Here is a 144179-nt window from a genome sequence, read left to right on the forward strand (position 1 = left end):
ATCAACTATTTTGTATTAATCTGTGTGTGCAACTTTCAAAATTTGCCCTCTATGGTTAGCCTAAATTTCATATTAAATGAAGATTCTTAATGTGATTATTTTGTTATTCTATTGGTTGTGTTCATTTTTGCTAGAAGCCTTTTCATTTTTCTTCAAAGAAATTCAAGTAAAAAATGATATTGTGACATTTGGCAAAGGCAACATGGTGTCATGTAGAGGTGTTATATGGATAATAGTGTTTGAATCTTCTCCACTTAATTTTTTCATTAAAAGTTATACTTGTATGCTTTTTATGTGTTTTGTAAATTTAATAGCCTCCATTCTAGTTTTTTTCTTTTTATTTTTATTTTTTGATTTATAATTAGTTGCATCCATAATCATAATGTAATACCAACTAAATGTAAATTACTTGAATAAATTTTAGTTATAAACTAATTAAAGATTCACTAATTTTCTATTTTTTTTAAATGATACATGTTCAAATATAAATAATAATAATTATATTCAATTCTTTATTTAAATATTTTTATATGAGTTTGTACACTTAGCTAAAATTTCGTAATTTTCCATAAAAAATATTTGTGTCTCTTTTTGAGGGACTCTAGCTTGCTCTTATTACATTTGAAGCAATAATACCTTAACGTAATATGAGATGGCTTAGCAATCTCTAGAGGTGAATGACATCGAATATATTTTAGAGAAAAACCATGGTAGAGGTTGCATCAAAAGTATGTACAAAAGACAAATAGAATCTATAGGAATCACCATTTATATGAATGTGCCCAAGAGGTTTGATTGAAATTAGAGAAATTGTTGAAGCAAACCTTATGACATGAGTTCCATGGCATCATGTAATTTTCATGCAGAGATCATCTGAGAATTAATAGGTTGGTGAGAAGTTATTTTACAGTTGAAGGACACATGGAGGCTATTAGAAAATATGATCATCCCAAGATTCCTAAACCCAAAGAGGAGGCATGGAACCTTGCCAATTAGTTGGTCCTTGTTGACTTCAGAAAATGGACAAAGTATAGAGTCAACACTTACAAGGATTTTGATTCAATAAAATGATTTATATCATCTTTTGTACTATATAGTTATATTAGCAAGAAAGGAAAAAATAAATTTGGTAAAAAATAGTATACATATGTGATGATTTGGTTCCTCATACAACAAGTGAGAAACAGCATAAAAATGTGGAGGATTAAGAATCAAGTCAGACTTCATAATAACAATTATATTAGAGACAACTTGTAATGAGATAAGGTGCAAGTTCTATTGTTATACAGAGTACAAAAATTGAACAAGTTGCTGAAATTATGCTCTCATAACTCTTGTGAGCCCAAATTCACTCAGAGGAAATAAAGAAACAAAGCATTTGAAATACACAGAATGCCTCACCACTCTCCAAATGCATTCAAGATGTATAATTTTAGATATGTGAGGGAATGCAAGGAAAAGAATAGTCCACATGAAAGCATATGTTTTTTGGGATAGGAATGAAGAAGAGAATCCACAAATGAGCTTCAAAGGTGGCCAACTCGTATCTTACATGGTCAGAATTCAAAGGTGAAAGAAAATTCTAGAATCACTCATGGAGCTACTCAAGATGTAGCTACAAAAGTAAACAAAGGTGCCTTGCTATTGAAACAACATACAAAAGTTATTTGGATTGAGGGATGTCACTACAAGAACTAGATTATCTATTATGCTGGTTGATTTCTGTCAAACATCAGAGTTGTTACCATGATTAGAATGGAAGTTGTAAGTCTTTAAGTTTGAGAAGTATTTATACAAAAGACTAAAAAAAAGTGTTTGACAAAATTACAAGAGTGGAGATACTACACATGATACAAGTTGAGTTCAAGTGAAGTCTCCACAGGTCTAAAATTTTCAGATTGTTCACGCTTGCAAGTACTTTTGATTGGGTTATTGAGCTAGACAATGCCACCTTTCAAAAGATCAATGATTGAGGGGTACTGTAAGTGGAATGTTGTCAAGGCATTTTTGTAGGTGATGGTAGCATCAATGAGTACAAGGAAAAAGTTGAGACAAGAAGGATCTTCCAGTGAGAGGGAGTAGACTACAATTTGATTTTATGCATATGATGAGAGTCTTTTGAAACAAGGTGACACATTCTACAAATCGTAGAAATACTAAGTGTTACTTCAAACAAGGAGTACTTAGATCACTTGGACAAAGAGATTTCTAGGAATGCATTCGGACCATAATTGGTAAACAATATTTTTTTCTCATTTGAACTATCTTTGGAGGGGAGACATTAGAGAAGAGACACCAACAAGGATGTGCAGGGATATTCTTCTACAAAAATGAGATTGGTACATTAGGCATGCTACCAAATATTATGTAGGACTTAATCTTATGATAGTAGCTACAAAGAAGTTTTGATATAGAATTATTTAGTCATTAGATGATAATGCTAGATAAAGTGAGGCTCTTGAAGTGAATATCTTTGATGATTGAGATTATGAGTATCTTTCTATATGAAGAGGGAGCCTAATATTTCATTATCTAGGCAACCTTGAACAAAGAGGTCCAAAAGTTAATACACATACTTAGGAGAACCACTTTATATTAATATCTGTAATATGAAAAATATGGATAAATAGGGTTTAGAATAATGCATATGAAAGAGACTATAAACCCATATTTTACAATACATATAGATTCTTATGATATGGAAAATAAATCTAGATGACTAATATTGAAATGAAGAAATAAAAGGTACTTACCTCCAAAAAAGAATCAACTGAAAACCCTGTCAAACACTCTCATAAACTATTGATTTTTGAGATCCTAAACAAAAATTTTAATATATAAAAAAATCATCAATATTTTTATTTTCTAAGGTTAGGTTGACCTTGAACCAGATAGCGAGGCACAATATTACCCTAGGGCACAATTGTGCCCCATAAAGTTGACCTTGACCTGTACTACTCTGACAAAATTTTTGTTTGTGGATCTCTCAAGTTCGATGAAAAGGGTATCCAAATCTACACTAATATTCATTGTTCCACACCTATACCTACAAGAAAAATGGTTTTTTGTTTGGATGGGGGGTTTTCTATGGTCAAACCCCAATTTGGAATCAACCTTGAAATGTAATTGAAATTGCAATATGAATAAACAAAGTAAATGGAACTATCCACCTTGCTTATATTGAAATCCTTGTGGAGGATTCAAATCCTTGAAGCCACAAGTATGGATGCTCCAAATGAATGTAGAATAGGATGTAGGATGTCTCAAATCAATTGTCTTAGATCTTAAACACTGATCTTGAATGGATCTTGAATTAGGAGGAGGCTTGAATATTGGAAATGGATGAATCTTCGACAAGAGGCCTCCATAGAGCTTGATTCCTTCAATGGCTACTAATGGATCTTCTTGATGAATTGAATGTTTGAACTCTTGAAGGCTTGAATACTTGAATGCTTGCTTGTACTTAAGAGTTCAATCATGAAAGTGGATGCTTGATAATGAGTCATGAGATAATGGATAATAGATAATAGATGGATCAAATGAGAGAGGAAGGCTTCCTTATATAGAGATCTAGGGCACAAACTCCTAGAGGGGCTGACATATGAGAAATAAATTCCCAATAGGCCCTTACCCCTAGAAATGGACCTAGCTTAAATGCTATTTATTAGTTTTCCATTTCAGAGACCAAAACAACTGACCCAAAAGTGGGAAAATAATTTTTTTTAAACCTTATGTTTAAAAATCATGAAACCTTGGAATTTGGACCTTGGGTCAGGGTCAAGGTTGACCTTGACGTAAAAGGTTGACCTTGACCTGGAGGTCAAAAATCTCAGGATCTCAATCCAAAATGCTATAAAAATACAGAAAGAAAGTGGAAGAGGTGGTATAATTAGGGGAAAAAGCCAGATCTAAGTCGAGGACCCATTCAAGATGCTTGACATTACCTCAAACCACTTACTTGGAGGGCTAAATGTTCTTAACATGGAATTTCTTCCATTTTAAGATGATACATAGAGGCCCCACTTTAGTAATAGTATGGACTTGATGTAAACTATTGGTAAAGGAGATCATAATGAAAAAGATAATCTTATTAAAATCAAAGGGACAAAGAGATCCTCAAGCCCACAAGGACTCAAGTCTTTGTCAACTCCAAGATCACAAAAAGAGAGACATCTCTAGAAAAAAGAGAGAAGAGGCAAAGAGGAGTAGCTAGCTTGGCTAGTAAGATGTGTATATCTCACTATGAAGCACAAAATGAATAGGATGACCCACCAAGAAAGAACTTGATAGTCACCCCATAAAGTTGTGTGCCTTCTGGCAGCTTTGTGCATGTATGTAGTGTGTCTTCTGACAACTTTTATAAAGTACCCATGGATCCATATTCTCATATCACCATAGAATACATTTGTAAAATGTGTATCTCTTCAGGATTTAGCAAGTTTGAAATTGGAAATGTGCATCTCTTCATGATTTAGCAACTTATGTGCATTACCTTCCGAGATTTAACATGTTGCAAAACAAAATGTTAGGACAAAAATGGATAATGTAGAACAAGGGAGGACATATATATACCCCACTCCTTACAATGGAAAAAATACATATTACTTTGACATGTTAAGGAAAGAAAAGAACAATGATAAAGCCTTCTTCAACATTAAGACAATATCCATAGACAACACCCAATCCAAGCCAAGAAGGTCACAACTCATTCATTTGAAGTAAAAACGCATGTTATTTATTTTATTATATTTCACTTTTATTAGATTTCATTCACCTCATATTATTGATTTTATTATATTTCACTTTTATTAGATTTCACTCGCCTATCAATTATTGATTTTATTAGATTTCACTGGCCTGTCAATTATTGGTTTTGCTCTTTTTACATTGAAAAAATGAAAATTAGATTTCACATATTGTAAATAGTCTTTTTACTTGCTTTTTATGTTGTGATTTTTTTTAGTAATATATTATCAATTTAATAAAAATAACATAAATGTGGTCAAATTTTACAATTCATATTAACATCATTCATTTATTTTTGGATTTCAATCTCTATTTTTTTTAGCATTAATATTTTCAATTATTATCTTTGATTTACAATCAAAATATTTAGTGTATACAAATATATAATAGAAAATTACAAGATTTTATTTTTGTGTATTTTTATCGAGCAAAAATGTCTACAAATAATACAAAATTTTCAATTTTTAAACATCTGATAAAAATGCCGAAACCTTCTATCAGCCAACACAAGCAACATGTTAAAAACCCTAAATCTCCTCAGAAAACAAAAGCAATTAACCCTAAAGTCTTGAACCCTAAACGTAGGATGATTGTAGACCATTTCAACTAGGGTGTTGATCATAGAGAAGGATCTCCCCTCATTGCTAGAAAGCACCTAATAATTGCCAATAGCTTTGAAATCCTCTCTAGCAACATCGATTCTAAGCAATAGGTCAAATCCTTTGATGACATTGTTGAAGCCCATGAAATTAGAAGAAGGGTACTTATCTCTGCAAAAAATTGTGAAGGAAACCTTGGGGATTTAGAAAATGGATGGAAAGTCATGCAAAGGAACAAAAAGAAAGTGAATCAAGCATAAAACTATTTGTCGCCCCTGAGGAACCAGGGAAGATAAATAATTCCTAGCATAGTGCTAGGAAATGTAGTCCAATTGGAAGATGAGATAAATCAAAAAGTACATAAGGGGAGAGAGATTGAGTCCTGGTCGATTCCACCTCCACTCAAGATCCTAGCCACTAATAGAACGATGCTAGGGCCTCAACAACATAAGCCAGTGAATGAGAAACCCACAAATTTGTTTGCAGAATTCCAAAGAGTCTATGTTCCATCGCATAAAAGATGTAAGGAACTATTTGACTCCAAACCTGTAGAAGTAACAAAGCCCAAAGCTAACAATTTCTCTGACATAGTGATAATAAGTGACAAGTTCATAGAGGAAAGATGGAAAGAATGCAAAGAATGAGGAATATATGTTTTCTAGAATGGCCTTAGTAGGCAAAGACCAAAACTTTAAAGCAATATTAAGAAATATTGCCAAGAACAGGTAAGTATCTGCTCTTTTGCAAAAAATTCTCCATTCATACTCTGTAAATCTAAACACTCTAGAAATTTATTAGTAAAAACCACTAACTTCTATTTTAAAGGTTTCTTAGTTAGTTTTTTAGTGTGGAAACCTAATTGGTCAGAAGAAAAAATGAACAAAACTTCGTATTGGTTAGAAAGTAAAAACTTTCCTCCTGAGATTAAACATCTCAAAACCCTAAGTAAAATAAGAAATTCCTTAGGTAAGCTAATAGGAATCGAATTTTATTATTATAAGGAAAGCAATATAAAATTCTTCGTTGAAGTTGGTTCAAAACCTAAAGAATCCATATTCAAGAAATTAATCACCAACATATCTATTTACACTTTAGAACTTTTTGTATATGAGGGAGAAAGCTCTAGTATCATAGTGCTTAGCTTAGAAATCAGCTACATTAGTGAAGAAAAAGGAGCAAAACTAGATGTTACAACAACTTGGGATATGTATACACAGAGAATAGAGGATTTAATAGAAGAAAATACTTTGGATCAACAAGGGAAAACTTAGGAAGGGAAAGTTTTGGAAAACTTCAAAACAAATGAGGAATCAGATCAAGCCAAAAACTTTGAGAAAAGCCTGATCAAACTCTCAACTCTTAAAAAGTGTAAAGAATGTAGACTTAACATTGAAGAAATGGAGGTTAATAAGAAAAAGTTGAGCTATCTAAATCATGAAATCACACTCCTATAGAGCAATATAGAAGATCTGCTTGTCATATCAGAACAAATGCATATGGGACACTCTACCAATGTCGAGGGAGAACATGCAATAGAAGTCTTTGAGGGTAGAGGAAAAGGTGAGGAGAAGAAGGACCTGACAAATAAACTCAGAGATGATCAACCATAAGTAGAAAGACATACTGAAAGTTTGGAAGGTTCAAAAACTCCAAATTTGATAGAAAATAATCAATTGGTAACATTACTAGTGAAAAAATCTTAGCAATGGAATAGTATCACAATTTGTAAGAAGACCAAAAAGAAGAGCTACAAATTTTGGTAGACAGCTACAAATGGAACATATATTTTTGCTATAGATCGAACAGAGAATAGCATGGCAAAAAATGAGGAAAACTCATAAACTAGTATGCTCCCTAGAATTTGAAACAATCTTAAAGGCTATAGAACATTCAAGCAGAGAAGCACACAATGTAAGCAAGGGATTTAAATCAAGCATGCAAAACTAGGAAGATTTTGGTATCATAGAAGAGAACAAAATAAGAAGTCTAGAAGAAAGAGAAAAATTAGAGAAAGATGAATAGGATGCAGAAACATAGGATGAAGATACCATAAACAACCTCATCAATGAACTTGTGAATCATGAAGTAGAAGGAAACGAGGAAAATAACATGTAGATCAATTCAAAACTTCTTGAAATCTCAATGAATCTAGAACACATCAAATCTCCTAAATGTGGTAAGAAAAAGGTTAAAAGAGGAAGGAAATCCATTAAGGAAAAGCAGGAAGTTGCTAGTCAAGCCAAAGAGAAAAAGAAAATTAATGATATTTTACACTCAGGGAAGGGGAATATCCTTCCCAAACCACAATGATGATCACTACATCGAATGTTAGAGGACTAAATGCCTCTAGCAAAAAATGCCTATTAAAACAAAATTTAATAGCATTTGAATTAGAAATCATTCTAATTCAGGAAACCAAATCAGATTTAGAAGAAAGTAATAAGTTGGGACTAAAGTTAAGAAAGTGGAAAACAAAATGTAAAGAATCTACTAGAGCCTCCGGTGGATTAGGGATGATTTGGAACCCACAAAAAGTGGACCTAAGAATAATAAATAAAAATTCTAATTGGGTAAGGTGTAGAGTTACAAGTCTAAAAAATCATTTAGAGTTCATACTTATTAACATATATGGCCCACACCAACTATGGAAAAATTTACAGTCTAGAAAGAAATCAGTTCCTTTATTAACAATTACCAAGAGAAGACAATTTTCATAGGAGGTGATTTTAAAGCTATTATGTCAAGAGAAGAAAAATATGGGGGTATACAAACGATCTCACAGGTCACAAAAGAATTTAAAAATTGGGTAGAGAACAATATGCTTATAGATATCTTGACAAAAATGGAATATATACTTGGAACAACAAAAGGAAAGATTTCAACTATATTACAGAAAGACTGGATATATTCCTATTCAAAGGAGATCTAAGCAATATCGACATGGATATTATGGTAGAGATTCTCCCAATATTAGGTTTGGATCACTTTCCTATAACACTTAACATCTTAGAACCTAATAAACCAATCAGAAACTCCTTTAAATGCAAAAAATGTGGTTTTTAGATATAACATTTATGGAAAACATTAAAAAATGGTGGAACAAAGAACAGTTCCAAGGTTCAAAAATGTTTCATTTTGTCACAAAAATGAAAATACTTAGAAGGAAAATTATATATTGGAATAAAATATAGTTTAATAACATTTTAAAACTAAAACTTGAAATAGAAGAAGAACAAAAAAATCTTAACAGAAAAATAATTTAAAAAGGTATGGATAATGATAAATATATGAAAGAAAAAGAGCTGATGACTAAACATGAGGATATACTAGCTAAAGAGGAAGTATTTTGGAGACAAAAATCATGAGAAAAATGGCTAGAAGAAGGTGACAGAAACACCCAATACTTCCATAACAACTCAAATCATAATAGAAACCTCGAGAATATAACACACATCAAAAGCAAAGAAGGTAATACAAAATCTAACCCTACTAAGATATTAGAAGAATTAGTTAATTACTTTAACAATTTCCCTAACAACTATGAATCATGGACCTAGTTGTTTCCTTTAACAAGGATTCCTTTAACACATAATGGACCTAGTTGTTTGTGATGGCACAAATAAAAATGTAAACCATTTTTGAGCTAACTTATGGATAGATCTCAAAGCTTTGAAGATAAGATTGAATCTATTTGGATTCTCTATGTGATCAACATGCAACCAATCAGAAAAATAGAAGGAATTGAGCGGGAAAATGAATGAATCTTAGTTGTAGATTCATACCTAACCCTAACCCACCAAAGTCTTTTTAAAGGAAGATGAAACCCCATAATTTAGAGTGAATGTGTATGCAAGGAAATGATGTGAGCAAAGATTTAAAGAAGAAAAAAGGGGTAAATTTAGTAGTAAATGTTCAAGGTGACTTAGAAGTGTGAAAGAATTGTAGAATTAGTTTGCAAAATAGAGGAGAAAGCTATACAACATTGTTATAATAGATCAAGAGGATTAGGATGAATAGAATTGTGATCTAAAATCAGCAAGTAAAAAGTTGTAAGTTTATCAGATCAAACATTCTACTATTACTTTCTAACAACTGTATTAGCAGGGTGAAATCCTTTGAACTAAGGTTGAATATTTAACAGTCATTGTAAAATCCTTTAATAGGGTGACATTCCAAGTGAGTTTTCTAAAGTCCTTTAGCCAGGAACACTTTTAATAGGGTGTTAAAATCCTTTAACAACATAGGATCTAACAATCCTTTGTAAGCTTTTGATAGGGCAGGCTTTTCACAGGGAAAATCATGAAAATGGTCAAACTATGTAACCTTAACAGGTGAACTTTATTACTACAATAGTAAAGAATTGTGGGTGTCATCCCCACCCCATTTTTACCTTCTCATTGAATGGTTTCTAGGTAATCATATCGGGTGTCAAGTGTTTATGTGGATGCATTTACTTTACGTGTTATTTCAATATGTTAATGCATGCATTGTTTTTAAGTTAAAAGTTTTATTGGTTAAAGACTAGTTACTTATGATTCACCACCCCTCTCAGAAGTATATATATTTCCCATTTGTATTTCCAACACTAGGAATGCTAGGGACATATGTTGTGATGATATGGGTCCAAGAGGGTCATAGGATACCTTCGACCCATATGATCAATTATAATTGAATAGAAAGAAATATGGATTGAGTGAAATAGAGTGAAATATGATATAAGAGAGGGAATATGGGACCTATCCTTAACCCAAATTCTCAAAGGGAAAGATCTAAATAGATTGATCACAAAGAAGTGATCAATGCACCAATGAATCAAACAATGGAGAATATGAAGAAAGGAAGAAATCTTATAATCTACTATAGAAAGAAGGTATTTGAAATCTTAAATGAATAGAATGCAAATACTAACCTCAAAGTAGGGAAAATCTAGAAAAAACTGATTTTTGATGTCAATGCATAGTTTTAGGAGATTCTACAACCTACTTTGGACTGGAAATGTCGAGATAGAGAAAACCCAAAAAACTTTTATCTTTTTGAGGGTAGATCAACCTTGACCCAGATAGCAGGGCACAATCTTACCTCGAGGCACAATGTTACCCCAAAAATTCAACCTTGACCTACATTTCTCTGACGAAAATTATGTTCGTAGATCTCAGAAGTTCACCAAAAAGGATATCCAAATCTGAACTTCTATTCGCTATCATGTACTTGTACCTACAAGAAAAATGACTTTTTGTTTGGATGGGGGGTTTGTCATGGTCAAACCTCAATTTGGAGTCAACCTTGAAATGTAATTAAAATTGCAATATGTATAAACAAAGTAAATAGAACTATTCACCTTACTTATATTGAAATCCTTGCGGAGTATTTGAATCCTTGAATCCACAAGTATGGATGCTCCAAATGAATGTAGGATGTCTCAAATCAATGGCATTAGATCTTCAACACTGATCTTGAATGGATATTAGCATATGAAGAAGCTTGAATGCATATGGATAAAAAAATCTTCAACAAGAGGGCTCCATAGAGATTAAATCCTTCAATGGCTAACAATGGATCTCCTTGATGAATTGCATGCTTGAATGCTTGATAATGGATCATCTGATATAATGTCTTATTAGGTGTTTTTTGTGATATCCTTCTTCTTATTATTATTAGAGAAATTGAAAGGAGGAGGCTTCCTTATATTGTGATCTAGGGCACAAACTTTTAGAGAGGCTAAAATTGAAGAATTAAATCATAATTAACCTTAACCCCTAGAAACAGACCTAGATTAAATAATATTTAAGATTTTACCATTCCAAAACCCAAAAAAGCTGACCTGAAAGTGAGAATATGAAACTTTTTGAAGCTTGATATCTAGAAACCTCTAGAACTTAAATTTTGGACCTGGAGTCAGGGTCAAGGTTGACAGTGACCCTTTATGTCATCATTGACCTAGAAAGTCAAAGTCTTTAGAACTTCTTAGATAAAGTTGTCAGAAAGAAGCTAGAGAGAGAGAGAGAGAGAGAGAGAGAGAGAGAGAGAGAGAGAGAGAGAGAGAGAGAGAGAGAAGTAGAACTAGGGGGAAATAGCTAGATCCATGCAAAGACCTAATCAAGGTGCTTGACATGATCCTAGATTACTTACTTAGAGGGATAAACACTCTTAACAAGGAAGTGCTTCCATTTTAAGATGATACAATAATATATCCTTAGGGGTCTTAGGACCCCTAAGGACACATCTTGTGATGAAATAGGTTGAATGGAGTCATAGGTTAGCCTACCTTTGACCCATACGATCAATTAACTCTAGGGATATATCATGATGAAATGGGTCGAAGTGGGTCATAGGTTAGCCTACAACCTCATTCAACCCATACAATCGATTACCATATGTTTGTAGGGGTCCTAGGACCTCTAGGGACACATGTCATCTAGGACCCCTAGGGAAAAATATCATGATGAAATGGGTCGAAGGGGGTCATATGCTAAGCTACGACCCCCTTTGACCCATATGATCAATTACAATATGTCCTAGCATGATGAAATTGGTCAAAGGGGGTCGTAGATTAGCCTATGACCCCCTTCAACCAATAGGATCAATTATGGTATGTCCCTAGGTGTCCTAGGACCCTACAGACACATTTCATGGTGAAATGGTTTAAAAGGGGTCGTAGGTTAGCCTATAACCCCATTTTACTGATATGATTGATTACAACCCTATTCGACTAATACAATTTATTAAAATATGTCCCTAGGGGTCCTAGGACCCCTAGGGACACACATAATGATGAAATGGGTTGAAGGGGCTCGTAGGTTAGCCTACCACCCCATTCAACACATACAATTGATTACGATATGTCCATAGGGGTCCTAGGACCCCTAGGGACACATGTCATGATGAAATGGGTTGAAGGGGTTGTAGGTTAGCCTACAACCTCATTCAACCCATACAATCAATTATGAGATTTCCCTAGGCATCCTATGACCCCCAGCAACACATGTCTCAATAAAATAGGTCAAATTTGGTCGTAGTTTAGCCTACGACCCCATTCGGTCTATGCAATCAATTATGATATGTCCCTAGGGGTCCTATGACCCCCATGGGCACATGTCATGATGAAATAGGTTGAAGGGGGCATAGGTTAGCCTACGACCCCATTTGACCCATACAATTGATTACGATATGTCCTTAGGGGTCCTAGGACCCCTAGGAACACACATTATGATAAAATGGGTTGAAGGGGGTCATAGGTTAGCCTCTTATCCCTTTTGACCCATAAAATCAATTAGAAAATATCCTTGGGGGTCCTAGGACCCCAGGGACGCATGTTGTGATGAAATGGGTCAAAGGGGGTCATAGGTTAGCCTACAACCACCTTCAACCCATACAATCAATTACGATATGTCCCTAGGGGTTGTAGGATCTCAAAGGACATGTCATGATGAAATTGGTCAAAGGGAGTCGTAGGTTAACCTATGACCCCCTTCAACCCATACAATCAATTAAAATATGTCCCTAGGGGTCTTATGGCCCCTAGGGACACATGTCATTATGAAATAGGTTGAAGTTGGTTGTAGGTTAGCCTATGACCCCCTTTGACCCATATAATCAATTACGATATGTCTATGGGGGTCCTAGGACCCCTAGGGACACATGTCATGATGAAATGGGTGAAAGGGGCTCATAGGTTAGCCTACAACCCCCCTCAACCCATAAAATCAATTATGATATGTACCTAGGGGTCCTAGGACCCCCAGGAACACATGTCAGGATGAAATTGGTTGAAGGGGGTCGTAAGTCAGCCTACAACCCCCTTCAACCCATACAATCAATAATTATGTAATTAAAATTAATACTTATATATATACAATATATAATTATAATAAATGCATTTATAGTATATGTAATTATAATATGCATATATGTGTGTGTGTGTGTGTATTTGTATATATGTATATATACATATATACAAATATATGAATTAATAAATACTAATCTAAATGATATAACTATCATATTATATAATATATACATAATAATATATTATAAATGCATATAATAATATATAATATATAAAAAGTAAGTTATATATATTTATATAATTTTTCTCACGTGATTTTGCTCCAAATATAATAATATAGAATAAGTAAATTCTATATGCATCAATAATTGTCCCCACTTGATTTCCCTCCAAATTTTAAGCGTGGATTTTGGGTACCCAATATCATATCGGATACTTGAAATGGGATCAGTACTAAAATTATTGTACTAGAAGACTTTTACCAAAATGTTCTTTGTCACTACAAACCTAACAATCACACTTTCTATTTTATTTTTTCACGGGGTTTGACGGTATTTTCGTAGAGAAAACTTTTTTTGGGGCTCATTGTTTGAAAAGGTGGTTACAAAATTTGATAAGGTGTCCAATATTGTTGTCTAAATGGGGAGCAATAGTCATCAAAAGGCTAAATTCAAAAGCAAGGTATCGAATGAGGACATTTCAACATATAGGGAAAGAGATAGGGTAAATCACCTAAGGAAGAGACAAGGTATGTTAAATGTCAATCAAGTTACCGATGTATTGATCAAAGTGAAATTATAGAGTCAAAAAATAAATATGTTCAGTTGGAGAATGAAAATTTAACAATTGATAATGACAATGTCAAGATTGAAATTTTGGAGAATGAAAATTTACCAATTATAATATGAATGCCATGATTGACCATGTCAAAAATGAAAATGCACAAGATCTTTATATATCTCCTAATTATAACTAAATTGAAGGTCCTAGAATAGAAAAATGGTTCATTGCAATTGATGAAATGATTAGTAGTAATTTGGAAGGGAAAAAATCGCAAAGAACCATTTAGTTATGGGCTTTGAGATGATATAAGATGTTTTTCAGCAACAAGACAGTGGTGGAGCAATGTCAACTTTTTATGCACTTATTAAAGATGCAAAAGATGAGATCTATGCTTTTCAAATTGAAGATTTGTGTTAATAAGAAAATGGAAAGAAATGTCATTATTGTGAATAATCTTTTCAATTCTCTCAAGAGCATTGGAAAAAATAGTAGGGAGAAGGATAAGAGAGTTTCTCGAATGGTTATTAAAACTTCTTCGGTAAGTCATCATTTGAGAAAGGGTAGATATATGAGACAAAATTGTATTAACTTGAACCTATATCATACTTCTTTGAGAAGAGCACTTGCTAGATGAGAGAAAATTGATGATCCTTTTCAAAATGATACATGGGCTTTTGGTGGGAGACTTCCACCTTTTGATAAGAAGCTAACCAATGATTTGAAGCAAGAAATTACATAGTTTTGGCACTCTAGCTCAAGAGTCTCACCAAACGTTAAAGACATGTTGATGTTGAGAATTGGTGCTAGAGACTGCATGCCACATCCTAAACATTATTTGGAGGTAAGTCAAACTATGTTGTTCAAACAATTTAGAGAGATTCATCCAAGATTACATGTATCACAAAGGGCTTTTGAATTATTGAAGTCATTTTATTGTGTGCCACTTAAGATTTGAAATACATGTTGCAAATGTCATGTGGAGTTTTCTATGCACTATGAACTATAATGCTCCATCTATTATACTTTGCATAGTAATGAGATGTTAGAGAATTATGATGCTAGTGAGCTTCCAAAATCATCATCAAAATTATGAAATGGTGAAATACATGTTGAAGAGTGGAGGTGCTTAGGCTCTAAATGTGAATTAGTTGCAAAAGAAATCAGTGTGGCTAATTTTATTTCATATTTCAAGACAAATATTTTTTACAAGTATACAAGGTATAGTTATAGGTCTTGGTGGTTGGATCAGCAATTTAGAATGTGTAAGGAGACTTTTCCCATTAACACTACTATATTAATTGTTGACTTTGTAAATGAGCAATGTTAGTATGCTAATAGAAACCAAGTTTAAATAAAGCTTCTACAAACTAAACAAAATTCATAAACTTCAAGATAGACTAAGATGAGCTCTCAATTGAGAATATGAGCCATTAATGGACTCTCTCAATGAGAAGCTCTCTTGTTGAGTGGCTTTGTCTAAATAGATAGGATGTATGCTCAAACTTATGCTTCAAAAAGGGCTTCAAATGGAGTTGGAATTTGGGTGTGAGTGTATGGTTTTGATGTAAAATGGCTTCTTAAAATGGCATTATGACTTTACTTCATAGATTGTGTTATTTTGCAAAGGGGAAGGATCCAATTTATAGGCAAGAGGCTTGAGGGATTGAGGGCTAAGATGCAAAGATGGGAAAAAGCTCATGGAGGGCTCAGATTGCATGAGAGGAGAGCACATAGATTGTGCTTCCTTACAACCAATCAAGGAGTGACACATGTCACAGGGTGAGAGGATGGAGGAAAGGGGAAGGATGAGTCAACAAAGGAGGCTCAAGGGATAAAATCTTCATAAAGACCCTCATAATGGCTTGTAAGAGCAATAAAAGTGCTTGGAAGAGTCATTTATGGCCTAGTGGGCTTCATAAAGTTTTATGGTTGGGATATTTTGAAAGAGATGAGAGGAATTTCGACTTGGGCTTGATTAGGAAGGTTTTAAGCTTGCTTAGGATTGTGCAAATGATTAGAGGATGGATTAGGATGGTTTAGGATTAGCTTAGGGATAGGCAAGTGGATGGCATTTAATGAGGGTGGGTGAAGGAGGAGATATTTGTTAACTTTGGCTTGGGTTAGTAAGTCTTAACCCATTTTTAGGGAATGTGACAAGGTTAGGAGGGGATTAGGATTAGGTTTAAAGACATCTTCTAAAAGAGTCTAGATTTTGGATGAGCATAAATACTTTCTAGAATAGTCTAGAACTTCCTAGGCTGAGGATGAAGACTTTCTAGAAGAGTCTAGAACTTCTTAGCATGAGGATAAATTAGATTTTTAGAAAATAAATAAAGTTTTATTTATTTCAAAGGTTTGGGTTGAGGAGATATTTATTAAAACTTTTTTTAATAAAGATGAGGATTAATATTTAATCTTAATTAAATATTTTGAGTTGGGATTAGGGGTAGGAAATGATGGGATTAGCCTTTAATCAAAATTAAAGAAGGATTAGAAGATTTTGCAAGAGGTTAGTGGTCTTAAGGAAATTGGCCAAGTTTTGGGCAAAAAATAAATTTTTTACTTATTTTGGGTTTTTTGGTCAATTTATTAATTAAATAATTAATAAATAAGGAAATAATGTTTAAATAAGATTTAAACATTTTTGGGAGGGATTCCTTAATTAAATATTTTTAATTAAGATAAAGGGATTTAATGGCATAAAAATAAATAAATTAATTAATTAATAAATGATGATGTCATCAGGAATTTTTCAAAAAATAAAAATACTTTATTTTCTAAAAGTTTTTAGGTGTCTACAGACTTTGCATAGAACTACACATTGCAGCCCCAAAATGAAACACAATCTTAGTATTACAACTCCATTCATATTGCTATTTTTGTCCTCATAACATATAGAAATGCCCCTAATAGTGTAGAAGATAATTAGAAGATTATTAAAGAGTGCCATTTTTACATTAGTGATGATAGATCTCACTCTCATGAATTTGTGCAATATTATTTCAAGAATTATTTTGATTTCTTACAGGAGCATGGCATTGCTATGGATAGACATATCATTTGTTTAGATAATTGCACAGGTCAATTCAAGAACGCTCGCATATTTTATTGGTTGTATAGGATGCATGTAGAGAGGGGGGTGACTCATATTTGATGTTGTTTTTTAGTCTAACCATGGGAAAGGGGAACATGATGGAGTAGGGGCATTCATGAAGAGAGCTCTAGTTAATGAGAAATTGAATATTTTAGGAGAAGAGCTTCTTGGTGCTCGTAGCATTGTCGATTGGTGTATTTCGACATTATCAAAGAGTGGACTCTTGATTCAGCAGTACATAGGTTCTTTTGGTTGGTTGAGGAGGGGTCCATAGGTGATATATTAGATCATGCTACTATTATAGATTCATCAAAATTTCATTCATTTTGAAGCTCTGATTCTAGTAGATGGACCATTTGGACATGATGGTTAGCTTTCTTTTGTCCTAGTTTTTTTTAATTTGATTGGAATCACTATGAGTCACGTGAGTGGGTGGACACATGGGCTCCACATTGTCTTACTCCATTTTCTATGATACCATTTATCATCAATGATGACATGAAAATTTCAATTGAACATAACCATCTATGGATCGTCTTCAGTTAGGACATGTCTTTGCATTAGTTGCACCATAGGGGAATGATGAGAAATTAGATTATTGGTTAGCACATTATGTAAGAGATTAAAAAAATCTTGCATAATTAATTATAAATGATGATAGATTCACATATCCTATTAGTTCATTTGTTGTTGTTGGAACATGGTTGTGAACATAATGCTTAGAAGGAATGGAATTCCCACATTTGAAGACTATCAGAAGCACAAAACAATTCTCATATATTCACATCTTATTATAGCAACAAATGTGAAGTTGTTTAAGCATCAAGGAAGAACAAAAGTAAATGAACTTTTTACTATTATTAATGTTGATCATGAAGCCCTATTGGATACCCTAAAGCAGAGAGAGGACCCTAAAGGAACACTTGGGTAGGTTTATTTACTTCTTATGTTCTTTTGTTCATAATGATTTGGTGAACCTATGATTACCTTGTTTAAATTCAATTAACTGATTATTATGTAGTCATAATACTGATATTTTTATGATATTGGAATGTAGGTACATCATGAAGAGTAGTCGCGCATGAAGATAACAACCAAATAAGGAGTGGAATGAAGAAAAATATATTCTATTTTTTATACTATGATTTTTTACACTATGATTTTTGGTAGTTGTGCATTGATATAATAATGATGAAACACTTGAGATATTGCAAATATAAACTTTTTGATTTAATGTAAGCAACAAGGATGTTTTTTCTTAATGTAATTAATGTGGAGGGAGCTAAAAAATGATGTTTTTACTTAATACTAACACAAAACTTGCACTATGCCTGATGCCAAAAACTTGAGGGAGCTAAAAAAAATTCTACTTGATACTAACCCTAGTGATACCCTTTTTCCAACCACAAAGAGCCTACAATGTTCATGGCCACCCTATACCAAAGAGTCTCTAAGATGCTCTGTGTGAGTTTGGAGATTGATCTTCTGAGGGTCATAACTTAGAGCTTCAGAGGGTTATCAATGAAACATTGAATGCTACAAGATGATGATGTCAAGTTCTAAAATAACCTCTCTCATTTAGGAGAGATCACATTCCATTTGGATTTGGCCCAGCGATCTTGTTCGATGCCAAAACTTGCAGTGTGCCTCAGTTCATTAGTGCATCACTACGTAACTTTCAACTTGCTAATTGTGGCATCGAATCATCAATGTCATCATCTATGAATGGGTAGTTGAACCCTAATGACACCCTTGTTCTAACCATGGAGAGCCTACAACATTTGTGGCCACCCCATACCGAAGAGTCTCTAAGATGCTCTAAGTGTGTTTGGAGATCAATCTTCTGAGGGTTATAACTGAAAGATCATGAGGAATATTGGTGAAATGTCAAATGCTACAAGATGGTGATGCTAAGGTCTATAATAACCTCTCTCATTTTGAAGAGATCACGTTTCATTTAGATTTTGCACAATGATCTTTCCCGATGCCAAAACTTGTAGTGTACCTCAATTCATTGGGCATCACTATGTAACTTTGAAACCATTGATTGTGGTATCAAATTGTCAGTTCCATTGGCTTTGGATGAGTGAGCAAGCCCTAGTGACACCCTTGTTCTAACCGTAGAGAGCTTACAACATTCACGACCACCCCATATCAAAGAGTCTCTAAGATGCTCTAAGTGTGTTTGGAAATCAATATTTTGGGGGTCATAACATGGAGCTCATGAGGTCTATCATTGAAATGTTGAATACTAAAGTATGGTGATGTCAAGATCTAATTCAACCTCTCTCATTTTGGAGAGATCACATTCTATTTTGATTTGGCATAGCAATCTCAACTGATGCCAAAAATTGTAGTGTGCCTTAGTTCATTGGTGCATCACTGCATAACTTTCAAACCACTAATCATGGCATTGAATCATTAATACCATTAGCTTTGAATGGGAGGTTTAATCATAGTGACACCTTTGTTCTAACCATAGAGATCCTACAACATCTATGTCCACCCCATATCGAAGAGTCTCTAAGATGCTCTAAGGTGCATTTGAAAATCGATATTCTTAGGGTCATAACTTGAAGCTCGTGAGGGCTATCAATAAAATATTAAATGATATAAGACAATGATGTTGATTTCTACAATAACCTATCTCATTTCAAAGAGATCATGTTCTATTTAATTTTGCACAACAATCTTGCCCGATGCCAAAACTTGCAGTGTGCCTCAGTACATTGGTGCATTACTACATAACTTTGAAGCTATTGGTTGTGGCATCAAATCATCAATACCATTAGCTCTTGATGGGTAGGTTAACCCTAGTGATACCCTTTTTCCAACCATGGAGATCCTACAACGTTCATGGTCATCCCATACTAAAGAGTATCTAAGATGCTCTAAGTGCTTTTGGAGATTGATCTTTCGAGGGTTGTAACTTAGAGCTTGTGAGCGCTATCAGTGAAACATTGAATACTATAGGATAGTGATGTCATGGTCTACAATAACCTCTTTGATTTTGAACAAACCACATTCTATTTGGATTTGGCACAGTGAACTCACCCAATGCTAAAACTTATAGTGTGCCTTAGTTCATTAGTGCAGCATTGCATAAATTTGAAACTATTGATCATTGTATTGAATCATCAATATCATTAGCTCTAGATGGGTAGGTGAACCCTAGTGACACCCTTTTTCTAACCATTGAGAGCCTACAACATTTGCGACCACCCCATACTGAAGAGTCTCTAAGATGCTCTAAGTGTGATTGGATATTGATCTTTTGAGGGTCATAACTTAGAGCTCGTAATGGTTATCAATGAACCATCAAATGATAAAGGATGATGATGTTAAGTTCTAAAATAAACTCTCTCATTTTGAAGAGATCACATTCCATTTGGATTTGGCACAACGATCTTGCTTGATTCCAAAAATTACAATGTGCCTCGATTCATTGGTGCATCACTGGGTAACTTTCAAACCACTAATCATGGAATTAAATCATCAATGCCATTAGCTTTAGATGGGAAATTTATCCCTAGTGACACCCTCGTTCCAACTATAGAGTCCAAAACATTCGTTGCCACCCCATACTAAAGAGTCTCTAAGATGCTCTAAGTGTGCTTGTAGATCGATCTTACAAGGGTCGTAACTCAGAGCCCGTGAGGGATATTTGTGAAATGTCAAATTCTATAGGATGGTTATGTTGAGGTCTAAGATAATCTCTCTCATTTTGGAGATATCACATTCCATTTGGATTTGGCATAGTGATCTTGCCTGATGCCAAAACTTGTAGTGTGTCAGTTCATTGGTGCATCAATGTGTAACTTTCAAACCCCTAATCATGGTATTGAATCGTGAGCACCATTAGCTCTGGATGGGTGGTTGAACCCTATTGACATCCTTTTTCTAACCACAAAGATCCTACAACATTCATGGCCGCCCCATACCGAAGGCTTTATGATGCTCTAAGTGTATTTGGAGATCGATCTTCCAAGGGTTGTAACTCGAAGCTCATGAGGGATATTAGTAAAATGTCAAATTCTATGTTCATTGGTGCATCATTGCGTAACTTTTAAACCGCTAATCATGGCATCAAATCATCAGCACTATTAGCTCTAGATGGGTGGGTGAACCATAGTGACACCTTTGTTCCAACCACAAAGAGCCCACAACATTTGCGGTCACCCTATACCAAAGAGTTTCTAAGATGCTCTAAGTGTGTTTGGAGATTGATCTTCTGAGGGTCATAACTCAAATGTTGTGAGGGATATCAGTAAAATGTCAAAATCTATAGGATGGTGATGTTGAGGTCTACAATAACTTCTCTCATTTTGGAGAGATCACAGTCTATTTGGAATTGGCACAGTGATCTTGCTTGATGCCGAAACTTGCATTGTACGTCACTTCATTGGTGTGCTTGTTGAGCTATTGTTTTACACGATGCTAAATGGCAGGAATTCTTGCAAACTCCTCTCTTTACAAGCTGATTTTGTGAATCAACTCCAAGTTTTGGGTGATCTTGCGAGCTACTAGAATCTACTCAGTTGAAGATAAATGTGAATATTTATGAGGAGGCCTTTGCTGGTTAGTTTTGATTTTAGATAGAATGAAGAATCTGCACGTTGTTTCAAAAATAACACTAAAAAAGAACTATGTTTTTGTATTTTTATGTTTTTTTATGAATGCAATTTAATAGTGTAGCTAATATGAAATCCTATTCTAACAATGGAGTTAATAAAGAAAATAACAAGAACTTTAAAGAAAATAACATGAAATTCAAAGCAAATAATGTGAAATTGAAATCCTAACAAACATAAGCTATAGAAAACAACACACCTGCAAGTTAAGCTTTCAAAGAAATCAGTAGGTAACCAATTAAAGTAGATGCTATGCTTCCTCAATTCCACTGATGCAATCTTCAGTGAGAAACTTAGTAATCATATGATATTTCACTCTTCATAATATTGCAACGCCATGAAAAGTGCACTCATGCGAGATAGAGAGTTATGCAAGCACAATTTGATGATTTCTTCTCAAGCTAGATACGTCAGCCAAATTTGTCAAACTGTAGCAAACACCAAAACTAAAAGATCGCACAACCAAAAATAAAGTAATAAACCTTTGGCTCAATCACAATTCCATGAACAAAATTCACAAAAATATGACACATTCAGGCAAGAATTACTACACTCCAAATGCAAACACCAAAAACATAATTTAATTGCAAAATAATGGCGGCCCTCACTACATATTACAATGGGGTATTTATAAGAAATCATCTCCTCAATTTGTGTTGAGAGTGAGAGATATCATCATGCAATAAAATGCTTTTCATAAACAAAATAAACTAATAATATACAAACTATAATCTAATTGGTGCAAATTAAGACTTCATCCATATTTTAATTCATTAATTGGATGCATGAGCCTTTACATGTCATAAACAAAGAATTTATGAGAGAAAAAGAATAAGAAATCCTTCAATCAAAGTAGAATTTTCTAGAAGTGTCAAAAATAGAAGCTAATCCTTTAGTGGGCATCTGTCGGAGTTAAACTACTGTCAGAATGCATTTTCGATGCATGGAAAGCTCTATTTTTAGAATTAGTAGTTAATTGTTGGTGCACCTCTAGAAAAAATGCACCTATGGACTTGCACACCTCTTCAAAAACTTATGGAACACTTATGAAAATGCAGATCTGTGCACCTGCACACCTCGATAGCTCAAATCACCAAAAAATTAAAAGTTCTCAATTTTGAAAATAGTTTTTGGGTTGTGCTCAAATGGGGTTTTAGATCACTTTTTGTGTACATACTTTGCCTCATTTTGATGATTTATACCTTCTTTATAGCTGATCACTTTCATAAACTTAAACTCCTGCTTCTTCAATCTAAAATTCCAAGCCATCTACATTGAATCTTGTCATTAATAGCTACATAATATGAGGAACCTATTCCACCTCATATGTCCAACCTCTACATCTTTGATCTTTGTCTTCTCTCCAACTACCTAATCCTTCCTAGTCAGAGACGAAATCATCCAAATTGATCAAATGTTTGAAACTTTTCCATATTTTTTCACAAGTTTTTCTAGGTCCTCTCAACTGGCTTTTTTGGAGGTCTTCTACTCAAAATTTCAAGTTGAAACTTTCATCAGTCCCTAAAACTGGGTAGCCAAAGGCTCACTATTTTAGGGAGTAAAATTATATTTTTAGTTCTTCTTTCCAACGATGTAAACGGTTTTGAATTCTAAGCTCTAGGTCAAAAGTTATGACCACAAAAATTTAAGGATATCTTTCATCTCTGAAAGACAAATTTTGGCACACCTACACACCTCAGAGGTGCACTAGGTGTGGAGGATACATGGACATGCATGTACAGTGTAGCTTGGTAGCATGCGTGTGGTGAATTTTAGTAGGTCATACACGATGAAGTGAGCCATGGTATGGCATGCGCTGCTCGTGAGGAGTGGCACAGCAAGTTTTGGAGATGTGCACACAGAGGGTATGGTGGCACGTGCAATAGTGTAGATGTGTGGCACATGGCATGGGGCATTTTTTGCAGGGTGCACACATGGGTGAACGAGAGGTGTGCGCAAAGGACGATGCATGCACGGCAACAGGGTGCATGTAGGAGCAAGCACGCAATGTTGCGCACATGTAGAGTGAGTTTTGCGTGGCACATGTAGCACAGCGAGATGTGCACATGAGATGGACATGCAAGGCACATAGTGGAGTAGTAGAGTGCAACACAGAGTGGACAGGCATGTAGCACGAGGCGCGAAGATTTTTTTGACTTTTCAATTTTTTTCAATTTTTTTCAATTTTTTTTAATTTTTACTTTTCGATTCTTTATCTTTTCCTAGACCCCGATTGTGAGTCCGAGAATCTGAAAAAGAGAGCAGGGGGTCCCCATTCCTAGTTGAAATGGGGCATGCATGCATTGTGAAACCACAACAATGCTCATTGCCTTACATTCAAACCATTGATCATGGCATTGAATCATCCATGATGTTAGCTCTAAATGGCCAGATGACCCTATAGACACCCCTATTTTAACCACAGAGCCCCTATAATGTTTTCAACCACTACATACTAAAGCATCTTGTAAGACCAAAGATGAGCTCCTACGACCTTATTGGCCATTGATTTGGCTAATTGTAGACATCTTGAGGGACTACAAACATCATTTCAAATTAAACATATATGATATAGTTTTAAATTAAACATTATTTTGAAATTTGATAATAAAGGTTGATAAAATGTTCTTCACAAATTAGTACATTTGAATCAAATATAATAAACATGATCAAAATGAATGATATTCCATAAACATGAACAATACACATCATCCACAATAAATTGAACAAGACTGTAATAAATTAAAATATATATCCTTGTGCACATAAATGACAAAAATATATATCAAATACATGTATCCATAGACAAATTATGCAAATATTTATCAGAGTTCATGTATCCATAGACAAATTACACAAATATATATATATCAAAATGCATAGATCCATATACAAAATGTGGATGATCATGCCATCAAAATGTGTATAATATCAAAGTTTCTATATACAATGTTGCATATGCCATCTCAAAATGTCTCATGGTGCATCCTATGACAACTAAAATATCCCATGTCATTGGTGGATCATCAAAATACAACATCTTCACTAAACTAAGTGGATCAGATGCCTCCTACATAAATAGAAAAGTAAAACCCAAAGTAGTTTACTGAATTTATATGATTCTATGTATCTAAAATTGAATTAATCAAATGCATAATGATAGTTTTTTAATGAATATTTGTATTTTTAAACTTTCATCATAAATACCTTTCTCATCAACTTCTTGTGTCGGTCAGGAGTCCTCTCATATGTCCTTGCCAATGCTCAAACCTCATTGATTATGACATGTATGTGTTCAAGTATGGTTGCCATATGGATCTACAACTTAAACTATAACATTATAATTGATAACATACAAAATTTATAACATATAACCAAGAATTCAAACTAAAACTTACCTCTATCAACTCCTTCTCTGGATATAATGGTTGCATGAGAAAAGATACAAAACTCTAATGTCCAGTCTTGTTCACTAGGTGTTTCCTATAAGATACAAAAGCCTAGTTGTTAATATTATGAAAATCATTTTTGAATTTTTTTATGAAAATAAGGAAAATAACAAATAAATGATAGCTATACATATGATGGGGTTATAACTATGAATGGAAAATATTAGAGGGTATGCTATATTGAATCAGCCTAGACTCATCACCAATAGCCACACCCTGTACAATAAAGAATGTAATTAGATTTTATTAGCACAAAAATTTTACAAGAATGCATCAACATTTAATCACTTTAAAAGTACCTAATTACCTTTCCCTTGTCAATGGGTTGTGGCTCACCCCCCGCACTCTGTCCCTTACTGGCAAGTGATACCTTCAAGAGAAAAGAAAGATTAGAAACTAAATATATTCCAATATCAAATAGAAAACAAATGAGAACACAACATAATTTACCTTAGATGTCTCAAGGCCAAATAAAATAGCCAAGAGCATAACATCATCAACCTATCTAATCTCTTGCTCACTCATCAACTAAACATGAATGAAGATCACATACATGTATAAGTCGGTATGGATTAAAATCATTCTATTATAAAGAATAAAATTAAATCAAATATGTCATAACAAATAAATGTATACACATTCCAACATAGAAGGATCGCATGGCTCTACATGCCCCTCCTCTCTCACATCAGGGTGTGTAGTCTTTGTAGGAGCATATGTTGTACCATCCTCAAATAGAAACTAATACTCAAAATGATCACCAATGGGACCCAGACAAATATTCTTGCATGTTATGCAAGTATGGGTCACACAAACATGTGATGATCTCACTAATAATGAACTCATGTTAGCATCATCAACACAAGAAGGCAACAATGACCTAGTTTGGGATATCAATAGGCTACTCAATCTATGGATGGCTCTAATAGTCTAAGAGCTAGCCTCTACAATAATATCAGAATGTTGCACTAGAGGAGGGGGCGAGACATCAGTAAGGGGGATAAAAGTTTTAGCTTTCTTTCACTAGGAAAAGGGTCTATCTTGAGGATTTCCTCCTCCTCCTACACCCATGTTGGGCCTCATGCTCCACTAGTTCACCTTGAGGCCCAATACAAATTCAGCATACAGTTTTCTAATGAAATAGAATGGGATCTCTAAATTGTTGTGTGGAGGTTTATCAAAAACCATCCACCAATGATCCCAAAAGTTCATACGCATTCCCTCATTTGTGCTCCATTTAATTGATGATTTGAACTTTTTGTGTTCTACTTTTTGACCAATTTTTGGGTTCACAAAAAGGTTAACTATATCATCTTTACTTATGTTTAGGGCTACAACCTCATCATAGTACAACCCATCATCAAACATGGCATGCATTCATTCACACCAGTGAAGAGCAACATTTCTTCATTGATAAGTGTCTCAATATTATCCACTATGGTGTTTAACATTGATAACATAGGAGACAATGCAGGTATTGTTATATGTGGCTTGAAAACCCCTCAGTTCAAGAAGATTTTCTTGTATCAAATCTTCAATTATATGAGGGTTTTTAGGGGGTAGTGGATCATTTTATGGAGGATTTTGAGGGGGTACTGGATCATTTGGTGAAGGGTTTTGAGGAACTCTATTTCGTGGCTCAGTATTATCAATCATTTTGGGTTAGCCATGCCTATTAAATTGCAAAGAATCCAAAAATTACTATTTTTATTAATGGTTTTTAATTAAAATAAACAATTCTATGATTTCTATTAAAATACCTATTTTCAAATAAAATTCAATGAAAACAATCAAATAAACAAAAAATATATAACTTACTTGAGGTTTCCTAAAACATATACCCAAGTTGTAATCATATACCCAAATTGGGGGCAAGCAAACACCAAAACCAAAGAAGAAATTACGAAAAACAAGTACTCAGGTTTTTTGGTTTAAATTTGTGGTCATAAGTATTGGGTATTCAATATAGGACCAAGTCCAATATAATATCAAATACCCAAAAAGAGCTGGTATCACCTTTTTGCTTTGGTATCAAGATGGGTGGAAAAATGTCAGAGCAGATTTTGAAACGCTTTTAGACATGTTAAAACTCCATTTTTTTTACATCGCCACTTTTTGGCACACCATGATCTTGCATATACCCTGGACCACTAATGAACTATGAATTAGTGAATTTTTTGTGTATGTGAGGATGTGTATACATGTGTATGTTTCACACTCCCATTCAAATTAAACAAAAACTTGGTGGTTTTAAATGTCTATCGGCGTCTTATCATGATGTCTATTATTTTAGAATTTCATACCTCGTGACTTGTATAGAGGATGAATATGCATTTTGGTTATTCCATGTGACATCTTATTGTTGAGCTATCATTTTGCATGATGCTTAATGATAGGAATCCTTTCAAACTCTTCATTTGAAAAGCTAATCTGGGATCAACTCCAAGGTTTTGAGCAATCTTGCAACCTACTGGAATCCACTTAGTAGAAGATAAATGTGACTATTCATGAGGAGGTCTTTGCTAGTTTGACAAATTTTGGATAAGATGTTGAATCTACTTGCTATCTCAAAAGGGAAACCATACAAAAATAAATATATTTTTCTATTTATAATGAATGCAATGTTAACTATGCAACTATATGAATTCCTAAATTAACCAAGTGTTTGTAAAAGAAAATAACGAAGATAGGGTAATAAGAAGTTTAAGAAAATGACTTGAAAAATAAATCCCTAATAGAAATAAGCCATAGAAACAACACATCTATGAGTTAAGCCTTTGAAAGGATTGGTAGGTAACCAATAAAAATAGGAGCAGCACTTCCTTAATTCCTCTGATGCAATCATTGATGGGAATTTAGTAACTGTAAGATGTTTCACTTCTCATCAAATTGCAAGGCCATGGAAAGTGTGCTCATGTGAGACAAAAAGCTATGTAGCAACAATAGGTGATTTCTTCTCCAACTAAGTACATCAGGGGAATTTGTAAACATGGGGCAAACACCAAAATTAAAAGATCACTCAATCAAAATAACACAACAAAACCATTGGTTCCATTACACTCCATAAACATACGTTCACAAAATATAACAAACTCTGGCAAGACTAACTACACTCAGAATGAGAGTACCAATAGCATATATTATTGCATATCAAAATAATGGCTTGGAATACATATTCAATTCCTCAATTTAGAGGCAATCATCTCTGCAATTTGTGCTGAGAGTGAGAGATTCCTTTATGAAAATATATACTTAAAACTAATAAAACAAATCTAAATATACAAACTAACTCCCTAAGAGGAGCTAAGTAGGACTTCACCCTTGTTTGTACCAATTAATGGGTGCATGAGCCTTTACATGTCTTAAAACAAAGAAATCATGAGAAAATAAGAAGGAAGCCATGAGATGATGTAGGAGTCTTTGGAAATGCCAAAAATAGAAGCTCAACCTTCTCTAGATGTTTGTAGGAGTTGAACTACCATCAAAATGTGTTTCCAGTGCATGGAAAGCTCTAAATTTGGAACTAGTAGTTAACTATTAGTGCACCTCTAACTTCTTCAAAAAAAATTTGGCACACCTTTGGAGAAGCACACCTTTGGAGAGGCACACATTGTGCACCTTAGTGATAGGGCTAAAAAAATCAAAATTTTCCCAAGTGTTAAAACTGAAATTCTAGCTTGTTCCCCTTTATACCAAAGCTATGTTTGGATGTTTGCAATTTAATTTCTCTATTTTCTCCATCACTTGGGTTGCATCCATAAAATCCAAAGCACTATACTTATCCTTCACTATCTGTCAGTAATTGCCCACTTCTATGTGAGTCTCTTCAAAATCTTCTAGTTTTACATCTAATTCCAACAATGCCTCCTCCATCTTAAATGCTTAATATCTTCATCAGTCAAAGCTTCATCATAGATCTTTTGAAACTATTTGATGACTATTTTCAGCGATAGGATTTTATCCCTTGACTCATCTTTAAAAATGTCAAGGCACACACACTAATACATTTGGCATCGATTTGCAATGGCTATGTGTCGCAATTATGATAGCAATGTGTCGCCACTGCGATAGTAATAGACGTCATTGTTTTTTAGTCACAAATTACGACATCTATCCTATGTCATCACAATTATGACTCCTATCTATTGCTATGCAATCACCTTATTGTGACATCAACCCTATCGCAATGCTTATGTTGGACGTTGCAATCACGATGTCTGCCACAAGCATGGCGACGGGGTCACTATGGCAATGACGCCGACTGTCATCACCATGCTTGTTGCAGATGTCGCAATTGCGATGTCCACCACAAGCATTGTGATGGGGTTGATATGGAAGTGACGCCAACTGTAGTCACCATGCTTGTTGCAGACGTCACAATTGCAACATCTACCACAAGCATTACGATAGGCTCACTATGGCAACAACACCAATTGCCATTACCATTCTTGTTGAGGATGTCACAATTGCGACATTTGCCACAAGCATTGCGATAGGGTCACTGTGGTGGTGACACCAACCGCCGTCGCCATGCTTGTTCAAGACATCGCAATTGCGATGTCCACCACAAGCATTGCGATGGGGTCACTGTGGCGGTGACACCAACTGTCGCCTCCACCACAGCAACCCCATTGCAATGCCAGTTCATCGTGAAAACTAGGTACAGAGCCTAATGTTTCAAATGATGATTTTAACTACTCAACTACTCAAAGTTTTAAAATCAATAGGAAGGGAACAAGGTCTCGAATATTATTTATTAGTTTTCTATCACTCTTGCACATTTGAGATTTTGACAAAGTTTAATTTCTATTCAATACATAAGCTATGCTGCTATTATATCGAGGCAACATCCTTTATTTAATGTTCCACCTCTAACAATGAGTTTAAAGGAAATATCCATTATTACCTTCATTAATAACCACTCGGATTACATGTAGCTAAATGAAAAATACTGAAAGTCAAACTTGGAACAGTTAGCTGAACAAATTGACCCAACAAAACTCCATGCAATATGTAACCTGTGGACCACATTTTGTTGTTTGCTAGTTCTGCATTCAGCCTGCTACTTTAGCCACAAACATATTTGCAAGTTTGACAGGTAGAAATATATCTCCATTTCTCACATTTATTTGATGAATTTCGAAAGTATAAGGAAATATTGGCTGTAGGGATCTAACGCTGAATCATTGAAAAAGTTTGAAGTAATGCATCTTTTCATGATATTTTGACTTCATTATCAACTTTCTGCAGTTTTTCCATGTTTTCTATTTTCATTATCCAACATACAACCAAAGTCTACTTTTTTGTCAATTTTTCCTCTAGATCCAACTACACTGAAGCGCTTGAGATGAATTGCAAGAACATGTGGTACTTTATCAATTTTGAGTTGTTTTAGAGCCTTCACTTTTACTTTGCATCGTTCACATAGATATCTTTTCACACCCCCATCTAACTACTCCATTGCCATGTAATGGGATAATGCTTTCAACAAGAAATCTGCTTGAATGATCTCTAGGTTCAAATCTAAGAAAGGATCAAATTTATTTGAGCAATAAGAACATTATGTGCAATTCACCTACAAGCCAGATTGAAGCAATTGTTAATGAATAAAATACTTTTCTAAGACTATAACCTAGAGTTCCCAGCATATAAATAATTTTGAAAGGTTTAAGTGACTCAAAAAATCCCATTTATGAAATGAACAGTAAATCTTGGAGGTGTCTATAAGCCCCTCTCTATTACCTAGCTAATATTAAAAAAGATGATGTTTAGATATGAATAACTTCTTTTGATATCTTCTTACATTGACTCATCCTTGTTAACAAAGTATGGAAAATTTTGAAAATATAAACAACTAAAAATCACAACCTAACTTATGAGTTGGCCACCAAATATTTTATGTACTAGACTCTTCTCATAAGCAACAGGTGATTCAATTAAACAATATAGATAAATATACTCATACTAGTGAAAGATAAAAGCTAGACAGCAACAGAATAAAGTACGCTATGTAACACAACTATTAAAAGTATTACATATGGAATTCTCGCTAAGAATATTAATAAATAAATGTGAAAAAGCCATAGGAGGTAGTGCAACTTCAATTGTAAACCACATAATCTAGATTGTCAAATAGGCCTGCATGTGACATCTAGTATAACAATGTATACATTGAGAAGAATAAAGCATTGCTCACCATACAAGGTTGAACTCTTTATGAAGAAAAATATTTTAAAAATGAATTATATTATGTACTGAATGATCAGTCAAGATTCTATGAACAAAGAGGCATCTTAAAAAACCATGAGAAAAGTAAATAAATAGCTGCAAATGCAAAAAAACAAAGAGCATGTACAAAAATAACTCAAGAGGAAAAAAAGATAACAAGACACTACAACAAAATACAATCTTAACTACAAAGACCATAGCCATTCCATTTGCACACATTGACACGGTGTAGCAAACATGTAATTAGAATGCAGTTACTTGGTTTTAAAATGAAAAAATTTTGGCATAACCTCTGGGAACTAATAAAATTATATAATAGATAAAAAAAATATGTAGAATCCTTTGGGGAGAGCTAGGAGATCTAGTTGCTGATGGTTTGGGATGAAGATCTGAGGTTTTGAAGACAAGGAATCCTTTGTTGAGGCCTTGGAGCTGAATTATCCTTCTTGAGTGTTCCAAAGTGGTGATTCCAAGTCGGATAGATCTTGGATTGAAGGTGGTTTCTGAGGTTGTTGTATGAAGAAGAATTGATAGCAGGTATGGTGGTCATCATGGTTGAGGATACAAAGCACAATCATGGGTACCAAATGTTCAAGACACAATGTAGATGTAAAGGGAAAATTTGTAAGGTTATTGTTTCAAGTGGTTCATTTACAAATCTTTGTTTCATTTGAGATGGTTAACAAATTGAATCTACCAAGAATAGCACATGTTAGGCCTTACAAAGCACAAGGATTGGATGTTGGATGTTGTGTTGATGTGAAGGAGCAAGCTTATGTTCCCTTCACCATTGGATCGTATAATGATGTTGTACTATGTGACATTGTACCTTTGAGTTGTTGTCATATAATTTTAGGAAGGGCTTGGCAGGTTGAGAAGAGATCCCTACATGATGGTAGAAAGAACACCTACACTTTCACAAATAATGGAGAGAAGATGGTATTAACGCCATTGGAGGAGCACAAAACAACTTGGAAGGTGTCAACGAGCATTGGCATCTTTGAGAGGGAAGGTTCCTAAGAAAAGAGGAACATAGTGAAGCAATGGAAGATGTTTTGATCAAGAAGGATGATGCTCTGAAGAAAATAGCTAATGAGAATGAGGTTGAGGAAAAGAACCTAGAAAAGGATGATATGAAGACAAGTTGTCCATTTGGAGGACAAATAACAAATGAGCAGCAGTCAAGTGTTGAAGAGCAAGGAGAACCTAACACCAAAAAGGTTCAAAAGGTTGTAGCAGAGGTAAAGAGAAATGATGCTGATGAAGATAGAAAAAGATCAAGTCTTGAAGGGCTTGAGGGAAAGGAGATGATTGGAACAAAGATGAAAAGTAAAAATGCTGATGCAAATAGAAAATAAACAAGGCTTGGAGAAACAAATATGATATTGATTGGTTCTATATGGTGTCCATTGAAAGTTGGACAAAGAAAATTCACAAAGACAATGATGACTGAATTGGATAGAACAGCCACCAACTAGGAGTTGGTATACCAAGGAAAATGTCAAGGGTGTGAAGAGATGTTGCAGACAACAGTAGAGGTCTCAAGGTGCAAAGAGACTAAGGATGAGAAGACAATGGAGATGAAGATCCAAGGGAAGGCTAAACAAGGTGATTATATTCCAAGCATGGAGAAGTATGAAAATATGAGTTATTTTTGGTTTGTTATTCTAATTTTTTTGCAAGCATATGAGAATATGATGGAGATTCCTAGTGTGTGGAAGATAGCAATAATTGGTAAGAGTTATGTTCTAGAAGGAGCTTGTTATTGCTTCTTGTTTCTACCTATTGCTAGTATCTTATTGAGCTTCACTTTGTTTCGAGAATAGTTTAATATTCTCTACTAAATAGGGCCAACCACGTGAAGGTGGAAGCTCATTTGGCCCCACCCCCCTCCCCCTAAAATCACTCTACATTCCCCGTTAACATCTAACATTCATTCATTCTTTCAACCATTAATAAAATGTAACATTCAATCAATATCACATGATAAAATTCATTAACACATTAGATTCGTTAACATGCAACATTCATCAATATTCTGCATTAACACATAATTCATGAACATTCATTAGCACATAATTAAATTAATTGAGACATAAAATTCAGTCATTATCAATTAAGGTATGTAGATGACAATCATTTCTTTTTTTCTTTCTATTTCTTTTTTCTATGTAAGCTCTAAGAGGAGCATCAGTGTCATCATCAATTCCCCCCTCATCAGTTGTTCTGTTCTCTTTTCTTGATGATCTCAAATTCCTATGATGTTGCAAAGGGGGGTCCTCTTCAATAACAAATAAAAGAGTTAAATTAAAAATAATTTATTATAATTGTTACAAGTATTTAATTATTTTAAATAACATAACTATGGTGCTCTTTACCTGATCTGACCACATCATTTTGTCTGGACTCAACATCAACACACTCATGAACATCAACCCCTCGATCCTCTATAGTTGATATAAAAAATGTTACGTTAATCCAAACACCAATTGCAATTACATATAAAAAAATTAATAGCAAATGTCTACCTCCACCACTGGGATGCACATCATACGAACCTTCAGCATCCACAGATTATGTAGAAGGATTGTCAAGCTGCATTCCAACATCCTATGCATTGTTATCATTGCTTGCTTAAAATAGATATACTCACTTTATATTGGAACTTAACATCAAATAGACTAATTGGTAAAGTATTCAATTTGAAATAAATTTCATTTAGCTTATTTACCTGTGGCTCAGATGCATCATTATTAAAACCTTCCACACTGATTTCAGCTTGTAGCCATTCAGCCACAACTCTATAGCCTTGTTGGAAGCCAATTCTCTTATCCTCTTCTGTGAGGCATCTCTTGAACTTTGAGCCCTACATTTTTGCATGGTATGGTGAATTTTACTTGCATTGTTTCATCAAGCAATGGAGGGTAGTTAAAATATCAAAAGGAAATGGTAAATAGTTAGCAGGGTTTCCAACCCTTGTTATACCTTATTTTGGTCATGTTGGAGTTGTTCTAAACTATCTTTGGTGTTTGGGAGTCCTAGAGGATCCAATTGCACTCTTGGTTGGGTGTGTAGAATAAAGGTCAACTACTGCAATCTGCCCTGTGACTGGTAACAACAAGTTTTCCTTAGACCTGATTTGTTTTGGGTTGTGTTGATGTTTGTTTTGGTTTTCATTTATGTTAGAGGGTTGGAGTTGTCCAAAACACTTAGTGTCAAGGTTGGGTGTATGAGGCCTTGAATGGTACAAGGGAGAAGTAACTAGTATGTAGCCTTGTGTGATGAGTTGGGTTCATGAATTAAAGGAGCAATTGTAACAATAGATTAGTTCCTTGTTTGAAGGTGAATCAAGCCTTGAATGTTCTTGTGGAGAACAAAGGATTGGGGTGATAAATTGAATTTCTTAGTTGTTCCAAGGTGCTAGGAGTTTGTTGGTGCTTCCAAAGCGTGTTACTCTGCATCATATATTGGTGTGGAGGAACACTGAGATCCAAGTTGAGGATCAGGAGCATAGACAAGCTAGTCTATCCTAGCATTTCCCATCACATTATATAAAAAATTTGATACAATTTTTCATTTACTAATACTTACAACTCTTTCTTGAAGTTTTGAAAAACCACCAGAGCCGAGCTTGTGTGTCCTGTGCTTTTCTAGTCTTGCCTTTGTTGTCTTTGATGTGTCAAGAAATCTATGAAAAGTTTAAAATATGTTAGATAGTATAAATATAGAGGTTAATTAGTACATAATTAGATTCTCAATAGTATCACATACCTTGGTATACTCTCCACTAGTGTAATATTATTTTTCTTGTCAGCTTTATACTTTCCATCCAAAATCAGAGCCTGCCACTCAGCCTTAAGAACATAGGGCAGACGCTCATAGCTAGGGTTATACTGTAAATTTTTTCTATAATGGTCCCTAATATACTTCAAACATAAACCATCTTTTTCAAGGAGCTTGTTTCTCTCAAATGCACGAGGTCCAAAGAGTTGGGTCATGCTCTCTATAAGATCATCCTTCAACGGTTTGTCTTGGTTATTCCACCTTTTAAGTAAAAAAAAACATGTTAGACTCATAATTGAAGTGAAGCTACCTTTAATATAGTTCAAGAAATCGATAAAAAGGAAAACTATTCTAGCAATGATATAAAATCAAAATAGTGGTTTGGGGTTTTAGTTAGGATATGATGTTCCACCAGGTACACAGGGTGGGCCTGAATATTCGCAAACACTTATCACCAAGTTTTCTCCAAAAAACATCATTCCCTACAAAACAATCATGTGATCATTAGTCAATGAAGAGTGATCAAAAACTAAATTACTATTATATCACTATAGAATAATAATAACTTTAAAGTACCTAGAACTTTGGCTACTTTTAATGGAATTCCTTCATCATCGCTGACGATCAATATGACATCCTTCACCATTCCCATACTACGAACATAGGAACATCCATAAAATGATGTTACAGCTCCTATTGCAAAAATTTTCATAAGTTTCATAAGTCTTTTTCATGAAGTATAAAAGAAAAAATGATAATTGATGTTAAAAAGTTGTAAAAAAAAAAAACTTTTTGTTGTCGTCATAAGAGAGAAAAAGAGGGATTTGTGTACCAGTAGATGGTGCAACAATCGATGCCTGTAAGTTGTGTGTTGTTGACTCAGTAGTCAGAAAGAGATTTGTGGTTGTCCTAGATGGAGGTGGCATCATCATAGGATTCAATTGATTTGAAGCTAAAGAATAAAATTGTTAGAGCATGCATAAATATAGAGCGCGTGAACTAGCATGGACAAGATTGTTAGAGCATTAAAAAAAAGGATTGTTCAAGCATGTATAGTCAATGATTATGATCATTCTTATATATATTTAGTGCAAAACACAAGTGGGGAATGGAACATGCGATCTACTTGAACCACTTGCAGCACCCTCATCATGGGAACGGGGCTTGAAATCACGTAAAAAACTCTATAAAGACAATGCATCCATATTTTAATTAATGCCATAAAAGAGAATAACATAAAAACCATTATTGAACTCTTATTATAATTAAAAATTTCATTAATACTTACTTTTAAGGTTTCAGAGGTGCAACAATTCAAATCCCCTATCTTTTATTTCCTGAGCAGTAGGCTTTATGGTTGCCAAACGTATAATTTCTCTGCCAATTTTCTTTACCAACTTTTTAATTGAACTAATTGGGTCATCGGTCTCTGCTAAATCAATATAGAAAGGGTCCTCCCTAGGGGGGGGCTGCTAATCAGGGACTGCAGGTTCCTTTCCCTCCCTCTAACCACTAGCCCTCTATGACAACAATAGTATTAGTATTATCAAAATTACTCCAAAACAATGAAGAAAACAACATTAAAAAAATAACATTTTGCTTCTATCTATTTTGGACAATTACAATGAGTTTTACCTTCTCATGTGTAGATGAGACGGGAACATTGCCAGCATCCCCTCCGGGTGGTTGCTCCATATTGTGCCCCTGTGTCAAAGATCAAGTATAAAAATGTTAGCCAAAAATTTATTGACTAAATGGTATGTTGGAGTCATTGATTAGAAGGTTGTTTAATAGTATGTACCACCCCCATGATAGTAGCCTCAATTGTATCTATGCGGTTAAAATTGTAATCAATAAGAAGCTCCTCCCTTGCACGTATTGATTTTATCGCACAGATGAATACATGATTTCCCTTGCACACCTCAAATATGCAATTGGGTTGCCTTATAGTTGACCAAAGTCATGTACTATTTATAAAACCTGCAATATTCCCTATTTCTTTTGGCATTCCATCAATGTATATAGCCACACTTTTACTTTGATTATTGTCTTGTTGTCGTATATAATTTGCCGAGAGGGCATACCTACACATACTTTTTTTTTATTGAACAATATGCATCCAACTTTTGTAATTGTAACATGGTCCAACATACTCCATCAATTTAGAAACTTTTTTGTAAGACACCTTTATGCCTTCCATAGAAAATAGGCCCAAACCATGTAATGATGATGGTGCTATGTGATATATCCTCTCATTAACACAAAAATCAATGTTTATTGGAGGAAGTTCCTTAGGTACCCAATGTTTCTGTAGATGTTGGTACCTCAAGGGCACCTTGATGTTTCCTTCCATCTCATCATCATAAGAACATGACCCCCCTTGAGCAAGGAAAAATTTCATGTGTCTATTGAATTTCCTTCTAGTCCTTTGACCTCTAGTTAATCTCCCTGTTCTAGATAAACTGCATGTCTCACTTTCCTCTTCTATTCCTATATTTCCCTCACTCAAGGAAGACACTTCTGACAAATACCTATTCGCTGGTACCTAAAAATGGGAGAGATCTTACAAGACATCAATCTTACTATTGATAAGTGTATTAAATAGACTGTCTATAAGGAGTATTGACTTATACCTATCGATCCATGAGACTATGCGGGATGCTACTGAAAGGGGTTCAGTTTCCTACAAATGTAATTCAATTATCATGAGCATAATCACATCGTAATCATAATCACATCCATCATAAGCATCACATAAAAATTAAAAACATTAAAAGGTACACAATATAACACTTAAATCAGGCTCACATTATAAGCCTACTAGGGAAGTAGGCCTAGTGAAGGGCTAAAACTGGTTTTTTGTATCAGCTGATGAGTTGAGGGCTTAGTAACCATGGGGACATGCTATTTGAAGTTTTTTGATGTGTGTGGAGGTGGAGGAAACACCTAGTTAAGGTGAAGTCAATTTTGGCTCCTATTGTGGCATTGTGAGCATTTGATAGTTTGTTGATTAGATTGCTTGGATGAATCCATTAGATGGATTGAGGGACATTCATAGGATTATTCCAAAGATGTAGAACCTAAGGTGGCATAAGGATTTGGTGTGAACTCTAATAGGTTATGGAGTTGGCTTGGATCAAGGAGAGGGATCTTATGAAGATGCTTGGTTGGTGTTGTGAGAACACTATGGAAGTCCCTCTTGTTATGAATGATTGCAAGTCCACCTAGGGTCTTTGCCTCACCTATAGACATAGAATTATTAACCAAAAAATTGGGTAAGCACTTATATTATGTTTTCCCTATGAATTTTATTCTAGGTACAACTCCCTTTTATAGATATTTAATGAATTTCCTTTTCTAAACTAAACACTTACAAATGCTTTTGACCTGAAAGAAAATAAGGCTCAATACATTCACACATCAATATGTGTTTTAAATAGTTTTATTTAATTAATTTAGATTAATAGTTAATTTAGATTAGAAGTATTCTATTTGTAGTTGAAACTTGTAGCTTTTAAATAGATAATGAATAAACTATGTAACCATATATATAAGACAAATATATTTCTATCAAGAAATGAATATTAAATAGATTAAGGATTGATGGCATACCTCTAAATTTCATCATCATCATCCTTGTTGTCATCATCATCATCATCATCATCCTTGTCATCATCATCATCATCATCATCATCATCATCCTTGTCATCATCATCATCATCATCATCATCCTTGCCATCATCATCGTCGTCGTCGTTATCGTTGTCATCATCATTGTTATCATCAACATCATCATCATCAACATCAACATCATCTTAATCATCATCATCATCAACATCAACATCATCTTCATCATCATCATTAGTAGCAGCATCATCATCATCATCTTCTTCTTCTTCTTCATGAAAATTTGTGTCAGGAACATCATCCAATAACTGTCAATCGTGATCACCATCTACATCATCTTCTACTTCTTTGATATCTTCTTCTTCCATTGCATTATACTTTATTGGCCTTCCTCTCAGTTCATGTCTAACAAAAAATGACCAAACCAGTTTATGTGGAACCTCTGAGTAAAATACCTACTCACATTGGCTTGGAAGAACATAAGGCTCATCCCCAACTAGCTCAAATGACCTTGTATTAACCATTGTAAATCCATTTTCATGTTCAATAACAGTTCTATCAAGATCATTTGGATTAAGTCATAGCCCTTACCATTTGACAATGAAGAGTACTAATTTGAAGGAACTAAAGTCACACTCAAGTATATCATCCAAAATGCCATAGTATCAATTTTTAGACTCTCAAGGATGTAAGTCATTTCTAGATGAAATATTAGTCACTTGAAAGACCGCAGTTATTCTTGAATCACAAGTTTTCTTCATGTCATCCAACACTTTGACGCAAAATTTTTGACCATTACAGAACATAGCCTTGTGGTGTTTAACCTGCAATAATATGTGAAACATGTCAAAATTATTGTATCATGAGTTGATAAACATATGGTTGATTAATAAATTTTTACATACCTAGAAATCTCTTAAACCACGTGCTAAATCTATTTCCCTTTGCGTAACATTGGAATCTCCATTATGATGAGCTTCTTTAACCAATGAGAATACACCTTCCCATGTTAATGTCTGACTAGAATGTTGACATTGTTCAATCCATATCGTCATCCAATCAAGATTGTTTGCAATATACAAATGTAGTGCAACCCACTCTCGAGCACCTGTACAAAAAAAAAATAGACAACTTACAACCGATTTACTTTGAAGATTAAGAAATAATTTATTACAATAATAGCTTATAATTTATTACCTCTCACTTTCCTCAATGTACCTTTCCCCATCAAGTACTCCCCTTCTAATTTTTTAAAAGGCTCGAGTTCCCAAATGTGATCTACATGGATATTTGATGCAAACTTAGGAAGATATTTAGTAATGTACACCATAGTCCAGTATACCATATATCCCTCTACCATAGAACCCTTAGGATGTGCTCTTTGTCAAACCAAAGCCTTCAAATATTTCAAGTGTCTCTCAACCATCCACATTGACCTAGTGTACAGATCCACACAATTCAATCTCCTCAACTAGGTGTATGAGGTAGTGTTCCTGTGCATTGAAAAAATTTGGAGGTAGACACTTTTGCATTTGACATAGTAAATGAGGAATTCTTCTCATCCAATAGTTTATATCTTCTTTATGGATTTCTTTAGATGACAACAACCTACATTAAAAGATTCAAGTCACAAGAAATATATAGATACGAGACTTTACAAAATAATATACAATAGATTACATAGCAAGAAAAAAAAATCATGAATATAATAAATATATACAACAAATTGAACAGATATTACTACTTACCTCATGTATTTTCCAAGATTGTATATCACTTGTTTGATGTTATTGTTGAAGAGCTCTAGGAGAGATAGAGGAAGCACGTACTGCAGTAATTATAAACCAATCATTTCATTGTTTTCTAACATAACATAATGAACAGTACACGTAGTTTATGAATATATTGTAAATACAGAAGAACATAACTTACCTTGATGAAAGTATGCCAATCATGTGTTTTGAGCCCTATTTTTTGATATGAGATTGTTTATGTTCACAGCAAATGCTGTGGGAAATTGAATTTTTCGTATGACTTCTTTTATGGCATCACTTTGCTGCTCCGTTACTAACCAAGGAAGGGCACTTATATTAATCTGATCTATGTTTCTATTTGAGTGAATGAAATTCTTCAATGCATGATTGGATTCATGAATTTCATTACAAATTTTGACAATTTTTTCTTTGTCACACCTTCCATCCAATATTTTCCACAATGTCTCTATTATATTCTTTCCAATATGCATAGTATCAAACAAATGTACAATTTGTAAGTGCTTGTAGTAGGGCAACCTGCTAAATTGTCTGGGATAGCTTTTTAGTCCCTTAGGAAGGTTGTCAGTATTGCCTCAACGACCTTCATGATCATCAATTACACAATTAGTAAACAAAAATCACAATAGAAATATATAAATTACAAACATAAACCATTAGGTGGAATGACATTACTCGATGATTAATTCTATTATATTCCAACTTCCATAGGCAAGGTGTCATTCTTCATGGCTTTGATGTAGTCTTTTCTTTCCCATTAAAAAGATGTTTTTCCATACTTCGATACTTATGATTCCTATGGAGGAAGTGTCTACACTCATCAAACACCTGCTTTTCTAAAATTTTTGAATGATGAGATTTCATCTTTGGACCACAAACTAGACATGCAAATTTTCCCTTTGTTTGAAGACCTACAAGATAATGATATAATTGGATTATTATATATGTTGATTTTTATAATTAGAATTATCGTGCACAACTTGAATTCACTATAACATACCACAAAAATGTGTTAGCCCTGGGGCATCATGTATTGTCCATGCAAGTATTGCATGGAATTGAAATTGTCTTTGTCCTATTGGTCTAAACACATCATACATAGTGACACCATTCCATAACTCCACCAACTCATCAATAAGAGGCTCAATATATACATCCATATCTTTAACTTGATATTTACCTACTTGAATGAACAATAACATTACATAATTGTTGTAACCGTTTTACTACAAGATTTGTAAGTACATATAAATTAATAACTATCAAATGATAAGATACCTGGAACAATCATTGCCAACATAATGTGCTCCCTCTTTATTGACATCCATGGAGGAATGTTATTGTTGATAACAAAAATAGGCCACACCGAGTAAACAGATCTCATCTCTCCAAATGGATTAACACCATCCGCTGCCAATGAAAGCCTGAGATTATGAGGTTCTTCTTTGAAGTGTTGTCACTATTCCTCTATGTGCATAAATGTTGAACCATCTGCAGGGATTCGAATAATGTCATCTTGACTTCTATTGCGTGCATGATAATCCATAAATTGAGCCAAGCTACTACACCTGAATAATTTTTGCATCCGTGGAATAATGGGGATGTAACGAAGAACCTTTTGAGGCACCTTTTTTGTTAGTCAATCTATTAGATATCTACTCGTATGACATACAGGGCATTGTGTTGCAAATTCATGTTCTTTATAATATATAATATGATCATTGGGACAAGCATGTATTGCTTCAAAGTTCATTCCAATATCTTTCATAACAACAGATAATTCTCAATATGAGCGAGATAGAATATTTGATGATGGTAACAGATACTCACCTATCAATCTATAGCAAAAAATATAAGTTGTTAATATAAACAATATTCACGGTACATTATTCCCTTTGTTAACTATAAAGACATATATGACATACCTTAACATATGTGACATTGTTATATTGGATAAACCATTCATAACCTTCAAGTTCAACAACAACAATACAGTAGAGAGAAGAGTTGTTTGGGAGTCTTTCTATAGGGGCTCATATGCCTTCTCAAGTAGAGGTACATCAAGGCTATCATCATCATCATGATTAGATACGCTTGGACTAAATGTGTCATGGATCAATGTATTTATACCATCATCTTCAATTGTGTCTTCTAGAACATCATCATCATCTTCCATGGTATCATTATCTTTACCTTGGATATTCACACCTCCATGTTCCTCCACTTCAAAAACCATATTCTTCGGATTGTTGTGGTTCATATCATGTACTTCCCTAGGGAGATCAACCTATATAAAATTGATTAACATAAATAAACCATGATCATCAACTAATTATCAAGTGATTTCATATGTATATAAATTGTTAAAATGATATAATGAACAACTTACCAGTGGATGATAGTCATGCCCCCCTTCAATGTGACCATTCTCCCTACAATGTCTCTTAACTGTTTTGATTAGCAATCTTCTATGGTTTAAGCCCTTACAAATTTTGCAAGGACAATAACATTTTCCGTCACCTTTTCTTTTCAAGTTAGACCACAATCTATTGATTGTCTCCCTATTTTGTTCTTCACTTATATTATTTGACATGATTGATCTTCGTAGGAAGCAAAAATTGGGCTATGAAAACTTCGGTCTACAACTTTCACAAACTAAGAAAAATTGTCGAAAGTACACAAATATTCTTAGACCTAGCTAAATAATTTAATATTTTAAAAATACTTTCTTTGACTTTATTCCTAAGACATTTAACCCAATCACCTTTTATAACATTCAGTCAATTGCTCTAGGCAAATTTGTGGATAAGATTATTTGTAAAACTTTGACCAACTAAAAAAATTTGGATAAAATTAAGCCACTAAAAGAAATTTCAAAACATATAAGCTAAAATTCTAGTTAAAATATAAACTAGATTAAAAAATATACAATTTTCATACCCGAGCACGCGGCTATAACTCATGCAACAACCTTCTTGCTTAGCTATAGAAGCTCTCCAACAATCAAATTATACAAGCTACAAGGCCTAACAGCAATTCCAAAACATATAAGCTACAAGGCAAGACATATTACATGACATGGAAAAAGGTACAAAATTTACAAGCTTTAGCAAGACATTAAACAAAATCATAGTACTAGAGAGATCACAATTATATGAGTCAAACATAGTCATGAAAAAGCACATAAATTATCTAGTTATTGATTTGTTGACATATTGTTGTTGATAATGCTTTGTTATTATCTAGTTTGGAGATTTGATATATACTCATTGTTGTTGTTTAAATGCTATTTAAATGCATATATTTAATTACATTATTATTATGATGGTTTAAATGGTGATCAGATATAAAAGGGTCAATGTCCTAACATTTGAATACATAAGAATGATTACCCCATCCAAATGCCCCTTTATTGTTATGTAAAGGGTGATGCTAATATCTTGGACTGGTGTGAATGATCTTTGCAATAATATCTAAAAAAATAGGAGACTGTATTTTTAAATTTTAATTATTAGAATTCGGCATTATTAATTTTAGGAAGATTTTTCAATTATTAATTCCATTCTTCAACATGCTTCTGAATTGTCATGTTGAAAGGCAATGGGTAGTGTGAATCTATTTTTCCATTCGTTAAGTCTTAGTTCAAAAGCTGGAGTTCTTAGAATGATTGCCTCCATTTCAAATTCTTAAGATAGATCTAACCAAATTTTGATTGGATAATAATGAGTATTTAAATGTCATCTCTTATGTTCTAGACTATTTAGTCATATAGCTTGCATTTGCTGGAAGACAAATTATAAATTTACATTGCTTAATTTCCTGATAGAGCATGCAAGATCTTGGTTTTTTATTTGACTTTTATATTGAGAGTGTCCCCTCAAGATTAATGAACAAAATTCTAGAAGTAACATGTTGCTGAGTGTTCACTAATATTGCAATGGGCATTTTGGTATAGGCTTCAACCTACAGTATCCTTGATCTGCATCAAAAACAAAATTTTGCAAGAAAAAGTGCAACAATAACACTGTAAGTTTGGAGTTTTAGTTAAAATATCAAGTCTGCAAATTTCATGGAGCTCAAAGATTGATTAAACATGGATATGTAGGGTAGCCATTCTTCTAGCTGATTTCCTCACAGGTCCAAAAAGGTGTCTCCCACTGGTTATACTAAATTAGAAAATTAATTGTAGCTCATCCTTTGGTACTCCAATTAATGACCTGTTGTAAATGGACAATCTCTCAAACTTCTTGTCAATACTAGATCTAGTTGTCAGTCTCGTCATCTTGATTTCATTTCCAAGTTTATTTTCTTTTTTCATTGATTTAGAGCCTTTTTTATAAAGCATCAAGTTGAGAAAGACATCCATAATTAGCCATAGATCCTTAGATCAAATTGCCACTGCACTCTCTTGAGTGTCCTCAAGGTGGGTCTTCAATTTGGATGGTCCTTGGATGTGTGCCTTGCGTTATTCTCATGAAGAAGGGATTGGGAAGGAAAGGAGGAACATTAATGCCAATGTCAAATAGGATATGTGCTAGCAATATACTGAGTTGGGGACACACAATTTCCCCCAATTTTAGTCTATCCTAGCAATATATTTAGATCACATTGATTCCTCCTTTGAGCATAGAGCTCACTTTTTCTATTAAGCCTTACAGATTTTCCATAAAAAATTTATTTGGGCAGACCATCGTTGACTTTAAAATAAATGAACTAAGGATTCTCCTTGGGAAGTTGAGGCTATATTCTCAGTAGTCAAAAGTTGATTCAGATATCAATCACCAGTCCAAGATATCAGCATCACCCTTTATCATTGGTTAAAAATTGTTTAATTGGTGAGCAGCTACACTTAATGTGTGTTGTAGTGATGGTAGGTACCTAACATCAACTCCAACTAGCTTCACAGGTCTACCTGTCTCTATATCCCCGATAGTGGTTAGAGGAGATAGTCACATTGGCCCTTCATAATCTATAGCTATTATCGTTTTTGTTTGGGTCAATGTATCTTTGTTTAACTAATTGCACCTCTAATTATTGTATATAGGTAAAGTCCAGATTGGTTTTATTAATTTCTAAAACTAGTTTTATGCCATGAATGGAATTTTATTAACACTGGATTTTGTGCATTGTGATATGTTATCCCCATGTGGAGCATTGGGTATAATTGTTGTGGAATTTTCATTTCAGGTGCATTGGGATCTGAACTCTTGATATAGAGGTCGATTGAGTGTGCATATGTACATGATTGGAAATTTGTCATTTTGAGGTTATATTCTTTGTGGTAATACACTTAAACTTTACATGTGCTATTATATGGCTATGTGATGTGAAATGTACTTTGGATCACTTAGGGATTCATACTCTTGGCTGAGATGCCAACTGAGTATGCTTGTTGCACATTGCCTTTGCTTGTAAAAGGGGATCTATGCGATGTTGTGGATATTGTGATTTGGTATATTAATATATTGGGATATTTCTTAGTAATGTGAAATTTTATTGAGATCCACCCTCTTGGCATGTTGGCCAATGGAGTCATGTTATTATATTGTGTGATCATCTTGGGACCTGCACTCTTGGTGAAGACCAATCAAGTCTTTTGAGTTTATATTGTTACCTTCTCTAAAAAAATTAAGCCATAGGATTAGGTGCTTTGAATAGGTATGGAAAATAAAATAATAGAATCCATGAGCATGTTAGTACTTTCACATGGCTATAATGACTTGTGAGGGTAGTTGTACAATTGAATCTATGAGCATGTCGTGGGCAGTTTCTCTAGGTTGTGGGTGACTTGTGAGGATAGTACACATAATAGAATCCCCAAGCACACCATACGTGCTTTTACAAGGCTATGGGTGACTTCTGAGGGCAATATGCATAATAGAATCCATGAGCACACCATAAGCAGTTTCTCAAGGCTATGGCTGAATTGTGAGGGTAGTTTCACAATTAAATCCCCAAGAATACCAAGAGTGCTACCTCAAGGAAATGGGTGACTTGTGAGGGTAGTTTTACAATTAAATCCACGAGCATAATACCATGAGAACTTCCTCAAGGCAATGGGTGACTTGTGAGGATAGTTGACACATGTATGGGCATGTGATGACATTCCCTATGCACTGTACTCAACCACCAAAGTCCTAGTAGTATGAATAGCACCTCTTGGGTATTGGTTGATTGAGTGTGTTTAGATATTGCATTGTGGCCATTGCTTCATGTTGTGTTTCTCCATGTTTTCTCTTAAATAAGCCTATGATTTATTTGCACTCTATATACATTGATTGGTGTGAGTATGCTTATACCTCCTTATATGTCTTCTGTTCTTATTTGGGCTATGTGACTATCTCCACAAGCATAGTGAGGCAGACCTGAGAGTACCACATGATTGAGTGGTGTGACAAGGCACTGTTTGGGACCAGTGTACAAGTATTAAATTGGATTTAGTGGCACCTACATGAGTTCCTTCTGCACCTCTCTCTCTCTCTCTCTCTCTCTCTCTCTCTCTCTCTCTCTCTCTCTCTCTCTCTCTCTCTCTCTCTCCAATTTTAGTAAGAGTCATGCATGTATTCATGGATATTGTAATGTAGCAAATTGATGTATATGTATGTTGTTATACTCAAGTGATTTGGCCTTGACAATCATGTTATTGGACCCTAATTGAAGAGGATGTTATGTATTCAGCCATATATACATTGGAGTTAGCACAGTCTTGGGTGAATATTAACTCAGCTTGTGGGCAAGTTTGCTAGATTAATGTCTCCACCAATATTTCAACACATACATTAATTAGTGCCTCTAACTGGTAATTGGCACCTTTATCCCTACTGGTTTGATAACAGGCCATTTGTGTTAGGAAAAACAATGGAATGTGGGAATTTCATTACAATTGTTTAGTAGAGTGTCAGGTGACCCTTGGAAGTGTGTCAAGACTTCTACTTGTGCACAAGCACAAAGTGATAGTGATTTTTTGTTCATTTTTGTTCATGTTGTTAGCATTGTTGTCCTAATTTAAGTGTGTAATGATGTAATTGCTTTAAAAAAATCCCCTACATGTTTTATGCTTAGTTCCAAGGGTTCCTTGGTGGGGCACTACCTAGCTAGTACAACCAAAATACTTTCAAATAGAAACTATTTAGTAACTAGGACAGAAAATTCTTCTAATAGAGAACACTACATAGAACCAGATCTAAGACACTGTCATGCATAGAACTGAATGTTATGGTTGTGATCTTCTTTTCAAATCTATGCAACACAGAACATTATACTTATGTCTATAGATGCACTTCCTGTATGCAATTCAAAGCTCGTATGTTATCAAGTGTGTCCAATGATGGGGAGAGACCTCCGTGCAAGTAGAAGATCTGAAATGAAAAAAAAGAAAAGAAAATTTTCTTATAGTAAGAACAAGTTTGTTGTGCTGCACAGGGTACCAACAAAATATTGTATAATATCTTTTTCTTTACATGGCTTTCAATAAGAGCTATCAGTGTCAAGTAATCAAAGGGATCTGTAAAATACTTTCATACATTTGCATTTCCATATTTTCTTAGACATTCATTGTAAAAACCATACCTAAAATTGCAAGAAAACAAAATAATTCTTGAACACAGTCAAAAAATTAAGATAAATAACAAATATATTGACAAATTCTGGTCACCTTTCTAATCTCCTCATTCAGATACTAATATTTTGCCTCCCATAATTTGGATATAGCCTCAAATGGCAAACAATGTACGTGTCTACTTTAAGCATGACCATGAATGTCTTCTAACCTTAACTCCAATAAGCTACGTGGCTTTTTACTCTTCTCACATTGATGCCCTGCACGGCACAAAAAATTGCTAGCTTCTAAGCCAAAGATCTTTCTTAAAAAATAAAGATTTCATCTGATTCGCAAAAGCCCTTAAAACCACCAATGTCTGGAGATGTTGGGCATGGATTTCATTGATCACGGAATAATAATAATAATGATTGGAGAAAAAAGGATTCTAAGAGTAATGGGTTTGTTTGTTTTGCACCTTGCCATCATCCTCCTCCAAATGTTGCCTTGGCCCTTTCACCACAGACATCCCCATAGAGAGTAGTGGGGCAAGCAAGCAGTTAGTAGATGCAGGTCTCTGCCCCTCTCAATGCCTTGAGTTGAGGGAGATAGATGGCTAGAACAACAAGTCTGATAGATGGCGATCAGGCTTTCGCATTGAGTCAACTGGCTGCTGAAGTCTCCCACCTTTCCTTTTCGAAGAACCAAGATTGAATGAACGGTCCCTATGTCAATTTCAAATGAGCAATGTTTTTTGGTTTTTTTTCTCGTATATCCCATTAGCGTCGCAATTGCAACATTTTTGGGTTATAATTGAAAAAAATGGGCCAAAAACACAACATTTTCCGTTGTCACAATTCCACTCCATATGTATTGGAGTTAGTGTCACAATTTCAACGTCGTCAGGCTAAAATTGAAAAAAAAAACCAAAAACACATTACATTTGCTTGTTTTCGCAAATTGACCCCTAATGTATTAGTGACATCACTATAATACTTCTCTGCTTCCAAAATTTTCTCTTGGGTTTGATCCTTGAGGTTATGAATATCTGCATCTAATGTCTTCATTACTTTATTACCAACCACAATCTTCTCAATCCAATCATCTATCTTATCTAACTCATCCCCCATATATACATCCATCAACATACGATACCTCTAACCTTATATTGACTACAACGCTTGAAGATCTTTTCCACAGGTATGTACCTCGTCCATCAATCCAAAATCCTTGTTCAAAATAGCAACCAATTTCTCCACATTATTCTACATATGCAATAACTTAAGGTTCCCCTATATTATCTACACACCCTTTTCCTTAAAACTTTCTTGCCATAACTAACAAGACTTCAAAAATGGATCCACCTATATAATTGCCTTCTCTTTATCTTTCTTCTCTAAAGTTGCTTCAAGGGTGGCCTTTGGATTATATGGGTCAATAGGACCGCCTAACTCATACAAAAATCCCCTCATGATTTCATTCTACTTTCTCAACTTGATCGGTTCAGCATCATCTTTGTCTAAGTGCTTAAACACTTCTTTGATTCTAGTAGTAACCAAGACTTTGGCAGTATCTACTATTAGCTTTCCCAACAAGACCTCCTTAATTTGATAGTCTTTTGGGTTCAGATCTTCAATATTTGCATGTAATGGAGGTATGGAAATATGAGCCAATAAGTCTTGATTTTGGTTCTTCATAATGAAGTCCAATGTGTATGCATCACCCATAGGTGGCTTAGGTCTCTTGAGGGCTTCAACCAATTCTTTTGTTGCATCATCCTTAGTATAATGGAATTGCCTCTTCTTTCTCATCATCACCTCCATTTTCAACCATCTTGGAGAAGTTCCCATTAGAGACATATACTAAGCTAAAGAGGTGGTATGTATGGCTAGCCCCTTTCCCTTATCGCTCCTCTCCAGAGTCTTCTCTTTCTGTGAGAGATCTACATCAGTAATCATTGTATCGGTTGAGTCCACAGTCCTTGCCTCTATATCTTGGGAATTTTTCTAAGGTTCTTCATATACCTGCCCCTCTTATAATAATTCATCAGGGGGTCTATGTTGTGTCTCTTCTTCTTGCACTGGTCGCACATGTTCTTCATCGACCAGAAGGAGAGGAGTGGCTGAACCTTTATCCAAGAAAGATAAATCTTGACTTGGTGATGGTGGGGCACCTTGAACTCCCTATGGTTGAGGTGGTGATTGACTCCAATCCCCTTCCAAAGGCTAATTTTTTGGTGTATCCCTTATCTTATCACCAACAAGTTCAATGCTCATAGGCATGAATCAAAATCTTACATATTAAATTCATCACTTCCTTGATTCTCTTGCTCTTCAATCCATAGATGTATCTCATCCTCCAAAGTAGTAACCTGAATAGGTTGTGTAGAAATGGATGGCAGCATTATAGTGGAGATCCTTCTCTACTCTTCGTCTGTGGCCCTAGCAAGATGAGTCCTTTGACTCAAGAGAAGGTCATCCTCTTCATCTTCTTCATTCTCTTTAGGGATGGTTTATGGAACTGAGGGAATAGGAATAGCCCTTCTTATCACCTTTTTTCTCCTAGTTCTTCTTACTGGAGTCTTTTGCTTCTTAGCTTTCTTATCTATTGATGGGGAAGCCTCTTGACTAGGCAGAGATACTTCTTGTGCTTCTTCTTGGTCAACTAGAGACACTTCTTGTGCTCTTTCTTCTGATCCTTTCCCTTGTTCCAATGGTGGTCCTTGCAAATTATCCTAGACTTGAGTAGCTTCTACATTTCTTGGCTCTTGATTCTTAGGGGCTTGAGTTGCCTCCTAGGATTGAGTCCCTTTAGCTTTGGGCTTAGCTTGTCAAGGAGAATCCCTCTTCCTCTTATTCCTTCTCTTGTCTAGTTCTAAGTACCCAACTTCCCTATCATGCTGATATACTATTCTCTAGCCTAATTGGAGATTGGGTTGTGAACATTGTTACTATAACCTTTGCCACTCTACCTTTTATTGGATGGGCTATAGCTTGGAAAACTACTTCTTGTAGAACCAAATCCAACTTGAAGGGCTTCTTATTCCAATCTTTGGTTAATTGAATAATATGTCTTGCCCTATAATTGATATCTACATTCTCCTCCCTGTCAATCTCTACATTCATGATCAGTCGATCAAATATCTTATCTTGATTATATAAGGGATCCAATACCTCTTCTATGTCTTGTTGAACTGATTTCAATATGGGACCTCAACCTTCAAGATTTTTTCTGCCAGATAAAGAGTCATCCTACAATAGTCCCTAATTCAGTTATCGTAGTTGTCTATCATATTCATCCAGTGATCCTCTATAGCATCCTGATGCTCAAATTTCTTTCTCACCAAATATTGGACTCTTCCAATATTGTCAAAACACAGACGAGGGGAGTTATAATCCTCCCAAGGATATTGATCCCATTCTGAATCAAAAGACATTATGTCCTACTTTTGCTTAACTCTAAAAGGATTTGTAGTAATGGGCCATACCTAGGTCTTCTTATGTTTTTTTCTCACTCTTTCATACATAGATGTAAGTTTCCTTACTATCTCTAGCAAAATGAGTCTATCAGATAGATACCTAGGGAGCTTCTTAGGATTTACCATCATGCCCACTACCCTTAAGTAAGTGAATGTCTTAAATTAGATGTAGTAGGCACCTATTTTTGCAATTCTTGCTACTACCTCTACTAACATCCTTTTTGCATAATTACCTTCAATGAATCTGATTATTGCAAAAATGAAAGCATCATTCACAATCTGATACTCTTTACTTTGTCCTTATAATTTCTTCTTCACCAACTAGGTGTATACCACATACGACCAAGCATTAGCATCTTGCATGCTTCCCTTTTTAAATAGCCCTTGGTAATTAGTAGTCCTTACTACTAATAGATATACCAAGTATAAGGTCATATAGAATCTTGGATCAATTTTGATGGTCATCAGCTATTCATCCAAATTCTCACTAAGCATTGTAGCCCAGTCAATTGGTATTTTTTTCTCTCCGATGGTTTTGATGAAGTGTATCTTCCATATGTTTAAGTGTCTTGCAACTGGTAATCCCATGATTTTTCTCAGGAGCATTATGAAATGCCTGATATCATCCTTCGTGTAACCTCTTATCATGTCTACTTTCCCCACCCTTTGCCCCACAAGTTTTCTATCAATGAGATATTAGGATAGAATGATTTCAATTGCTTTCTGTTCATTGTCTCTATATCACCTTTCTACTTGATTGTATGTCATTGGTATATATTGGTTTGCCCTCGAAAGATGGAATACTTTCTCGATGTTCTTAGGTCATAGATCGAGAATGATCTCTCCTGTTATGCTTTTGACCACCCTCTCTTTTGAAACATGATTCTCAGCTAAAGCCATGATCAACTTAGTAGATTGTACTAAAATAGGGTCTGAAGTTGCATTTACTAATCCTGATCTTATGAGTGCAGAAACCATTTGAAACCTCTCATTTGGTTTGTTGCAAAGAACTAGGAATGCATTCCAATCAACATGACCCATTTTTGTATCTCAAATCTCTAAATGCACATCTTGGAAACAAGATTTGGATGGTACACCATGAAACTTGAAAACCACTAGCTTAGGAGCAATATTTACTATGAGGGAGGATGAAGAAGAAGCCATTATATCTGCACAAAATAAAAGCACATTAGTCTAGATGGTGGAAAAATTAATCATAAACAAACCCTAATTAGTGAAAAATCAAACTCCAAACCCTAAAACCTATGTAAAACACCCCAAAACCCTATTTTTAACTTTGTTGCATAGTTTTTGGCGCACCTTGTGCACCTTGAAGGTGCATTAGGTGTGCCTTGTTCTTTATGCATGTTCTTCATACATAAGAGTGCACACATGTGTGCACCCTTTCATTTGGTGAATAATCTTAGTTTTAAAACTAATAGTGTACAATTGTACACCTTGCAAAGGTGCAAAACTATGCACCATTATTGGTTTAATTTAGGGTTAAGTATGAAAGGTGCACATATGTGCACTTTTCAAGATATCTAAATTGGGTTTTTATTGCATTTTTAATTTTGAAAATACAAAAGGTGCACACCTTGGATAGGTGCACAAGGTGCACACCTTTCACTTTGTTGTGTTTTTGTGTTTGTGCAAGGTAGTGAAAACAAAAGTGCACCTCAAAAGGTGTGGAGGTGCACTAATGAAGCTTGGTGACAACAATAATGTTTAAGAGAGGTGAGGCCTCAAAATTTTATTGGCTTGAGGAGGAGTGCACCCTTTGGGAGTGCGCACCTACGTACAAACTTCCAAAGGGAAGTGCTCCCTACACTAACTCACCTAGCACATGAGCAAACCTCAGAAGGTGTGCATGTGCACTAGGTGCACTAGTTCATAGCTTTACTCTAAAAAACATTTTTACATTCAAAATCTCCATTTTGTGATAACTGGGTTTCTTAGTCAAAGGGTCAAGCTTTTCACTGACACTGCATAAAGCGCCCCTAAAAATATTTAGACCCCAAACTAGTCATTTGGAAAAGGGGTCCCTATTTATCCCAAGAAATGGGGCATGTGTTTTGAAACCACGACACTTATGCACTTGTATATTATTTCATTTGATTTCATATTTATGGTTATCCTATGATGTGGAATTTGTTATGTATCAAATTTAATCTTAATCAAACTTATGTATGTGATTCAACATCATAGAACCCTTGCAAGATGTTTATTGTATTGCTTATGTATGCATTGCTTCCTCTATGTTATCTCTTGTTGTTTAATCTTTAAAGAAATATGTTTAGAAAACTTAGAGACATAAAAAATTTAATTTCTTTTGTGTTCCCTAGTGTGACATTACATCTAGTATCAAAGCCAAAGTCTCTACATTCAAAGCTTTGGTTATATTGGAATGCCACTAGGTGACAACTAGTTAAATTTAATGAAACTTAAATGTCTATATGCATCTATTATATGCATCTATTACAACTTGAACACCTTAAGCTTGAGACTTGATTACGTAAACATATAATAATGAAAACTTGAATAACTCTTGAACTAGTTTTCAAGCATGTTTTTTTATGTTTTTTCTTAAAGGTGGTATGCCTTTGTTGACTTTATGGGCTTTTTTTTTTTTGTTCTTTCTTGGATGTTGTAGGAGAATGGTGTATGAGACTAGATCAATTGTTAGGGTTCATAGTTAAAGTTGAGGTAGAGGTCATGGTGGAGATGGGTGTGATATCCCTCCTTTGATTGATATAGGGATTCCAATTCAAGAAGAGAATAGGGAGGAGAACAATGGAGAGCAGCATGTTGACTCAAAGGAGGCAAATAATGAGGATTATCCTAGAGTTCCTACCCCCTCCAAAGGATTATGATGGGGAGGAATTGTATCATGTTGGAAATGAGGAGAGACAAAGATCTAGAAGTCCTCAAAGATATCATCTTGGTGATAGACAGAGATTTGCCAAGGCCGAACAAATTAGAGACCTACAGTGGGCTAAGATCAAACTTTCATCAGGCAAGGTACTAGTTACAATGCAACACGGTGGTTGATTTCCTTGGACATATGTTTCAAAAAGCAAGACTTTGACTCCAATGTCAAAGAAAGCTATGTCATCATACATTTGGAAATTTTTGCAGCCACATGGTGGAATATTGAAGAAAAGAAGCTAGGTATGGACATGAATATTGTTACTTGGGAGTTTTTCCTTGAAATTTTTTTTTATCACTTCTTACCAGAATAGTAATACCAACAAAGGGAAAATGAATTTCATAATCTAAGGTAATATACCATGAAAGTGGTGGAGTACAAGAAAAAAAATTGTGAGCTCATGCCATATGCGAGAATCAGTGATAGTTCATTGTTGATGGTATAATATTTTATTTGGGGTCTGAATGACCATTTCACTGGGGGTGTAAAGGTATTCCAACCTAAGACCCTTAAGGATGAAATTCATCAGGCTATTCTTGTTCAGTAGAATGTCACTTCAGGACATGATGGTTTTGTGGGTGCACCTGCTAGTGGATATGCACCATCTAGGTCCAAGGGCACACAAAACCAAGGAACATGTACTAATAGGAAGCCTCCTTCATCTGGAGGTGATTAGTAGCAACAACAACAGCAAGGAGGATCTTATCCTCCAGCACAAAGTGGTGGTGTTGGTTTACACTCTAGGGATTTTGATTACTCTCTGTACAATAGGCGCAATCACTACGACTAGCCACCATAGAGTACTCATTATTTTACTAGTGGGAATAGTTTTCAATAGTCCAGTGCACCTAATTAAGTGTAAAGAAGTTTCGTTGGAGATTATTTTTCATGCAGACAACATGGGCATAAGTCATCCCATTATCCCCAACAGAAACCACAATTCTCGAATCATAGACCTACAATTTAATAACTCATGGTTGGAGATATGGATAGATCTCAGAGGGTGTTTGCAATGGAGTCTTATCCTCCTACAGGGGAAAAGGGTCCAATGGGATCTACAATTTGAGTGCTTGCAGTTTATCTTATTTATAGGCTTCCAGGAGTAAGCCGAAGTCTGGGGGGGTAGATGTAGTGCCTACCCCTATTTTACTTTTCATGTTATATTGTCAAATTTCCTTTAGGCCAACTTTTATGGCTATGTGTTATGATTTAGTGGTACTTGGTTACTTGATTGGATTGATGTTATTTCATACTTAGATTATATATTTGATGAGCTACTTGATACTCAGTTATTTCATGTGTTCATGGTTATTCTTTTGATGATGATTCTTTGTATGTTTCATATAGTGATTTTAGTTGTTTCATGATGATAGTTAGAAGGATGATTTTTATATGATTTTTATGGTTACTTACCCCATACTTGCATGTGTATGGTATACATGTTTGTTTTACTTTATGTTTGACATTTCTGATGTGGTAGAGGAAGGCAATCATTGTCACCTTCTAGTCAAGATCTACACAATGTACTACTCCTTGTCATTTCCTATTTAGTTTAGATATATATGCATATGTACATGTTTGGATTTTATGTAGATTGCAAGTACCAAACATCGACTTCCCTGAATTGCCAGGATGAGCATGCATATCGAAGTATCTCAATGGTAAAGAGGGGAGATAGTTCTCAAGTCCAAATCCTAAACTAGGTAAATTTTCCTAAAATATAGGGCAAGTATCTGAGTTAACTAACCTTCCAAATTTGTCAAGTGACATGAATTCAAGATTTTTGACCTTGAGTTTGATTTCATACTTCATCTTTTAGATGAGTTTTTCTTTTAGTTTGTGGGTCTGTTTTATTTTTGGTTATAATTAAATCAAACAAAATATTATTTAAATGATTTAATTTAACATAAATTGTATAAAGAAAAATCAATTTTTAATTATATTGAATTAATTGGGAAATTAATTAAATAGATGAAATAGATTTAAAGATTTAATTAAAAGACCAAATTTGGCATAATTATATTTATTTAATTTAATAATAATTAATTTAGAAGTTTCATTTTAATAATGAACTTTAAATACTATTATTAGTTAAATTATTAAATATACTTTCTAAATACATCTTATTGTTTAATAAAAACAAAGTGGGTTTAATTTAAATAAACTTTATTCTAATTAAAAGCAAAAAGTGTGATCAAAGAATTAAATAAATTAAAATACTAAAAGAAAAGGCTTTTTGCGAGTTCGTAAAACCGAAACCCTAGGTTGAAAAATTATTTATTAGGAGATTACAGCTCATATTTCCACACACAAGTTTGGAGGAGTAATTTTCGAAAAGATTGTGGAAGAAGGGAATTGTTGCATTCTTCAAGCATTCATCAAATTTTAGCATCAAATTGAGGTAGGAATTATGTAGAGTTTATCACAATAAATCTTTTGAATTACCTATGTCTTTTTTGTGCCAGTTATATGGATCTTGTTTTAGAAATCATACAGTAGAATGAAACTCTTTTTTTTTTAAGATTATTGTTCTTCGTTACTAAAATGTCTATGAAAGAAAACAAATTGAAACCCTTACTGAAAATCTTGAAAATTTAGAAAATACTTCATGGGTAGGGTTTGAATCAAGAAAAGGATATTAATTGAATAAAATATATTGGTTGAACTATGTTTCCTATCTAATATATACTGAAATAGTAATTATATATATATATATATATATATATATATATATATATATATATATATATATATATATATATATATATATATATATATATATATATATATATATATATATATATATATATATATATATATATATATATATATTATCGCAGGTAATAAAATTATTACTGTGGTAATACCATTTTTTATTTTTGGGTGGGATTTTGTTTGGAAATAAGTTCATATAAAAAAAATATTAAACAATTGGTGGGCAGGGACCACTACCACCCCTTCTTCCCTCCCCTTTAGCATGTCATGGCTACCATGGTAACCAAGGTTGTCGTGCAGTCAAGGATTGTTGCGGTAGCTCACATGCAAGCCTTGGGTCATGGTGTCCCACCCCTTAATTAGGAGATTTGACATTATATTTCAATTTTTTTAAATTTTTTCTTTAAAAAATAATTTGTTTATTTATTGTCAGTAAATAGCCAAAGCCTTGATTATATTAACAATAATAAAAATACAATAAAGTAACTCCATTCAAATAGGCACTGGTAGGAAAGAACGGAGAAGAAAACCTCCAGTCTTACCTGGGACCATAGTCCTATATTATTACATAATTAAGAGGGGCATACCCCAGTTGATTATTTCAATCTTTTATTTCAAGTACAAGAAGACACATAATATAAAATTGATCAATCAAACTTCTTTGATCAAAATGAGAATTAAAAAATTCGATCGGATCTAGTATCTTAGGTAGGATCAACTTCTAAAGAAATGATTTCCTCTTATTAACCTGCTAGTCAGAAATAAAACTTAAAAAACACATTAGTTTAGTTAGTGATAAAATTAATAAATAAAATCTTTGAATTTTTGGACTGACGATAATAAAATTCTAAGTTTAACCAAATGGTACAAGATTGCTTGAATCTAGCCTTCCTATTAATTGTTTCTTTCTATCTTCTCTACATGATTAGTATGATACATATATATTCTAAAAGACATCTAAAGTCTAATAATAATTATTACAAAATTCTAAAACCTAATAAACCACGTTTTAAGATGTAAAAATTGTGATTAGTCTAGGCTTGATCTGATCATTGTTTATCTATAAACACAGAATTAGACTATTGCCTATACCTTTTGATTTAGTACCATTTTAGATAGAAAGGTTTGAATTTGTTCTTATTTTTTGAGTCAAGATTGTAAAATGCTAATTGTGAAATCCAATTGCAATCTTTATGAAATATATTTTGTCAATATAACTTTTAAAATCAGACTGAAAGTAGATAATTTGCATTCTAAAGATCATAGCTACTAACATATTTAAAAGGATAGGGAGAATTCATTTTAATTTTAAGATAATCTAAATGGATATCCATCCTAATCATAATAACCTTGTATACATCATCCAAAGGCAAAAACAAATCCATCAAATTGAAATAGCAAGTATTTGTATTAGTATCTACAAGAGATAATATATACGCTACTAATAAGAAGGAATATTTGAGTTGACAAACTTGCAGACCTAAAATGAAACTGTATTGATGAATCAAACATCATCCTTATTACAGATATGATAGAAACCTATATAATACAAGAACTGAAAACTGAAATAGCTATAGAATTCTTTAAAAAATAATTAAATAAGGTAAAATAATATGTGTGTGTGTAATTAAGATGTTATTAAATAATTTAGTTTTGTATATTTTTCTTATAGTTTGTAATGCCCCGCCAAGGGATCCAAAGAATTAATCTAAAATTTCACTAAGTTTGGTAGCATTTTTTTTTTTAAACATGAAAGTAAAACCATCTACATCATTCACATGATAGCGGAAGTAATAGCAACAATCCAAATGAAAGTAAACATAAACATACGTAACAGGTTTCATTCTTCAAGGATCCCTTAACGTTGAATCACATCTAAATTAACTATTAATAATTCCATCTAATACTATATCCACATGAGAGAATAATGAAAAGTCCAATGTTTTTAAATTACATTTCCGAATGCTCAATCATCCACTGCACATGTCACAGGGTATGAAAGGCTTAAAAGAATATACATGTGTGAAATAAAGTACATCATCATTCAATATTAATCCATGTCATACATGATACATCATTATAAAAGATATAAACATCCATCATAAAAGATAACCATATATCACAAACATGAATAACTAAGTGCACAGTTCCTCCCAACTGTAAATAGCATCATTAGACCATCATGGGCCCTAGCCATCCCTCCATGCGTAACATTCCAAATCACCAAAGAGATCATCGGTATTAACATAGTAGGAATGTCACTCCTAAAACATACTACATCACATGCATAAAGTAATCTAACATGCTACAACATGTACATATGAAATCTAATCATGTAAAGCAAAGCATAAGGTAACATCATCTAAAATATGCAAATCATCAATATAAGAAACATACTAGTAAATACATCCATCATAAGGTATATTATCTATCATAATGATCCAAGAACATAATGAAGATAAATATCAACCAAGAATGCTCCAGCCATGGTGTCTCAGACGGGTCTCAAATGATAAGAGTGGAAAAACACTACCACCTGACCACGTGGAACCTAAGTGGTCCACTCCCACCGTATTGAGGAGATAATCTCAAGTCCCAAATAGGCTATCAAAACCACATAGCATAAATAATCTCTAAGTCCAAGAATCCTAAAAGTATACTAACTCAAAGGTAATTCCAATTACAAAACTGACATCTACTTCCTAGAGGCACACAATGACATGTAGGAAACCTAATATGCAAGTGGGAAAGTGTCATCGCATATATCATGTAGAAGTTACCCTGGTAGTTAGCTAAACTCCATGGGTCCTTACCGATCCTCATGCAGCCACTAGTATCCTCTCATACTGACAAGGCATACTATGGAATGCAAGGTCACAACCAAGCGTTCTCTCTACTCCCATCCTAGTCTGTACAAGCACTCAAGGCGTGGGCGAGAACCAAAACAATTATCTTTTTAGGTTCATTTAATCCCCATTTAGTGTAAATGTTATCACTTATTAAAAAAACTTACAATGAGTTACCCTGGCAGCCACTTAGGGCCCCGGCCCCCATTGCAAGCCACTTTTCAGCACTACAAGTAGATAACCTAACCTAAGCTCATGGAATCATAAAATCACCCCAGTCCTATACAAGTGACTTGAAAGAAATACCAAAAGATAATCCACAATAAGAATCATCAAATATCCACAATAAAAGCATCAAATCTCCATGAGCAACTGAAAAGCATCCATAAATAATCATGACCACAACAGTTCTCTATTGGCAACTGAAGGTATCACTGGTAATCAAAAGTATCTATTGGTTCTCAATAACCAAAATATATCTCAAGAACATACTAATCAAAGACTCCAAAATGGTCGAGTCAAAATATGTCACAACATGACATCATCAAGAAATAAATCAACACTTTAGTCTCATCATAGCGACTGGAAAGTAATCCAAGGATAACTGATCGATGACTCAAAAATGGTTAGGTCAAGTGTCTCAGATACATATAACTCAGCTTCAATCAAGAACACTAATAATCAATAACAATCAGTAAATACAAACATCTCATAGAGCATATCATCACATTACCATGGTTTGGTTTAGAAAGATCGAGACCAAATAAGATCAACATGCCATCACATCTCATAACCCCCGAGCCTCTGGTAACAAACTAAGACTGGTCAACACTAATCAACCCAAAAACCCAAAACAAGAAGCATAGAGAAAACACAATGCAAACACATATTTTGGTTTACTAAAATCACATGGATGAATTAAGTGTAAAGGTTTCCAGTTTTCGTTTCAAGTATACTAAGAGTAATCATTTGACCTACAAGTCAACCCGTTTGTTTCACCAATAGCATTATCCTTTTCATTATTTAAAGTAATATTCTAAGAATAACTTAAGGATAAATATCTACTCATTAAACTAATCATCATTGACCTTTAATTAAATTGTTCTCTTTATTTAACTAAGATCCATACTCTAATTGATTAACTCTTCTTTAATGTTACTTCAACTTTCAACATAAACAAAGGATCATTATTCGTTAAATTATAAGAGAGCCAATTATCTATCTTTGAATAAGAAGATTATAACTTTATTTAACTCAGTCAATTAACATAGGTACACAATCCATTACCTTTGAACATTCTAATAGTTCTCAATTAAGTATTACTAAGTCTCACCATTAAAATATCTAAGGTTATTATTCAAGTCATTAGAATAAGACTTATCAACTTCGATGTAAATACCTAACAACTTCACTAAAAGAATCGATATTAGCATATCAATTAAAACTCTATTACATAACTTAATTATTAATTAAATTTAATTAACTCTAATTAATTAATTTAATTAATAATTACATAACCATACCAACAACCCAATAAATATCAGTTAATTTATAACTAACTATAATTTGTATGTTAAAAGTCAACTATAATCTAGTACACAAATATTCATATTCATAGTTCAATAATAATAACTTGTTAATATTTAATAACAAGCTATATTGGGAATCTTATTAATAAATCTATAATGACCACATTCGTCACTCTCTCAAAGAATACTAACATTTCCTTAACAAACTCGTATTACCGATAATCATTTCAATTAAGACTCTATCGCACAACTTCATTATTAATAACATAGTTATATTATCAACTCAATGAATATCAATTAAAAATTAACTATACTCCAAATCCATTAATATTTAAATTAATATCTTTTACAAAACTTCAATCATTAAATAATCTCTACTAGATTAACTCTAATCGGATTTATTGATAACTATTTAAACCATTTATACGAACATTAATAAATAATAAACTCATCAAAACTATTATTACTCGATCTAGAGAACCTTCCATAAACTTCATAGTTAATATTTAACTAACTCTTAACACCATTAAGGTATATCAATAATAATACATAACGTATTCAAATTGTAGCAATGTTGTTATAATGTAACAATGACTCTTTGTCAATTAGATCTTAATCCAATATCATTTAAAGTCTCTTAATTTACATTATTATACTAATCATCATTAAACATCTTTACATAATATAAATTACCATCTCTTAATTATTTAATATATATTAAATAGTATTTAATATACATTAAATAAAATTAATATTAAAAGTCAACCATTAGACTCCATTTTCTAATTCCACTTGTTTTATCTTAATATATTTATATTTTAATCACATGCGCACACATCATGCAACTTATAATCTTTTAATAATTTTAATATATTTTCCACTTTTATATTTATTTTTGAAACTTAATTGCTAAAATATTTATTAACTTAAATAAATATTATCACTTTCCAACTTTAAAATTATAACTTTTATCTTCAAATTTAATTATTTTATTTGATTAATTTCCTAATTAATTAAATAAAATAAATATTAAAATACCATATTAATTTTCCATTAAATTAAACCATTAATTAAATCTTTTAATTAGGCTTAATTAATAGAAAATACTCCAAAGACTCACAAGGTAAAAATACGAAAACCCATCATAGCCCAAATACATACAAAATTAAACCAAGGGTTAATATCATGAATTACGTCATCTGATGCATTCGGAGGGTACTCAACTCATATACTTGTCCTAATTTCCAATTAGGACAAATGGATTAAAGGGTTGGGATTTGGACTTGAGAATTTATCTCCCCTCTCTTACCATTGAGATAATGCGATAGGGTACGCTCATCCTGACAATTCAGGGAAGTCGATACCTGGTACCTGCAATCTGCATAAAAACCATGCATGTACAAGCACAATAAATACTAATGCTAAGCTAAAAAAGCAATGGCAGGAAGTGATACATCATGTAGATCTCGACTAGCAGGTGACTATGACTCCCTTCCTTAACCACATCAGAAATGCCATACAGAAAGTAAACAAGCACGCACACCATACACATGCAAGTATGGGGTAAGTATCCATAAGAAAACACATATGACAATAAATCATCTAACTAATCAATAACTGAAAATAATGTAATAATCATCATGCATACATGAAATGTAAAGTACCAAGTAATCTCATCATATAATAAACTGAATTTGAAACAATATCTGATAATCTCAAAACAATACTGCTAACCAACAACATAAAACTAGCCCTAAAAGAGCTCAACAATGATAGCAAAATGCGACCTAGGGGCAGGCACTACATAGTTTATAAAAAAAAATTAAAAATAATAAAATAATAAAACTAAAATAATAATAAATTAAAAAATTAAAAAATTAAAAATAATAGAATTAGTCTATTTAAATATTATTTAATTTAAATTTAATTATATTTGAATTTTAATTATTCTTTATATGCTAATGAATTTTAGCAATTAAATATAATTGATATATAATATAATTAGATGTGATTATTAAATAGTATTTTAATAGGCTCTTTGTATTTTGACTTTTTGTTAAAAAGGACGTTTTCTAGTTGGATTTTTTTTTATCATCAAACTAGGAGGGTAATACATAGTTCATTAGGAAATTATGGATCCTAAAACAATGAAAATGGAATTTAGTTTTACTTAATGATCCAACTAAAATTGGAAACTTTATCAAATTGAGATATCTTCGATAAATGAAAACACCATCTTTTTACTCAAATCAAAACTTTAGAGAATTAAAAGTTATTATAGAAAATTGGAATGGCTAAATAACTACACTTGTTTTAATTACATGATGAGGTGTTATGTTTTATTTCATGTTGGGGTTTGGGATAAACCTAGTTTTGACCAGTTAGATATATTTACCAAAGGCTTGGGAAGTGATTGATTTATGATGTTGTTTTATCACAATTATTTCATTCCCAACCAATGTGCTATATTCACATGTTTATGTGATGAGATCAGGTTCTTTTTTGTAAGCTCATGTATTGTGATTTTCTTGGTGTAAGAGGTTTTCGATTAGTTATCTATTGGTGCTTTCCAGTTGCTAGTATAGGAATGAGGTGAATATTGTGATTTTCTTAGGGTAACCTATGAGGTTTCGATCAGTTATCTATTGGTTCTTTCCAGTTGCTTGTCTATGACTGAGGTGAATATTGTGATTTTATGAGATATACTTTTTATGTTCTTAGGGTAGGTTATTTATGTGTATATTGTGAAGTGGCTTGCAATAGAGGTTGGAGCCCTAAATAGGTTGCTTGGGTAACCCATTGTAAGTTGTATTAATAAGTGATAACATCTCATTAAATGAGTTAAAATAAATTTTAACAAGAGTCAATGTATTACCTCGCCCATACCTCAAGTTCTAGTAGATGCTAGGATGGGAGTAGAGAGGATGCTTAGTTGTGACCTTGCCTTGTTAGTATGCCTTACATGTAAGAAAGGATATTGATGCCACGTAGATTTACTAGAGGGTCAGAGTCCAAGGAGGTTGTCATGGTAACCTTAGAGTTGGCCCATGTGATGACACTTTTCCACATGCATATTAGGATTCCTCCATATCTTTTTGCCTCTGGGATTAGCTACTACTTGTACTTAGCACCTTTGAGATAGATTGTCATCAAGTTTCCTTAACCTAGATTATTGTTATAACTTTTGAATTTTTATCCTTTTGGGACTTGAGATTATATCCTCAGCACGGTGGGAGTGGGTCATTTAGATTCCATAGGGTCAAGTGGTAGTGTTTCTTATATCATTGAGATCTAGCAATTTCATGTTGTTGTTTGATGTACTTGTGTAGTTGTTCCATTCTTCTGATCTTATGATTATGTTATATGGTCATATTTTGATTTATCATACTTTGATGTTGAGATCCTATGAGATGTTTTATATTATCATGATGTATATTCTTTTAGAATTTCATACCCTATGACTTATAGAGCGGATGAATATTTATTTTGGTTATGTCATGTGGCATCTTATGTACTTGTATATTATTTCATTTGATTTCATATTTATGGTTATCCTATGATGTGGACTTTGTTATGTATCAAATTTAATCTTAATAAAACTTATGTATGTGATTCAACGTCATGAAACCCTTGAGAGATGTAATTGTTATTGTATTGCTTATGTATGTATGTGAGTTGTTGCTTCCAATATGTTATATCTTGTTGTTTAATCTTTAAAAAATCTGTTTAGAAAACTTAGTGACATAATAGGTTAATTTCTTTTAGGTTCCTTGGTGGGACGTTACATTTTGTTTCTTAATTATTTGGTTGTGGAGGCTCCTTCAAGTTCACTCTATAAGGATGGCTTTAAGGATTCTTTAGTTGGTACTTTTTGGGTGCCTCTATTTTTTTTGGTGGTTTGAGATATCTAATTGGTAAGGTGAGGGGGGTCCTTCTTCAAATCCCTTATATGTTGCTGGTGGAGATATGTTTGCTTTTGTTGTCAGATTTGTTGCAAACCTTCCTCTAGAGGTGAAACCTAGAGTATTTAATTTGGGATATTCCAAGGATCCCTATAAGTTGTTTTTCCTCTAGTATAAGTGTGAGAGTGTTTCATTTCCTTGTCTTCTTGTCCATGTTTAAGGACAAGTCATTTTTGTAATTCCTTTTATAAAGAAATTATTTTTATTTTCCTTTAAGGATCTTGACACTTTGCACACACTTATTATGAATGGTGGGCATTCATAGAAATTGGAGGTACACATGCAACTCCTTTCTCATCTCTCTAAAGGAGATGCTTCTCTTGCATTCGTCTACACATCACATTGATGTTATTGTAATGAGAAAATCTCTCTCTCTCTCTCTCTCTCTCTCTCTCTCTCTCTCTCTCTCTCTCTCTCTCTCTCTCTCTCTCACTCACACACACACACACACTCATACACATTTGTCTTTCATTCATAATTTTACACAAGGGGGTTTTCTTTTCTTTTTCTCATTCAAAATCTTTGTCTCCTCTTGTTGAATCTTTGGTGCATGCACTTGGAAGTTGCTTATTTCATGGTAACATATCTTCTCACTTTGATCACTTGGATTTATTTTGTTTTCTTGCTCTACTTTTATTTACTTACATGGTATCAGAGCTAAGGTATATAATCCTTGTTTTGAGCTTCTGGTGTTGAACGTTGTCAATCTTGGAGCTCACCTATTTGGAGACATTCTGGATAAAAGAGTTTTTATAATTTATAGCTCACTCTAACTCTTTGTGGTGCAGGTTTTTTCTTGTTTTTTTATTCATGTCACCCTCTTTGGAAGGCTTGCTTCCAAAGAGAGATAATGTTTATGTATTGAGAATACAATCCATTTTTCCCTCTTATTTTGAAAGACTTTCGACCAAACTAAGAAAAAAAATTCTAAATATTTCATTTCTCTAACATTTTTTTTTTAGATCTACAACATATTTTAGTAACATTAGTCTTGGAGGTAGTTATTACATCTTATTAAAAATTTCTTTCACAATATTTGAGCTCAAAAATAATTAGAAATCTTGCAAGTTTTTTAAAATTTTCTATATACTATTTTTCACAATTAAACCAATCTTCTTCTTTTTTTAAAGCTATATATGCAATAAGCAGTAATGTTTCATTATTAATGTTCTAATTCCTTGTAACTTTATTATCCCTGCATGTGTGTGGGTGCTTTACAGTGATTTATCTTTGTGTACTTGGCACCGACATTCTTAACTAATTTAAACTTATCTTTTTTTTTTGTGCCCCATTTGTTTAAAGTTATTTAAACATTAGTAAAATTCAAATAACTTAGTCATTCAAACTTTAAAACCTGTGCAGTTCACTCTTAAGAGTCACATTTCTATTACTCATTAAAAAAAGTATTAAAAGTTTTATCTTCACCCCTGCTCCTCTGTCGTGCACTCCTCTCAACGGTGCTCCCCTAGCATCATAATCTTGGCTTGGAGCGACCTAACAAGAAGGTATTTTGTAGCACTGGTTGATTTCTCTTCCAAACTTCTCAACTGTTGTCATCTTTGTGGTCTCTCATTCCAAGTGTCTTATGACACTTGTCCCTTTGGCTCCACCTCAGTGCTTAGTCATTCTCTATTTTTGTTACGCATCTCTACCACCTTATGTTATCCGAGTAGGTCTCTCCCTTTTATCACCTCTTCTATAATTGTTACTTTCTAATCTGTTTACCAAATAGCACTTCAGCTCCAAAGTTTAAAAGTTATTATTCTCTCTCCAAGCGCTGCAATCTTTGCATTATTTTTTTTGGCATCAACTTTTAAACTTTGGTGCACAAGCCTTTTTGAACTTACGCTGGCTCTCATACATTGCACAAGTACTTCCTCCACCTGTCGGCCAGCTCAAACCGTTTCTTTAACCTGCTCATCCACTCAAGTCTATGTAATTCATTATGTGTGTTGTAGTCTTTTCTTGAGGGATTTCATGATCTGCAATTTCGTTATTTTTCAGCTGCCCTCTACACTCATCTACCTTTACACATTTTCTGCCCTTCTGTTTCTGCAGTCGTGTTTCATCCTTCTTTTACAAAGTATTTTATTTTAATCTCATCTGCATTATTTTCTCATGTAAATTTCGTAAGTTTTTTTCCCACATTTATATTAAGTCGTTAATTAAACACATATTATTCATTTAATTATTATTTCACATCAAAATAATATAAGTGTATTATTCTTATCTCTCATTCATTTATCTAGTTTTTTATATATAATAACATTTGATTTAAATCTTAAGAAACTTTTTTAATGTTTTTTATTAATATTTTAAAAAATTAACAATAATTAACATTGTCATTAAGTGTATTTTTTCATTTATCTAATATTTTTTTAGAATCATGCAAACTTTAGTCCTAGAAATTAAAATTAATAGCTCAAATTATCATTCATAGAAGACTTGCATTTCTTTCATTTTTCTCTTTAAACATATATTGTATGTTGTCATTGATGCTTCTATTGCGCCGGATGTCTCTACCACTCAAGAAACTAAGAATGAAGAAGCTCTAGACTTGATTGCAATCTCTATGATTCCCAATTTATATATATTATTATACCAAATCTCATGAAGCATGGGCCATTTTGAAAAATACTTATGATAGCACAGATTAGTCACACAAAATACAACTTCAAGACCAACTCATGGATCTCAGGTATACTGATTTCAAAACCATGAATGAATTTATTTTAAAATTTGATGCTCTTAAAAATCACTTGATCGGTTTAGGTGCTCAATTAATTGATATTTGTTTAATACAGATCATTCTTAAGCAATGTCTTCCTAGATAATTTCAGCAATTTCTTACTAATATTCATGCTCAACTTATTATTTCTAGTTTTTCACAATTAAGTTATGTTATTTTTTAAATTTATTACATCAAGAAGAAGCTAAATTAATTCAGTTTATTTCTCATGAATCAATTGGACATGCTTTGATGTCTAGAAATTCAAATATTAATTTAAGATCAAATCATCACAATAATCATCATCATAATGCTCATAATCATAATCATCATAACTCTAATAATTCACATAGCAAACCTCATGTTAAGTCTCATATAATAATAATTGTAATAATACAAGCTATAATAACAATAATCAAAGGAATAATTCTAACTCCATATTGTGTCAAATATGGTCATGTGATTAATAATTATTTCAAATAATAAATGGATAAGAAACCTATGAACAACAATAATCAAAATAAAAAATCTTGTCATAAAAAGGGCAAATCTAATGGTTCCCATTCAAGTAATGCTTTTACATTTAGTTACAATGTAGTAGACCTTTAGAATGGATTATGGATAGTGGTGCTCCTCAACATGTTACTTCACATAAGAAAGTTTTTTATTCTTTGCAATTTGATTTGGCTAGCATTCCTATTCAATTAGCTAATAACTGTCCATACTTGTAAAGTTGTTTACGTGATGTGAGTGTTCCTGATGGTAAATTACATGATATGATATATGTTCCTAATTTGAAAATTAATCTTCTTTCTATGTCAAAATTGTAAAGTTAATTTTTTTTAAGGATATATGCTATGTGATTAAACCTCAAACTAATCAAGGTGTTGCTAATGTTAAATTGGATCATGATAACTTATTCAAATTTAATGAATTTTCTAGTTCGATTTATTCTTTGCGTAGCACCATTAATTTTAATATATGAAATGGAAGACTTAGCCATTGAATTCTGATTATATTAATTTGATACATAAATAAAATATGGTTGATGGATTACCTCAAATCATTCCTTCCAAATTTGTTTGCATTGGTTACATGAATGGTAATTTGCATAGGGAGCCCTTTCCAAATGTTAAATCATTGAGGGTCACTCATAAGTTGTTCCTAGTCCATAGTGACCTATTGGGGCCCATGGAGAATAACTCCATCCAAGGATTACAGTATGCACTTACTTTTGTTAAAGGTCTTTTATAGAAGAACTCAGATCTATTTCTTTCAACTAAAGATCAATTTCTTGATACTTTTGTTGAGTTTCATTTAAACATTGAGATGCAATCAAGTTTTAAACTTAAGATTTATAGAAAAAATAATAGGAATGGATATGTGAAGAATGTTTTCTATTCTTATTTAAAATAATGTGAAATTAAACATGAGCTTACCATTCTTTATACACCTTAATAAAATGGTGTGATGAAAAAAAGTACAAGACAATTGTAGAAATGACTAGATGTATGTTATGTGCAAAGGATATGCGATATAAGCTTTGGGTTGAAGCTATGACTTGTGCCACTTATCTTATTAATAGGACTCTTACCAAAGCACTTAAGGACATTACTCCCAAAGAAGCTTGGTCAAGTATGAAGCCCATTTTACATTACTTAAGGATTTTTTGATCTATTGGTTATGTCCATACCCCTAAACAAAACTTGGTTTTCAAAGATCACTGGAAATGTATTTGTATTTCCTATTAAGGTATATGTTTTTCAATGGTATTGATACCAGTCTTATTTATATTAAGGAAGAGATGTGGAGAGACATGTCTCCCCATGAGACATCTCTCCTCACGAGACATGTCTATCCATTATTATCTAGTTAATATCAAAATAAATAATTATTTAATTTTTTATACACACACATATTTTACTTTATTCTAATGATTAATCCAACTAAAGCTACCAAACATCAACATTCCCTCTTAGCAAGGGAGGATAAACACGTGACCATATATTATCTCAATGTAATATAAATATATTGGTAGTAATGGCCTCCTAAATGTCAACTCATTTGACATTCACCATGTACTCTTTCAGCAATGGCCTCTTGAATGTAGAGTTTGCAATTATTCTATGCGACCATGTCACAACCTGTTTCTCCTCATCCTAATAAATCAACAAAAATGTTGCCACTTGTCCATAATTTTATCTTTTATAAAATAACTGAATTTGAATTAATCTTGATCGTAACCGATTAAAATTATTGGAGTGTCAATTATGGAAGGATCTGTTAATTAGGGATATTTACTACCACTACGGTGGTTAGAGATGGGGGGGTTGATGGATGCATAACTGGTCTTAACTCACATGAAATGGGGGAGCTATAAAAAAAATTAATATAAAAATTGGCATTTTGAGTTGAAAATAGGGAGCATTAGCAGACAAATAGGAGGACGAATTCGTAGAAGGAATGGAGGAAGCAACAGTGCTGAGCAGGTGGAATGCTATGATGACCTCATTATAGACATACTTTCTAGGGTTTCAACAACAGATGTGTTCAAAATGTCCACAGTCTCAAAGAGATGGCGAACACTCATTTTTAACCCATATTTTTCTCATACCCATTTCAAGAATCATCATCGAGAATCAATACTTTGTCTGGCAGACATAGATCCGTGTATACGTCCCCCTCAGATACGCAGGATTATATACTGTTGTCTGAGATTGTTGTCAAAATGAGCCCAGTTCTGCTCTTTCAATTCCCAATCAGGTAATCTTTCTATAGTTCCTTTTTCTTTTGAGGGCTTAGACAGTTCTTTTCAAAATGGAGATTTCAAATTTTATTGCAATGGGGAAGAAACCAGTGGCTGGAGATGGGGGTAACAGTGGAAAGTATTGGAGGATGAAAAGAGCACGACAAGGAAAATTAAATGAGCATCAAGTCACAGGTTCCTATTCTCATTATTAGAAATTCATTGAAACTTGTTTTATCTCTGAATTCGTAAGGGTGAAAAAGCAAGAAGTGTGGTTTCTTGTGGTTTTGTTAACTTTCCTGTATATGAACTGTTCCCATAGCCATTGTAAATGCTTTCATAGCCTTGTGTGTGAAATGCTTCATAAGGCTCTAACTAGATACTTAAGGGGGGAAAGGGTTGTGGTTCTAGAAAGAATCTATTGTTAGACACGACAACTTAAATCTGTATTAGATTGGTTAGGAATGTCGCTTGGTTTTTGTTGAAGGGGTTTCGATACCAAATTGTGTGGGATTCTTTTAACTTCTTGTCTGGAATATATGAACTGTAAAGCCATCCAAGACCAGTTAATACCTTCCCTCTACCCAGGACTTACCTATGATTTGAGGATTGTGTGTTTTTTGGTCTATTTTATGCACTATCTTATGGATATGTTTAAAGCAAACTAAGCTAAGCCAATTATAACAAATTTAGTTCAAATACATGTAATAGTTATGAATTTGATAGTAAATATTTATTTTTATTTAACATTATATTGGCTAAGAGTCGTATCAAAGGAAGAAAGTTGCACTTAGATCACCACAAGCTTATATTTACCATAGTATTATTATTTTTTAGTTGTTCATGTTTTTTTTAACTCCAACATTTTGAAATTGTGATCTATTTTAATTCTACGTCAACATTCTGAACGAAGTTTTAGGAGCAGCTCTATAGATTCATAAAAAACATAATGGAGAAACTCTAGCTTAGCTTAAAGACACATAGTTTATGCTAGAAAAATGCACATTGATGACATTTTCTTTTTAAACCAATAGGTATAAAATTGAACAACAAGTTTGAACTATGGTAGTCATATTTTGGTTGTTAAATTTGGGACAAAGATGGAAATGTTCACAATTAGTGTCTTGACTCTAAACTTTTAGAGGCGTTGGACTTTAAATTGAAACAACATTGAACTACAAGGAGTTAGTAAAGAGCTATGAGGGTTGTAAATGTAATCCAATTTTGAAGTTAATTGTAATTTTGAAAAATGTGGTATTTTTTCTTCCAAGGAGTTGAAGAGGAAATTTTGTTAAATTAGACACATTTTAGTGAGGAAGTTGAGTATTTCCTTACACTAGTGAAGTGGTGTTGGTAAACTTAAATAAATATTGAAATTATCTTAGTATGTGTAAGAAGAATTTCTTTGTATTGTCTACTTAATACAATGTAATTATGACATGATATGTTTTCTATGACAATCTAATATGTGAAAGTTATATTATCTTGCAATAGTTATTCTCGATGATGTGTGATCAACTATGATATTGTTGTAGGCGAAGTTAAGATGGAAAAATATGTTGGTTGATGTATTTTTCCACCTACTAGTAATGCAATCATTAAGCTTCTTGGGGCTAAGTTGTTATTGCATATTTATTTTCTATGCATGTTCAAAAGTCCACCTAGATGGTAAGTATTATATGAGTTGACCTAAATTCTTGTTTATTTCATTACTATGGAAGAAGTTCTTTGATGTAATTATTATTATGTTTAAATCATCATAATGGCTAATCATCAATAATTCCTTTTCTTATGACATGATTTTGGCTAATGAGTAGACCTTTCATTTAGAGGAAAACATGCAGGACAAATGTGATCATATGTGATTGGAAATATTATATAATGGGTGCACCTTGAGCATTATGGATGCACAATTATATTAGTTAGTTGACTTGTTTCATGTGGAATAAATAGTTGTATTAAGAGGGTTTCCTGCATTGGATTAGATATCTAGAAATATTGGACATAGAGATAACTAAGTATTAATAGTGTGGTCAATATTTAGATTTTTTGTGACATGATTTACTTGAAATGAACTATGAGTCACTAAGAAAGTGATTGTACTACCGTACTGTTACGAGGTGAAGTCCTAATTTTTGGAAGAGTTTTCCTTAACGTGTGATATGACTTCCTAATGACATACAAGAAGAAACCTAATGAGCTTAATTACTTTTCCTATGTAATTGTTACTTGTCTTGCAATGATGTGATACTTGTCTGGTTAAATTGTAGACAATGTGTTGCACGATTCCATTACTTTTCTTGGTTTTACCTATTTAGTCTTCCTCGATGTTGGGTTGGGTATCTTTCGTGTCAAGAAAGATTACAGGGAAGCTTAACAGCTTCATGGTAGGGTGGTAAAGCACTCCTACAATATTATTCCCCTTATGTTCTTAGACAGGTTTTGGAGCTTATGTCGAAATGGTTGACATAATCAACTTACATCATGATATACTAGTAATGAAATTATAGTTTCTCTAGATTTAAGAATATATGTATATATATCATTTTTATTAAAGTTAATAATAGTTAATCAACTACTATGGACTGGTCAATACTCTTTAACTTTGACTTACATTGAATTTTTTCACATTTTATGGAGACTGCTGATGTGGCATTGGTTTTGCAGGGGCAGTCATTATAGACCACCTCTGTTATTTTTTATTTTTGGTTATTCAATTTAACAACAAAAATCACTTTCTCTTGGAAATGTCAATTGCTCACAACCTTGGACCATCTGCAATGCAATTTGTTGAGGTAAGAAATGTGTCCTGGATGCATAAAATATTTTATTTCAAATCGTTGGTGTTCTTCATATAATATATCATTTGAAAAAATCCATGCTCTTTAAATCATTTGATATTCCAAGTTGAATGTGTTCGATTCTACTTACCTAAAATAATGCAAAACAGAACATGATTCCATTCCTTTTTATGACCTAAAGTAATGTGCCCCCTTTATCTTTTTTGCAAATACAATACGCATCTATTAGTTTACCATTATAAAGTGGCATCCATGATTGAAGATGTATTTTTAGGGATGTTGGTGTATGGAATGAATCAAATAACATAACTAAAAAATCTTTTTCTTTGGTATTTTAGCAGGCTATAAAAAAAAATTGTAGAATAAAATTTCTTTTTAAAAAGTTAAAAAGAGATCCTAATAATTGAACAATATGGCAGGTTTTTTGTTAGCCCCCTGCCTCAATTTTTCATTGCTGATTTTTATTTGGTTATTTCTGTTTAAATCTTTGCTTTGTTGCTCGTTGATATCACTCTACAAAACTATTTTACTATTCTTTAAAACCTTATATGCAATGTTACTATTATTCATGAGACTGTTGAACTTTATGCTTGCCTCAACACTAATGCTACTTCACTTGATTAAAAATTAGAAAAACAAATTTCATTGAAATTTGAAAATTGAAAATTGTTGAAATCTATTTTGTAAGGAGAGAGTGTTTGATTAATATTATGTTCTACAGATAGATAATATTTTACATATTTATTCATATTCTTTATATATTTAGAATGATTCACAAATTTTAAACAAAAATAATATCCTCACAAAAGAGAAATTTATAAATAAATTATTTAATATAATACTACATTATTTAGCAACTATCCATTTTTTATTCTCTAAATTGTTTAGAAATTTATACAAGCATCAAATTCTTTAATTTTGAAAAAAAATTGACGTTTATTTATATGTCAGAAAAACAAAATAGAAATATGCATTTTTTTATTATTATGATTTATATGGAATATGATTTTTTTTAAATTTGCACATGGTGAAATAAATCATTGTCTAAATTTAAATTTTTGTGTTCATTTGAATACAATATTTACTAAATTTATATTAATTCTTTTTTGAAATTAGATACCTCTCGACTTATTTTACAAAAAAAATTGAATTAAATTTTTAGGTATACTAGTTGTAAATTTTGGACATATCAAAGTATCTAATTTCTTCACAAATTTTAAACAAACATAATATCCTCACAAAAGAAAAATCTATAAATAAATTATTTCTATTTTAAAAGTTTTTTTTCTAATACTATTATATCATAGATATTTTATTTTGTTATATTATTGGATATCATTTTGGAGAAATAGAAATAATATCTGTATAGAATCTTCTTAATATATAACATATTTTTAGATAGCCAATACTTTTTATTATAATAACACATTATTTAGCATCTTAATAATTGTAGTCTTTTACGCCAAATTTTAATAATAGTAAAAGATTGAAATATGGTTTAAATTAATTAGAAATATATCATTCAAACAATTATTATTATTAACTTAAATGGAATTTTCTTTTTTTAGTTTTCTCATTAGCTAGGTTTGTTTTTTGGTAGTGCTACTCTCCTTTTCCCTTTTCAAAAATTTAAGGAATATTAAACAAAGTATTCTTTTTTGTACATTTTTTTTTCCTACATATTTGTGCATAAACTTTCTATGTATATAATTTTTTGGCTAGCTGAGCCATTTAATAAATGGGCATATCACATACACACACATATATATCCAAATATATTTCTATATAAGTAACCCCTTATGTATACAATTGTGTATTAAAAGATGCCAAAGGAAATGAGTTCTACTTTTGCAAACCAAAGAGGGAGTACAGATGGAATAAGCACAAATGGAGTAAGTTATCATTATTTTACATTTTTTAACTTTCATTTATAACCCTTTAAAAATTTTACATTATCCATAGAAATTTTTGCTTATACTTCTATATATGTACACCTCTATAAATCTTCATTTTGGATTTATTTCCTTTTATACTTGAGAGCATAATGTGTTATGCAAATCCTCTCTAGCTAAGAGGGAGTGTTAAGGTTCTAGCTTTAGTCGGATTGATTTGATCTGAGATACATTAATAATATCTTATAATTAAGACTCTAGAGAAAAGTTTATTTTTATCTTATAAATATCTTTAATTTTAACCAAGCCGTAATCTTTAAAAAAACAAAAAAAAATTAGCTTCCCTATATTCAAATTACATTCTTCAATTGATCTACAAATCTTGAAACAAAATTATTTCACTAATTATAGTCACCTTTAATGTGAGGCTTTCGATGAGCTATAATAAGTACAAGTGCATGTATTTATGGAGTGACTTGATGTGTTCATCTAAGTTAAAATTGGATTCATGAACTTGTATGGTTGAATGGCAATGTGTATTACTTGTATTAGTTCGTTGAAGTCCAAATGCAAATTAAGAAGATTGGTTTTGGTAGCTAAGAATATGTAATGTAAGTATTCAATCTTGTCTTCATGGCGACAAGAATTTTATTATAGATAGGGATGAATGAAAAGAACTTTATATAGACACCAAACTATTGCCATTAATAATCAAATTGATCTCTAAGGACATATCTGGCATCAATGATTAATCTTTCATGTCAAGTTTTGAATACCACTAACTATTTAAGTTTGACAATTAAGTAGAGGATTTGGAATGTTTTTATGTGTCATAATGGATTCGAAAGACAATGGTGATCAATCAGCAAAAACATGTTGAAAAGTCACATTGGATACAATAATCGACATCTTATTGTGATGTACTATCATTAAAAAAATTGTCACAAGTAATTAAGCGTATAGGCTTATTTCCTAACAGACTTCCATCAGAAAGTTGTGACATTCTGACGTTGTCAGATCTATAAGAAGGCGATATCCTGTGTCACAAATGATATCTAGTGATATCATTTATAAGATATTATTGTTTTTTTACTTTATGTTTGACATTTCTAATGTGGTAGAGGAAGGGAATCGTAGTCACCTTCTAGTCAGGATCTACACAATGTACTAGTCCCTATCATTTCCTATTTAGTTTAGATATATATGCATATGTACATGTTTGAATTTTATGTAGATTGCAAGTACCAAACATCGACTTCCCTAAATTTCCAGGATGAGCATGCCATATCGAAGTATCTCAATGGTAAAGAGGGGAGATAGTTCTCAAGTCCAAATCCTAAACTGGGTAAATTGTCCTAAAATATAGGGCAAGTATCTGAGTTAACTACCCTTCCGAATTCGACAAGTGACATGAATTCAAGATTTTTGACCTTGAGTTTGATTTCGTACTTCATCTTTTAGATGAGTTTTTTTCTTTTAGTTTGCGGGTCTGTTGTGTTTTTGGTTATAATTAAATCAAACAAAATATTATTTAAATGATTTAATTTAATGCAAATTGTATAAAGAAAAATCAATTTTTTATTATATTCAATTAATTGGAAAATTAATTAAATAGCAGAAATAGATTTAAAGATTTAATTAAAAGACCAAATTTGGCGTAGTTATATTTATTTAATTTAATAATAATTAATTTAGAAGTTTCATTTTAATAATGAACTTTAAATATTATTATTAGTTAAATTATTAAATATACTTTCTAAATACATCTTATTGTTTAATAAAAACAAAGTGGGTTTAATTTAAATAAACTTTATTCTAATTAAAAGAAAAAAGTGTGATCAAAGAATTAAATAAATTAAAATACTAAAAGAAAATATTTTTTGTGTGTTCGTAAAACCGAAACCCTAGGTTGAAAAATTCTTTATTAGGAGATTAGAGCTCATGTTTCCACACACAAGTTTGGAGGAGCAATTTTTGAAAAGATTGTGGAAGAAGGGAATTGTTGCATTCTTCACGCATTCATCAAATTTTAGCATCAAATTGAGGTAGGAATTATGTAGAGTTTATCACAATAAATCTTTTGAATTACCTATGTCTTTTTTGTGCCAGTTATATGGATCTTGTTTTAGAAATCGTACAGTAGAATGAAACTCTTTTTTTTTTAAGATTATTGTTCTTCATTACTAAAATGTCTGTGAAAGAAAACGAATTGAAACCCTTACCGAAAATCTTGAAAATTTAGAAAATACTTCATGGGTAGGGTTTGAATCAAGAAAAGGATATTAATTGAATAAAATATATTGGTTGAACTATCTTTCCTATCAAATATATACTGAAATAGTAATTTTATATATATATATATATATATATATATATATATAACCACAGGTAATAAAATTATTACTATGGTAATACCATTTTTTATTTTTGGTTGGGAGTTTGTTTGGAAATAAATTCAAAAAAAAATTAAAAAATTAAAAAATTGGTGAGCCGGGGCCACCACCACCCCTTCTTCCCTCCCCTTTAGCATGTCATGGCTACCATGGTAACCAAGGTTGTCATGTAGTTAAAGATTGTTGTGGTAGCTCACATGCAAGCCTTGGGTTGTGGTGGCCCACCCCTTAATTAGGAGATTTGACATTATATTTAAAAGTTTTTAAATTTTTTTCTTTAAAAAATTATTTTTTTATTTTTTTATCAATAAACGATCAAAGCCTTGATTATATTAACAATAATAAAAATACAATAAAGTAGCTCCATTCAAACAGGCACTGGTAGGAAAGAACGGAGAAGAAAACCTCCAGTCTTGCCTGGGACCATAGTCCTATATTATTATATAATTAAAAGGGGCATACCCTAGTTGACTGTTTCAATCTTTTATTTCAAGTGCAAAAAGATACATAATATAAAATTAATCAATCAAACTTCTTTGATCAAAATGAGAATTAAAAAATTCGATTGGATCTAGTATCTTAGGTAGGATCCACTTCTAAAGAAATGATTTCCTCTTATTAACCTGCTAGTCAGAAATAACACTTAACAGACACATTAGTTTAGTTAGTGATAAAATTAATAAATAAAATCTTTGAATTTTTGGACTGAAGATAATAAAATTCTAAGTTTAACCAAATGGTGCAGGATTGCGTGAATCCAGCCTTCCTATTAATTGTTTCTTTCTATCTTCTCTACATGATTAGTATGATACATATATATTCTAAAAGACATCTAAAGTCTAATAATAATTATTCTAAAATTCTGAAACATAATAAACCACGTTTTAAGATGTAAAAATTGCGATTAGTCTAGGCTTGATCTTATCATTGTTTATCTATAAACACAGAATTAGACTATTGCCTTTACCTTTTGATTTAGTACCATTTTAGACAGAAAGGTTTTAATTTGTTCTTTTTTGAGTCAAGATTGTAAAATGCTAATTGTGAAATCCAATTGCATTCTTTATGATATATGTTGGCTCAATTTAACTTTTAAAATCAGACTGAAAGTAGATAATTTGCATTCTAAAGATCATAGCTACTAACATATTTAAAAGGATAGGGAGAATTCATTTTAATTTTAAGATAATCTAAATGGATATCCATCCTAATCATAATAACCTTGTATACATCATCTGAAGGCAAAAACAAATCCATCAAATTGAAATAGCAAGTATTTGTATTAGTATTTAGAAGAGACAATATATACACTACTAATAAGAAAAACTTGCAGACCTAAAATGAAACTGTATTGATGAATCAAACATCATCCTTATTATAGATATGATAGAAACCTATATAATAGAAGAACTGAAAACTAAAATAGCTATATAATTCTTTAAAAAATAATTAAATAAGGTAAAATAATATGTGTGTGTGTAATTAAGATGTTATTAAATTATTTAGTTTAGTATATTTTGCTTATAGTTTATAAAAAAAAAAATTAAAAATAATAAAATAATAAAATTAAAATAATTAAAATTAAAAAATAATAGAATTAGTCTATTAAATATTATTTAATTTAAATTTAATTATATTTGAATTTTAATTATTCTTTAAATGCTAATGAATTTTAACAATTAAATATAATTGATATATAATATATTAGATGTGATTATTAAATAGTATTTTAATAGGCTCTTTGTATTTTGACTTTTTGTTAAAAAGGACATTTTCTAGTTAGATTTTTTTTATCATCAAACTAAGAGGGTAATACATAGTTCAGTAGGAAATTATGGATCCTAAAACAATGAAAATGGAATTTAGTTTTACTTAATGATCCAACTAAAATTGGAAACTTTATCAAATTGAGATATTTTTGGTAAATGAAAACACCACCTTTTTACTCAAATCAAAACATTAGAGAATTAAAAGTTATTATAGAAAATTGGAATGGTTGAATAACTACACTTGTTTTAATTACATGATGAGGTGTTATGTTTTATTTCATGTTGGCGTTTGGGATAAACCTAGTTTTGACCAGTTAGATATGTTTACTAAAGGCTTGGGAAGTGATTGATTTATGATGTTGTTATGTAATGTTGTTTTGTCACAATTATTTCGTTCCCAACCAATGTTCTATATTCACATATTTCTGTGATGAGATCAGGTTCTTTTTTGTAAGCTCATGTATTGTGATTTTCTTGGTGTAAGAGGTTTTCGATTAGTTATCTATTGGTGCTTTCCAATTGCTAGTATAGGAATGAGGTGAATATTGTGATTTTCTTAGGGTAACCTATGAGATTTCGATCAGTTATCTATTGGTTCTTTCCAGTTGCTTGTCTACAACTGAGGTGAATATTGTAATTTTATGAGATATACTTTTTATGAGCTTAGGGTAGGTTATTTATGTTTATATTGTGAAGTGGCTCGCAATAGAGGTTGGAGCCCTAAATAGGTTGCTTGGGTAACCCATTGTAAGTTGTATTAATAAGTGATAACATTTCATTAAATGGGTTTAAATAAATTTTAACAAGAGTCTGTGTATTAGCTCGCCCATACCTCAAGTTCTAGTAGATGCTAGGATGGGAGTATAGAGGATTCTTAGTTGTGACCTTTCCTTGTTAGTATGCCTTACATGTAAGAAAGGATATTAATGCCATGTAGATTTACTAGGGGGTCAGAGTCCAGGGAGGTTTTCATGGTAACCTTAGAGTTGGCCCATGTGATGACACTTGCCCACATGCATATTAGGATTCCTCCATGTCTTTTTGCCTCTGGGATTAGCTACTACTTGTACTTAGCACCTTTGAGATAGATTGTCATCAAGTTTCCTTAACCTAGATTATTGTTATAACTTTTGGATTTTTATCCTTTTGGGACTTGAGATTATATCCTCAGTGTCATTTAGGTTCCACAAGGTCAAGTGGTAGTGTTTTTTATACCATTGAGATCTAGAAATTTCATGTTGTTGTTTGATGTACTTGTGTAGTTGTTCCATTCTTCTGATCTTATGATTATGTTATATGGTCATATTTTGATTTATCATACTTCGATGTTGAGATCCTATGAGATGTTTTATATTATCATGATGTATATTCTTTTAGAATTTCATACCCTATGACTTATAGAGAGGATGAATATTCATTTTGGTTATGTCATGTGGCATCTTATGTACTTATATATTATTTCATTTGATTTCGTATTTATGGTTATCCTATGATGTGGACTTTGTTATGTATCAGATTTAATCTTAATAAAACCTATGTATGTGATTCAATGTCATGGAACCCTTGAGAGATGTAATTGTCATTGTATTGCTTATGTATGTATGTGAGTTGTTTCTTCCAATATGTTATATCTTGTTTTTTAATCTTTAAAAAATATGTTTAGCAAACTTAGTGACATAATAGGTTAATTTATTTTAGGTTCCCTAGTGGGGCGTTACATTTTGTTTCCTAATTATTTGGTTGTGGAGGCTCCTTCAAGTTCACTCTATAAGGATGGCTTTAAGGATTCTTTAGTTGGCAATTTTTTGGGTGCCTCTATTTTGTTGGGTGGTTTGAGATATATTCTCATTGGTAAGGTGAGGGGGGTCCTTCTTCAAATCCCTTATATGTTGCTGGTGGAGATATGTTTGCTTTTGTTGTCAGATTTGTTGCAAACCTTCCTCTAGAGGTGAAACCTAGAGTATTTAATTTGGGGTATTCCAAGGATCCCTACAAGTTGTTTTTCCTCTAGTATAAGTGTGAAAGTGTTTCATTTCCTTGTCTTCTTGTCCATGTTTAAGGACAAGTCATTTTTGTAATTCCTTTTATAAGGAAATTAGTTTTATTGTCCTTTAAGGATCTTGACACTTTGCACACACTTATTATGAATCGTGGGCATTCGTAAAAATTGGAGGTACACATGCAACTCCTTTCTCATCTCTCTAAAGGAGATGCTTCGCTTGCATTCCTCTAGACATCACATTGATGTTATTGTAATGAGAAAATCACTCTCTCTCTCTCTCTCTCTCTCTCTCTCTCTCTCTCTCTCTCTCTCTCTCTCACACACACACACACACACACACACTCACTCATACACATTTGTCTTTCATTCATAATTTTACACAAGGGGGTTTTCTTTTCTTTTTCTCATTCAAAATCTGTGTCTCCTCTTGTTGAATCTTTGGTGCATGCACTTGGAAGTTGCTTATTTCATGGTAACATATCTTCTCAGTTTGATCACTTGGATTTATTTTTTTTTCTTGCTCTACTTTTATTTACTTACATGGTATCAGAGCTAAGGTATATAATCCTTGTTTTGAGCTTCTGGTGTTGAACGTTGTCAATCTTGGAGCTCACCTATTTGGAGACATTCTGGATAAAAGAGTTTTTATAATTTATAGCTCACTCTAACTCTTTGTGGTGCAGGTTTTTTCTTGTTTTTTTATTCATGTCACCCTCTTTGGAAGGCTTGCTTCCAAAGAGAGATAATGTTTATGTATTGAGAATCCAACCCATTTTTCCCTCTTATTTTGAAAGGCTTTCGACCAAAATAAGAAAAAAAATTCTAAATATTTCATTTCTCTAACAGTTTTTTTGTAGATCTACAACATATTTTAGTAACATTAGTCTTGGAGGCAGTTATTACATCTTATTAAAAATTTCTTTCACAATATTTGAGCTAAAAAATAATTACAAATCTTGCAAGTTTTTAAAAAAATTCTATATACTATTTTTCACAATTAAACCAATCTTTTTTTTTTTTTTAAAGCTATATATGCAATAAGCAGTAATGTTTCATTATTAATGTTCTAATTCCTTGTAACTTTATTATCCCTGCATGTGTGTGGGTGCTTTACAGTGATTTATCTTTGTGTACTTGGCACCGACATTCTTAACTAATTTAAACTTATCTTTTTTTTTGTGCCCCATTTGTTTAAAGTTATTTAAACATTAGTAAAATTCAAATAACTTAGTCATTCAAACTTTAAAACCTGTGCAGTTCACTCTTAAGAGTCACATTTCTATTACTCATTAAAAAAATTATTAAAAGTTTTATCTTCACCCCTGCTCCTCTGTCGTGCACTCCTCTCAACGGTGCTCCCCTAGCATCATAATCTTGGCTTGGAGCGACCTAACAAGAAGGTATTTTGTAGCTCTTCCAAACTTCTCAACTGTTGTCATCTTTGTGGTCTCTCCTTCCAAGTGTCTTATGACACTTTTCCGTTTGGCTCCACCTCAGTGCTTAGTCATTCTCTATTTTTGTTACGCATCTCTACCACCTTATGTTATCCGAGTAGGTCTCTCCCTTTTATCACCTCTTCTATAATTGTTACTTTCTAATCTGTTTACCAAATAGCACTTCAGCTCCAAAGTTTAAAAGTTATTATTCTCTCTCCAAGCGCTGCAATCTTTGCATTATTTTTTTTGGCATCAACATTTAAACTTTGGTGCACAAGCCTTTTTGAACTTACGCTGGCTCTCATACATTGCACAAGTACTTCCTCCACCTGTCGGCCAGCTCAAACCGTTTCTTTAACCTACTCATCCACTCAAGTCTATGTAATTCACTGTGTGTGTTGTAGTCTTTTCTTGAGGGATTTCATGATCTGCAATTTCGTTATTTTTCAGCTACCCTCTACACTCATCTACCTTTACACATTTTCTACTAGTTCCAATCATCGACTAATGTGCCCTTCTGTTTCTGCAATCATGTTTCATCCTTCTTTTACAAAGTATTTTATTTTAATCTCATCTACATTATTTTCTCATGTAAATTTCTTAAGTTTTTTTTCCACATTTATATTAAGTCGTTAATTAAACACATATTATTCATTTAATTATTATTTCACAACAAAATAATATAAGTGTATTATTCTTATCTCTCATTCATTTATCTAGTTTTTTTATATATAATAACATTTGATTTAAATCTTAAGAAACTTTTTTAATGTTTTTTATTAATATTTAGAAAAATTAACAATAATTAACATTGTCATTAATTGTATTTTTTCATTTATCTAATATTTTTTTAGAATCATGAAAACTTTAGTCCTAGAAATTAAACTTAATGGCTCAAATTATCATTTGTGGAAGACTCACATGTCTTTCATTTTTCTCTTTAAACATATATTGTATGTTGTCATTGATGCTTCTATTGAGTCGGATGTCTTTGCCACTCAAGAAACTAAGAATGAAGAAGCTCTAGACTTGATTGCAATCTCTATGATTCCCAATTTATATATATTATTATACTAAATCTCATGAAGCATGGGCCATTTTGAAAAATACTTATGATAGCACAGATGAGTCACACAAAATACAACTTCAAGACCAACTCATGGATCTCAGGTATACTAATTTCAAAACCATGAATGAATTTCTTTTAAAATTTGATGCTCTTAAAAATCACTTGATTGGTTTAGGTGCTCAATTAATTGATATTTGTTCAATACATATCATTCTTAAGCAATGTCTTCCTAGATAATTTCAGCAATTTCTTACTAATATTCATGCTCAACTTATTATTTCTAGTTTTTCACAATTAAGTTATGTTATTTTTTAAATTTATTGCATCAAGAAGAAGCTAAATTAATTCAGTTTGTTACTCTTGAATCAATTAGACATGCTTTGATGTCTAGAAATTCAAATATTAATTTAAGACCAAATCATCACAATAATCATCATCATAATGCTCATAATCATAATCATCATAACTCTAATAATTCACATAGCAAACTTCATGTTAAGTCTCATATAGTAATAATTGTAATAATACAAGCTATAATAACAATAATCAAAAGAATAATTCTAACTCCAAAGCTTATTGTATTTATTGTGTCAAATATGGTCATGTGATTAATAATTATTTCAAATAATAAATGGATAAGAAACCTATGAACAACAATAATCAAAATAAAAAATCCTATCATAAAAAGGGCAAATCTAATGGTTATCATTCAAGTAATGCTTTTATGTTTAGTTATAATGTAGCAAACCTTTAGAATGGATTGTGGATAGTGGTGCTCCTCAACATGTTACTTCATATAAGAAAGTTTTTTATTCTTTGCAATCTGATTTGGCTAACATTCCTATTCAATTAGCTAATAACCATTCATACTTGTAAAGTTGTTTACGTGGTGTTAGTGTTCTTGATGGTAAATTACATGATATGATATATGTTCCTAATTTGAAAATTAATCTTCTTTCTATTTATAAGCTATGTCAAAATTCTAAAGTTAATTTTTTTTAAGGATATATGCTATGTGATTAAACCTCAAACTAATCAAGGTGTTGCTAATGCTAAATTGGATCATGATAACTTATTCAAATTTAATGAATTTTCTAGTTTGATGTATTCTTTGCATACCACCATTAATTTTAATAAATGACATGGAAGACTTAGCCATTGAATTCTGATTATATTAATTTGATACATAAATAAAATATGGTTGATGGATTACCTCAAATCATTCCTTCCAAATTTGTTTGCATCGATTACATGAGTGGTAAGTTGCATAGGGAGCCCTTTCCAAATGTTAAATCATTGAGGGTCACTCATAAGTTGTTCCTAGTCCATAGTGACCTATTGGGGCCCATGGAGAATAACTCCATCCAAGGATTACAGTATGCACTTACTTTTGTTAAAGGTCTTTCTAGAAGAACTTGAATCTATTTCTTTCAACTAAAGATCAAGTTCTTGATACTTTCATTGAGTTTCATTTAAACATTGAGATGTAATCAAGTTTTAAACTTAAGATTTATCGAAAAAATAATGGGAACGGATATGTGAAGAATATTTTCTATTCTTATTTAAAATCATGTGAAATTAAACATGAGCTTACCATTCTTTATACACCTTAATAAAATGGTGTGGTGGAAAAAAAGTACAAGACAATTGTAGAAATGACTAGATGTATGTTACATGCAAAGAATATGCATTATAAGCTTTGGGTTGAAGCTATGACTTGTGCCACTAATCTTATTAATAGGACTCTTACCAAAGAGCTTAAGGACATTACTCCCAAAGAAGCTTGGTCAACTACGAAGCCCATTTTACATTATTTAAGGATTTTTTGATCTATTGCTTATGTCCATACCCCTAAACAAAACTTGGTTTTCAAAGATCACTAGAAATGTATTTGTATTTCCTATTATGGTATATGTTTTCCAATGGTATTGATATCAGTCTTATTTATATTAAGGAAGAGATGTGGAGAGACATGTCTCCTCATGAGATATCTCTCCTCACAAGACATGTCTATCAATTATTATCTAATTAATATAAAAATAAATGATTACTTAATCATATAATATCGCATATACTTTACACACACACACACACACAGACACACACACTTTATTCTAATGGTTAATCCAACTAAAGCTACCAAACATCAACATTCCTTCTTAGCAAGGGAGGATAAACAGATGACCATATATTATCTCAATGTAATATAAATATATTGGTAGTAATGGCCTCCTAAATGTCAACTCATTTGACATTCACCATGTATTCTTTTAGCAATCGCCTCTTGAATTTTGAGTTGCAAGATATTCACCAAGTACTATGAGTAATGGCCTTATGAATATCAACTCATTTGGTATTCACCAAGTACTTTGGGTAATGGCCTCCTGAACATCAATTTTCATAACATTCACCATGTACTCAAACTATTCATAAGGTATGTGGACACGTTCTCATAATTCTTACCATATGAACATCCACTAGGAAATTGTAATCTATCATGATCTGCATGGACATTGTAAGATATTCATTATAATAGAAAATTAATTTATTTAAAGATCGTTGCCTTTCAATAACTTTTGAAAGTATAAGTAATAATCATTTGGAAGTCATCGTTTCCTCGTGATGTACACATTGGGTAGGCCCATAAAAAATTGTAGTCACACACATGGATTTTCAAACTCCCTATGAATCTTAATCTCCCAATTTTTCCTACAAGAACACTCTTAGAAAAGATCAAGGAAAATAACTCTTATAGGACATATTGAAATAATATAAAATCTTTAACAATAGGATATAGATAATTATAAAAATTCATACTTTAAGAATGATCCCTATTATTCCAATATAATTTATCATTTTATGATTATAACTCTCCATTTTAATATCATTGCTTATTTTCTTATCCTAATTAAAATATTATAATTTAGTCAATAGGCTATTTGTGGGAGCTTTGCTCACAGAAATTTAATCTTTGTGAGAAATTTCGTTAGTATTAATCAAAAATTTTAATCTTTGCCAGAATTTTTGTCATATTAACCAAATTTTGGTTTTTCAATAGCTTTTCCAATTTTATGATTAAAATAATAAAATTACTAATAACAATTATTGTTAGCTTTATTGTTTTTTAGCAATTGCTAAAAGAATAAAATTAATTCCCTTTTTGTTTGCTTTATTGTTTACGGGCAAATACAAGTTTCTTTTTTTTGGTTTGCTTTGTTGTTTATAGGCAAATGCAAGTTTTTAATTTTTCATTTAGCTTTTAAACTTTCTAACTTATCATTCCAAATTTGACTCCTTTCTTGCATATTTGCATTAAATTCTATATAACGTTTTATAGTTTGCAATTATTCTATGCGACCATATCACAACCTGTTTCTCCTCATCCAAATAAATCAGCATTATTGTTGCCACTTGTCCATAATTTTATCTTTTATAAAATAACAGAATTTGAATTAATCTTGATCGATTAAAATCATTGGAGTGTCAATTATGGACGGTGGTTAGAGATTGGGAGGGTTGCTGGATGCATAACTGGTCTTAACTCACATGAAATTTAATATAAAAATTTAATATAAAAATTGGCAGTTTGAGTTGAAAATAGGGAGCATTAGCAGACGAATAGGAGGACGAATTCGTAGAAGGAATGGAGGAAGCAATAGTGCTGAGCAGGTGGAATGCTATGATAACCTCATTATAGACATGCTTTCTAGGGTTTCAATAACAGATGTGATCAAAATGTCCAGTGTCTCAAAGAGATGGCGAACCCTCATTTTTAACCCATATTTTTCTCATACCCATTTCAAGAATCATCATCGAGAATCAATACTTTGTCTGGCAGACATAGATCCCTGTATACGTCCCCCTCAGATACGCAAGATTATATACCGCTGTCTGAGATTGTTGCCAAAATGAGCCCAGTTCTGCTCTTTCAATTCCCAATCAAGTAATCTTTCTATAGTTCTTTTCAAAATGAAGATTTCAAATTTTATTGCAATGGGGAAGAAACCAGTGGCTGGAGACGGGGGTAACAGTGGAAAGTATTGGAGGATGAAGAGAGCACGACAAGGAAAATTAAGTGAGCATCAAGTCACAGGTTCCTATTTTCATTATTAGAAATTCATTGAAACTTGTTTTATCTTTGAATTCGTAAGGGTGAAAAAGCAAGAAGTGTGGTTTCTTGTGGTTTTGTTAACTTTCTTGTATATGAACTGTTCCCATAGCCATTGTAAATGCTTCATAAGGTTCTAAATAGATGCTTAAGGGGGGGAAAGAGTTGTGGTTCTAGAAAGAATCTATTGTTAGACACGATAACTTAAATCTGTATTAGATTGGTTAGCAATGTCGCTTGGTTTTTGTTTAAGGGGTTTCGATACCAAATTGTGTGGGATTCTTTTAACTTCTTGTCTGGAATATATGAACTGTAAAGCCATCCAAGACCAGTTAATACCTTCCCTCTACCCAGGACTTACCTATGATTTGAGGATTGTGTGTTTTTTGGTCTATTTTATGCACTATCTTATGGATATGTTTAAAGCAGACTAAGCTAAGCCAATTATAACAAATTTAGTTCAAAGACGTGTAATAGTTATGAACTTGATAGTAAATATTTATTTTTATTTAATATTATATTGGTTGAGAGTCGTATCAAATGAAGAAAGTTGCACTTAGATCGCCACAAGCTTATATTTATCATAGTATTTTTTTTAGAGTTGTTCATGTTTTGTTTTACTCCAACATTTTGAAATTGTGATCTATTTTAATTCTACTTCAACATTCTGAACAAAGTTTTAGGAGCACCTGTATAGATTCATAGAAAACAAAAATGAGAAACTCTAGCTTAGCTTAAAGACACATAGTTTATGCTAGAAAAATGCACACTGATGAAATTTTCTTTTTAAACCAACAGATATAAAATTGAACAACAAGTTTGAACTATGCTAGTCATATTTTGGTGGTTAAATTTGGGACAAAGATGGAAATGTTCATAGTTAGTGTCTTGACTCTAAACTTTTAGAGGCATTGGACTTTAAATTGAAACAACATTGAACTAAAAGGAGTTAGCAAAGAGTTATGAGGGTTGTAGATGTAATCCAATTTTGAAGTGATTAATTGTAATTTTAAAAAATACGGTATTTTATCTTCCAAGGAGTTGAAGAGGAAATTTTGTTAAATTAGACACATTTCAATGAGAAAGTTGAGTGTTTCCTTACACTAGTGAAGTGGTGTTGGTAAACTTAAATAAATATTGAAATTATCTTAGTATGTGTAAGAAGAATTTCTTTGTATTGTCTACTTAATACAATGTGATTATGACATGATATGTTTTCCATGACAATCTAATATGTGAAAGTTATATTATCTTGCCATAGTTATCCTTGATGATGTGTGATCAACTATGATATTATTGTAGGGGAAGTTAAGATGGAAAAATATGTTGGTTGATGTATTTTGCTACCTACTTGTATTGTAGTCATTAAGCTTCTTGGGGCTAAGTTGTTATTGCATATCTATTTTCTATGCATATTCAAAAGTCCACCTAGATGGCAAGTATTATATGAGTTGACCTAAATTCTTGTTTATTTCATTACTATGGAAGAAGTTCTTTGATGTAATTATTATTATGTTTAAATCATCATAATGGCTAATCATCCATAATTCCTTTTCTTATGAAATGATTTTGGCTAATGAGTAGACCTTTCATTTAGAGGAAAACATGCAGGACAAATGCAATCATATGTGATTGGAAATATTATATAATGGGTGCACCTTGAGCATTATGGATGCACAATTATATTAGGTAGTTGACTTGTTTCATGTGGGATAAATAGTTGTATTAAGAGGGTTGCCTTCATTGGATTAGATATCTAGAAATAATGGACATAGAGATAACTAAGTATTAATAGTGTGGTCAATATTTAGATTTTTCGTGACATGATTTACTTGAAATGAACTATGAGTCACTAAGAAAGTGATTGTACTACCTTATTGTTACGAGGTGAAGTCCTAATTTTTGGAAGAGTTTTCCTTAACGTGTGATATGACTTCCTAATGACATACGAGAAGAAACCTAATGAGCTTAATTACTTTTCCTATGTAATTGTTACTTGTCTTGCAATGATATGATACTTGTCTAGTTAAATTGTAGACAATGTGTTGCACAATTCCATTACTTTTCTTAGTTTTACCTATTTAGTCTTCCTCGATGTCGGTCTGGGTATCTTTCATGTCAAGAAAGATTTTAGGGAAGCTTAACAGCTTCATGGTAGGGTGGTAAAGCACTCCTACAATATTCTCACCCTAATGTTCTTAGACAAGTTCTTGATCTTCTATCAAAATGGTTGACATAATCAACTACATACATCATGGTATACTAGTAATGAAATTATAGTTTCTTTAGATTTGAGAATATATGTATATATATCATTCTTGTTAAAGTTAATAATAGTTAATCAACTACTATGGACTGGTCAATACTCTTTAACTTTGACTTACATTGAATTTTTTCGCATTTTATGGAGATTGCTAATGTGGCATTGGTTTTGTAGGGGCAGTCATTATAGACCACCTTTGTTATTTTTTATTTTTGGTTATTCAATTTAACAACAAAAATCACTTTCTCTTGGAAATGTCAATTACTCACAACCTTGGACCATCTGTAATGCAATTTGTTGAGGTAAGAGATGTGTCTTGGATGCATAAAATATTTTATTTCAAATCATTGGTGTTCTTCATATAATATTTCATTTGAAAAAATCCATGCTCTTTATATCATTTGATATCCCAAGTTGGATGTGTTTGATTTTAGTCACCTAAAATAGTGCAGAACAAAACATGATTCCATTCCTTTTTATGACCTAAAGTAATGTGTCCCCTTATCTTTTTTGCAAATACAATACACATCTATTAGTTTACCATTATAAAGTGGCATCCATGATTGAAGATGTATTTGTAGGGATGTTGGTGTATGGAATGAATCAAATAACATAACCAAACAATCTTTTTCTTTGGTATATTTTAGCTGGCTATAAAACAAATTTTGTAGAATACAATTTCTTTTTAAAAAGTAAAAAAAGATCCTAATAATTGAACAATATGGCAGGTTTTTTGTTAGCCCCCTGCCTAAAATTTTCATTACTGTTTTTTATTTGGTTATTTATGTTTAAATCTTTGCTTTGTTGCTCGTTGATATCACTCTATAAAACTATTTTTTTTAAACTTTATATGCAATGTTACTATTATTTATGGGATTGTTGACCTTTATGCTTGCCTCAACACTAATGCTACTTCACTTGATTAAAAATCAGAAGAAAAAAAATTCATTGAAATTTGAAAATTGTTGAAATTTGTTTTGTAAGGAGAGAGAGTTTGATTAATATTATCTTTTACAGATAGATAATATTTTACAGATCTCTTCATATTCTTTATATATTTAGAATGATTCACAAATTTTAAACAAAAATAATATCCTCACAAAAGAGAAATTTATAAATAAATTATTTAATATAATAATACATTATTTAGCAACTATCCATTTTTTATTCTCTAAATTGTTTAGAAATTTATACAAGCATCAAATTCTTTAATTTTTGTAAATTTTGGACATATCAAAGTATCTAATTTCTATACAAATTTTAAACAAACATAATATCTTCACAAAGGACAAATCTATAAATAATTTATTTCTATTTTAAAAGGTTTTTTTCCTAATACTATTATATCATGTATATTTCATTTTGTTATATTATTGGATATCATTTTGGAGAATTAGAAATAATATCTATATAGAATCTTCTTAATATATATAACATATTTTTAGATAGCCAATACTTTTTATTATAATAACACATTATTTAGCATCTTAATATGTGTAGTCTTTTACGCAAAATTTTAATAATAGTAAGAGATTGAAATATGGTTTAAATTAATTAGAAATATATCATTCAAAAAATTATTATTAAAAACTTAAATGGATTTTTATTTTATTTTTAATTTTCTCATTAGCTAGGTTTGTTTTTTGGTAGTGATACTCTCCTTTTCCCTTTTCAAAAATTTAAGGAATATTAAACAAAGTATTCTTTTTTGTACTTTTTTTTTCTACATATTTTTACATAAATTTTCTATATATATAATTTTTTGGCTAACTAAACTATTTAATATATGGGCATATCACATACACACACACATATATCCAAATATATTTCTATGTCAGTAACCCCTTATGTATACAATTGTGTATTAAAAGATGTCAAAGGGAATGAGTTCTACTTTTTCAAACCAAGGAGGGAGTCAAATGGAATAAGCAAAAATGGAGTAAGTTATCATTATTTTACATTTTTTAACTTTCATTTATAACCCTTCAAAACATTTACATTATCCATAGAAATGTTTGCTTCTACTTCTATAGATGTACGCCTCTATAAATCTTCATTTTGGATTTATTTCCTTTTATACTTGAGAGCATAATGTGTTCTGCAAATCCTCTCTAACTAAGAGGGAGTGTTAAGGTTCTAGCTTCAATCAGATTGATTTGATTTAAGATACATTATTGTTATAGGTAAATCAATTATATTGTTCCTTTTTTCAAGCTCTACTAGCATTATACTGATCCTTATGCTAACCTGGTAGCCACGTTACACATTTTTTTTGCACATTTCATTTTGTTCGTGTTCATTAAATTCCTCCTACATTTCAATTCTAAATAGAAATTCAATCTAGGATATTAAATATTATTTATTTTAACCAATTACACATCAATAAAATATAGGGTTCCATTGTTCATCAAGAATAAGTAAAGGAAATGAATTTGAAAAAAAAAACATTAATTAATCAATCGTAATAAAATGAACTAAGTATTTATGCTTGAAACTTTATTTGTATTACATATTTGATCATTTTTAAGTCTTCCTTAATATTAGCTTATATGCTTCAAACTTTCTTTGTGTTGTACATACTTAGAAAAAGATGCAAGAAGAGCAATCACCTATCTCGCCCAACCAAATCAAAAAATTTGGTATCCACCTAGCTCACACAGAAGTTGACCTACCTAAAAGTGTTAGTCCTATAAATGATTATTGGTGTAGGTACGAGTGCCCACAACAAGGTTCCACTCATATGCATGGTTTTCTATGGCTTCCAAATACTCCAATGGACATGATCAATTGGAACAACCAATACAAATTAGATCAAACAAATAAAATCATATTTCCATGATCAATGGTTGCACTTCCATTATTGGGTTGACCTTTTATTTACTAATCTTATGTGCTAACTCTGACAGTTTTTGAAGCAATCAATTGTAGCATTTAAGAGATTTAAAGAGCTAGATTAGAAAAAATTCAATTGAAATTGTAAGCTTATTTTTCATGAATTTTATACCATATTTTTGGTACGTTGTAGTAAATATTTAGATTTAGATTTCAACTATTTGGTAACACTTTTTAAAGATTTAAATGGAAGATTATTACATTATTTATCACATAAATGAATCTCATTTTGTGTTGGTAACTTTATAATAAATACATGGAGTTTGATTTTGACTGTTTCTTAGCTCTTTTTTCAAGTTTACATAGAAAAATTATCTTATATTATAGTGTGTCTTTCCTCTTGGCTCATCATTGCATGCACAAAAGCAAGCAACTACTAGTATATTCATAAGGAAATAAACAATTTATACCTATCTGCAAACTTGGTAATGAATCCAATAAAAAAGTGTAAGTTTCAGTCAACTTTAGGTATTTGATCGCACACCATCTTTCTCAATTTACTTTTAGTTTGAACTCTATTTACTATTTTTACCACTTGATCAATCTATGATGGCATTACTACACATAGTGTGTAATGGTTAACAATGATATGTATTATTTAATCATATCGTTTGCATTTTATTTTCTATATTCCTTCTCTAATTCAATAAGGGATCAACCCAAGTGGAAAACTCGAGTTCCATGTAGCAGGCATTCGTAAGGGATGCATATTGTTTTATATTTTTGTCTTCTCAAACCTTCCATTCATTGATCGATATATTTTTGAATATCCATTCCATTCAATCATTTAAGACTTCTTTTTTTATATGTATGTTAACAAGGTTATTTGATTTTCCCATTGATGGGTTTAAGTGGAATCTACATGGAGTTTCATTTCCATTCAAAGGAAGATACTTCTCAATGAAATGCCCCTTTTCTGATTTTATATGATATTTCAAGTCTCTAATAAGATCTTTAAGATCAAACAACCAATCTTTCAAAGATCCACCAATTTCTCAATAAACCCCAAATCGGGTATGCCGGAAATAGTGCCAAAAACTTCACAGCATCACCTATTATTAGTAAATCTAAAAGTGGACTTTTTATAGAAATTTAAGCAGCATAAAAGCCTACAAAATGAAATTTTCAGATCTGTATAACATTTACACAACAGCTCCCAAACGGAGGATAAAAACAATGCTCATCGGGCTCCCGAAAATAACATAGAATAGCCCGAAAACACCACAAAAACACTAATAATATATCATAGAAGTATAATCACAACTAAATAAATATATTCAGATTTATTTTAACATCTAAAAGTCTGAAATATAGCAGAAACCCAAACTGATATGAAATACTCAACCGGAAACACCAAACTCTTACAAAAAACACACTCGAAAAACCACAAATCTGCACTGTTCAGCACAAAGAAAAACTCTTCATGAGCATGCACATGGAATGGCTTCAAAATCCCATCCTTAGCCTTCTTGGAAACCTAAAAACTCCCATTCTTGGGTCTCCTTCTCCACAGGTTTGGCAGCCTCTGAAGAATAACAAAGAAATGAGCAAAAATCAAGTTCTGGAATGAGCCCAAAATGCCTCCAAACCTCTTAAAAGAGGGCATAACCCTAACTCAGGTCCAAGAGGGGTTAATAAAATATATTTTAATAATAATTTTCATTTATTAGTCCATTAGCTTCCAAAGATTATCCCCTTTTTCTGAAACTTCACCTTTTTGGGCTTGCCTGCCTTAGAAAAGATTATTATTTTTAATTATTTGAAAAGGGAACATGACAAGTCCTCCCCTTCCAAATATTTATTGTCCTCAAGAAATGGCTGAACAATAAACCAATCAATCCACCTGGATCCCAAATGTAGTCATGAACTATACTATTGTCAGTTAGCACAGGCTTCTGCAATATCCTCTGCAATATAACCAAGAGGAATCCATAATCAAACTGACAATTACTACTCAACCAAACTCCAAAGTCACAACTTTCACAGTCAGAAACCCACGAGACACAAACTCTTAGAAAATCAAAACCCAAGTAAAGTGGACAAATCAAACTACCAACACAATAAGTACCATCAACGCATCCCACTGGCCTATACAGAATGTACAATCCAACTCTACAACAATGGTGAATGCTCCCGAATGAAATTGTACCATGTATGGAGAATCCACACACTGTACAACTCTTGCAGTCAACAAAACTCTGTAGATCACTGGCCACTATCACATAATCATAACTTCCATGCACCCCTGATGGTGAAAAGCCATCACAAGATAAACAGCAAGAAATGGAACCCAAACCGAATTTGCCTGCTATCAACTCCTCAACACAAGGATCAAATGCTAACTGATGTACATACCCTACAATATAATGTTGATAAAAAAAACCAACCTCAGTCAATAGCTCACCATGAACAAGTGATAGAACCCACTATGACTGATCACCAGCTAAGTCAGGAGATGTCATAGCCAAAAGAGTAGAATCAATAACAACACCCGCTGAAGCATCACTCCAAAACTCCTGCTCTAAGTCATGTATTATTAAGTTTTTGACTGCAGAACCTATCGCCATGTCATGCCCATCAAAACTCTCATCCCGAGGCATCAAACTATCCCATAACTGATGATAAGCACTAGGAACCAAAGTACATCTTTGTATCATTATCTCATCAACATGGTCATCAAAGGTGAATTGATGAGCATACCTCACAATGTAATGTCGATAGAATGTGCCAATCTCAGTCAATGGCTTAAACTATAATCCAGATGTAACTAACTACAATTGATCACTAACCAAGTTAGAACTAACTACTACCTCTGAAGACATCACCAAGGAAGTAGTATTACTAGCAGGAACCACGCCAACTGTCGGCTCACCAACATCACACATGGTCTTTGATACAACATCTCTAGTCTTCGTGCCATTAGTACTAAAGGTCACCACCATGTCAGGCATACCACAACAATCTGCTACAGCACCCAACTCAACTGAACCTAACTCTAGTGGGGACGAACCTGATATGCCAATGTTAGTATCAAGGATGGATGCATCCCCATCTCCACTATCTTTGACAATCTTGACCATGGACATCCTTGGATCAGCAGACACCACAGCTTGTGACTTTACAAAATCTAGTAAAGACTGTAGTTGCTCTAACTCCATGGTCACCTTAGCCAAATGAAACTGTGACTCCTTGAAAGCCAACTGTGTACTCTCAAGAATCTCAGAAGTCACCTCGAATTGCTGAGTAAGCTCACTCACCTCATCTTCCTTGGCCAATAATGCGCCATATGCTGTACTCCCCCACTCTGTAAGATAATCTCTATCAGCTACCAACTGCATATAATTTTGTCCCAAAATCTGAATAACCTCCCATAAAGAGTGAATCTCTGTCAAGGAAAGATAACTGCCTTCCCGCTCATCACTAGTAGGAGAACCCCATCCATAAACTGCTAACAACTGACGAGCAGCATCAAAATGCTGGCAAGCGATAGCAATGTCTCGCTCACTAACTCTCAACTTATTAGACACATGATGGCACTGTCTAGACTATCTCCTACAAACCTCCTCTGATGCACTATCTAAAGGAATATCCTCAAAGTTACTAGTCTCTAGAGTATTACCATCCATATCCTGTGAATCAAATCCAAAGCTCATATCAACATACGGAGTATCAAAAACTATAGCACTTCTGTCCAACTCCTTTGTACCAAAAGAAACTAAGTCTTCAAAATTGCCCACTGCATCCTCCTGGATGTCATCAATGCCAATATGATCCTAGGACTCATCTGTACACACTGCCAAATATGAAAGATCATCAACACATTCCAGCAAGTATGGTCGACTGGATATATGAACAAAGCCCAACACCGGTGTATAAAAACTAATACCAACATCGAATAAGCTCCTGGCACAAGAAAAGACAACACCGTGCAATCTGCTAATCAAATCCATGATAGCACCCAAACAATCACTGCTACCAAAAAGTGTTAAAGATTTCCAGTCAACTGAATCCCAAATGCCAATATAACAATCTCAAGTCCATATCCGTAAACTATAATCAGTTGGTAACTCAAGAAAACTCCTCACCTAAGTAATATGACCAATACCAACTAATTCCACATACCTGTCTAACATTGTCCCTATATCCTGGATGTGAATGCAAGATGAACTCGCAACATTATCAATGTCCACATATGATCTACCATTCGCAGGAAGCTGAGTATTAGGAGTGGAAGATGAAACTAAACTCAATTCCATGCCATGCTTATCCCCATGTCTCTCCCAGTCTTGTAATGCTAATGGAGTATTCATCAAAGAAGATCGAGTGTCCTCAAGCTTATGAGAAAGCCTGTCAACTTCCTCCTCCTTCCTCCTCAAGGCATCTAAATAGTCTCCGACAAGGCTAAGAAGATGGTCACGATCTGATAGAAGATGTAAATAACTCAACTTCATCATTCCCATTCCTTCCCTAATCACTTGTAAGTCAACACAAGGAGACTTTGCCTGAACTCCCTTATGTCTACCCTGTAACTGAATCATATGAATGTGATCCTCTATCATATCCCGCATCCTATCATGATGAGATAATGAAGTCACAATACTATCTTTGTTCACCTTTAGTTGGCTGGACAAATCATGTGAAGTACTACCTGCCTCAACCTCATGTGATGAAGCATCTAACTGTACCTGGTACTCTTTCTTAGCAAAGTCATGAATGCTCAATGTCTGCTCATCTCTACTAGGTATCTTACCATCATGCACAACAACATCCTCATAATCATCATCTAAACCCACTACCTCCTGTAGTAGAGTAGAATCTGAGAACTCTGCCTGGCTATAAGCTAGTTTCTCAAACTCCTCATGCAAGTTCTTGGTAATTGTGTCATCTGCCCTGTGAGAAAATTTGCCAAATAGAAATCCAGTCAACTTATCCACCTTAGCTGGGTCAGACAACATGTCATTCAACATACGGTGGTGCTCAACCAACTATTCAAACATGTCATCACTTATTTTCATAAGTTTATCTCGAATGTCTAAATAACCATCCTTTCTACTATTCTAACTCTGGATATCAATTGTCCAAAATCGTGTCCTCTGAGACTCTATACTATACCTGTCCATTCTGGATAAAGTAGAGTGTAACCCCAATAGGTTATAACTTCTTCAAACACCAAGAACTAACATACAAATGATTAGAAGTAGCATGCAACCATAGATTTTGACATGCAGCTGATTAGAAGCAACATGTAACCACCAAATTCACCAAGAACTAACATGAAAATGATTAGAAGTAGCATTCAACCATAGATTTTGACATGCATCTGATTAGAAGCAACATGCAACCATAAATTTTGACATGCAAGATTTGGGTAGTTGTCAAAACTGACATGCAAACTTCTACAAACCCTCAGGCTGGCAAGATCATAGCTCTGATACCACTAAAATGTCCCTTTCTGATTTTATATGATATTTAAAGCCTCTAATAAGATCTTTAAGATCAAACAACCAATCTTTCAAAGATCCACCAATTTCTCAATAAATTTCAAATCGAGTATGCCGGAAATAGTGCCAAAAACTTCACAGCTTCACATATTATTAGTAAATCTGAAAGTGGACATTTTTATAGAAATTTCAGCAGTGTAACAGCCTACAAAATGACATTTTCAGATCTGTATAACATTTACACAACAGCTCCCAAACGGAGGATAAAAACAATGCTCATCGAGCTCTCGAAAACAACATAGAATAGCTCGAAAACACCACAAAAACACTAATAATATATCATAGAAGTATAATCATGACTAAATACATATATTCAGCTTTATTTTAACATCTAAAAGTCTGAAATACAGCAGCAATCCAAACTGATATGAAATACTCAACCGGAAACACCAAACTCTTACAAAAAACACACTCGAAAAACCACAAATCTGCATTGTTCAGCACAAAGGCAAACTCTGCATGAGCATGCACATGGAATGGCTTCAAACTCCCATCCTTAGCCTTCCTAGAAACTTGAAAACTCCCGTTCTTGGGTCTCCTTCTCCACAGGTTTGGCAGCCTCTGAAGAATAACAAAGAAATGAGCAAAAATCAAGTTTTGGAATGAGCCCAAAATGCCTCCAAACCTCTTAAAAGAGGGCATAACCCTAACTCAGGTCCAAGAGGGGTTAATAAAATATATTTTAATAATAATTTTCATTTATTAGTCCATTAGCTTCCAAAGATTATCCCCTTTTTCCGAAACTTCACCTTTTTGGGCCTGCCTGCCTTAGAAAAGATTATTATTTTTAATTATTTGAAAAGGGGACATGACACTCAACACATTGTATCATTAGAGAGAATTTTGTGTTATTTCTTGTTTTCCATGTATTTACAATTAATGGTAATGATGCTCCTCTTTCATTTAATAATCCTTTCACCAATGATGGTGTATGAGTTATTTATTTCATATCACCTTTTAATATAATCACTTATATTTTTTTCTTTATATCTTCCTGAAAAACCTTTCATGGCGGTTACAATTTGGTACATATTATTCCCTCCATGCCTAATGTATTTGATGATCTCCACTGTACCTGAGATCTTCTCCATGTTGACTAAAAATTAGAACATGGATCTTTGTATGTATTCCTCTGTGTTCTTTCCATACTTTTATTCTCCTCACTATTAGGTCATTATTTCTCTGAAGGTCTTTATTATATATTGACCTTCCAATACTTTCCACTATGAGAGTATACCTTGTACCTTTGATACTAATGGGTTGAGAACTTTTGTGTTTACCCATCTATGAAAAATGCATTCATATATCTCTATTTATAATGTGGCATGAGAAAGTCTTAAATAATATGGTAGGAAAATTTTCTATTTTAATATATGATTATAAATCATGACATTTATGATAGTTTCATTTTCAATCTTTTCTTTGATACATTTGCAATTAGCTCTGATACCATGTTGATTTTTGGTGATCATTGCAAATGTATTTGCATTGTCTATTATGGTATATGTTTTCCAATGGCATGGATATCACTCTTATTTATGTTAAGGAAGAGGCATGAAGAGATATGTGTCTACATAAGACATACATATCCATTATATATATATATATATATATATATATATATATCACATACACATACATTTCTACACTTCAGTTTCATAGCTTATCCAATTGAAGCTACCAAACATCAACTCTCCTACCATATCCCCATATTAAGCCTAGATATAAAGTTCATTATATGTATATTCATGATAATTATAATTGAACTCGACTTGTATAGTTTACAAAATACCTCTAAATTTTTTATAATTTTTATCAAACCATATCTCATTAAATGAAATACTTTCCAATTTATAATTTATACCAAATTTTACCTCTTTACCATTCAAAATAAATTACTAAAATAATAAAGCATTTAATATAAATAACATCGGGTTACCCAATCTTCTATAATGGAATCACAATTAAATAAAAACATTATAAACCAAAGACACCATTTTAATAAAAAAAAGGAACGGAAACAATTGTTTGAAATGGTAGCCAAATGCATATTTAATTGGGTCCTTGTTGGGACAAGTGGGAGCATCCAAAAATATACAAAAAAAAAATCCAAGTTAACAATTTGGAAGGGAGTGAATACTTTGGAGTAGTCAAGAGCATATTAAGTCTCTTAGGATCCATTTAGTTGCAGGAATTGTTGAATGTGACAATCAGCTATGTTGGAATAAGCTTACTTATGGAATTCATGGATTCTTAAAATAATTTATGGTATATCACTTAGATCTATTTGGTTGACGTAGAAGAGGAGTTGAAAGATGCATTTTCAGTGTTTGGTTGCAAGAATTAAAATTGGAATAAGTATTTTTTTTTTAAAATAATAGCTCTACAAAATCTTCTACACATTCTAAAATAAATGGTGGGGAATGCTCAAACATAATGCAAGAAACATTGCAAGAGAAATTGGTAAATGGGGGTTGTTTTTAATCCTTGGGTCTAATTAAAACACAATTGACTAAACTAAAGAGAGCTCATGGTGATAAAAGGATTTTTTTTAGCTCAAAAGAACTTCCAAACTTTTGATGCCAGGGTTTGTAGGATGTAAAAGAAACTCTCTTTACCCTACTTTTGGATGAAAATAAAATAATTTTGAGGAAACTTCATCTAAAAAGTTGTCTTGTATAGTGCAAGAATCAAATAGACTCTATGTAATAAATATAGAAGGCTAATATTTTTGAGATGTTATAGTAGTTATGGCCTTCTTTAACTCACATATATTATACATATTAAGTAGAATGCTCTGCTACTTGTCAACAAAGTGTGGAGGAACACAATAGCCTATTAAGCCATTAAAAGTTGTTGTTTTCCCACAAGTTGAATCCTTTGTTATCTTTCATGCAAATTAAGTTGGATATAGAAGATTTAGACACTTTCCAAAACCCTAGAACATCTGATAGATATACAACATTTTGGCAAATAGTGACCATTTCACCCTTCATGTGACCATGGATGTTGAGCACAACTGCTCGTTATGGATTTGTAGGTTTCAAACAAAAGGACTTGTATTTTGGTGTGAATCAATCATATTCCTCCAACATGTGTTCCTCATTGGAATTAATGGAGATGATGGTAATGACCAGACTGGACCCCAAATTAAATTTGGTTTATAAAAATGTGGAATAGGAATAGGCTATTCCTATTCCACCTATTTTGATGGAAGATTGTCATGCCCATTTTGGACAATCTAATTCTAGTTCTATTTTCATTTTTTACAACCAAACAATAGAGATGATAATTCTGATAGTTACGTTTTCCTATTCCAGCTCAATTCTTGGTACCAAACAAGGCCTTAATACATAATTTAGGAAATTAAAATACCTTATTATTATTGGAAAACCATAAACATTCCTCCATTTTGGAAAGATATCTAAAAATATTTTAAACTTAATGGACGGAACGTTATATATATATATATATATATATATATATATATATATATATATATATATATATAGAGAGAGAGAGAGAGAGAGAGAGAGAGAGAGAGAGAGAGAGAGAGTATTAGAAATATTGAGAAGAATTTTGAGTAAGGAGAATAATTACATGGATCTTAGAAAGAACATAAACTAATAAGATAGATTAATCAATAATATATAAAGGGAGCACTAATAATTTTAATCTAGTAGTCAAATGAAATTTAACTCAAAAATCAACAAGACCATTATCTTCCAAGACATGGTAAGGCTTATTGATTTATGGAGGTGTAAATTAGATACTAAGATGGGGGGTTAATCATTATCTATAACACTTTATACTTTTTTAAAAATTCATTCACATCCAATAATAACTTGTGCATGTGAAACTATAAATGTAAACTTGTTGTAACATGTAAAACAATTCAATCACATGCATGAAAGTAATAAGACATAACATAATATTTGTTACCCAGAAACCCTCCAAGGTGAAGGTAAAACTATGGTGGGGATGACACACACAAATCTTCAATACTACAGTAATAAAGTTAACCAGATAAGGTTAGAATTTTTTACCATAATATATGATCTACCCTGTGAGGATTCTGTCATGTTAAAGACTTAAGAAACTATTAGGTTTCACCTTGTTAAAGGATTTGACACTTACAACTAAGTAAGGACTTTGTTAGGAGATTTACAAAGATTTGTTAAGACCACTGTGTTAAGAGATTTACCCTAATTCAAGTCTATTAAAATTGACTTAGTACCTGACTCTCAATTTTCTCTACAAGCTAATTTTGAGTCTCCTCCTTACTAACTAATCCTCTCCTCTCATCTGATAACACTTGTCTTTCCCATTCACTTTCACTACTTATGAATAGGTCACTTGCTCTTTTAGATGATAACAGAACCCTTGAATGAATTTTGATCTTCTCAATCCTTCATTCTATAACATCATGTTCATACATATACTCTTCTCTTCTCTAACCATACAATCTAGCTTAAGATCATCACTATTTAAAGATTCCTTCAAGAGTCTTCTAGATGGTTCTATGTTTTTCCTCTTCATCCTAATCATCAAACATACACATACGGATATGTGATCCACATCATGTAAATATTATGTAGCAACCTCTTTAAGTATTAAATGTTCTCTAACAACCTCTTCAAAACTTAAATAAAGCTTCCAAGTTGGCCCAATAATTATTTTTCCTAAAACTTGGTTCCATTCCTGACCTTTATGTAAACTCTACATTGCTCAGCCTTTACTACTTTCGATGCTCAACATTTTTATTTCTTTGCCTTTGTTAACCTTTATGATGCTCAACATATATTGTGCTTGGCACACACTATATCACTTAGTACTTGTATACTTGGAATTTTACCCTATCGTTGATGACTTGCTCAATCCATGATGATCTCAACTCATATAGAAAATTATTTTTGTGACCATACACTTTCTCGTCTTTTATAGAATTACTCAGTACATAATATCTTATGTACATGACTCGGCCTATGTAGAGTAGATCAACCGCAATGATGATTGTCTGACTCTACCTTGTAAATGACTAAGTGGTTGACACTAATAGACAATAGTGGTTAGAGATACCAACAATCTCCCCCTTTGACATTAGTGCAAAAAACACTTTTTCATATTTACATCACTTTGTCATATCAATGCAAAAATGAGCCCTCCCCCTAAGTCTTATGACTTATGAATAATGAATAATAGATTCATTATAGCCTTTACAATATACCTGTATATATTTCTTCTTTCCTTTTGCAATACACTCCCTCTTCCATATACATTTCTCCCTTGTATACATTTCCCCCCTTTTTTGAACACTTGATGTCATTGTTGTTGGGTTTGAAAGAGTTGAAGTAATCCATAAGTTTCAATGAATTCCTTGTGAACTCTAGTAATCATGGCCACTACATGATTTCATGTGGTTCTTGTTGCCTTGAAAATTTGATTCCATGGTTTTGGTCTTGCAACTAAATCAATTTCAACCACTAATAGATTATGATCTTTTATGATAAGATCCTGGGTTATTTTTAGTTCAATCTACATGAATCCAAATGAGGTATCATCGTTGCCTAAATTGGGATCAATTTGGATCTCATGGTGTTGTCATCTACCTAAAGCTCAGCCATTGTGCCTTGAGAATTCAATAGAATATTGTAGTGATCAATGCTATATCCTACTGACTCTAAGATAATATTGCTAGATGCCTTCACCTCATGTTGAGTCTTATCTATCTATGCTTGAATATTTTTTGTAAATCTTGGCACATTTGACAAAATTGTGTACACATGTTGTACTCTCTATATAAGATTCATCATTACATGTTCTTTTTCTTGCAATAGCATTTTCTACACAACTATAGTTATGAAAACTTTGTCCACAACCTTGGTCTCAATTCTTCTTCCTAACCAGTCCATTAGCTTCTCATTGGATTCAAAAATTTTAGCACTTGATCAATTATATTTACAAGTTGATCAATGATTGGTGTCTCTTCATCTAAATTTTATATGTCAAAAGAATCAACAAAAATATGATTTACATCTTGCAATGTTTGTTGTTGCTTTAGCTCTCTTCTTACCTCTTCTTGTCTCTTTGTCTTCTTCAAAATGTCGTGTAGCAAAAAGTTTTTCTCCAAGGTGAGATTTGCCAGATCAAATTGTGGCATCTCAATGTTTTCATCTAGACTAACCTCAATCTAATGAAATGTCTTTTATTTATTTTCTCTTCATTTTTATTGAGGGGGGTTGCTACTTAGCACTACCTTAGGAGTAGGTAAGGGTGTCATGCCCAAAATATGGGGCAAAAACACACGTAAATTTTTTAATTTTTTTTAATTAAAAGATTAATAACACCACTAAGTTTGATATGCTTGTTTTCACAAGTATAGGTATATTGTAAGATAGATACAGGTTCTCCTAACAATGTCCTGACATTCTATTTAAGTTTTGTACTCAACATGTAAGAATAGGTCGTTAAATTTGAACATTCATTATTAAATTGATTTCGGCATTTGTTTCGTTATTACTTTAATTTTAAAATAATATATTATAAATAAATAAAATTATCCTAAACACATAATACTAAACAACTATCTAAATCGATTACATTATCTAACATCTATCAGTTTTTTACACAACATTGTCTACCATAAAACATACTAATTAAATCTTGTTATATATTCAACACTTAAAGTTTAATCTAATAATCTAACTTAATTTTATAACCTTTACTAATATAAAACACATATTAATTACTAACTAACTTAAACTAAAATTTAAATAAAACTAAGTAATAATAAAAAGTTACATTAACACCCCACTAACCCATTCTAACCTAATCCCCCACTAACTCCCTACATCCCTTAACTACCTAACACTAACCCTACACTCTAACCAACTCTAACCTTACCCCAAACTTCCTACCACTAACCCCCCCCCCCCCCCCCATCTTCCTTAACCCTATAACCCAAGCGCTTTAAAAAAAATGCCTACCCACGCTTTAAACTGCCAACTGTCCCCCCCTTAATGTTATGCACTTACCCAAAAATGGGGTGGGATGTCCCAAAACTCCAGCACTGAATAAGAAGACATGAGGTACTTGGGGTAGAGTGAGGGTCAGCCAAGGGGGACAGACCAATCAATTTCACCCCTTCCCATATTTAATACAACACCCAACATGGAAACACTAATGTGTGAGTCAACATGGGAAAAAGGGTCCCCATTTAAATGCATTGGTAGCCCAAAAAGGGACTGCACCTAGTTTAAATAAGGTGGGGGGAGTTATCTATTAAATTAAAGTTGGTGACTTGGGATATTAAGTTTTTATATATGTATATTTTTTAAACCCAAATTTGCACCCCATTAAAATTGACCTCCAATCCCAAATAACATGTTAGACAAGTATGTGGGGGGCGGTGGAAGAAAAAAAAAAGGAATATAGGCCTCGTAGCAATCAATAGTTTCCTCCAATCGCATTACAAGTGGAATCTTCTATATGATAGTCCCAAACGCATGGAGAAGGGAAAAAGGAACTATTAATTTCCCTTGTCAATCATGAGATGGCCAAAGGTTATCTTAGCATTTAAAATATTGACTTTGGTTTTATACTCAAATCTCCCTCTTGTTTCAAACTAATGGCTAGGTATCTACAGGGGTAGTAATGAGTGGCTGGCTTCATGTGCTTTTGGTCAATTAAGCCTACACCCACTCTTGGGTTAGGAGTTATGTTCAAAAGATAGTTAGGTGGTGTCAGAGGATATTTAGAATTATATTTTATGTAATTTTCTTTCTTTAATTTTTTTTATTTTAAATTTAAAAGGGTATCAATAGGGAATATTCCCTGTCATCACAAGGGGATTATTATTTTCCCCATACAAACTCTAGAGAACATTTTGCCCTAGGGAGGTTTAAAAAAAAATTCTTGTCCATTTTTTTCTAAGTGTTAATTTTGAAAGCATATTATTTTTTTTGACAAGAAGGTTTTTTTTTTTTTTCTAATTGGATTTATAACATAGGGTTAAATGTAATGCCTTAGAATTCGAATAGAAATATTTAACTCCCTTATACTCATGAATAATTACAAAATTGAAATACCAATCAACACAAATTTTCTTTAGCATGGTTTGGTTTTGAAATTTCATAACTTGATATATTTCACCAATTTGTCCAATAAACATTAATCAAATGAATGCAATGTCAAAGTATATAAATGCCATAGTAAGATAAAGTATAATTACATCAAAGTTCAAGTAAACATATGCAAAACTGAAATACAAGAATCCCATATGTAAGAATACTTCTCATTTTTTTCCTATAGAACCACCTAATTCAAAGGCTCTGTCGTGAAAGAACCAAGAAGAAAACTCGACATCATAGCCACTTCCACAATAAGTTTTTAAAAATAACATTTTTATACAGGATTACTATCCCGAGGAGAAATCTCCCAACATAATTGAATTTCAATAACAATTATGAATTTCCTTCTTGGCTCCATAATAGAGAAACCATTACGAAGTTTTGCAACACATCAAGGTGATTATGGAGAGATTGAAAACTAACTGGGAGACAACCAATCATAACATGAAGACAAAATCAAACATTCACTTCCATCCTACTTTGTACAACAAGTTTGTCATTGAACTAGACTAGGAGAAGGTGGATTTTTCCAACAGGAGACGTCGGCCACAACACCATAATAGGTGCCCTTTCAGGGCTATAAACTCAAGAACTTCCATTTCTTAAATTCCAAATTTCAAAACATGGTTTGTACTAACAAGTAGGGGCCCATAACACCCTACTCTCTCTCCCTCTTCTCATCTTGAGAAGAGACTCTGCACTGTTGGAGTCCAACTAAAGACCTCCTCCCATACATGACCACTTCTACCCTATCCAAAGATGAGTAATGTCAATACAACCCATACAATCCCTTTGAGAATCAAAGCAAAAATACGAAGGAAAAATATTTAAGAAAACCCATTTCAATCCCTCCCAAACATATTCAACAAACATACGAACATACATATGCAAACAAAATGACTTAAGCATGAAACACAAAATGAACAAAAAAAACTTGAAGGGTTCTTACCTTCACAATAACATTATGGCAATTGAAAAATTTGAGATGAGCTTCCCTTCCTTCTCCTTCTCCTTCAATCATGATTTCCTCTCTAAAACTAGAGGTTGGGTGAACACTTCTTCTCTCTCAAATTTGCCTCTAAATAAGATGCTAACTCAACCACCTTCAAAAAAAAAAACTGCCCCACTTGCCTAAGGCTCTAGAGACTTCTAACTCAACTTGTCATAAGGCTAACCTAAAGGTAGAGTCAAATTTATCCAACTCATGGTGAAAACATTCAATTTTCGTAATAATGCAAAAATGGGATATTTGGGTGACCATAAAAGTCAACAAAAGAGGCTAGAGGGGTGGAAAATGCCCCCAACCCATACCCATACCCCTTAGGTACTTAGATTTCATGTTTTTTTGCCTTTAGGACTAATTAGGGACTTATCAAAAGCTTGGAAATTTTTGGACTTTCTAACAACCTTCAAAGACACAATTACTCGCTAATCCTAATTAGGGTAATTAATCTTAATTACTAACTAATTAGCAAAAAGGTAACTAACCTAGTCCAACTTAGATCTTTAGGTTACTTGGTTAACCCTAACTATTGAGTTGCAATGCATATACAAATCACGAGTGTCAAGCGACACTATAAAGTCACTGTTACAAAATATTAACACTTAATGATTACAAAATGATACATTCATTCATTTCATGATACAAATAAAATATGAACAACGGGGTCTACATCTTTCATTAGATTCAACCTCGGTTTTCACAAACTGTACATAGGGTTCAGTTCCTTTTCTTTGTTAGATTTCCTAACTAAAATATTTGCACATTCATTGCACACATCAATAGCTCAAGAAAATCATATATATATATATATATATATATATATATATATATATATATATATATATATATATATATATATATATATATATATATATATATATATATAACTCATCAAGATAACCATATAACTCACAACATAAATCTTTCAATTAATTAAGTATTTGTCTCATATCTACTCATATTCTTAACCATTAAAATTGCATAATCAAAGTGTCAATTTTGCATTCACTTTCTACAGTGCTTTATCGATATACATGTTCATAAAACATTTTAAAAATATGATTAATCATCTAAAAGTAAACCATCACACAACATAAAATAACATAATAATGTTTAAAGTATCTGATAGTGTCTCAACATATCAAGTCATCAGTATCAAAATAGTAATGTATCAACTATGCTATGATGGCTTGGGGTGAGGCCTCACAAAGGGGACGTCACCACTTAGTCTTGCTTGTGCATCTATGATCAAGATAGCAATAGTTGTACTTGGTTCAGCCTTATTTAATTCTTTATTTTTCCTTAATCTGAGGTGTTGAAACAATCTTATATTTTTCATTATTTTCCCTATCTTCACCATATTCTTCTTCATTTGTAAGCCTTGACTACTCAACTTCTAGAGTATTAAAGGTGTTTGTATGTATAGGAGACATGTTGCCTTGTGGACTTGGCACACCTGAGATTTCCCCACTACTATTTTCATCATCGATGTTTATAGTCTCTACCTTCTTTGTAGTTAGCCCAATACTTCTCTTCCATGACAACTCGCTTCGCTGTCGTATAGCTTCCTCTTTATTTATCAGTATAAAAAAATATTATGAATTTTTGGAAAAACTTGTTCCTATATTTCTCCAAAAATGTATCCTTATGTTCTTGTGACAGATCAGGAATAACTTTGACTAATGTGTCAGTTCTTATCTGGTCTTCTACTACCTCTTCTTGCTTCCATCTTCTCTTTAATCTTTCAAGAAGATCTTGAGGTATCTATTTCTCCATTTCATTAGGAGCTATCTTAAAATTTGACATCATTTCTATCACAACTTCTTCAATTATATTCTTATCATCATTATCTAGTGTGTCATGTTTCACAAATTGAAAACTAGATAATCCTAAAGAACTTTTTATATCCAAACATACCCCATCAATAAACTTATTTTTTATCAAAGGTGGTCCTCTAACCAATCTTCTTCTTATAGTTTGAAGTTAACTTGATTCAATAGTCTCTACTACTTTTTACTTTGTAGACTACTTGGTAATAGCAACTACCCTAGTCCTTGGCTTTATTGGTGGTGGAGGTGTCACTTTCTTCTTCTTCTATATTCTTGGAGCCTTCTTTCTCAGTGACATGACAAAAGCTAGGGCTTTACCCTTGTCAGCTTCTTCTACTTCATCTTCCTCATCACCACTATCTTTTTCTTCATCTTTACCAAGACCTTGTGCTATTTGCAATGGTTATTTTCCCTTGCCTAGGGTGCCTAGTTTAGCTCTTCAATCATCTTCTTTATTTTATTCTCCTTGGAATCTATATTGATGTTCATTGCTATCCTTTCCTTGGCTTATTTATATCTTCCAAAAGGTTTGGCCTTGGCATTTATTTCTTCTTTTAACATTCCATCAATGTTTGCACTTACAACATCACTATCTATCTCATATTCAAAGCTTTGTAACCATACCTTCCTTGGCTTCACTACTTGTACAAATGTGTTGTCTATATCAACAAGGAACTAAATGTCATTGTAATATTGTTTGACCAATTCCTCTAGAATTATCATTTTCCTTTTCATCCTCAGCATGAATTTGTCAAAATATGTATTCATTACATTATCAAAATTATCTCCCAATTGAGTAATAAACTCGTTAATTTGTCGTGTCACTAGTTTATCTTATTCCCATACAACATTACCTATACTAGGAAAATACTTATGGATATAAAAGAATATAAAAACAATTAGGGAACCAAATTTACACATTGAATTCTTACCTTTCTTATTGATGATAGGTTTTCTACTAATTGTAACAATTGCAACTCGACAAGATCATACTCATGATCTTTCATCATAATCTTCCATGCTTGGTCCACAACCATACATGGTACAATATTCAATCTACTTGATTGATAGAATTTGTGATCAATGACTCTCACTAAAAATTCTATGTGTGGAACAAAAAAATTTATAATGGATAGACCACGTCCATTCCACTTGGCTCCTATATTAGCCTCAATTTCTCCTCAGCTCAAGCATCGCATGGTTTTCTTCTCATCTAGGTTTGGATAACATGTAACCCTAATATGTATCATTTTCTTCATGATCTCCACTAGTCCATTTTATAACTAGTATGTCATATCATGAACTCTACTCAAAATAACTTTCATCCATTCCATTCTGAAATTTCCCAAAAATTCTAGGAGTCAATTTAACCCTTTTCTCTCAATAATCTAAAACTCATCCTTCAAAGTTCCTTCATTACACAGCTTCTCATAAGCTTCCCTAATTTCATAATTTCCTACTTCTCCAATTTTTCACATGTAACAATTTTTGACATCATGAATCATAATGACTTTAGGTGATATCGAGGATAATGCACCCACTGAGTCTCATCTTATAGCAATCTCTGGAATAGAATAAAATTTAGGTGGAGGACAGGAGTCACTCTTCACTAGTTGAACTTTACTAATCTTTTGACTCATTCCAGTGGTCATTGAATCTGCCATGATCATAACTAGGGTATGATGTTCTTCCTTCTTTGGATACTCTACACTCATTCAAACTCTTTACTTGTTCAAACTTCTAGATCAAATTGTTCCTTGAAATCTTTGTTGGGTTCATGAAATCACTTAATCACTCTTAACTCTTCAAAAATCTAGATGCAAGGTATGAAGTAATGTATTAAAAATGTGTTATATACCTTTATTTTGATCGATTAGGTTTACCATTAATGCTATGTACTTTTTGAGTGCCAGCTAGCATAACAGCTTGGTCTCTTCGATAACCTTTAGTCTCGATTGGAGTGCTTGATCTATGTTGCAATGCTCAGTCAACATAGACAATTTATTGATACTCAGCAACCTTTCACAAACTTTGTTCTCATGCATCTTATATATGTAGATATGAAATTTTTGCACACATTCATGTAATGAATTGATGTATGATTTATCATTTGGGTATATAATTCCATACTTACTTCTTTTTCTTAGTTAGAGATGACATGATCACCTTCTCCATTAGGTTGGGTGATCTTAGCTCCATTAGCTCCACTATTTCCATCTTCTATTTTATTTTCCCATTTTTGGTTCATTTCATTCCTCACTTTCTCAATGTTCACTTTTTTTTTTCCTTTGTCCTTTGTCTAATTTCCTAAATGTACTTGAATCCTGTAATTCTTTCTTTGATGTCCAAACATGTCCAAACTTGGAATGTGTATTGTTAGATGCATAATTCTTCTTTCTCTGATTTGGTCAATAGGGTTTTATCTCTAATCTGCACTTAAATGCTCTATGCTCATATTTTTTATAGTTGTAGGAGTATCCTTCAAATCTAGGTGTAGTAGGTGTATTTCTTAGTTTTGACCTACACTCATGTATCTGATGTCCTTATTTCTTGTGGTAAAAATAGTAACCAATAAACTTAGGTTTATAATTTTCCATACCATGTTTTCTTTGACAAATATTTGTAGTATGACCAATTTTTCCATAGTAATAGCATGTTGGTTTGACTTTTGGCTTTGCATTTCTCATTTCTCCATTCCTAGATGATTCTCCTTTCTTAGTGCATGATTGTCCTGACCCATTAGAACAGTATGATGACTTCATAAGTTATTTAAAGTAATTCATTATTTCCTTTGGTTTTTTATATTTCTCCATAGATTCCTTCCCACTCTTCAGTTCATTCTTCAGTATCTCATTGTATGATTTTAGATTTTTAGTATCCATATCCTTATGATTTAGTTCATGATTTGTAGTCATTAGTTGATTCATCATATCCATTTGTGTATTAATGAGCTTATTTACATCTGATATACTTTCTTCAAGTCTAGCATCCATTACCCTTTTGTATTCTTCTTCCATAGTCCTATCTTCTTCATCTTTCTTTCTTTGTTCAGTCACTTTACATAGTCTTACTGATTGGATTTCATGTTCTCTTTTCAATTCCTTAATCTCTTTGTTGAGGAGTTTTTTCCTTTCAAGTAATTCAGCATATGCTTTGTCATTATGATTGATTGGTTCAAATAGCCCTTCAGTTTCAACTTCTTCATAAGAGTATTTCTTTATCTAGATGGAAATTTCCTTTCTCTTTTTAAGAGAATCCTTCAGATCTTGTCTTGCCTTCTCATGTTTCTACAATGTGAGTTGGATGTCAATCACCTAATTGTCAATAAACTTATCTAGTTTGAAAGCCTCCATCTTGCAAGATCTAATCTCCAAGCCTTTAAGCTTCTTTCAAAGAACCAGTGCTCTGATACCAATTGTTGATTTATGGAGGTATAAACTAGATATTGAGAGGCAGGGTGAATGAGAATCTCTTACACTTTATACTTTTTCATAGATTCATCCACATGTCTAATAATAACTTTTGCATGAAAAACTATAAATGTAAACTTGCTATAAGATGTAAATCCATTCAATCGCATTCACAAAAGCAATAACACATAACACAATATTTGTTACCCAAAAACCCTCCAAGGTGAAGGTAAAACTAGGGTAGAGATGACATCCACAAATCTTCATTACTGCAGTAATAAAGTTCACCAATTAGGTTACAATTTTTTACCATAACATATGATCTACCCTATGAGGAGTTTGTCCTATTAAAGGCTTAAGAAATTTTTAAGTTTCACCTTGTTAAAGGATTTGACACTTACAACTAAGTAAGGACTTTGTTAGGAGAATTACAAAGATCTATTAAGACCTCTCTATTAAGAGATTTACCCTGATTCAAGTCTATTAAAAATAACTCAAAACCTAACTCTCAATTTTCTCTACAAGATGATTTTGAGTCTCCTCCTTACTAACCAATTCTCTCCTCTCATCTAATAACACTTGTCTTTCCCTTTCACTTTCACTTCTTATGAATAAGTCACTTGCTATGTTAGATGATAATAGAACCCTTGAATGACTTTTGATCTTCTCAATCCTTCATTATATAATGTATCATGTTCCCACATATACTCTTCTCTTCTCTGACCATACGATCTAGGTTAAGATCATTGCTATTTAAAGATTTCATGAAGAGTCTTCTAGATGGTTATATGTTTTGCCTCTTCATCTTGATCATTGAACATATACATAAGGATATGTGATCCACGTCATGTAAATTTTCTATAAAAACCTCTTCAATTATTAAATGTTATGTAACAACCTCTTCAAAACTTAAAGAAACCTTCCAAGTTGGTTTGATAATCATTTTTCCTAAAAATTTATTCCATTCCTAACTTTTATGTAAACTTTACATTGCTTGACCTTTACTATTTATGATTCTCAGCATTGTTATTTCTTAGCCTTCATTAACCTTTTTGATGCTTGAAACATACTATATCACTCGGTACTTGTATACTTGGAATTTTACTGAATCATTGATGACTTGCTCGATCCATGATGAGCTTAGGTCATATAGAAAATTACTTTGTGACCATACACTCACTCAACTTCTATAGAATTATTTGGTACATACTATCTTATGTACATGACTCAACCTATGTAGAGTAGCTCGGTCATAGTGATGACCATCTGACTTTGACTTGTAAATGACTAAGTGGTTGACACTAATAGAAAATAGTGGTTAGAGATACCAACAAAGGCCTACAATGGAATGGATTGTGTCACATCATACAAAGGTACTAGGTAAGGCCTATGGTGGGATGGGCATGGGCTACATCATATAAAGGCACTAGGTAAGGCATGTGGTGGAATGGTGATATGGTACATCATACAAGGGCATTGTCTTGGGAATAATGGTCAAAGAGATGTAACGACAATAAAGAGGAATGGTGAGGCCTATGATTAGGTAACAGGGTACCTCAATGTATTTTCTCCTTGTAAACCTAAGAGATGATAGACTAGAAATAATATAATATTTGACAATGTATTGATGATGAAATATATTTGAATGAGTTCTTCTTAGATCATATTGATCAATTTTAGAGTTAAGTCCATTTTTCCTCTCTAAATTTAGATTGTAAGTACCTTGTAGTCAATTAATATAAGGAAATCCCAAAAGGGGATATTAAAACTCCCTCTTAGCTAGGGAGGATAAACACATGACCATATATTATCTCAATGTAATATAAAGATATTGGTAGTAATGGCCTCTTGAATGTCAACTCATTTGGCATTCACCATGTAATCTCAATTAAGCAATGGCTTTCTTGAATGTCAACTCATTTGATATTTACTAAGTACTTTATGTAATGACCTCTGAAACATCGATTTGCATAACATTCACCATGTACTCAAAATGCTCATAAGGTATGAGTACACACATTCTCAGTATGCTTACCACATAAATATCCACTAGCAAAGTATAATATATCATGATCTGCATAGACATCATAAGCTATCCATTATAATAGAAAATTAAGTTATTTAAAGTTTGTCACCTTTCAATAATTTTGCAAATACAAGTGATAATCATTTGGAAGTCATCACTTCCTCATGATGTACACAACGAGTAGGCCCATAAAAGAAATGCAATCAAACACATAGATTTTTAGACCCTCTATGAATCTCAATCTCTGTCTTTTTCCTCCAAGAACACTCTTGGAAAATATTAAGGAAAATAGATCTTGTAGTACATATTGAGTCAATATAAAATCTTTTCCAATAGGATATAGATAATTATAAAAAGTCATACTTTGAGAATGATCCCCATTATTCCAATATAATTTATCATTTTATGATTATAACTCTCCATTTTAATCTCATTAATTATTTTCCTATCCTAATCAAAATATTATAATATATTCATAAGGAAATATACAATTTATACTTACCTACAACCTTGGTAATGAATCCAATAAAATGTGTAAGTTTTAGTCAATGTCATATTTGATATCACACCATATTTCTCAATTTACTTTTTTTTTGAACTCTATTTATTATTTTTTAGCTTCATCAATCATTCCTCTAAGATGATGTTATTAGACATAGTGTGTAATAGTCAATGATGATATTCATTGTTTAATCATATCCTTTACAATTTATTTTCTATATTCATTCTCCCAATTGATAAGGGGTCAAGCCAAATGGAAAGGTCAAGTTCCATGTAGTAGGCATTCATAAGGGATGCATATTATTTTATTTTATTGCCTTATCACACCTTCCATTCATCGATTGGTATATTTTTAAATGTTCATTCCATTCAATCATTTAAGAATTCTTTTTTTTATATATGTATGTCAGTGGGATTATTTGATTAATGCATTGATGAGTTTAAGTGGAATCCATGTAGAGTTTCATTTGCATTCAAAGGTAGATAATTTTGGAGACATTTCATCACAGGAGAGTATGTGGCATTATGTCTTGTTTTCCATATATTTACAATTAATGGTAATGATCTACTCCTCTTTCATTTAAAAATTTATTCACTACAATGATGGTGTATGAGTTATTTATTTTAGATCATCTTTTAAGAAAATTGCTCCTTTTTTCTTTATATCTTCCCTATAGACCTTTCACGGTGGTTATGAGTTGATATGTACTAGACTCTCCATACCTAATGTATTTGGTGATCCCCACTATACCTAAGATCTTCTCCATGTTGACTAAGAATAAGAACATGAAATGTTATATGTATTCCTCCCTATTCTTTTCATACTTAAATTATCATCACTATTAGGTCATTATTTCTCCATGAGTCTTTATTATATATCAACCTTCCAATGTTTACTACAGTGAAAGTATGCCTTGTACCTTTGATACTAATGGGTCAAGAAATTTTGTGTTCTCCTATCTTTACAAAAATCCATTCTTTTATCTTTGTTTATAATGTGGAATGAGAAAGTCTTACATAATTTGGCAAGAAAATTTTATATTGTAATATATGATTATTAATCAACACATTCTTGATAGTTTCATTTTCAATCTTTTATTTGATACATTTGTAGTTTTCTCTAATACCATGTTGGTTTTTGGTGATCACTGCAAATGTTTTTGAATTGCCTATTATGATATATGTTTTCCAAAGGCAATGATATCACTCTTATTGATATTAAGGAAGAGGCATGGAGAGACATGTCTCCTCCTGAGATATGTCTAACCATTATTATCTAATTAATATAATAATAAATATTATTATTATTATTATTATTATTATTATTATTATTATATATACATACTTTAGTATCATAGTTTATTCAAATGAAGCTACCAAACATCAACACTCCCTCTTAGCTAGGGAGGATAAACATATGACCATATATTATATCAATATAATATAAAGATATTAGGAGTAATGACCTTGTGAATGTCAACTCATTTGACATTCACCACATAGTCTTTGAGAAGTGGCCTCCTAAATGTTGAGTTGCAAGATATTCACCAAGTATTGTGAGTAATGGCCTCGTGAACATCAATTTGCATAACATTCACCATGTACTAAAAATGTTCATAAGGTATGAGTACACACATTCTCATAATGCTTAGTCCACTAGCAAAGTATAATATATCATGATCTGCATAGACATCATAAGATATCCATTATAATAGAAAATTAAGTTATTTAAAGATTTTCACCTTTCAATAATTTTTGTAAATATAAGCGATAATCATTTGGAAGTCATCACTTCCTCATGGTGTACACAAGGGGTAGGCCCATAACAAAAATTCAGTCACACATTGATTCTCAGACTCCTTGTGAATCTCAATCTCCCTCTTTTTCCTCCAAGAACACTCCTAGAAAAGATCAAGCGAAACAGATCTTATAGTATGTATTGAATCAATATAATTTCTTTTCCAATAGGATATAGATAATTATAAAAAGTCATACTTTGAGAATGATCCCCATTATTCCAATATAACTTATGATTTTATGATTATAACTCTCCATTGTAATCTCATTAATTATTTTTCTTATCCTAATCAAAATATTATGATATATGTGTAAGGAAATATACAATTTATACTTACTTGCAACCTTGGTAATGAATCCAATAAAGTGTGTAAGTTTCGGTCAATCATATTTCATCGCACACCATATTTCTCTGTTTACATTTTGTTTGAACTCTATTTATTATTTTTCCAATTTAACCAATCATTCCTCTATGATGGTGTTATTAGACATTGTATGTAACGATTAATGATGATGTGCATTGTTTAATCATATCCTTTAAAATTTATTTTATATATTCTTTCTCTCATTCAATAAGGGGTCGAGCCAAATGGAAAGGTCAAGTTCCATGTAGCAGGCATTCATAAGGGATGTGTATTATTTTATTTTATTGTCTTCTCACACCTTCCATTCATCGATTGGTATATTTTTAAATGTTCAGTCCATTAAATCATTTCAGAATTCTTCTTTTTTTATATGTATGCCAGTGGGATTATTTGATTTGTACATTGATGGGTTTAAGTGGAATCCAAGTAGAGTTTCATTTGCATTCAAAGGCAGATAATTTTGCACACATTTCATCACTTGAGAGTATGTGGTGTTATCTCTTGTTTTTGATGTATTTACAATTAATGGTAATGATCTACTCCTCTTTCATTTAATAATTCATTAGCTAATGATGGTGTACAAATTATTTATTTTAGATCATCTTTTAAGATAATTGCTTCTTTTTCTTTATATCTTCCTTATAGACCTTTCATGGTGGTTACGAGATGGTATGTACTATTCCCTCCATACCTAAAGTATTTGGTGACCTCCACTATACCTGAGATCTTTTCCATGTTGACTAGGATTTAGAACATGAAAATTTGTATATATTCCTCCCTATTATTTGCATACTTAAATAATTCTCACTATTAGGTCATTGTTTCTCTCCAGGTCTTTATTATATATCAACCTTCCAATGCTTGCCACAATGACATTATATCTTGTACCTTCGATACTAATGGGTTGAGAAATTTCACATTCTCCTATCTTTGAAAAAATGCATTCTTTTATCTCTGTTTATAATGTGGAATGAGAAAGTCTTACATAATCTAGTAGGAAATTTTTATATTGTAATATATGATCATAAATCAACACATTCTTGATAGTTTCATTTTCAATCTTTTCTTTGATACATTTGTAGTTGGCTCTGATGCCATACTAGTTTTTAGTGATCACTACAAAGTTTTTTGAATTTCCTATTATGATATATGTTTTCTAAAGGCAATGATATCACTCTTATTTATATTAAGGAAGAAGCATGGAGAGACATGTCTTTTCATGAGACATGTCTAACCATTATTATTGCACGACCATGTATTAAATCAATGTAATATAAAGATATTAGGACTAATGACCTTGTGAATGTCAACTCATTTGGCATTCACCACATACTCTTTGAGCAGTGGCCTCCTAAATGTTGAGTTGCAAGATATTTACCAACTACTCTCCTAAACATCAATCGGCATAACATTCACCATGTACTCAAAATGTTCATAAGGTATGTGCACACACATTCTCATAATGCTTACCATATGGACAACCACTAGCAAAGAATAATTTATCATGATTTGAATAGACATCATAAGATATTCATTATAACAGAAAATTAAGTTATTTAAAGATCATCACCTTTCAATAACTTTTGCAAATACAAGTGATAATAATTTAGAATTCATCACTTCCTCATGATGTTCACAGGGGGTAGGCCCATAAAAAAATGCAGTCACATGAATGGATTTTCAGACTCCCTATGAATTTTAATCTCCCTCTTTATCCTGTAAGACCACTCCTAGAAAATATCAAGGAAAATATCTCTTATAGTATATATTGAATCATTATATGATCTTTTCTAATAGGATATAGAGAACTATAAAATGCCATACTTTAAGAATGATCCCCATTATTCCAATATACTTTATCATTTTATGATTATAACTCTCCATTATATATCATTAATTATTTTCTTATCCTAATCAAAATATTATATTATATTCATAAGGAAATAAAAAAATTATACTTACCTGCAACCTTGGTAATGAATCCAATAAAATGTGTAAGTTTCGATCAATATCCTATTTTCAATTCAACACTATCTTTCTCAATTTACTCTTTCTAATCAGTTTTTCCTCTATGGTGGTGTTATTACACATAGTGTGTATTGGTCAATGATGATATGTATTGTTTAATCATATCCTTCACAATTTATTTTCTATATTCTTTCTCCCATTTGATAAGGGGTCAAGCCAAATGGAAAGGTCAAGTTCCATGTAGCAGGAATTCCTAAGGGATGCATATTGTTTTATATTTTTGTCTTCTCACACCTTCCATTCATTGATTGGTATATTTTTAAATATCCATTCCATTTGATCATTAAGAGTTATATTTTTTTTATATGTATGTCAGTAGGGTTATTTGATTTTCCCATTGATGGGTTTAAGTGGAATCCACGTGGAATTTCATTTGCATTGAAGGGCAGATAGTTCTACACACATTTGATCATTGGAGAGTATGTGGTGTTCTGTCTTTCTTTCCATGTATTTAAAATTAATGGTAATGAATACTCCTCTTTGATTTAATAATTCATTCATCAATGATGGTGTACGAGTTATTTGTTTCAGATTGCCTTTTAAGATAATTGCTTCTTCTTTTTCTTTGTATCTTCCCTGCTGACCTTTCACGGTTGTTACAAGATGATATGTACTATTCCCTCCCTACCTAATGCATTGGGTGATATCCATTATACCTGAGATCTTCTTCATGTTGACTAAGAATTAGAACATGAATCTTTGTATGTATTCCTCCTTGTTCTTTTCATACTTAGATTCTCCTCACTACTAGGACATTATTTCTCTATTGGTCTTTGTTACATGTCAACCTTCCAATGCTTTCCGTAGTGACAATGTGCCTTGTACCTTCAAAACTAATGGATCAAGAATTTTTGTGTTCTCCCATCTTTGAAAAATGTATTCTTTTATCTATGTTTATAATGCGGTATGATAAAATCTTAAATAGTGTGGTAGGAAAAAAATTTATGGTAATATATGATTATAAACTATCACATTCTTGATAGTTTCATTTTTAATCTTTTCTTTGATACATTTGCAGTTGGCTCTAATATCGTGTTGGTTTTTGGTGATTGCTACAAATGCATTTGCATTGCCTATTATTGTATATGTTTTCCAATGACAGTGATATCACTCTTACTCATATTAAGGAAGAGGCATGAAGAGACATTTCTCCTCATGAGACATGCCTATTCATTATTATCTAATTAGTATATTAAAAAATGATTATTTAATTATATAACATCTTATATATTTTATATATATACATATACATATGTATGTGTATATATGTATACACACATATATGTGTGTGTATGCATATATACACATATGTATATATACATATGCATATGTATATGTATGTATATGTATATGTATATGTATATGTATATGTATATATATGTACATATATATGTGTGTGTGTGTGTGTGTATATATATATATATATGTATGTGTGTATATATATGTGTGTGTGTATATGTATACATATACATATATATACATATATGTATGCATACATATATATACATATATATATGTGTGTGTGTGTGTGTGTGTGTGTGTGTGTGTGTGTGTATGTATATATATATACATATACATATATGTATGAATATGTATATATATACATATACAAACACATATATATGTATATGCATATGGATTTATATATCCATATGCATATACATATACATATACACACACATATATATGTATATGCATATGGATATACATATACATATATATGTGTGTGTGTATATGTATATGTATACATATGTATATGTACATATGTATAAATGTATACATATACATGTGTGCTTGTGTGTTGGGAGTGATGAGCATGTACGATGATTGCTCACTATGTATTGAAACACCATACAATGATGGATGTATAGGACCATTGTACTTTGAGGCACCTATGGTTATATTAGCTGCTTGGACAAGTCAATGTCATGTACAGTGAGATACATGTATAATGAAGACAGAGCAAAATGCTTAGTGAGTACAAGTATGGGCATGTGAGTATGAGCACAATGAGTATGGAAAATATAATGTGTGAGGATAGAGAGATCGAAGGTATCCACATCACTAATGTCGAAGATGTTTGAATGATCGAAGACATCTACATCACCAAAGGCATCCGTGTCACTGAAGGAATTCATGTGTCCAGATGCCGAAGAGAGTGCCCCATGGTGAAGGGAGTATTTTGATGGAAAAGAGAGTGTCTATAATCCAAAGGGAGTCACCCAATGTCGAAGGGAGTCACTACTTGAAGGAGTGACCATTGGCTCTATCAAATGGAGAAGTTCCAAGGTTGTCATTAAACATTTTGTCCTTGATAGTTAATGCACTAGATTTCGTAAAAAATTAAAAAATGTATAAATGTCTATGGGATTCATGAGAAATAAAAGGTTGTGAAAGTTAGGTTAATTGTAATAGAATCTAAGCCTATGAACATGTCCAGAAACTAGAGTTTTTTGTATGTAAATTGTTTACAGTAATACAAAATTTCTCAGTGATTTTGGGGTGGTATGTTTTTCTTGAAAGGGTTTCCCATGTTAATACTGGTCTCCTGTGTTTATCTTATGTGCATATTAATTTCTTTGCTCTTGTTTTTCCTACGCATCTCAGTGTTCTAAATTAGATTTGAAATCTTTTATATTTCCCCTATAAATTAGTATTTGGAAGGCATTTTTGTATGTAGCTTTCCTAACAAGTGGTATCAGATCCTGGGTTATACTTGTCGGGTAAGGTTGTTTGTTGTGTCAATTCACTAGTGAATTTAGCCCTAAATTTCGATGAGAAAAGGTCAAAATTTTGAGCACAGTTGGTCAATAGATGACTAAAACTATCGTCGATTTTTTGTCATAGTCATTATTCTTCAAAATTTTGACTTTAAAAAGGTCAACTTACCGACGAGAGGTTCATTGATTTTCTTAGTTCAACTTGAACTCTTATTTCCTCATTTGTATCCATTGTTTGTCAAAATTTTGACCAAAACCCCTGGACTTTTTTGATGGTGAAGCCAAACCTTCGACAACAAAAATGACCAACCATCATCAAAATTTGTGACATTTTCTGCCAGGCATTGGTCAAAATTTCAACCAATGCTTGGTTGAAAATTTTTTAAGGCTGTAGATTATGTTCATTGCCCAGTTTGTGCATAGCTAGCAACCATGGCTTTTGATTACCACATTACGTTCAGGCATCCTGTCAAACAGTTCACATGACTTATCTATGCTTCCATTTTGCAAGCATGTCTCCCAAGGCAAATGCTACTACTTCATCTACACCATCTGACAAAATCCTTTATGCTCTGATGGATGCCTATAGCTTATCCCAAAGCTCTCATTCAGCTGCTATAGGCATCCATCAGAGTATAAAGGATTTTGTTAGACGGTGTAGATGAAGTAGTAGCATTTTCCTTGGGAGACATGCTTGCAAAATGGAAGCATAGATAAGTCATGTGAACTGTTTGACAGGATGCCTGAACGTAATGTGGTCATCAAAAGCCATGGTTGCTAGATATGCACAAACTGGGCAATGAACATAAGTTGTAGCACATATTATGCACTCCATAAAAGAAAACTTGTGTTTGGTTAGAACTCTTATTTTGGCCCTCTATAACAAGATAGAGATTGTTATTTTACTTTATGATCATAATACGCCTGTCTATCTTCTGTCATATAAAACTAATTGCCTTATTCTGTCTTATTTTCTATAATAGATACATTCACAATGATCTAAAATACTCCCTAAAAAATTTAGAAATGAAAATAAAAAGAAGAAAGCTTAAATCAATTATTGTGTTGTTTTTTATCTATATTGACATAAAAAAAATTAATTTATTTCTAAGAATAAAAATCCCCACAACTATAATGAAATATGAATCTTTAAACCTATTCAGCTATTGTGAGGTGGAGCTTAGCCAATCGTCTACAACTTTCATAATACAAAGATTATATGCAACAAAAATAGATATGTCTTGAGAAACTTTATCAAGAGCATCTTTGACAATATGCTCTGATTCAACATCTATAGATGAAGTGGTCTCAGATTAGGGACCTTTAGCAAGTAGCCAATTCAAACAACTTCTTTTTACAAACCATTCAATTTAAAATAGTGGATAAGCTTTTTATTGACAAAGCTTATCTCTATTTTCTAATAGATGAGATAATTAACCCAAAACTTAAAATTTAAACTATCTCTGTAGCATAATTAACTCAGAATCTTTTCCTCAAAGGGTTTGCAAAGCTACTCTAAACTCTTTCTCTTGTCCAACCTTTGCTTGCAAGTGAATTAAATATAATCAATTGGGATTGTAAAATGGATTCTCTAAACTAAAACCACTAAGTAGAATTGTACTTTGGAATCATGGATTGAGTTTCTCATAGCTTCACTCACTCTATTAACTACCTACATAAATCTAGTATGGTGTTGCCAGCTAATAAGCATGTAACATATCCAAAATCTAGTTTCTTGCACCAAGCGTAAGCTATATATAAAAAAATATGATTCTAAAAGTACTAAAAATTCACATAAATCACTGACAATGAGGAAATTATTACAAAAAATGGCTATTCAATAACCACCTAGGGGACTCTGGAATAAAGAAGAGACCTTCCTACAAATATCATTCATGCTATATAAGTGGACCAATGTTGAGTTTCGTCAAATGCAAAATAACAATCTCAATGCTGTGATTTTTACCAAACGTCAACCTAGATGGAGACATTTACTATTTATTGTGATATTTTATTTGATGAAAATATGTAAAGCACATCACCTGTAATAGCAAGTTTGTGTCATGATACCAACATTCCAAAAAGATATGCTCTTAGTATCCCAACGGTTATTGAAAATTGTAGAGGAGTCAAGTAACAATGAATCTCGTATTTACATATAGTATTACTTACTTTTAAGTACAATGATGCCAAATGAGACTATTAATCTCTCTGAGAAATTAATGAATAAAAAATATTCATCTCAATACTATTAACATATTCACAAGGATATCACAAAATTTTTGTGTTCAATAATTGAAGCAAAGAAAAATTTGGTGTATTGTGCAAGTCTAAATAATGCTATCATTTTATATTTAGAAAAACACTTACTAGGAAAAATAACAAAGTGTCTACCCCTTAGATTACTTCCCATTTAACAAACCAAGGAAAATGCAATAGATATATTTATCAACAAAGAAATAACATCAACGAGAGTAACCATGCCATCTCTTAGCATTCTTAGTATTGCCATTGGCACATAAAGAACTGGGCTACACTTCACAATGCCAAAACCTTGAGCAAAATTCACTATAGGAAGAAGCAAGTTATGTTTCCTTGGTAGGTGTTAGCTAGCAATCATTTCATATTACATCTTATAAAAGAATTCCTAAAGCTAACCACATTCTAAAATGAGATAACAACTCATATATATCATTTCAAACACAATTTATTCCTATTTGTGCATAACATTAGCATGTTAGTGTTATGCCAAGAGAATGGAATTTATGTATCCTCTTGACTCTAACAAAGACAAAGGGCCATTCTTGTCACTCTTTGGAGGTAAACCATAAACTCTGAAGAGACACTAAGGAAAAATTATTGGGCACACAAAGGTCAAAAAACATGGCAAATGTATAGGACAAATAGAGTCAACTTTTATGAAAATGATAAATATCTTCCAGGAACAATTGAGAAAGGTTCAAAGCACATGCCTCCTCATACAGCTTTAATAGCATTTCTAGATGAGATGTTATCATAGCAAACAAACACTTAGTTGCTACCCTCTGAACCTTCTAGCTGATATCCTCATCATTGCTATATTTAGTAGCACTCTCTCTACATCAACAGAATAGTATTCACGTGTTGGTAATAAAATTCATAATTACATGAAAATAAAAGACACCATTGTGCAAAAATTAAATTTTGTCAAGCAAATAATTCTTTTAAGCAATTTTAACATACTCATCCTCCTCCTCTCCTAAGAAACCATTTGACGTTAAAAAAAAATGGAGTAGACCTAAAAACAATTTCTACAAAAATTCATATAGACAATATTTCATACAAAATATTCAATTTATATTAAAGCTCAATTGTACTCCCAATGAATCACCTACCTGAAGTGCATGCATATATAAACCAGCTTTCTCACACAACTGTGCTATACAAGGATGGTCATAGTGACTGAAAATTCCATTTGCCAAGATAGCATCAGCAACATTAGGGAAAGTGACCAAATTAATCTCAAGAACTTGCAAGGAAAATAAAATTAGAAAAGAAAAAACCACAGTAATTTCTACAATCAACAATGTATAAATAGTTACATTTTCACTCTTTCTAGACTTTGCAAATTAGTGTACTTTTAAACTAGGTTTAAAAGCTAGTTGATTCATGATCATATTAACAACTTGCCTTAGTTTGAAGGTACACATGTTCTGGAAAATTAGGCTTCAAAACATCCAACAAAAATGATGTTGCTTCATGGATCATATTATGCTGCATATAGATTTAAATTGGAAACAAAAGTATAGTAAGTTACAAAGAAGTTTCCTTGTGGTCTCCACAGTCTACCAAACCTTTTAAACATTTTCAAGCAATTGCACAGAAATGATGTAAACAAGAACAAATCACAACTATTTTCTCATACCATCTGGCTTCTTCAACATGGATTTTTGCATCAAATTCTTTGCTTGGGGGGTTCTTAGGCAAGCTTGATGGATCACAAGGAAGTGGCTTTGTAGTGAAGAACTAAAATTCCAAATCAGACAAAAAAAGATATTGTGAGATTTCCATCCATACTAACTCATTAACAACATAATAAGTATCATAAAGACAAATAAAAGCATGCATCCAAACATATTTAAAAGATGTAGGTATTTAAAATTTAATTGAGATATTAACAATTATTATTATTAAGGTGGTTAATCATATTACCCATTACTGATTGCATGGTTAAACTAAGGTTATACATAACTCTAGATAGTCCTATTGAGGCATTAGGTTTTGTTATTTAAGTCCCCAATAAAGACTGTTGAGTATGGTTTAGTTAGCTCATATCTGCACTGACCAAATGTGGGCTTTGACTATGGTAAATCATGACCCAATGAACAATGCAAGAAATGGTTGATATGGTCAATGGGTCATTAATTTCAAATCCAAGTAATTTGCATAATGTAACACATCACCCTCTATAGTATAGAAAATTAACAATGGTGGCAATTTCAAGTAAAGGCCTATTGGCAATGCAAAGCTCATAACACTCATATTCCATAACACTCAAAATTATATTCTAGCATGATAGTGTTCTTTTGCCATCCTTCTTACTACCATTCCCAATAGAATTATGGATTGTCCACACTCTATGGTAGAATAATATTGTCATTGTATCACAACAATGTCAACCTTGTATTTATTGGTGAATGGGGATTATGTATGTAATCTTTAAAGTCCATGGATGGCTCTTGATAGAAATAGTGAAGGTATATTTCTCTTGATTGTATAGAATGACAAGTTATAACTAGTATAATTTTAGACATACTTTGTATACATATGCATGTATTGCTTATGTTGATAATACAATAGCATAGCATTGATTATTTCTAAAAGCCTATAAGGTAACAACCACCAATATGCCAGAGATAAATTCATTGAAGTATTTTCCATTCAAAACTCCCTACATTTAATCTTTCAACATTCGGTATCAGAGTGAGGATGCCTTAGGTGAGGGTATGTTAAATGATATTGAGTAAGCCCTACACAAGGCTAAATCAATCACCAATACTCTTGAGCTCCCAACTTCTCAATAGAAAATCTTCCAATCTTCTTCCACATACAATTTGCAAGAAACATAAAGGAAGCTAACATTGATCTACTCTTAACTCTTCTACTTCCACATGTTGTTTGTCAAGAGGTCAATATGTGATTCACAGATGGTTCTCTCTTCTTGTGATGCCATTCTTCCAATGTGATCAAGGATTCCAGTTTAGTAGCCAATTTGTGACACCTCCCATTGATAACTCCTTCCAATATGGTGCAATTTAGGGTAGAAGCAAGGAGTTGGGTCTCAATTCTGTGAAAGTCTACGAATTGAGATTGTACTCCTTTAAAAACAAGTACCTATTTTTATAAAATAGGTACCCATTTTAGGCTCGGGCACCCGATCTTAGTTTTAAAAATGGGCACCCATTTTTAAAAAAATTGCGTACCCATTTTTTATTTTCAAAAAATAGGTACCCATTTTTGAAAACATAAAATATTTGTATTTTTTAGAAATGGGTACCTATTTTTTACTTTTAAAAAAGGGTACCCATTTCTAAAAATTTAAAATTTTCTTTTTTGAGGGGATTTTGTATGTTGATTTGACATTTTCAAAATGGTTACCCCTTTTTTGAATTTCAAATAATGAGTACCTATTTCTTACAACATTGGGTGGGATTTTTTTCTCCCACCTCAGATTTTGGTTTAGGATAGGCTTGGTGAGACCAAGCCTATGCCTTGACCTCTCAAGATTTGGCTAAGGCATTGAATTGACAAATTCACGCCTTGCCGTAATTTTTAGAGGGTCTTCCTGATCAATTTCTTTTTATGAAAAAAAAAAACCATTAGAGCTCTCACTATCCTTATTTCATAAATATAAATTTTATAGTGCTATGATTTTATGTACTATTTTTGTATTATTTTTTAATGAAAGGTGGTACCTAAATGTAAAATAGAAAAGTTCACTAAAACTTTAATAACTTTTTTATTTTATAATTTTTCTTAAATTAATTTATATATCATCAATCTACATACAATTATTTTGAGGTTGAAAAAAAGAATTTTTGAAAAAAGTGAAATTTTGATCAAATTATGGTGTTCGTACACGAGAGGTTTTAGAATTTACCTTTAGAACCAATTAATAATTAATAATAATAAATTATTTAATAAAAAATTAAGAAAAAATATTTTCATCAATCATAGGTGTATTAGGTAACTCCCTTTAAAAAGATTTACAGAAATTCATTTATTTGTGTCAAATTATGGTGTCCGTACACGAGTGTGGTATGGTCCTCAAACAAGCATTTTGGAAAAGAAGTTTTTAAAGATCTATACCAAAAAAAAAATCTATCATATGGGTACAAAAATAAATTATATATTGAAAAACTAGATTCTAAACACTAAAATTTTTATTTCTGAAGTTTTTTTATATCCAATATCTAAATGCCTCAAATTTTGACATCAATTGAAAAAAGTTTCAAAAATAGGAAAAACACTTCCACTTTTTGCCCAAAAGTGAGATCCAACTTCTTGCACTTATCCTTTAACAAGGATTAATTGCAAATTCTAGATTTTAAGCTTTAACCTCCACCTAGTCAACACGAAGGAGACCAAGCATGCAAGATTCTTCAGTAAGTGACAATGACATGCAGATAGGGGTTATGCCTACAAGTTGTATGGTCAACATGCAAGTGGTCAACATGTTTCCTCTTTCATTGATCTTTTTCTTTCCCATTAACTAATATCTTCAATAGAAGATATTCTACTTCCCAAATTCAATTCCATTGAAATGCAAGTTTTATGAATTTCTCTTCAATAATAGTGAATTTCTTTGTCCGCATCTCTGGATAAAAGCAAACAGCCAGTTGAAATGCTTTTAGCAAGCAATATCTAGTGATTCAGAGAGGAACAGTAGTCACTATTTTTGTTTAATTCAAGCATCCTTTTTAATTTATGCTATGAGAAAAAATATTTATCTATTTATTTCATCTCTTATGTTTGGCTTGTTAAAGTCACAAGCTGAGCCCAAACAAAAAAGCATGAGAATTACAATGGCAAATTTCACTGCATTACGTAAAAGCAAAAGAAGTTGTAACTAAAACAAATGAATGCAACCATTTATTTCCAAAAATACTAAACTCTTAAAATATTTTATAGATGCAAATTATAACATGATAAGCAGCATTAAAACTAGATTTATTCAAAATATCAAATAGCCATGTGTCATAGATAGACTCCACATATTTGAAAATACACTACAACATTCAAATGTAAGAAAGCTAGTGTTCCAAAGAAAAGTTTCAGAAAAAAAAAATGAAATCCCAAATTTTGAGGAGTCAATAAATTATTAAAAAATTAGTGAAATTATCTAACCTTTGACATGGTTGGATATCTCCACACTATGATTTGGTTCTGAGAATAGCCATGCATGCTAACAAGTTCATTGACATTTTTAGACCAAACAAGATTGCAAACCTACCAAAACAAGAACATTTTACATTTTATATTCAATATAGATGCATGTCAGCATGACATACAGCTATACACAAAAGAAGCTTAAAGATCTTGTAATTTGCTACATTTTCTAATTTATCCAACTCGTAAACCAAGATTATATCATACCTAGTTGCCAGTGTCAATACAATTCAAGTGAGAATTTGTTGTTGTGTTCCAAATGTGAATGCATCTATCAATTGTCCCACCTCCTGAAGCAAGGAGTCTGTGTGATGAGGGGACCAAGAAATGGCCTTAACAGTAGTTGTATGCTCACTAAACCTTACCACAAGTTTTCTTGACTGTTGATTCCATACCAAAAGCTATACAAAAACCCATAGATTCAGAATTCATTTTTGTGAATCTAAATTTAGATGTTATGAACCCTTAATTATAATATATTATTGTTCAAGCTTTTTTATCACCCTTAATACTATTTTTTATCACATTTTGAATTTTGTTCATAAGTAGTGAAAGCTTTTAATTGGATGCTATCATGTTAATGAAGATGATTTGACCATATTGAATGAGGGAAAAGAATAATGATACAATACCATCAGCTTCACATTCTAGTCAAGGAATCTCAAAAAGGTTAATTCTATTTTCAAGTTTTTTTTTGTTGATAAATTCTATATTTATGTCCTATGTTTGTCTTTCTACGCACTATATATGGCATGGAAAAGCAATCGCAATTTTTATCTAATTTTTTAAGAATACTTTGGCATTTTTTATATTTTAATACTTTTTTATTTTTATCATATTTTTCTCCCACACTTTTCTCATAATCACAGGCATAAAAGAGAAAACTATAACAAATTCAAACAATAGATCAAATTAATGTTATTAATTTATTACATTCCTAAAATAGCAAGCAACCATAATAGGAAATTGGGAATGTGCCAACCTTTTTTCTTTCTAAAACTCTAATTGGGTTACCCCGATCCAATTTGCCCCATCAGCTGCCAAGTTCTTCACCTGTAATGATGGAGTTTCTCCTTTTTCTCGTTGTTCATTGTTGACCATTGGCCAAACTTCTCCTTCATTTCTATCAGTAGCCTGAAAATTATTTTCATCCTTAGTCACTAACATAGGCTCTGCACTATCATCTGCCATGATCGAAAAAACCTTCAAATGAGCATTGTGATGAAAAAAAAATTATGTCTCTTATGCTAATATTTGCAATATACTTTAGCTATATCCTAAAGATACAAATAGGCAATCCATAATGTATGAAGCTTAGACACTTTGGTGAATAACTGGGTACAATCTCATTTTGTCCTATTATGTTTGTAAATGACCAATTTCAACATTCCAATCTCACAAATTTCTCCAATAATCAATTACAATGCCCAAATATAGGATTTCAATCAAAATGGATATTGAGCATTTTTCAAGTCACAATTACAATGCAACATACGCAAAGTTCATTGCATGGCCCAAATATTATCTCTTAACAATTTATCTAAGCAATGTTAAGTTCTTATTTGAAACTCTTCAACTAAATGTTCTCTATGCATTCTAACTTCACACTAAAGTTCCACACTATATGGAATATAAATAAATTTTTAAAGAAAATTAGACTACAATGGAAAACTTTACTATTGAACTATACCAAATATATAACGCCACAACAAGTGAGAGCACTTAATTATTAGAATTGATTGGCATTAACAACTTATGACCAAATCGTTGGTGATGTACTAATAAAAGGATGCATTTATATGAGAGCTACCCAAGTTCAAATATGCTAACCCCCTTAAGGTAGCCCATAACTCAAACAACCTATGTCAAAAAAATTGAATACCTTACGTATGGGAAAAATCTTGTCAACTTAAAAGGGGCAAATTTGATAAGAGTAGAGACAACATTGAACCTAAAATCACAGCAGGAGAGCCCAAATCCTATAGGAGAGTCCAAAGCCTACCCCATACACCAAGCTGGTCTATCACAAGCTCAGTACAAACCCTTAAGCTTTAAATAGGCTACAGCATCTAACATTTTCTCTAAATGATAATATCATTATTGAATATAAAACTACTTTAAAAACCATGGCCCAGCAAATAATGAGCCATTATATCATATTGGCTAGATTTGGGTTACCATGAGCACAAATATCATGTTGAAGGATGTTTTGATCCTTGCTTCCTGAAGATAATATGTTGGAACTCCAAAATAATGCCCTTGCTCTGACACGGTGACCCTCCATGGTCTGAACCATTTTGCGTCGAGCAACATCCCAAATCTAAATGGAAGGATCATTATATGTTTACTAAAAAATATGGACAAATCTTATGATTATCTAGATAGAAACTTGTGAACTATTTCATAAGCAACCACAGAATTTTAAAAACTCCAACTCCAACTCCAACCGTGAGCAAGCTAGGGCAGAACCAGGGCATCAAGTTTTTTTCTGGTGATGGCGCACCAAGTTTCTAACTCCAACAAAACTCAAATGATCCCACATGCATGAAAAACAAAAAATAGGAAATCTTTTTTTTTTTACATCTAAGCTTCGTGTTGGTCAAAATTTTGACCAGCACATTTTGACCTACATATGTTGGTCAAAATTTTGACCAACATGGGGCTTAGATGTAAAAAAGAGAAATTTTTACCTTCGACATTCCGACCAACCTAAACTTTTTTAGTTGATGGTCGAAAATTTTGGTAGAAAAATGAGGTCAAATGTAGTAGTGATTTGGTTCTAGTGAGAGTTTGGAAAGTGTTTATTAGGTAATTGAGATGTTGGGTACAAGGAGAGTAGAGATTGCAAAGTTAAATGGTAGAAACTTTGAGTTGTGGAAACTTAAAGTTGAAGATATATTGGTTGATCGTGATCTGTGGGTTATGTTGTTGTGCCTGGTGACAACCCTTTAGGAATGAGGCAAGAAGATTGGTGTTTAGTAGATCAAAAGGCCAGAGGACTAATAAGGCTATGTCTTGTAGATTTTGTTCTATTGAATGTTCATGGGGAGAAAACTACACATTCTTTGTGGAAGAAGTTAGGAGATATTTATTAGGTAAAATCCTTGGTAAACAAGCTTTTCCCAAGAAAAAAGTTGTATTCTTTGAAGATACATGGGGGAATAGTTGTGGTGGATCATTTAATCACATTTATTATGATGATTACACAACTAAAAACTATTGGTGTGTCTGTTGGTGAAGAAGAGCATTGCATGTTACTGTTATTCTTGTTGTTTAATTCATGGGAGAAGAAGAAGAAGAAGAAGAAGAGTTCTTTTGATTTTGATTCTTCTTAGAATTATGGAGAAGATGCTAGTAGTTTTGGTTTGGCTAATCAGTCATCTGATGATGACTGGCTGGAAGATGTTTGTCATGATGCCATGTGTGACTTGGCACCACCGTACAATGAGAATTTGGTGCAAGAGCACCTAGTCAAATCTCATTGTTTTGATTTCTAGTTTTGATTTTGGAATGTACTGACTCTATCCAAGTTAGGAGTGTGAGTTTTTACCTTTCTAGGCCATAGTTGAGTTTGCGCCTAGGTGGAGTTGACTAGGTTCAATCCACTCTAGGTGGTTTTGGTTTACTTGCTTAATGTTGCTTATGTTAGGGGTTATGGATCTTAGACCATAAAAGCCTATGAAATGATTTTTAACCTATTTTTTCCTCCATGATTTTCTTACATCCCCTTGTATGGATTGGAGATCCTACATACCATTTGGAGAAAAAGATGAGAAAGATGTCAAATATTAACAAAGTTGTCAAATAGGACAAAGTAGTCAAAAACAAGTGAATTGATTCTCTAAAGGCTAAATCATGCATATACATCATAAATGGACCATGTTAGACCTACTTGGAAGGTTTCAAGTGATAGGTGTTTAAAATTTACAAAAATACAAAAGTTGTTAGCAACTTTGAAAGTTGCTTAACGACATTTGGGCAAGAATTGAACATGTCATGGATCTGAGGTTGATAGTTTCTATAACTATCTGAAACCTCTTGGAAAAAATATAAAAACAAGAAATACACTCATTCCAGGGGTTGGATATTGTAAGGGAAAAAATTTGTTATTAAAAATCATGAATTTTGCCCTAGTTTTCACAGTTTTCCATGTTTTGGACTACATATTCACAATAATGGATTGAAGCTTGAGTATTTGCATTGGATTATTAAATTCCATGATTATAAAGTTTTTTTTTTTTAGGTTACTATTTTTTAGGGTTTCATTTGGGTGGATTTTGAAAATCTTTTGTAAATACTCTATGTGTTGGTCCAATTGTGACAGTTTTTACAAACATGGCTCCCCCATGAGTTTCGACTGTGCATTCATCATGAAATTACGGAAAATAGAGTTGGAGACAATGTACATTATGTATAAAGTTTTTTGGCTCTAGAGAGTTGGTTAAAAATTTTTAATGTGATGCCCTAGGCAAGTCACAGTCACTTGGTTAGGAAATCACAATGTTTACATGAAGCTTTTGGAGGTTTGAATGTGTTAGGAAGTTCAAAAAAAGAGTTGCAAAAGAAGGAGGGGTGAGTCATATTGCCAAGTGCAAGAGGGGAAAGTTTCAAAACAAATTTTACTAAGTCTTTGAATAGACCTTAAGCAATGTTGCCTTTCCTAATTTAAAACCCTTGATTATAGGGATAAAAATTACTTTTAGGTGTACGAATGACTTGGAGAATTCAAACCCAAAAAATCCTTTAGGTTTTCTAAAAGGGTACTCAAATCCTTCTTTTTTTTGTCACCTTGTTGAGAGAAATTTATGTTTATGGTCCAAAAATCCAAGTAGGAGGGCTAATTCAATTAGGCCTATTTTTGACAATTTTGGTGTTGATGCAAAGAACTTGAGGAAAACTTGTGGGATTTGTGTCCAATGGTCTAGGACAAGTATAACATCTCATGTATGAGAACCTAAAACTTAGTGTACTTGTAGAAATGAACAAGATGGATCAAGAATTGAAGTTGGCCAATCAGGTTGTAGAGGCATTCGATGAATGAAGAAGCAAAAAACCTTGGTGTAACTAGGTAGTGTGTAGCTGGAGGATAGAATAGAGATCTTCTAGAGTTTAGGGTACTAAATTGAACACTAATTAGATAAGAGAAATCCTAAGAAATTCCTAGAGAGGATAAGGAATAAGCAAGAAAACTACTTAGGTTTACATCAAATTGGTATCAAAGCCTAAAGATTTGGGCTTGGGTTCAGATGTTTCAAAATGAAGAGTCAGTTGGAGAAATAATCATGGTGCCCAATGCAAAGTTGGCCAAGGAAATGGGTGAGAAAAAGGAGATAAATATGATCCTTGAAGAGGCCCTAGAAGAAATGAAAACAAAATTAGAAGAAGTTGTTGAGGAAGCTAAGAAGAAAGATGAAGAAGGCTAAAGAAGTAGTAAGGGTAAAGAGAAGATTTATGAAGAAGATCTTATCCCTAAAAAAGACCCTCCAATAGATGAAGAGTCATTCCTAAAGGCCATCAAGGCATTAGGTGGGAAATTCCTAGAAGGGATTCATTTATTTAGTGGGAAGATGGATACTGAACTTGTAATGGAGTGAATTGAAGGGATGGGGAACCACTTTGAGTGTGAAGGTGTGACTAAAGCATGGGTAGTTAAGGTAGCCAAATATAGGCTATGGGAATCAGCCCTAACATGGTGGAAGTACCTCTGAGAACAAGGGGATAAAGTGGGGAAGAAGTGGACAAAGATGAAAGAGAAATACTTATCAAAAGACTATGAGGTTCAATTACATAAGAAGAGGCAAATTTTAAAGCAAAGAAACATTGATGTGGCAACTTACACTGAAGAGTTTTAGAAGTTGTGTTTGAGGTCAAGAGTACAAGAAGATGAACCTATCAAAGTGGCTAGGTATCTAAGAGGCTTGAAGTGGAACATATAGGAAGAGATCAGCCTATGGACTCCTACAACAATCCATAAATGTTACAAATGTGCTCTGAAAGTGGAAGAGAAGAAAAAGAAGAAGGAAGGTACTAACTTTAGAGGTAGAGATGGAAGAGATCAAAGAGGCTATGGTGGATGATGCAAGTCTAGGTAGTTTTCTTTCTTATATCTTATCCACTCCATGACTTTCTCAGGCTTTCTCTTAGCCTATTAGGGTTCTCTTTAATACCCTAACCTCTAGAGGATCTCTATCCTATCCTCTAACTACTCACTACCTAGTTACACCAAGGATTCTTGCTTCTTCATTCACTAAGTGCCTCTATAAACAAACTAGCCAACTTTAATTCTTGATCCATCCTATTCATTTCCACAAGTACATGGAGTGAGGAGCTCATACATGAGATTTTAGACTTCTCCTAAGATTTTGGGCACAAATCCTACAAGTTTTTCTCAAGTCTACACCAAAACTATCAAAAATAGGCCTAATTGAATCAGCCCTCCAACATGGGTTTTTGGCTTGTCTCAAAAATTCTCTAAACAAGGTGATAAAAAAATCATGGATTTGAGTACCCTACTAGGTAAACCTAAAGGATTTTGTGGGTCTCAAATATCCAAGCTATCTATACACTTGAAAGTAATTTTTATGCCTATAATCAAGGGTTTCACAAAATGAATGATAGGGTTGACTAGGTTCTAATCATACCATATAAAAAAATTAATTTGACACTTTCCCCTCTTGTATATAGTATCATCACTCACCCCTCTCCATTCTGAAATTCATGGTTTGAAGTATCTATCACATTCAAAACCCCAAAAGCTTCTTGACAACGATGTGATTACCTAACCAAGTGACTATGACTTGCTTAAGGCATCACATTTAAAATGCTTAACCAAATCTTTAGGAACCCAAAAATATATATACATAATTTACATAGGCTCCAATTCCATTCCCCTTAATTCCAATGTGAATCCATGGTGGGAACTCATGGGGGAGCCATTTTTTTGTAAAAGCTACCAAGACGGGAACAACACACAGTCTGTTTACAAAAGATTTTCAAAACCTAATCAAATAAAATTATACAACCTAGTAAGATGAAAAAAAAAAAATTTACAAACATGATCTATAATAATCTCTTAGGATTTATCTTAGCCTATTAGTGTTCACTTTAATACCCTAACCTCTATAGGATCTCTATCCTATCCTCTAACTATTTACTACCTAGTTACACCAAGGGTTCTTGCTTCTTCATTCACCAAATGCCTCTACAAACAAAGTGGCCAACTTCAATGCTTGATCCATCCTACTAATTTCAACAAGTACATGTAGTGAGGGTGTCATACATGAGATGTTATAATTCTCCTAAGCTTATGGACACAAATCTCACAAGTTCTTCTCAAGTTCTTAGCATCTACACCAAAATTGTCAAAAACGAGCCTAATTGAATTAGCCCTCCAACTTGGGTTTTATCCCATGTATAAAAATTTATCTAAACAACGTGATAAAAAACTAATGGATTCAAGTACCCTTTTGGAAAACCTAAAGGATTTTGTGGGTCTCAGATCTCCAAGCCATCAGTACACCTAAAAGCAACTTTTATACATATAATCAACGTTTTCACAAAATGAATGACAATGTTGACTAGGGTCTAATCATACCCTTAACAAAAAAATGACACTTTATACTCTTGCATATAGTATCATCACTCACCCCTCTCCATTTTGTAACTCATGACTTGAAGTATCTATCACATTCAAACCTCCAAAAGCTTCTTGACAACATTGTGATTGCCTAACCAAGTGACTATGACTTGCCTAGGGCATCACATTTAAAATGCTCAAAAAAATCTTGAAGGCCCCAAAAATTATATAAATAATGTACATAGGATCCACTTCCATTCCTATTGTTGGTTCTCAAAACTGCAAATTGGAAATCCAAGAGCCTGCCACTTCTCCGATAGGATTTCTCAATCAGTTTTGGCCAACGAACAGAACTCACTTAGATTCCCCTGCACTTCGGGCTCCGCTACACCCAGGCGAGTAAACCTTCACCTTGAACACTGACTACCTAATTCAAGGGTTTTCTATAGTGAATTTAAACTTTACAAGTTCTTCAGCTGGCAAGGTCCTTGAACTCGATCAGAGTGAAACTAAAACTGGATGCTAAATACTTGATGATTGAATGTTTTGTATAAATTTTGTAAATAATGGAATTGATGCTTGCAGGAAGAATATATTGATTTTCTGACTTCAACAAAAAGACCAGTGCCTTTGCTCATCCAGGCGATAGAGTCAACTTCAGAGAATTTTTACATACAACTTCATAATGTTCAATGCACTTGTACTGCCAATAATTTTGATAATCTAGATGCGACAAACCAATTATAATGCAATCTTAAATTAGTCTAGATTGAATTTTAACTCCACTGAGACAAACTGGACACAGCTGCAGAAACAATTAAATATTTCACAACACTTATGATAATCAAATTTAAAATGCTTAATTGACCATGTCCACTTATCTGATAACAAAATCATATACAGAATTCTAAAATATAATTATGAAGGACGATTCTCTTGAGTTTTAAATCTCCATGCCATTACTGATAAACAAAAAACATTTTTATTTTATTATTAAAATAAAATAATTTTATAATAATAAAATAATAGAATTTTAATATAAAATCATATTATTGCCCTTATCTCTCCATGCAATAAATATAAAATACTTCTCTTCTACTGAATGTCTAAATGTTCGGATATGTCTTTTACAAATGGCATACCCCTTATTTATACTTTAGATATAAGGGAGATGTGACTTTTCAAATGAAAAGTCATGTTACATTTTTTTTTAATCGCACCTCTCTACCATAACAAATTAAATTCATCTGTACACAATAAATATAATTTTAGCACCTTCCCGTAATATAACTTATAAACAATTTTAAATAATTTAAAATCCATAGGCTCCCGTGAAAGGCTTGATTTGATTATCCATGATGTATCTTTGTTGAATTTTTCGCCACTCCAGATTAATAGCTGCCTTTCAATATTATTATCACATATTCCTTTGATAATAAATCCTTTTAGCGTAATTGCAAATTAGACTTGATCTTTTTATCGGGTTTCATAAAAAGATTTCATACTTCATATCTATTGTTGTATACCAATGTTTTTTGCCACTGAACAATTTATAATTGTCAGATACTCAATGTAGATGAATATTTTATGTATTCTATTCGCCTGCCTGGCGGATTTCTCACTCCCATAATCTCTATTTTGTCCATGGCTCGATAGGTTTGCCCATTTTTTAATATTTTCAAGGAATCCAAATTACATTACACATCTATGGAAGGAGATACGTGGTACGTCAAATGTCTTGTCTAGTGGAGGATCTTCTGCAAATGATTTTGCTTCATATAAACGAATATTGGTGGGATCAAAATCCAAACCACTTTCTGAAACAATCAATTTTCACACATATGGAATAAAAAACTCCTCTGGATGAAGCTCTTGTTCGTATGTGAATCCTAACTGGGCGAACATCTTCATCCCTTCGCCCCGCCATGACCTGCAATTAGCAACTATAATTTGCAAAAAAATTTCTACCGACCATTCCTCATCTAAACGTTGCGCATCCAGGCGGCTATTGAAAAAGTCCAATACTATATAAATGTTGTCCACTAGTTCATAAAAGTGTGGATGGTCCCTGAATGGTTTGAAAAGCTCCTATCTATGCAATATCGCATACACAACCTCTGATTTCTGAGGCAAAGCATAAGTAAGAATAGCGTTGATTATTTCCAAAACAATTCTTAAGAAGTCTGTATAAATATGTAGCTCAGTTGGCATATCCTCAGCAAACCAACATTACTGTCAAGTTTTTATCAAGTCTCCAGCATTATTTCATAAATGGATGTCTTAAATTTTGCCAAAATTTAGAGTCCCGTCACCTATTAAGGTTGTGATGATTCCATAGTGGGAACTTATGGGGGAGCCATTTTAGTCAAAAGTGCTAAGACTAGAACATCACACTATTTGTTTACAAAAGATTTTCAAAAACTAATCAAATGAGATTCTAAAACCTAGTAATCGGGAAAAAAAAAAAAAAAAAAACCATGTACAAACATGAACTACAATAATCCAATTCAAAAAATAAATCCATTACTATGATCATGCAATCTAAATCTATCAAAACTGGGGCAGAATTCATAGTTTTTAATGAAAAAAAAATTCCCCTTACAATCTCCAACCCTTGGAATGGGTCATTTCATGGTTTTTATATGTTTACTAAGAGGAATTCATAGTTTTTAATGAAAAAAAAATTCCCCTTACAATCTCCAACCCTTGGAATGGGTCATTTCATGGTTTTTATATGTTTACTAAGAGGTTTTAGATAGTAATGGAAACCATCAACCTCAAAACCATGACATGTGCAATTCTCGCACAAATGTTGCCAATCAACTTTTCAAAGTTGTTGACAACTTTTGCATTTTTGAAATTTTTAAAAATCTATCACTTGGAACCTTCCAAGAAGGTCTAACATGGTCCATTTATGATTTCTAGGCATGATTTATCTTTTATATCATCAATCCACATGTTTTTTATCACTTTCTTCTATTTAACAACTTGTCAATAGTTGACATCTTTTTCATCTCTTGCTCCAAATGATATGTAGGATCTCCAATCTATGTAAGCGAATGTAAAAAAATCATGGAGGAAAAGATAGTTTAAAAACCATACTTTCCTCATGCTTTCATGTTCCTAGACCCATAACCCCTAACACAAGAAACACTAAGCAAGAAAACCAAAAACATCCTAGAATGGATTGAACCTAGCCAACTCCACCTAGGACCAAACTCATCCATGACCTTGAAAGGTCCAAACTCACACTCATGACTTGGCTAGAGTTAGTAAATGCTAAAACCAAAACAAGGAGCTTTGATTAGGTGCTTCTGTACTAGTATACGAGGATCAAATTCTAGGCCATAAGGAGATAAAAAGTTGATTGAACAACAAAAAGAAAGTTTAGGAAAAGGAAGTTTCAATAGGGGTAGAGGCTTTAACACTAGGTTGAGAGGAAGAAGTACCAACCAGGGGAGAGGATCCTACTTTTCCACCATGAAGTGCTACCATTGCAATCATTTTGGACACCTTGCATACAGGTGCCTTGAAAAAGGTTCAACTTCCCAAGGAAGAAATTAAAGGGTTAACTATGTGCAAGAAGAATCTAGTAGCAACAAAAAACCTTCTGAGGTAAACCTAGAATCAGAAGGATGGGAAAATATAATACTAAAGATGGCCTTAATTAAGGAACCCATAAAGGAAGAGCCTAGTCAAAGAAGGTCACTCTTTAGAATTAGATGCAAAATCATGGGGAAGGTGTGTAGAGTCATCGTTGACTCAAGATCAATATATAACATAATTAGTGAAGAGGCAGTTAGCAAGCTAAAGCTAAAAAGAATCCCACATGCCAACCCATATAAGGTCACATGGCTCAATAAAGGACAAAATATTCTTGTGGGAGAGAAAGCATGTGTATAGTTCACCATAGGAAGATACAAGGATAGAGTGCTATGTGATATTCTTCCCATAGATGCATGCCACCTTCTACTTGGAAGGCCATGGAAATTTGAAAACAAAGTCACACATGATGGAGCCAAAAAAGCCTACTCATTCAAGAAGGATGAGGTGACTTTCAAGATTCAGTCCTTGATAGAAGAAGGAGAGATAAAGACCTCAAGTCCAAGTGTGATCATGGTTGGTGAAAAAGAGTTCTTGAAGACCCTAGAGGAAGGGGATGGATTTGGGTTTGAATTGATTTTGAAACCTAAAGATGAAGTTGTTGTCAGGAAAATAGAGATACCCAAGGAAGTACAAGAATTTCTTGAAGAGTGGAAAGCTATTGTTAGTGATGGACAACCTATCACCCTACCCCCTAAGAGACTTGTTAGCCACCAAATAGACTTAATTCCAGGAGCTAACCTTCCCAACAAAGCTTCCTATAAGATTACTCCTCAACAAAATGAGGAAATTACCAAACAAATCCAAGGGCTCCTAGACCAGGGCCTAATTAGGAAAAGCATTAACCCATGTGCAGCCTCTACTATTTTAGCACCCAAGAAAGAAGGAACTTGGAGACTTTGTACTAATTCTAGAGCTACTAACAGAATCACCATTAGGTATAGGTTCCCAATATAGACCTAAAGAGTGGCTACCATCAAATAAGAATAAATGAAGGGGATGAATGGAAAACAATCTTCAAGACCACAAAAGGTTTGTATGAATGGCTTATAATTCCATTTGGTTTGTCTAATTATCCATCTACTTTTATGAGGTTGATGAATGAGGTATTGGTAGATTACATTTGTAAGTTTGTTGTTGTCTATTTAGATGACATATGAATTTTTAGCAAAACTAGAGAAGAGCATGTCAAGAATTTGCAAATTATTTTTAACAAATTGCATGAAGAAAAGCTAATGATAAACTTGGATAAGTGTGACTTCATGAAATAGGAGCTAGTTTATCTCGGCTTTGTCTTGTCTCAAGATAACCTCAAAATAGATCAAGACAAGGTGGATGTCATTCTAAGTTGGCCTACTCCCAAGATTGCCTCAAAGGTAAGAAGCTTCCATGGTTTGGCCCAATATTATAGAAATCTTATCAGACATTCCAATGGCATATGTGCTCCTATGTTGGATATAATCAAGTGTTGAATGAAGAAAAAGTTTCACTAGACCCCACAAGATGATAAAGGTTTTGAAACACTTAAAAAGAAGATAGCAGAACTGCCTATAGTAGTGCTTCCTAGCTTTGAGAAACTTTTCCAAGTGGATTTTGATTCCATTAATATGGTTGTTGGGGTTGTTCTAAGCCAAGAAGGAAGGCTAGAGGCTTTTCACTGTGAGAATCTCAATGATGCAAGGAGGAAGTATTCTTCCTATGGCTTAGAGTTATATGCTCTAGTCCAAGCTCTAAGGAAGTGGAGGCACTATTTCTTCCAAAAGAATTTGTTGTATACTCAGACAACCAAGCACTTAATTTCCTTAATTCCCAAGAAAAGCTTAGTGGCAAGCATATGAAATGGGTAGAATACCTGCAAGCCTAATCATTTACCATCAAACATAAGAAGGGGGTATAGAACAAGGTAGTTGATGCATTTAGTAGAAGACTCCTCATAGTCCAAGAGGTTCAACTCCAAAGAATAGGCATTAAAAGCTTCAAAGACCTATATGCCGATGATGAAGACTTTATGCACATATACAAGGTATGCAAGGAGTTCAAAAACAATTTTCATGGTTATTTTTCTAATTATATATTGCAAAATATTTAATTATTTAAAGGGAGTCAACTTTATGTTCCTAGAGGGTCCATGAGAAAAAATTTGATCCAAGAAAATCATGATGGGGCACTTAGTGGTCATACTCAAGAGTTAGTTACTAAGTTCTTTTTTTGGCCTAAGATGAATAGGGATATTGGGCAGTATGTTGAAAATTGTACAGTGTGTAAAAAGAAAAAAGGAACATCTACCAATTTTGGTCTTTATCAACCACTTCCAATTCCTAGCAGACCATAGGAATGCATAAGTATGGATTTTGTAGTTGGCTTACCAAAGACAAGGCAAGGTTATGATAGCATTTATGTGATTTTGGATAGATTTAGTAAGATGGCCTATTTTGTACCTTGCAAGACCATACATGGTGCTTGTCAAATTGCTCACTTTTTTTCAGAGAGGTGGTTAGGATCCATGGACTACCTATGGGAATTTTTTTAGATAGGGGCACCAAGTTTATGAGCCACTTTTGGAAGACATAGTGGAAAAATCTTGGAACTAACTTATCATTTGGATTTTCCTATTTCCCATAGATAGATGGCCAAATAGAGGTGATTAATAGGAGTCTTGGAAACTTACTG

This window comes from Cupressus sempervirens, chromosome 3 (assembly GCF_028749045.1).
Source record: "Cupressus sempervirens isolate cs-2001-9-10 chromosome 3, ASM2874904v1, whole genome shotgun sequence".
Lineage (NCBI taxonomy): Eukaryota > Viridiplantae > Streptophyta > Pinopsida > Cupressales > Cupressaceae > Cupressus > Cupressus sempervirens.